We start from the raw sequence: 144,179 nt of genomic DNA on the forward strand, positions 1-144,179 counted from the left end.
GATTTTCCTAATATGTAACCTAAATCTATCCTACTCCAATTAAGCTCATTACTTCTTGATCTATCTTCAGTTGGCAGGGAGAGCAATTGATCACTATCCTCTTTATAACAGCACTTAGCATATCTGAAGACTTATTAGGTCTCCCCTCAGTCTTCTTTTCTCAAGACTAAACATGCCCAGATTTTTTAACCTTTCCTCAGAGGTCAATCTTTCTAAGCCTCTTACCATTTTTGGTGCTCTCCTCTGGACTCTCTAATTTGTCCACATCTTTCTTAAAGTGTGGTGCCCAAAACTAGACACAGTACTCCAGCTTGAGACCTCACGAGTGCCAAGAAGAGCAGGACAATTACCTTCCATGTCTTACATATGACACTCCTGTTAATAGACACTAGAGTGATATTAGCCTTTTTTACAACTGCATCATACTGTTGCTTTATATTTAATTTGCGATCCACCATAACCACCAGATCCTTTTTCAGCAATACTACTGCCTAACCTGTTATTCTCCATTTTGTAGCTGACCATTTGAATTTTCCTTCCTAATCATAGTACTTTGCACTTGGCTTTACTGAATTTCATCTTGTTGATTTCAAACCAATTCCCCAATTTGTCAAGATAATTTTGAATTCTAATCCTGCCTCCAAAATGCTTGCAACCCCTCCTAGCTTCATGTCATTCATAAATCTGACATGCACACTCTCTACTCCATCCCCCAAGCCCAAGGATAGACCCCTCCCAGATTGACAGTGATCATTGATAACTACCCTTTGATTATGGTCTTTCAATGAGTTGTGCATGCACCTTATAGTAGTTTAATCTAGGCCACATTTCCCTAGTTTTCTTTATGAGAATGTCGGGTAGGAGTGTGGCCAAAGCCTTACTAAAATCTATTTGTGTATCACATCTACTTCTACTGCTATGTTCTTTTTCTGTTAGGGGTGCACTTTGAGATGTTGCCAATAATCTTTAAAACTCTGAATGATCTGGAACCCAGTTGTCTAAGAGACTGGCACACCCTACTGTGTACAGCAGACAAGATCACCTGAGAAGCTCTTTTGATCAATTCCTGGTGTTAAACATGCTGGGAATTTCTATCTAGAGCATTTCAATCATAGTATGATCCATTCCAAGGGCCAAATTCGACACTCATTTACATCAATGAAAATTTAGAGCAACTCCCTGAGTTAAATGGTGTCACTGTAGGCATACACCCATGCTAGTGAGGAGAATTTGGGCTTAAGTGTTCAAGTACTGAACTTTCTGCCCTTGAACTGCAGCAGTCAGCCATCTATCAGTGTGCCACATTTTTTTACATCCCATTAGCTAGGATATTTCATGGGAAGAAAATAACATCTGCACTCACTCCATCTGGATTCCACATGTAGCTCAATATACTATGCCTTCTACCATCAGGGAAGAAAAAAGAAAGGAAATCCATACAAAATGAATATTGAGTAAAATGCCAGTACCAAGCTTCAAAGGATGTTTCCCTTTTGGGGAATTATGAAACCACTTGGGTCAAATTAAAAATGGATGCAAGTCTATTGAAGTACATGGAGTTATGCATACTAACTTCAGAGGTGAGTTTGGCTTATCGGGTTTAATTTGTCTTTATCATCTCTCTGTTACCTTCTCAGTCCAAAAGAAAGCTGTAACATTTGTTTTTAATAGTTCTGTGCTGTCTAGATAACCTTGCTATTTTTCATTACCTGAAAAAGAGCTCTGTGCAGCTCAAAAGCTTGCCTCTTTCAAGAGAACTTGGTCCAATAAAAGATATTACCTCATCCACCTTGTCTCTCTAATGTCCTGGAACCAACACTGCTACAACAGCACTGTAATCAAAGTACTACATACTGTTTCCAATTGAAAGGTGACATTTTAGGCTTTTATAGAAAAGTGAAGTGTTTTTTTCTTATTCAATAAGTGGGATTTTTGATGTTCAGATTATGATGATTCCATCTAGAATTTGACTAGAACCTTCTTTAAGCGGGATGTTCTCTTCATTCTTGAAAGCACAGATTTAAAATCCAACTACCCTCTGATTTTCTACAATTCTTTATTCTTTGTGAACTACCAGAGCAACACGTATTAAAACAAGAGTTTTCTCTCTTATGCCTTGTTTTCTGTTAGTGATCTTTGCATTGAAGCAATAAAAGCTGAATATGTAATATTACAATATTTTCTACAGTTAAGGGGTAGATGTCAAACACACTATATGGCTGGCTTACACCGAAGAACATGTGGGTCTTTGATATTTATTAAACTTGATTTTGAATAATGGTTTATTCCATCAAAGGAAACAGGAAACTTCTGAATAAATACATTTATTTTTACACACATACACTTTCTTCAAGATTCCATCAGTGTGAACACCTTTCTTTAAGTGGTAACTGGAGCTGAAAAAGCTCAGAGTGCAGGATGGCCCAAGAAAGCCAAAAGCAGTGTACTCTGATAGTAGATGGGTTTAGGATATCTTGATGGAAAGACAGGAGAACCTGGTATGGGTAACAGCAAGTGTGTATGTAAGTGTGTGCATGGCAATATGGGGAAATGGACTAAAGGGCACTTCTATTTGTAAGTCTGGGATCTTCGGCTAAACAGTATCACCAGATTTAGGGTCCAGCACAAGAACAGAAACTAAATAGCTGCAAGAGACTCAGATAACACAGTTTTCAGCTGAGCTTCACTTTGAGGACCTGATTTTCCACTGTGTTATACCGATTTTGAAACCAATTTATACTAGCGTAACAGTGGAGAATAGAGCCCTATGTTTTTACTTTAATTCAACCCAATATCCAAAGCTCAATGTATAGAGTGTCATCTACCAGGAATAAAGACTCTCTATGAAATCCATGAAACCAAAACTGCTAAATGTTACACTGTTCTCCTCTGTATCATACATTTTTTCTCCTTTGATCCAAACATTTCAAAGGGTTGGCACATCCAAGAGCTGTTGTCTGGGCTGGTGAAGATTTTATGTGGATCCAGTTCACCTTTCTTAGTTCAGAAGAGACACTGTTCTGTGACTGGATTGAGAATGGTTTCAATGAACGTCAATATTAGCTTTTCAAGCGCTAATGCACTGCACTCAATGTGAAAAATCTGCTGTAATCACTATGCTGAGAATTTGTTAATTAATCTCACACCACACAAGAGTGATGGGATTTTGTGGATCTAGGTTGGAGCTACAGTAGCTAGTACAGCAGACGAGAGCTGGTTAGAACATTTTCAGTGTAATGTTTTGAAGAGACGTAATGGTTTTTGACTAAATTTTCATCGGGGCAAACAGACAGAGTCACTCACACTCTATAATCTGATAGTTAGGACCCTGTCCTGAGCCACAGAAGACCTAGGGTCATGTCTCTGCTGTGCCTGATTGAGTGATGTGGGATAAAAAACTTTGCTCTGACTCAGACAGAACAATGGCTTGAACCTGTATCTCCCACACACCAGGCCATTCACCCACCTTCCCAAGCCAAAAGCCTCAGGTTTTGATCTGAAAATGGACACTGACAATTCTGTTTTCATAAAAACAGGTTTTGTTTTCATTCCAATATTGAGTTAAACCAAATTTTAAAAGCTCTGAAGTTGCTGCAAGAAAGGAATCATCCTCTTGTCAGCTCTACAGCAAATACACATTCTCCCCAGAGTCAGAAAGACTTTCCATTTTCATCTCATCATTGAAAGTCATCATTTCAAAAAGAGAATTGGCACTTTTTCATCTTTAAGAGGCAGTTTTACTGACACGCATAATCAAGGAAATTAGGCTGATAAAGGAAGAAAACTGATCTTCACAATAGGAGATCCGAATTAGGCCCATGTGGTACAAGTGTATTTCAAAAGTAAGAAAGCTTACTGTATAAATCTAAATTTCAAGCAGAGATGCAGGAATAGAGGAGTTACACTAAAGTCCTTCAGGAAATACAACTCAAGTAGGGGAGCTCATTTTCTTTCCATGTATGTCTGCTTGCACATCCAAGTGTGTACTGACACCTCTAATTCCAGCATTCCTCTAATATCAGTGTATCCTTGCCATCAAAATAATCAAAAGGAAAAAGATAATGATAAAGCCTGAAGAAAGAAAAGTAGAGCACTCAGAGAAATTATTATAATATTTTGGCAAGTGTTCCTTTGCTTTGCCCAAAGAAGAACACAGTTATGGCGGGAGGGAGAAAATCAAAACCCACAAGACAAAATGGACTAAAATAGTCAAGGCTTACAGACCCCCATTTCCCCTGCCCTCTCTCCCAGTCAGAGCAGGACATTGGCAGGAGAAAAGGGAAAGGGTCAGCCGCAAGTCCCTGAGACATCTCCTATAAAAATAAATTTAAACAGAATAGACGATGACTGGCCATTTTCATTTCATGGAAAGTGAGGGTCAACTGAAATAAAAAAAGAAAAGGGTGCAGTTACACTTTAAGCAACTTGCACATGTTCTACTGACTTTGCATGTGGTTTGGTGTAGGGTGTGGTTATAGGGCTCTATAAAAAGCTGATACACAACCTGCATACAATAAAGAAATTAACTACCAAGTAAATCATACAGCCCAAAGAAGTTGCGTGTTCTGAGGGCAGTCTCCACACAGAGCCATGACTTCTTGACCACCTTGAACATTCATCACTGTTTTCCAGATGGCACTTTCTCTCTCAACCTGTTGCCTCCATCCATAATATCAAAAAAATTGCTAATGTAATTATTTCCTATCACCATTCCAAGTACTCACACAGTGCAGAGGGTTGCCAGTTGACTAATGTGCACCGAAAAATATCATTCACCAAAGACAAAATGTCTATTTAAAAATTCTTAATGGGGGGAATGACAAGCACGTAGGTTCACTGCCACGTTCCTTCAGAAAAGAGATTTGCAACGAAGTTGTGGCAGTAATTGCCAAAGCGCCAGATTATGCTACCCTGACCTGGATTAATGCTGTATTTTCCAAGTAGTCCCATTGAAACTAAATCAGACTTCTTATGGAGGAAGATATTTTTCAAAGGAAGGGTTTCAGAAACTGGCCAATAATAATTTCATGCATGGCTCCCTCTGCAGTCACTGTAGTAGGCTAACATTTTCAGTGCATTGCTTGGGACAATTCCTATTAAAGTGTAGGGGGGCTTCTGCACAGACTGAACTTCAAAAGTTTCAGCTACTTTAATTACTTCCGATAAATATCTAAATGGTTGGATAATCTGGACTTCTTGAATTCTGAAACTTTAGAATGAAAATTTTCTATTTTTGCCATGAGATTTTTACAACTTGCTACCTGCTGGGAAAGAAGTCTCCTGATAGCAGTGTTTCTTGGGGTGCTTGGTCACTTCTCTTTCCAGTCTGAGCGAGACCTAACAAAAGAGGTATAGAGCCGTGGCAGCAAAAAGCAGGGAGAAAAGTATAACTTTTAAAAAGTTCTAACTTTTCTTTTAAACCAAAAGATTTGATTTGGATCTTGGGCAACTGTACAGTAGGTTCTTGTTTTGCCCAAACTGATTTGCCCTCTTGAAACCTATTATAAAACCCCATACATTACCCTATTTTCAAATTAGACTATAATGTAAATTAAATATACCCCTAACACTGGGAGAGTTATGAAGATTAAGGTAAAAGGATGTGACAATGGACTTCAAGAGACATTTCAAATACATTTACAAAGTTTAAATTTGTAAAATTGAATGGGTAGCTTGTTAAGGAGTGTAATACACATGTACTTAAAGGAACACTAATCATTTGCTTTATATTAAATACTGACAAAGGGTTTACACAAAACTGTCTCAGTTTTGATTTATCATCAGTTATCAGGAAACAATTGGGTCCTGGTTCACAACTAAGGGTCCTAGGTGCTATGGTAATACAAATAAATAATAAAGCTATACTTGACTTGATAAATTAGCTTGTCTGATACTGTTCACATGACATATATAATGTCATGGGACTATCATGAAATGGTGTTTGGCAGGGAAGGTAAACTATTTTACTTTTCAAATGCCAAGTTCCTTTTTTTAGGGTTATTTTTTTATAATGCTTTTCCCTTCAGTCACAAAGCATTTGGGATGAAATTGTGGACACATAAAAGTTAATATCAAAACTGCCATTGACTTCACTGGGTTGGGATTTCACCCACAGCCTTAAGACCATCCTTAAAAATTGCCTTCTTTCAAAATCTTATTAATTCCATCTATTCCCTTAGAGGTGTATTAAGTAATTTTATCAGTGAACGCTACCACCTCCCCCACCCAATAAAAAGAGAGAGAGAGACAAGAATGGAACTAAAATCATCTATGCAAAACTACATTGTGTATCATGTTTTTTTAATCACTTCCCTTCCTTCATCTATATGCCTGTCTATTTGTCTATGTAGAATGTGAGCTCTTTGGGACAGAAGCTTTAGCTATGATTTTCAAAAGTGATCTGAGATTTTGGGTGTCCACTTGTGACACCTTAAAGGGGCCTGATTTTCAGAGGCTCATCACTTTCTAAAAGGTGTCTTGAATTGGGTCTCCAAAAAATGGAGAGACCCAAAATCACTAGCAACTTAAGAAAATCTGGCCATTGTCTCTTTAATTGTATGTAACCCTTTAACAACACAAGTGGCCTTTCCACAAATAATACAGAACAATAAATGTTGGAGAATAATGGACAATGGTTTGTTTACTTATATTAGTTTATGATTTAAAGGGGGTTAAAAAGTAAGTTTGGGACCAGGGGAACTAAGCTGCCAATTCTAGTTAACTGCTTAAAAAAAAGAGAGCCGAGGAGTTGAGCCAAATTAACATCAGACTACTTATTTATGCACCTAATATGTCTAGGTATCTAGACATCTATCTAGAAATCTAGGTATATATTTGTAGATTCTGGTTCAGCTCAGAATTCAGGGGCAGGCAGATGGGAAGTTCACATGTTTTGTTCCAGCTTATGCCTGTCTCTACACTTTAGGTCATAACCTACTATGTTTTTTATTTTCTGTTGCCTTTCTTTGGAGTCTCATGAATGTTTCAAGGTACTGCTTTTAACGTAGGACGTTTTCCCTCAGGAATTTTATGATATATTTTCTTTTGACTTTTATTGTGGGGCATTATATACCAAAAATATTCCAGTTCAAGTATCTGTTGTCTGGGTATTTTCTGTATTGGTTTGAACTGGCTCCCAAGACCCAGTTCTTTCAGAGGTTAGAGGAAAATACACATCAAGGTCCAAATTTCAGCCTCATTTCTGATTTTTTGGGTTGTTTGAATCTTATGGGTACTTTGGATGGCATGTTTTTGCAGTGAGTGCTCTTGTAAGTCCATAAGCTCTGCACGCTGGTACATACTAGGAGGCATCAGGTTCAGGGCCAGAGTAGTTGTATTCTGACTTGTGGAGGATTATTGGGAACTGGTAGCTCTTTAAACAGATCCAGAACGAAAGGCTTCTAAGTCATACCTCAGTATGTAATGTGTGAGTTCAGTTTATGTGGTAAAAAGTGGACAATGTCTATCAAACAAGAATGACATAAAATACATCCTGGATTAACGAAGTCCTGAGCTGGTTGCTTACAACCGAATTTTTAAAAAGTTCCCAAATGGCAGTGTAGAGTTCAAAGCCTGATCTGAAATTACTAAAACAACAATCGCACACTGATAAAATAGAACGGACTTGTAAATCATTAACCATTTAAATAAAACACAAATGACAACAGTGGAATATACTGAACCAGAAGTACTAGCAGCATGTTGACCTGCAAAATTCAATCCAACTAACTTTTATTTGCATTTCCAACAGCAGCAAAACACCTAACCCCAATAAACAGATTTTTATTTTATTGTTTCTATGACAACTGTTTGCCTTTCATGCCCATCCAAGGAGATGAATGGTGGAAAACACTTTGTGGTAAATTGATTCCCTCTCTTTTATCTCCTTCCATATGGTGCTGTTTTATTCAAAAATATTATTGGTTTCAGTAATGTAGATTTCAATGCCATTTTTGTACAGAACATTAATTCAAGGCTATGAACATTCAAGGCTTTAGTAACTTATGTTTTTATATTTTCAGTGGACTGCACAGTGTCTTTTTGCTCACACTAAGACAAAACGACTGTTTAGTTTTTGCAGCTTGCAGCAAACTACTGATAAGGATTTAAAAACAAAAGTATTCTTGACAGATCATGTAGTTTGCCAGCATTTCGTAAATGACCCATTGTCATTATTTCTAGATATATTTTCTAAGTGCATTTTCTAGAATGTTTCACATTCATCTAATTAATGAAAGCACCACTATATTAAAAAGACTCCTCTCTAGACCAGTACTGTTGATTAGTTTTAAAAATCAGTGTAAACATAGTAGTTTTGTAATGGAAAAGCCACCCTCAACCAACCAAACCAGATAACTAATTATATCTTAACAGGCTTATACCTTATTTATAGAGATCAGAACTTTCCAAGAGTAACAAGTGATTCTGGATGCTTCATGTTTTGGGTTCCCTACCTGATGCACCTGGATGCTGTTTTTCACTTGTGCTGATCACCTGCAGTCCCACTGACATCAACTGGAGTTGTGGGGTAGACTAGATAAATTGTTGTATTCACCTCCATAGAGGCAAAAATAGTTTTCTAGCTTTCCCCATGTAATTGTGTTCAGGTGTTATCCAACTTCCAAAAAGTCCTGGGAATAGAAAAATTATGGAGCAGCCATTTTTAAGAGAAGAAAGAGACTTTGCTTTCAACCTGCCTCTGTTTGAGATTGCAGCCTCACAAAAGCAAGCTGGGAAATGCTATCCCATGCTGGGAAAAGGGGGTGGGGGTGAATGGCTGGAGTCCTTTTTAAACAATCTCCTCTTTTTCAGGAAAGCAAGAATTCAGAGCTAAAAGGCTGCTGGAGCCTGTTATATAGAAATAGGAAAGGTTTCAGGAGCAATACTCACTTTGAGTTTACACCTAGGGTGAGATTTACAAAGGTGCCTGACTTTCAGTGAGAGTTGGGCTCCCTTAAGTGTTATGAGAAATAGCTTCCCCAACAGAGGGTGCTATAGTACGATCACACATAGGAACGTAGAGAGCTCTACTTTCAGAAGTGTTTGATGAGATAGAACAGTATGTGTGGAGGAAGAAATATAGCCTGGATGTGGCACTGTCTTAGCTCTCTCTCTTTCTATGCTAAACACTGAACATTAGTCACCTATGAAAATCCCACACATTTTTGTTTCACTTCAATGATGCGCACAAATTTAATCTTGTTTGTGTGTTTATCTTAACGATACCATTTAAAGAATTTATCTAGCCTAGACTTATATTTAACTTGCTACATCATCTGATAGACATATTTCTAAGATATCACAGTGGGACGTACACAGCGTTCATTCTGTACTACCAATATACTGGTAATAATATTAGAAAAGGAAGCAAGGATGAAATACCAGAAGAACATTAAAATGTGGTTCCACTCTGAAAAGTGGCTGTAGAAAAATGGTACCTTCTTAATACAGCAGCTGATGCTAGGATTATATGTTCAGAGTCAGACTGATTATTTTAGTAACAAAAGTAGTTTTTACTACTGCTATGTGCAATTCTGGAGAGTTCACACAGCTAAGAGAAAGTGAGCTGGATTCTCTTTTCTTGTGTAACATCAACATTATTATTAACTAAATTCTAGCCAGATACATCTGCGCAACTGCAGTTGGTTGGAAAATGGGCTTTTTTCCTCACCACAGAAAAGTGTGATAAAAATGAAAACAATTGTCAACATTTTTGATGGAAAAGTTTGACTTGGTGAAAAATTAAAAACTAATTTTTTTCAAAGCCCCACATGTTTCAGTTTGGAAACCCCACTATGATGCCTCACAGGCATTGTAGTTCAGCTGCCTCAGCTCCCATTCCCCTCTGTGGACCAGACTCCTGAGTCAGACTATATCTCCCATGATCTACCACAGTCTCCCCTCATGATGAAGGAGATGATTGCATCATAGAAGTCCCTGAATATGGTGGATCATGGGAGACATAGTCTGGCTGGGAAACTTGGCAAAGGGGAGAATGAAAACATGAGAATACCGAACTACAATTCCTATGAAAACCTATGGCAGAATATCTAAATTAAAATATTTCAGGTTTTTGACCCAAAAAAATGATTTTTTTCTCCCTAAAGGAGACACTGAGAATTTTCATTTTGTCAAAAACCAAATTTTCAGTCAAAATGTTTTCAACTAGTCCTATTGCAAACCCACAGACAGCAACTGGTTTGCAGAGGGGTCACAGGTCATCAATTCTCCTGCAGAGCCTATATCAGCGTGAATGGTGATGGTTTGTGAGGCTACACTTCACTTTGAGTTTCTGATTCCATCCAGAGTTTACAAGGCTTGCAGTTAGAAACAAAAATGTAAGCTAAGTCAGTTCAATATGGAAATCAATAGAGGAGAAACATGGAGCACAATAATGATAGTTTTATAAAAACAACGAGGAGTCCGGTGGCACCTTAAAGACTAACAGATTTATTTGGGCATAAGCTCATGCATCTGAAGAAGTGGGGTTTTATGCCCAAATAAATCTGTTAGTTTTTAAGATGCCACCAGAATCCTCGTTGTTTTTGTGGATACAGACTAACATGGCTACTCCTCTGATTCTTGATAGTTTTATAGTCACTTTTCAGTGCAGAACCACATTTATGTAAGCAAGAATTTACAGCATAAATTAGAATTTGGCCAGGACATGGGGTTAATACCTGGGCTGGCTGGAAAACAAGATTTAGGTTCCATAAATAAATTTGAACAAAAACATTTGTTTTTGTTCCATGTCAAAATGAGAACTGGACAGCTTTTGAACTCACTCCAGTGCTATTATTCCACCCCAAAATTGCCCAGTGGTTAGGGCACTTAATTAGCCTGTATGAGAATCCAGGTTCAAGCCCTTGCTCTACATAATTTGGAGCACATTCCACTTTGGGTGCAGAGGAGCAAGAAATTGAACCTGAGTGTCCTGCATCCCAGGTGACAACCAAGCTATTGGCAGTTCTGGGGTGATTACTCTGACAAAAAACCTGTTTTGCTGCAAAATTCCTGACCACTTCTAGTAAATACCTTTATTCTTGTAAGTGCTGTGGGATTTTTAGTGATGTGAGAACTAAAGGCTAACTTCAGGGGAGCTGCTCAGACTTTTTGGTTGACCAGAAGATATCTGCCCATGTTCTCAAAGGTTCTGGACCCACATTGTTTATTCAAAGAAATTTGACTTATTATCGGTTTTATGAAAACTATTTTTTTATGAAAACAAAAATAAAACCAAAGCTAATCTGTTAATAATATTAAGTTAAACTAAGAATAAAAGCAATACAACTGCCAAATCAACAAGTTTATCTCAGTATTGGATTGGAATTAAAATCTAATAAATCTGATGATTTACACAAGAAATAATCAATACGTATAAATTCTAAGAAAAGCTCTAATGAGGTGGTTGTCCATGTGTTATGAACCCCCGCTGAAGAATTTTCAGAATCAGATCTTCAACTTGCCGCTAGTTAAATATTTTGATATTCAAACAAAAATTATTAATGTCTGAACCACAACCTCAGAGCCAATTAAAAAGTTCCTTCCTTAGATTTCAGTTCTAGTGTGGTGGCTAACCCCTCCCTTCCCCCTTCCCCCTCCCACTCCAAAGCGATGTCATAATACAGATTTTAACAGAACACTTTGGTAAGCAGAAATCTGACAACTCTTATGTACCAACATGTACATACAACAGTTTAAGTTTCTTAGGCCTTTTAAAACACACAACACACTTCAATCTTTAGGGCTGTTTAAACCTGGGGAACTGTCTTTCTGGCACCTTCCCTGTGTGGACATTACAGTGCGCAGAGACATACATGCATACCACAACCATACCCCCCACACTTTAAAATTAAAGAACAAAAGGGTGGGATGTGTCTCAGCTAATAAAAACAGAAGACAACAATAGAAAACAGCAAGCTAAGATTCTTAAAACAACATGGGGTTCATAAGCTCTTCAACTCTTGTAGTTTTCTGGACTGTCATGGAGTAGGAGCTGGCATTGCAGTCATCGAGCCAGATGGTGATATTGCTGATGAAATGATTCTTGCTAGCAGACATTCTTTTTGTCTTGACTTTGTCTCCTCAAGGTGTGAGCCTGAGGGTTTTAGAAGTGTCAGTCTTCCCTCCAGTGGCTTGTTGACATCTTGATCTTATCCTTTATTCATTTGGTTTGCTAGCTTCACTCACCTCTGTCTTGCTGCACCTCCCTCCAAGGTCTTCAGACAAGTCAGGTGCAACACCTATGTTAGAGCCATGCAACTTGATTCCTAGTCCGTATGAATTTGGTCATCCTTAGCTAGCATCAATTTGGAAATGTCCTGCTTAACCTACCAATTTAAAAACCATTTGGTGATTAAGTCCATGACATACCATCCCCCAAAGTCATAAAAATACAGAACATGTGACCGCTTTGACAAAACAGACATGGATGTCTGGTTGAAATGGTCTTGCGATGACATTATGCCACCAGTCTATGGCAAGTTCCACCCGAAGTCCTATAAACATAACTCTCTGACAAGTCCCTACTAACAGCCAGGCGCTCAAAAATCCATCCATCAGGAAAATTAAAAATAAAGTTGCACATTTTATGTCATTATTCTACTTATATACAAGAAAATTTACATTTAGGAAGTGGGCCATAAATCAAAAAGCTTATCTTTGAAAGTTTCAACTTGATAGAGAGAAGCTACTTTAAAACCTCTCAGGTTAAAATCATTTCAAAAATATATTTATATAAGGTGTGTATTCCCAGGCTATGTCTACACTGCAGCTGACTGAGCCTCCCATCCAATGTAGACAGACTTGCACTAGCAAGGCTTGAGCTAGCACATTAAAAATAATAGCATTCATAGAACATCAGGATTGGAAGGGACCTCAGGAGGTCATCTACTCCAACTCCCTGCTCAAAGCAGGACCAAACCCCAATTTTTGCCCCAGATCCCTAAATGGTCCCCTCAAGGATTGAGCTCACAACCCTGGATTTACCAGGCCAATGCTCAAACCACTGAGCTATCCCTCTCCCCTTCATTGACATAACCGCTCAGGCAGTCACTTAGGCTCTCACATCCATCTGAACCCCCCACAAGCTTGGGTGGCTAGCCTGCGTGTCTGCTGTGAGCTGCAATGTCCACATTGCTATTTTTAGCAGGCTGGCTCAAATGAAGTTAGTGCTCAGCTGCAGTGCACACATATCCCTGGACGTCGTATTTCTATCACGAGTCTAGGTTTACATGGCAGCTGGCTACCTGTGCATGCTTGTGTGGGAGAGAGGAATTTTGCAAGACAGGTGCATGATATAATTTAATGGATAACAGTTTCATGAGTGGCTTGGTTGTGGTTCTTATATTGCACCAATCACTAGTATCTAATAGCTAGGCGGGAGACAATGAGTGGCTGCGAAGCTGACTTTTTATTTGTGATCACCATTTCCTATGGGCCCCACTCTATGACATAACTGCAATAAATAAAAGTCACACATTACTTTGTGCAGCCAGGGAATGAAGGATGGCATTGATGCATTAGCACAGCTGTTTATCAAGCTCCTGGTGAGGTACACATTTCAGGTGTCTAGATAAAAAGGAAGGTGGTCATAGCCACTGTGATAGAGGTCATATTTCCTGGCTTACTAAACAAAGCTGAACGGAAGGTAGTCTGCTCATGCTATCGGTACACCATTGCTGGTGACATGGGATACCTCTCTGTGTGGTTTCACCAACAGTGTGATGATGCATACACACAGCCAACAGAGTACTGTCCAGAAACACCAATACCCCAGAAAAACAATCTGGCCAATGCGTATTGCTGAACTAAACAAGCCAGTAAGTGCCTGAGCTTTGCAGAGGTCATAACTATAGTAGCAGTAGTGAAGTGCTGATAGCTATGGGGACATTAAGTGAATGAAAAACAGAAGCTGGATGTGTAATAGCGCCATCTGCTGGTGTAGACCAATATTACACCCATATTGTGTGGACATTTCTAGTTAACAAGAACACAGCATAAAGTAACAACACTGTTTCGTGTTTATATCATCCAGCGTCTAGTGTCAGCTGTATTTCAAGAAAACCCTGACCATGCCACATCTGAACCCACGAATAAGACAATAAGAATTTCCAGGAAGATATTTAACACTGGCTGCCTCACTTGTACTTCAAAGGAAGAAAATAATGAAGAGTGATCATCAGCAAATGATGTTGTCGTTCTGCACAAACAAATGGCATGGCTTCACTCCAAAAAGCTATGGCAAGCACAATACAGCTGTATACCAGAGACTAGCTTACTAACATGCCAGTCCAGTCACTCGCGGGGGCTTGGCAGCAATAGAGGCTAGGAGACAAACCGCGTCTGAACAGTACCGTCATTTATTTTCCTCCCCTCCATGAGGAGTTTGTTATGTTTCTTTTATTTTACAGCAATGATGACACCGTTAGCCTAATCCCAGCTAGTCATCATGGAGTGATAGATTAGCCAGTTTGAAAACATGATCTAAATTTTAGACAGTACTGTAGTTAGGACATTAGCTTTTTCTAATGTATTAGCGGGGATTTCAGTTCAGACAGATACAACTAAGAATTTTTTTTTCTTTCTTTTACATTTGTTTACATTGGGTGTTTCTGAAGAAAAGTCATTTCTGAATTACAATGCCTGCTTTTTTTTTAAAAAAAATCTCCTCTTAACTATAGATCTGGTTGAGAATTTGAAAGTGGAAGGCAGGTTGGGTGAAAGTGATCAAAAACAATGAGGTCACGATTCTAAGGAATGGTAAGAGGAAAGAAAGTGGATTTCCAGAAGGCAGATTTTAGCAAACTCAGGGAGTTGGTCGGTGTTGTAGTAGCCAGGCAAGGTACTAACAAACTTCAACAGGACATTATTTTTTAAAGTGGAAACCTCTTTTCCAAGCTACTGCTGCGCCCTCAGCCTCTTCCACTCCTCCCCCCTCCTTCCTGTTTCCTGTCCTTTCAAGCTCCCAACAGCCAGTGCTCCCAATTCTAATAATTACAAGCAACATCTAAACACCACAGTAGGTAAGATCCCTTGGGAAGCAAGTCTAAGAGTAAAAACAATTCAAGAGAGCTGGCAGTTTTTCCAAAGAGACATTATTAAGAACACAAGAGCAAACTATCCCACTATGTAGGAGAGACAGCAAGTATGGCAGATCTTTAATGGTCTGAAACTCAAAAGAGTCCCACAAAAAGTGGAAACTAGGTCAAAATTACAAAAGATGAATATAAACAAATAACACAAGTATGTAGGGACAAAATTAAAAAGACCAAAGCACAAAATGAGATTAAACTAGCTAGATACATAAAGGGTAACAAGAAAACATTCTACAAATACATTAGAAACAAGAGGAAGACCAAAGACAGGGTATGCCTGTTAGTCAATGTGGGGGGGGGAGGGGAGAAACAGTAACAGAAAATGTGAAAATGGCAGAATGCTAAATGACTTTTTCGTTTCAGTTTTCACTAAAAGAGTTAGTAGCAATTGGATGTCTAACAGAGTGAATGCCAGTGAAAATGAAGGAGGATCAAAGGTTAAAATAGGGAAAGAACAATTTAAAAATTACCTAGACAAGTATTTTCAAGTCACCAGGGCCAGATGAAATACATCCTAGAATCCTCAAGGAACTGACAAAGGAGATATTTGATCCATTAGCAATTATCTTCAAAAAAGTCATGGGAGATGGGAGAGATTTCAGAGGACTGGAAAGGGGCAAATAAGGGCAACCCGGAGAATTACAGACCAGTGAGTTTAACTTCAGTACCAGGAAAGATAATGGAGCAAATAATTAAGTAATCGATTTGCAGAAATCTAGAAGATAATGAGGTGATAAATAACAGTCAGCATGGATTTGTCAAGAACAAATCATGTCAAACCCATCTAATAGCTTTCTTTGACAGGGTAACAAGCCTTGTGGATAGGAAGGAAGCGGTAGACTTTAGCAAGGCTTTTAATATTGTCTCTCATGACCTTCTCCTAAACAAACTAGGGAAATACAACCTAGATGGAGCTACTACAAGGTGGGTGCATAACTGGTTGGAAAACCATTCCCAGAGAGTAGTTATCAGTGGTTCACAGTCAAGCTGGAAGGGCATAATGAGTGGGGTTCCACAGGGATCAGTTCTGGGTCTGGTTCTGTTCAATATCTTCATCGATTATTTGGATAATGACATAGAGAGTACACTTACCAAGCTGGAAGGGGATGCAAGTGCTTTGGAGAGTAGGATTAAAATTCAAAACAATCTGGACAAACTGGAGAAACGGATGGAATTCAATAAGTACAAATGCAAAGTACTCCACTTAGGAAGGAACAATCAGTTGCACACATACAAAATGGGAAATGACTGCCTAGGAAGGAGTACTGCGGAAAGAAATCTGGGGGTCATAGTGGATCACAAGCTAAATATGAGTTAATTGTGTAACAATATTTCAAAGAAAAAGCAGTCATTCTGGGATGTATTAGTAGGAGTGTTGTAAACAAGACAAGAAATAATTCTTCTGCTCTACTTCATGCTGATTAGGCCTCAACTGGATTTTACATCCAGTTCTGGCTACCGTATTTCAGGAAAGACGTGGATAAATTGGATAAAGTCCAGAGAAGAGCAATACAAATTATTAAATGTCTAGAAAACATGACCTATGAGGAAAGATTGAAATTTTTAGTCTGGAGAAGAGAAGACTGAGGGTGGAAGAATATGATAACAGTTTTCAAGTATTTAAAAGGTTGTTATAAGGAGAAGGGAGAAAAATTGTTGCGTTTAACCTCTGAAGGTAGGACAAGAAGCGATGGGCTTAAATTGCAGCAAAGATGATTTAAGTTGGACATTAGGAAAAAGTTCCTGACTGTCAGGGTGGTTAAGCACTGGAATAAATTGCCTAGGGAGGTTGTGGAATCTCCCTCCTTGGAGATTTTTAAGAGTAGGTTAGACAAACATCTGTCAGGGATGGTCTAGATAATACTTAGTCCTCCCAGGAGTGCAGGAGATTGGACTAGAATGCCTTTCAAGGCCCCTTCAAGTCCTACAGTTCTATGATTCTATATTTCTGGATTTGGAAGGTCTTCTCTCTCGACTTTCCCACTGTTTTAAAAAATATCCTTCTTAGTTTTCCACTGATGTTTTTTAATAATTTTTACACAGTTTAGAAACTATATTTTTCCAAATACAAATTCAGATAGTGCCCAATCCTGTATTACAGAAGTCAGTCGGAGTTTTGCCATGGATTTGAATGGGAGCAGGAGCAGTCCCATATTGTAGGGGATGTTATATTGTAAAGATGTCAAGAAGGATCAGAATTGTGGACCCTAGTTCTCTCCTCACCCTCTTCCTCTCCAACACAAGATCTGAATATCTTTCATTATTTTCACTCCTGCAGTGAAAGGCCCAGTGAAAGGCAAGTCTTCCACTCACAGGTATGGCGCTCCACTTTCAGATTGCCAGGAAAGGCTTTAGCCAGACACCAGTCAGCCAGACACCAGTGTGTTCTTGGTCTGCAGCTTCTTCCAGGCTCTGCTTACAAGTGTTTGTGTCTCAAAACACATTGAAATCTTAAAATAAGAACATGTGCTCTGGCTTATCATGCACAAAAGTCACTGTCCTGCTGTGGTCTTGGCCGCTATCAACGTATTGGGAAGTGGACTGGCTCCATCGAACCCCTGACGGTTGATCTATGCTGCCCCCAGGAATACGAATGGCAGCTTATGGAGACATGCCAGCACTAGCTGTATTCGAGCTAGACTGCTAAAAATAGATGTGAGAGTGCCATTGTGTGGGCTTCAGGGCCAGCCGCAGAAGCAAGCACATACCCAGGGGATCAAGCAAGTTTGTGCAGCTGGTGCTGAAGCCCAAACTGTGGAGTCCTCACTTATATGTTTACTGAGATAGCTAGAGTACAACTAGTGTAGGTATGTCTACACGAGCTGCCATTTACACCCCCAGTTGCAATCTAGATGAACCCTTACTCAGCATTTTCTGTATGTATCTTATTAGTAAAGAGGAAGCCATTTAGCCTATTAGGTTTAAAAGAACCTTTGCCTTTAAGGCACTATAGTAATTGTTTAAATTAGTCACTCAAGTGCCTAAAGCACAGGGGATCAGCTGTCCCTGAGATCCACATGCAAAGAGGAACCTTTATGTGCGGCTCTCACCCTTACTTCAGGAAGTGGAGTCAGCTGCCTTTGTATCTGTCTCTCATCCTACTCCAGATCCAAGCAGCTGAAGATCTACAACTAGGGATGGGGTTGGGCCAGGAGTTTCATCATCTCCTTCAAATCTGAATTAACTCTTCTATGCTGCTCCTTCCCCATTTTATGGTAGGGAGTAGAGGAGCAGCTGGAGCTGCAATACAGCTGCATTACCTAGAAGCAGAGGAGGGCATAGGAAGACCCAGATCTGTTAGAGGGGCACAGGCTTTCTAGAAAGATATCATAGGCCTTTGAGAGATCTCAGGAGATGCATGGCTTTGAGGGAGCTTGGGTGGGAGGGGCAAACCCTTTGTTCACTTCCTAACAGGCAGCAGAGACTGGGCCATGAGTTGTCAAGCACAGTCTATGGGGGCTCTTTAAATAAGATGTGTGTCAATTAATTTACTGGGCCTGATCCACCACTGTGTTACCTCAGTGTTACATGAATGTAACTGCAGTCACTGCAGTCAATGAAATCACACTTTCATGTGCTGTGGTAAGTCAGGCCCATTGTTTTCAGACTTTCACCAGGTTGTTCCCATGTGCCATTTTTTGGAAGGACTGTGGGCTTGAATCTCTCCTGTGCCATAGCTCTGTGTTGCATGGCTGAGGGAGGGTTGAGAATGCACCAGGGAACCAAGTGTCCAGACATTTAGTTTGTAAGCTCTTGTATTTTCTTAGCTGAGTTCAAGACCTGTAATGCAGTTAACAGACATGTGGGCCAGTTAATCAAATCTGCCTTTTTTCTTTTAATTTCAATACCCATTTGACAGCATATGAGACTGCCAAATAATCCACTAGAGAAATTCCGTGTTTGTGTATTTGCATCTAATCAATACATTTATTGCTGTGGTATGTATTTACAAGTAAGCATACTATCGTCCTGGCTACATGTTATAAGGAAGCAAACAGCTTGAATAAAGATCTCGGCTTTTTTGTACGACTGTATGATCTGGCAGTACTGTCTCTAGTATCTTGATTACATACATACCTGGTTCTTTCTGAATCTGACTGTGTATAGCATGGCTGGAGATATTGTGTATGATGGACAGGTAGTGTTTCACCCTATCTGTGATTTGGGGGGCGTGTCATAAATATAAAGGGAAGGGTAACCACCTTTCTGTATACAGTGCTATAAAATCTCTCCTGGCCAGAGGCAACATCCTGTTACCTGTAAAGGGTAAGAAGCTCAGCAGGCTGGCACCTGAACCAAAGGACCAATAAGGGAACAAGATACTTTCAAATCTGGGGGGGAGGAGTGGGAAGGCCTTGGAGCAGAGAGCATCCTTTTGTTCTTTTTATAAGGCACCTAGCACAATGGGGTCCTGCTCTATGACTGGGGATGCTAGGTGCCACAGTAATACAAACAAACAAACAAGAAGTCGTCGTCTCAGACAAGATTTCAATCTGCTTCCTAGAAGCGGTAATTTGAGCCACTGATATACAGTCCTGATTAGACTCTGCACTAGTGGAGGATTGGTACTGCATCAGGCCCAATCCCGGTTCTCAACATGCCCTTTACACCAGGTGGGGGCACAATGGCCAGAGACAGTATACATGCAACAGAGGCATTCATTGCAGGCCAGCTGTGAACGTTTCAGCCCCTTTCCACCTCCAGATCAGTGCAAAGGGGGCCAATCTGACTGGAGACTGCAGGCCAAAATTATCTTCTGTTTGCTAGCAATTCTAGTTGGGTATGAAAAAAACCTATAGTTTCAGGTTATTGTGTGCCATTTTGCCTGTTCATTTCATTGGGTTTCTTTTTCTTCCTGTTCCCCTAATCCTCCTCCAAGAAAAAAAACCCCTTTGAATCCACAAATATTTTGACAGAAGCTGTATTTATGCATGACTTTGGTCTCCAAAGGGGAATTCGGTAGTCTGTTCGGAGTGAGGGAATACATTTAAGAATATCACTTTCTAAACCCCCAATTTTAAATCCTCTAGCTATGGGCAGAGAAAAAGGTTGGCAAAAACATACCTGTGTGTGGAAATGAGCAGCTGGCTCCAGTCTGCAGAGACATGTCTAACAAGTGAGCTTCAACAAAAGTAAAAGAAAGGGCACAGGAGCAAGCAGCTTTTATTGAGCAATAACTGCTTACTAAATGCAAATACAGCATTGAGTTCTGCACCAACTAAAACTTCCAAGAGCCATTATTAGGCGGATATGCCTAAGCATTAAGGGTTCATCCAAAGCCCATTCAAGTCAATAAAAAGACTCCCATTAACTTCAACAGGCTTTGGATCAGGCCCTTAAGAGCTATATTCTCCCTTACACCAGAGTCAGTCCGCTGCAGTTTACAACTGTGTAAATGAGAGGAAGTCAAATTCTGTACTTTTGTCTTTAGTTGCAGATTTACCATTCCTATTTGAGTCAGAACTGAGGGCTATTTGGTTCTTACAGTATGCTACCACCTTTACCGGCAGGAATTTATACAGTAACTTTCTTGTTAGCACCCTAAATCCATTAAGGGAGAAGCAATTCGGATATGAAAAATAGAAGCAGAATAGATAAAGGGCTAGTGTGCACAAAGGGAGTTAGGCATTTAACTGCCATTTTAAGTATCTACATCCCAAATGTAGATCTTCAGATCCTCTGCTCAGCTGCTTCCAGCCCTGTAGGTGCTTAAATTCCCTTGGGAATGTCTATGCTGCATTTAAAAACCCATGTCAGCGAGTCTCAGAGCACAGGTTTACAGACTGCGCCTCGCAAGGCTCACCACTATAGTGGTGAAAACAGCAGTGTAGATGTTTGGACTCAGCTGGAGCCTGGGCTCTGAAACCCGGGGAGGGTGGTAGGTTTCAGAGACCGAGCGCCAGCCTGAGCCCAAATATCTACACAGCTGTTATTATCACTGTAGCATGAGCCCTCGTCTGAAGGCCCAGGCTCTGAGACTTGCTGCTGTGGGTTTTAAAAACCACACTGTAGACATACTCTACATTTCCACCAGTAATGTCCCCAGTGGGCATGCCAAAAGCCCCTAAGGGCTTGTCTTCACTTACCTGGGGATCAATGCACTGTGATTGATGCATTGGCGATCGATTTAGCGGGTCACATTGACCGCCGATTGCTCTCCCATCAACTCCTGTACTCCATCTGAACGAGAAGCGCAAGGGGAGTCGATGGGAGAGTGGCTGCCATCAATATAGCACAGTGTGGACCCCGCAGTAAGTAGATTTAAGTATGTTGACTTCAGCTACATTATTTACGTAGCTGAAATTGCGTATCTCAGATCGATCTCCCCCCATAGTGTAGACAAGGCCTAAGTCCTGACACTGCCGAGCAGCTGGGTGCCTAAGCCCTGGTGGGATTCACACAGTAGGTGATCCCACATTTATATTGCCTGCAGGGCCCAATCGGGTAGGTGAGGACAAAGGACACCTAACCAGCACCGCGCATCAAGGTGCACCTCTTATACCGCCTGGGAGATCAGGTTCAAATCTCTGCTATGCCAGTTGTGAATCCAAGTCTCCCACCTCCCATGTAAGTGCAATGGGGGGTGGAGGAAGGGAAGAAGGGGGACAAACACCGCCATCGTTTTTGTAAGAAAGACCTGACCGGGCTTAGGTGCCTAACTCCAGGAGAGGGTTCATGGCTGTAAACTATAAGTGATGATAGACACCTCCCTTGGGCTCAGAGTTAGGCACCCAAGTCCCTTGGGGGGCTTAGGCCCTATCCCTCTCCTTGGAATTTCCTACTGGCTAACTTAGATGGCTTCCTGCTCAGCTTGATGGTGTCAATGGATCTCTTTTCTTGTGTGCCCAACTCTCCCCGGCATAGTATAGAGATCCTGGATGCCTAATTAAGGGCCGTGAATTCCACATTTAGAAAGCTGTGTAGGGTATATATGCTAGGGTTCCGGCATGTAGAGCACTCTATTTGCCTAAGCCATGTCTACACTGCTCTTTATACCTGTGCTAGCTGGACATGCTGTATCTGTACTCCATATACCACCATAAGCGCAGATATTTACACTCAGCATTGCCACATCTAGCACGGCTGTAGATGCCCAAGCAGTACCTCCCATGACTACACTGCATTTTTAGCAGTGTAGTGTCCTGCTGCCTCCCGGCTGCCAAAGCCTTTCCCCACCACAAAGGGAAAGCCTTTCCCCACCATTGGAGCCAGCAACGGAGAGGCAGCTGGGAAAAGCTCCAACAGTGGAGAGCTTCTGGAGCCTTTCACTGTGGCATGTAACTACCTGTGTTGTGCCTATACTCTACATTCCACCAACAGTAGAGTCATAGCCCAAGTCTCCTTTGTGTAACTAGCCCAAAGTGTAGACATGATCTTGTCATTCTTGCATCATCATATCATGATAACATTTGCCCTGCAATACATTATGCAGAGGCCTGGGCTTTCAGATAAACAGCAGAGATCTACTCAGGCATGTTTTGGGCTACTTTGATTTCTGATCTAAACTCCTCTTTTGCAGCGATGTGGCAGTATGCCCCTAAACTGTGATCAGATTCAACACACAAAATAAATCCTTAGTTGTGTGTGAATTTGTCAGGGCTAAGCCAAAGGTAGTGACAATCTTACCCTTTGGGGTGGAAAGAGGTGCCTCTCAACTACGAACAACTCCATTTCCTTGCTTCCACCAAACAAATTTAGTCTCTTATCAAATTACTAATGGAAAACACATAACATGCAATACAGTCTGTAAGCCAGTGCTATTTCCCCAGTGCATGTTAAACAAGCATCCAGGCTCTTCAGTCTGAATCAAGGTCACCCCTCCAGGGATCTGCTTTATTCACACACAGCTCCACCCAGTCATCCCTCCTGGTTTTAGTACATTATATCACACCCTTCACGCTGAAATTTTGGCACAGAGGGAAGAAACCTGTCTCTTCATTCCTTCCTCATTTGCTGCTACTTCCATCTGCTCTATGGGGTTGAGCTTGACTCTTTTGCCCTCTCTGCTAAAAGTTCTTCTTAAGATTTCTTTTGGGTGCTCTTATTTCCTCACACCGGTTGGTTTCCACTTGACAGCTTCATGTGGGAGGCTGTGTGTTGGCAGCTAGAGCACATAGTCCAAATACATCCAATGCTTCCTTCTGATTCTGATGGCCACAAGGGGCTGGTTGATGACTTCTCAGATCTTTGTTGGTGATGAAATCTTTCAAAATAATGCCTGAAATCTTTTGTAGGGATTTATTTTTTGAAGGCATCTGGTTTTCTATGTAATATTTTAGTAGATCTACAGGTCTCGCAGCTGCATGTTAGTGCTGAAAGTATGTTTGAGTTGAAATTTCTCAGTTTTGTTTTGCTGCTGTATATCTTTCATTTCTATACATTGTTGAGTTTAGTGGATGCCTTTCCTATCCTTGGTGTCACTTCCTTCTTGAGGTCTCCAATGGCCAATATGGTCCTGCCCAGATAGGTGAACTGTTCTACTTCTGTAACATTTTTGGCTTCTAGTGTGATTTACTGCTTGATATCTGGGTTTCAAAGATGTTCATTTTGGCATGACTGACTTTGAGCCCTGCTTGGCATAACTGATTTTGCCAAGTTGTCTGTAGTGTAATCTCATTAGCAAAGGCTAGATATTGTAGGCATCTGCAATCTATTCAAGCAATACCGTTGTTCGTGTTGCTAATCCACTTCTTCATTAACCAGTCTAAACCAATGCCACACAACAGTGAAGACAGAATGCAGCCCTGTTACTCACTATTCACTTTGAATCACTCTGTTACCTGATCATTCACCCTTACAGAGCACTTTGCAGCTCTATATGAGGCCTTGATGATGACAACTTTAGCGAGTACTCCACGGGACTGAAGAAGTACATGTACACAGTACATGTCTCAGTGTTCAGGCTGTCAAATGCCTTTCAAAAAATAAAATAAATAAAACTGATGATCGGGGAGCCTGCCAGTCTGTATGTTCTTCTGTGATGGTCCTTAAAGTGGATTTCTTGTGCCTGAATCTTCTCTACTGCCACTTTCATCCTGTGTAGTATCACTCTGCAGAAAGCTTTCCCTACAACAGAGTCGTGTGACTCCTCTCCATTTGTGATTTAGTTAGTTAGAGCCTTTCGGGGAATTCTGACAATGATTTAATGTTTCCATTGGTCAGGAGGGAGTCTCTTCCCCCCCAGACCTCATAGAACAGCTCTCATAGTTTTTCATTAGGGAGTAGGTATCAATTGCTATTTAGTATTTCTGCTGTAATTTGATCACCCTCCGCTACTTTGTTGTTTTTCAGCTTTTTGATTGTTGCCTGCATTTCTGACATCTCTACTGGGTTGGTGTTAACGCCAAGTTGATGACATTCGCATGTTTTATCAGAGTCTGGTGTTCATCTGCTTTTCTCTTTTACTTGAGTTATAAGCATTTTCCCATCTTTATTGGCCATTTTATTGGCCTATTTCGAGATTTTCAGTTCATTCAACTAAATTACTTCCCATAAGCAAAGAGCCCTGAGGAGGGATGACTTCTCACAGTGCATACTTCCCTTCTAATCACTTCTGCAAGAAATGTGCCAGCCAACCCTTCTCCCTAGACTGGGTCCTTCTACAGGCTCTTCCCACCTCAGCTGGACCAGTTAGTTAAGGTCCCAGAGGTCTTCAACTTTCTTTAAATCATGTATGTTAATAAGCTAGTGCTGACTCACTAAGTCTCAGCCACTTTCAAAGTCACTGCTAACAGCAACACTGCCAGACTGTTACACCACCTAACAAAGGCTAAGGGGTAGTACTCAACGTTTTTAATATACAGTATTAAAAAGCAAGGGTGCAGATGTCTAATATTATATATCTGATACCTTCCATCCCCCACAAAAAAAGATTCACTTTAATTTTTTTTAAAACCTCACAAGGTTGAATGTTATAATGTGAATTGTATTTTTAAAGGGCCACATAACATATTGATGTTCAAATATGAACCACCCAAATCTTCCCTCCTCCTAATCACATGGAATTGTTTTTGCTCTGACTGTTGATTAAAAACTTTTGAATAGGGAGGACAACAATTCACACATAAGGAGCATTCTTGTTTATGTTTACTATCCTTGTATAATTGGAATACTAAGAACAGCCATTCCCCAAATATTCATGAGAATCAAAACCCATTCACCCAAATGTTTGCCAATAGTGAAGAATGAAAGGGTGCAACTCTTGGTCAACTGAACAGTGATCCAGAATTCAAATCAATGTTCCTAAATACAGAGTCTAAAACTCATTTACTCTGACATAAAGTTAATGGAGTTGCACAAGTATAAAGCTGATCTAAGTGAGAAGAGAATCAATCCCAGCATTTTGCAATGTTCAATCAGTTCTAGTTGTGATGTTGCCCTCGTAACCCAAATAATTAAGCTTGTCTGAGACCGGATACATTTTCCATTTCCCTTGTTCTGCTGTGCCCATCACTTATGATAATTCATTTTAACTAGTTAGTTCATCTGCATTGTGTCTTCTGAGATGACAAATTGATTTTTATTCTGGCTAATAGCCATTGCTCAAGTCCATACACTGAGGATAGTACCTCACAGAGAGTGGCTACTAGTTTGTCCATTGCCATTTGGAACATAAACAAACAACTGTCTGCTTCTATGTGATAAATGCTAACAATGGTATGTCAAGATCCAAGCTATTGTAACATTATAGTCATGAGAGGTTTAAGGATGAGGACTCTCTCGTGAGGGAAGGCTACATATGGCTACACATGTGCTTATACCAGTGATTTCTATCATGAGTGGGGAAGGTAACATTCTCACTTACGAAAACTCTCTCGGGGTGTGCTGCTACCACAGTTCTGCCATGTAATGGCAGCAAGCACACTGCATATGCTTATAGGCTGTGGCATTTAATTAATGATTGTAATACACATTCATCTGAGGAACAAAGTTGATCATTAATAGCTGCAGGACTCTCTCTTCATAATGTTCTGTGGAAAAGTTCAGGAAGAAAATGAACAAAAAGGAAAGGAACTAAACAGTAGACTAATTATTAGAATTCTCTCCACAACAGGGACAAATTGACACTGGTTTCAGAGTGTTATTTTGCCTTAGTAATCTAGGTGGTCCAGGCACCTTTCCTAAAATGGCACTTATCTGGAGAAGGTACAGTCCAAGCAAGTGAGAGTGTGTAGTGCTAACAGACAGATCAGGGTACATCTGAATTAAACCATAGATTTAGGTTGTGGGGGCTGAGAGATGCCTTACAACTTCAGATGAAGTCAGTAGAGTTGAATGTGTATCTGAGGGCAGAACTGGTTCCAGACTGGATAAAAGCCTCCCTTTTTCTCCTGTCATTTGCACTGATGCTTCTTTCTGCACAGATCATTGTGGACCATTTCTGACAGTAAAGCGGCAAGGAAGAGTTGGACAGAACCACTATTTAGTTTGCAGCATACTGTTCCCTGTGATTCAGTTTCTTTCAGTCCATGTGGCTGGCTAATGCAGAGCCAAAGCCTTTTGGCATTATGTGTCACGCTTCCTGACCAGAAGAGTTTCATGTACAATCATCTAATAGCATGCAACAGGCGGTGGTCCTTGAAAAAGTGTGACACACTAATAAGAGGAAATGAGCAAGGGAACAGCTGAACTGGGAAAGGATGACTTTTTACAAATGTGTGGTGGAGAAATTTTGATGGAGAAGAGTAATAGGAAACCAAGTGAGAGTCAGGAATATGTGTGGTCTTAGCTTTGTGACGAAGCTGAGTGCTGTGATACAGGAGAATTTAGGACCAAAACCTAAGGCCTGCCTTGGTTTCACCTGCTGAATGGACCTGATTCAGCATGGCTGGTGCTGGGGGAATGCAAATTGCATTAGCGAGCATCAACAAGACCACTGTGATCCAGGGTGATTCACTGTCTGGTGGGAGCAGGAGGTATTTCTATGTGTATCAGAGCAGTGCAAAGGACTATGCCTAATATCTCATTTTAACTGCATGTAGGCATAACCACCCCTCCTATATATGCTTGAATGTAACAACCTCTCTCTTTCTGAGAGATACTGGAGATAGCCAGGGACTGTAGCTTAAGGAAAAATGAAGTAGTACAGCAGATGGCAAGAGAGAAATTCATACCAGCACCAGGAAGAGACAGGTCTATATGATCAAAGACTCTATATGGAAAAGAATCAACAGGCTTGTCACCAGACCAGATCCAGAGAACAGAAGAGTGTGCCATCTACCAGAGGCAAGGATACGAGATATGGATGTCAGGCTGAAGAGAACTGTAACTGAAGTGGGAAAAAAGCCACATTGTGCTGCATGTTAGCATGAATGACACTGCTAGATTCGCACTGGAATGGGTCAAGAATGACTATACTCAACTGGGTAAGAGTAAGATGATTAAAGAAGTGGCAGCTCAGTTGACTTTCAGGGAAATGCTTCTGGTCCCTAGAGAATGCAGATGAAGGTGTGACTATATAATGAAGATCAACAGATGGCCCAAGAACTGGTACTATGAGGAAAGTTTTGGGATGATCAACCATTAGGAGGCATTCATAGAAGAAGAAAAAAGACAGAGTCCTCTAGACTGATGGACTCCACTTGAGAACCTGGGGTATTAACCTTCTGGGATCAAGGGTGCATGATTGATAGGAAGGGCTTTAAACTAGGAGATGAGCAGAGAAGGTTGGGAGAGGTTCATGAAATCTCCACACCTGGCTTGAGTACACAGGAGCAGGAAAATCAGCTAAATGAAGATATAGTAAGGGATAATGGTACACCACCACGCTAACTGGGTGAGGTCCAAGGGCAACAACTAAATGCTCATACACAAATGCAAGGACTCTGGGCAATAAAATGGAGGAAACGGAACTGCTGGAACAGGAGGTCAAACCAGATATTATAGGGATTAAAGAAATATCACTCATGACTGGAATAGAGGTATTGAAGGGTATGTGGAGAGAGAGGAGTAAAGGTGCTGGGTTAGTGTTGTATATCAATGAAGCAGTAACCTTTGAAGAGATACAATAGACAAAAACCAGAATCTGACTGGGTCAAAATCACTTTGGGGAAGGATTGTCTGCTATAGATGCCCAGGGACTGATTCAGAAATGGAGAGTGATCTCTTTAATATTATGAGAGAGAGAAATACTACTGGGAATTGTGTCATAATGGGGCACTTTTGGGGAGTATAGATTGGAGAATAAATGCTGCTAATACTAGTAGGGATCAGTTATTCTTGGATGTGATAAATGATAAATTTTCATCAGTTGTCACTGAACCAACAAGAGGTGATGCAATTTCAGACTTTAAGTCGTGAATACACCATAGGAGAGCTGGTTGTAGGGAATACCTTGAATCAAGTGATCACAAGTTGATTTCATTTAAATTTAAGTGGAAGGATAATCAAAGCCAGGTTGCCAGCTATATTTTTTTTTTATTTGAAAAGGCAGACTTTGGGAAATTAAGGGAATTTGTTAAAGAAGTCCTCTGCACTGAAGACCTCAAGGACTTAATGCAGAGGAGGCTTCTAATCAACTATACAAACCCGCACCCCACCACCAACACCACCACTGTGTGAAATTTGCATCCTAAGAAAAGGGGAGGAAACATGTAGAAAAAGGTGCCGACTCAGCTGATTGAATAGCCATCTCAAAAAATTTATTAGGTGTAAGCAGAGAGACTTTGGGGAATGGAAAAAGGGGCTGATAGTAAAGAAAGCTATATTGTGGAGGTTAGGAAATGCTGTAATAAAGTGAGAATAGCTAAAAATCAAACTGAATTAGCTCTTGCTAAGGAAATTAAAATAAAGAGGTATTTAAGTTATATAAATAAAAAGAGAATGGGTTAATATGTAGTGTTGATGGGAAGGAGATTAAAAATAATCTAGGTCTGGTCCAAAAACTAAATGAATACCTTGTCTCAGTTTTCAGTAAGGATGATGTGGAATGTGTGCATGTACAGATGATGGAAATGAATCTCTAGATATGAAAATTACCACATCTAAGGTAGAAGATAAACTTAAAGATCTGAATGTGCTCAAATCGGGGGAGCTGGATAATTTCCAACCCAGAATATTGAAAGAACTGGCATGTGAGATTGCTAGTCCAGTAGCAAGGATTTTTAATAAATGTATCTACTCAGGCATAGTATCATATGACTGGAGAATAGCTAATGTTGTACTTCTATTTAAGAAGGGCGGGGGGGGGGGGGGAGAATGATCTGGGCAATTATATGCCTGTTAGTCTGACCTTTGTAGTTTGCAAGGATTTAGAGCAAATCATGACTGAAAGTATAAATTAAATTTATGGAGGTAAATGATAAAAGGGATGTCATACATCATTGGATTACCAAAGGAAGATCATGCCAAACTAACCTGATTTCCTTCTTTGAGAAAATAATTGATTTTTTTAGATAAATGCAGTAGATCTAATGTATTTGGACTTCAGTAAAGCATTTGACACAGTACCACAAGGGAAATCAGTTAAATTAGGGAATATGTGGATCAGTAGAAGCATGTTAAGGTAGATAAGGAACTGTCTCAAGGGGAGAAAGCAATGAGTTGTGCTAAAAGATGAATTATTGGACTGGAAAGATGTTTCTAGTGGAGTTCCTCAAAGATTGGTCTGGGAGCCAATCTTATTCAATATTTTTATTAAGGACCTTGGCACACAACGTAGGAGTGCACTAATGAAATTTGCTGATGATACAAAGTTGGGAGGCATTGTCAATACAAAGAAGGTCTGGAATATTTTACAGAAAGATCTGGATGAACTTGAAGACCGGGATGACAGACATGGGCATGGGCATGGGCATTCAATAGTACAAAGTGCAAGGTCATACACTGAGTGGTCTAATAAAAATTTCTGCTAGAAGCTGGGGGGCTCAACAGTTGGAAGCGACAGAGGAGAAGCAATATCTGGGTGTGTGGGTCAATTACAGGATGACCATAAGCCACCAATGCAATGTGGCTCTGAAAAAGGCAAATGTGAGCCTTGGATATATTAGGCGAGGCATTTCCAGGAAACAGAGAGAGAGAAGAATTAATGCCATGGTACAAGGCACTGGTAAGATCTCATTTGGAATACTGTGTACAATTCTGGTCACCCATGTTCAAGAAAGATTAATTTAAATTGGAACAGGTGTAGAGAAGAGGTATTAGGATGATCAGGGGAATGGAGGGACTATTTTAGGAGACAAGACTGGGAGAATGTGATTTGTTTTGTCTCGCAGAAAAGGCTGAGTGGGGATAGGTTTGCTCTCTGTAAATACATAAGTGGGTAAATACTAGGGAGGGTGAAGAGCTATTTACACTAAAGGACAATGGTGGTACAAGAACAAATGGATATAAATTGGTCATGAATAACTTCAGGCTGAAAATTAGAAGCAGCTTCCTAACCATCAGAGAAGTTAAGTTCGGGAATAGCCTCCCAAAAGGAGTTGTGAAGGCAAACAACTTAATTAGTTTTGAGAGAGAGAGTTCGACAAATGTATGGGTGCAATGGGGATGCTTGTGATGGTGAGGGGCAGGGCTCTACAGCCCTGGGGCTCACTTTCGGTTTTTGTGTTATGTTCCTAGAGCTCATGCTTCAGTGTTTCAGTCAGTCACCTGCAAGGGTCAGGAAGGGATTTTTCCCCCCTCCAGTGTATGCTGGGAGAGTTTTTATCATCTCCTTCCTCTAAAGTGTCAGGATATCTGGAGATGGGACATTGAGCAGGGTGGGTCAAGGCTCTGAGGTGGCATCAAGTATTCTCTCTCTCAGGTGCTTAGCTGGCTGGTTCTTGCTCACCTGCTAAGGGTCTAACTGATTGTCATATGTGGGGTTGGAATGGAATTTTCCCGTAGGTCAGATTGGCAGTGACCTGGGGTTGGGGGAGATTCGCCTTTCCTGCAGCACCTGGGTGAGTGTCAGGGTTTTCTGGGTATATATTATTTAATCATTGCCATGCCATTGCATGGGCCCCAAGCACAAGTTCACCTTGGTTCCTCCTATTCTCTGCCTATGGAACATAATAGCCTAGTCTCCCGGGATGGGGGAGGGGTCTCATTTCCATTGTTGGGTTTTGTGTATTGGTGCTGGGTGGTGTTGATGGCCTATGATATAAAGGAGGTTGGACTAGTTGATCTAGTGGTCCCTTCTATGACTAACATTGCTCAAAGACCTGCTGGATCAAGACTTACATGTAGTACACTATTCCCTTCCCAAACATCCTTGCTCCAAGTCTCATTGGCTCTAGAAATTTCATACTGAAAATACAATGGCACAACTTGGTTGTGGCCATTAGTTCTTCTTGGAAAAGTAGTACATCGTTTTGTGTTGGAGTCACAAAATGCACGGGAAACTGATTAACCTGACACAAGGGCAAACCATGAACTTCTTGACCTGCAGAGATCTTACTGCTTCTTTCCACATAAAAAGTTAAAAGCTAATTTAAAAAAAGGAAAGCATGCAAAAGTTATGAGGTTTGCTGCCTGCTTCTGAATCTTATTGGTTGGGAGTAGGAATTGAGTGAGAGTTCCTGCCCAGGGCTGAATTATGAGGCAGTAAAGCAAAGTAAATGAACTGTAGTATTTGAACCCCTCTCAGTGCAGTATCTCAAAATAATTTGGTGTAGCTTCACTAGCAGAGCCATGCTATTTTACATCAGCTGACGATCTGGCCCTTACACTTTGGAGCTGGTTCTGATCTCACATTGCTTGTATAGCTGTCTAACTTCATTTACACCAGTGTAAGTGATCAAGCATTGTGCGTGCAAGAATCTGTATGGAAAAAAATTGCAACAAAATGATCTATAAAAATCTTAACTCTAACGGACCAGATTCTCACCTCACACCAATTTTACTGTGTAACTCCACTTAAGTCAATGGATCAGTTCTTGAGTGATCATTAAATCATTCCTGATTTATACGGATATACATGAGTTCAGAATCAGGACCATTGAATATAATACAAAGATGTGTAACTTTAGAGTTTGGGTGGTTTATAACGTTTCACCGAGTCTCCGAGACAAAGTGCAGAAAATGCCACTTTTAAAAAAGAATGTGGCCTGTGTAATATTTCAAGATCAAAAGTCAACAATTGTATCAATGGCGGTATATGTGTGAACTAACAGCCATGGGAGCATCGCTGGCATTCAGGCCGTGCATGGAGATTATAACTGTCAAGGAAAAATATCTCTCATGCTACATAACACATCAAAGATTTGCGCACTCTTGTTTATTTCACTCTAGGATGACACTGAGATTTTTTCCAAAGTAGGTACAGGCAGTAGAGTTAAGAGTTAATGGTTAAGCTATAAATGAACCCTATAAATTACTACAATAGTTAGCCCTTTATAATGAAATCTAGCCAATGGTATATTCAGAATGCATGAACCCGAGTAGGCAGAAATACAGAAACTGGCATTATTTCCTACAAGTGGCTTTTATGCTTTCCACATCAAATTCAGTACCAGATAGACTATGATTTATATCAGCCAGACTTTAAATTCATTGATCCAAAATATACAGCTGCCTGACTCCCTTTCACAAGAAATCCATGCTACTAAAAGCCTGTGCAGAGACAGGGTTGTGTTTAATGGTAATGGAAATGACCTGGCAAAGTATCAAACAAAAATCCTCATCCCTCTAGAAATACATGAACTGCAAGCTCCTTTCAAATGAGCATGCTTCAATGCCAAAGGTTTTGTATTACTGTTCTACCTTCAATGTTCTTTAGTGTGGGAGAGAGCCTATGGACTCAAGTGATTGTAAAAACCATATTCACTAAGGTGATGGGTTTGCAGAGTCAGTTCAAATGTGCATCCAAAATCTCAGATTTCGATCTGGAGTTTTTCTGAACATCTTTGGCCTAGGAATCAAGCTAAAGATCTTTGGAAAACAGGTCTTCTGGTAAAAAGAAAAGGAGTACTTGTGGCACCTTTGCAACTAACAAATTTATTTGAGCATAAGCTTTCGTGAGCTACAGCTCATTTCACCGGATGGTCTTCTGGTGTTACCTGTTTCCATATGGGTGAAAAATGGAGCAAATATAGTCTTATGATTCTTCCAGTCTCCAGTCCTGGATGAAATCATGAAGTACACAGCACAGGTTTATGAAATCATAAACTCAAGACTTCTTTAAATTTCAAAATAGGACTGATTAGTTGGGTAACTATTCAAACTGATTCATATTAAAGTGGGTTCAAGCTACAAAATTCAGATCTGAATCCAAATTTCAAACAGCACAAAGTTTTTGGTTTAGAGATGTGGGGGGCTGGTTTGGGTTGGATAGGGACATTTAGTTTATTTTAAAAAATAAATGGGGCAAATGTACACAAAAAATTAATAAAAATATGAGTTAGGATCATTGTAAAAAAATCCTCCCATGTCCATCAAACATTCCCTCACCACTTTGTGAAACCCACATAACTGATTTTCCAAAAAACACCTGGGAGAAAAAGATAAGCTTTGTAATATGTCCTGAACACCAAAAGCTGAGGCTCGGGCAGACCAACAAAGGAGGTAAATTCTAGAGTCAAGGAACATTCACTAATTACTCTTTCTCCAGAATCCTCCTGAGGAAGCTAGAGGTCTGCTGACACATGTGTCACAGCAGATCAAGATTACAATGGGAGAGACTCAATCTCTAAGGTATCTAGTATCTAAAGCATCTGTTTCAGAGCAGCAGCCGTGTTAGTCTGTATCCGCAAAAAGAAAAGGAGTACTTGTGTTAGTCTCTAAGGTGCCACAAGTACTCCTGTTCTTTTTAAAGCATCTGCATATTCAGATCCTGTTCTCTATTCAGATAGAAAACACTCCCAAAACTCAAGGTTACCGATTGGCAGGTTTTGGTTCAGGACCACACATGACCTATATTTAGCCTGACCAGTCAGCACACCTAAAAAAAAATAAAAAATTGAAAAATAATCATTTGCTATTCCATTAACATGCAGTAACTGAACTACAGTGATGGCTACTGCAAAGTCAGCATATGCCAACAGCTATCACACAGTGGGCTCTGAGATTGTACAGTTTTCCCATTATGCCAGGAATAGGTGATACTGTGGTATCTGTTGGCAAATCTTGGACATATAATGTCAACCATTGTAGCTATGCTAATGATTTCATATGATCCAGTAAGGTACCTTATGTAGTAATTCTTCTGTTTTATGGATGAAATTCTGCTATCATACTGCAAAGGTCTAATTCTGATCTCACATCAGTTGCATACTGGTGTAACAACTCCACTGGCATCAGTGGAGTTACTGCTGATTCCAACAGGTGTACAGGTAAGTAAAATCAGAATCAGATCTTCAAATACTATACATGATGTTGCACCCCGTATTCTTTATGGAAATATGCTTATGATATGGATATGGCATAACAGATATGTTTTGTGCAAGATGGGTTTTGTAAGGTATCATTGGAAAGGTTATACTTTACTGAATGTGATTATGCAATTTGTATGCATGTATCATTTCTGTATCTAATGTTAGGAATATTGACTATGTAACCATTACAACCGTGTGTGTACTTGGGAGACACCCACCACACGCCATCAGCCTTGATGGGCCATAAGGAAGAAACAATAAGACTTTGAAGATACTCTCTCCTTCTTGAGAGGCGTCCTGGGACGTTGTTGCGATACTACAAGGTCAGGGGGTTCTGTCACTTTGTACTAAACACCATCTTGGACTTCTAGTAATTTTCCACTAAAAGGAGGGGGAGGTCAAGTCAGGGAAACAAAAGGTTCCCACCTTATGTAAATCTTATTTAAGGCTGGGGAGTAAGTTGATCTTGCTTCTCTCTTCACTGAATCCCTCCCAGGATGGCTGCTGGAAACATCTAAGAAACAAGGACAAAGGAAAAGGGGGAGAAGTACTGAACCCAGGCTGGAAAAGGGATTTGGTCTGTGAATAAGATACCTGAAGATTTAAGTGGCAAGCAGGGTAGTTAACCTTCAAGAATTTCTGCAACCTGCCCAAAATCAACATTTAGTGTGAGAAATGACCATTTGTAACCAGTTTCTTTAAGATCCTAAGCTTACTATGCATGTTTTGTTTTATTTACTTAGTAATCTGCTTTGTTCTGTTTGCTATCCCTTATAATCACTTGAAATGTACCTTTTATAGTTAATAAACTTATTTCTTGTTTATAACATAACCTGGTTTGTGCAACTAATATCTGGGGTGGGTAAGAAGCTGTGCATCTCTCTCTCCACATTGAGGGAGAGGAAAGATTTTTATGAGCTTCCGCTGTGCAGACTTTTCTATACAGCGCAAGACAATATTATTTTGGGTTTACTCCCCAAAGGGGGTGTTCACATGAGTGCTGGGCAATTTCCTAGCTGAATCTTCCCATAGAGAACTGCTTGCAGACTCTGTGTGATTCTACAGCTGGTGCGTCCCTATCTGTGTGCGCAGCTGCCAGAGGCCGGAGAGCCTGATTCAGCAAAACAGGGAGAAGAAGCCCAGGCTAGTGGAGCAGGTGGGCTCAGTGAAACCTGAGGACATCAGGTGCATCCCGGATGAGGGAGGGGAGGAAGGGGTCCAACCCGTCACACTATAGACAATGGCCTTGATTCCCCAATGACTTGTGTAGTCATTTATGCCTGCACAAAGTGAGTATAAAATGCTAACACTGGTGTAAGTGAGAGGATAATTCTGCTATAGGTCATGTTTTACATCCGTATTCCACAGGTATAAATGACTAGGCAAAGGAAAAGGCAGCCGCAAATCAAACCCAATCTGCCTATTAAGGTATGGTCCATAATATGAAAAATGGAAAGCCCTGAGTTAAGCTTATAATGGGCTGACTGCACCTAACTTAATAACCCATTGTGTTCAGCCACCCTTCAAAATAGCATGACTCACCATAGTCACATCTATTGCATGTTTGCACTGATGGAATTCCAGAATGGGTCATAGCTAGATCAACATTTCACACCATTTGCCAAATAATTAAAATTAGCCATATGCTGTCATCTGGAAGGGGAGAGATTTAGAGCCTATTAATAGGGAGAATAAATTACATTTGACATTGGAAATATTAATTTATGTGCCTGGGAGTCCTGGAACATGTAACCAAAGGAAATGTTTAAATGTATGAGTTTACAAAACTTTTAAGCTAAATCAAATGCAGAAATTAGCTCTAAGGGATACTGGGCGAAATTCTTCTCTGTTACATTCATGCAATTCCTTTTAAGTCAGAGTGGTTACAGTCATGTAGCAGAAGTATCTGGCCCATTATGTGGACTTATGACATTCTATGCAGGATCTGGGGTCCACAAACATGAAACAAAGGATTTTTGTCAGACTGCTATAACTTTGCATGAATATATTGCATATTATTTCAAATAAAACTCTAATCATTTTACACAATCTAGTAGTCTCAAAGATCAAAGAATTTTTAAATACATTTCACCATCATTTATTTATGCAGAAAAGTGTTCCTTATCTTCTGAACTTTCAGATTGCAGGGTTGAGCAAAGTGCAAAGTATTTCCTCCTAAATGTTTCAAAACACCACATGTGGAACAGAGTAAGAGGAAAAAAAAGAAAAAAAAGCTGCTACAGAATGTATGATTAACTATGGTGACAATACTTAGGCATCAGGAATATTGCAGTTGAATTATACGTAGCTGCCGATGAAAAGTCAGGAATGGGCTATAAGGATCACAGCAATATTTTGTGCTTCTCTCAAAGCACTTTACAAAGTATAAGTATTATACTTGCCACTTTATATGTGGGGAAATGGAGGCAGAGACTTGTAAGATGTCACACAGTGAATGTTAGTAACAGATTGAGGAATAGAATGCGGGTCTCTGACTCCCAGTCCTGTGATAGTTTGCTATAAATAGGGCCCTACCAAATTCACAGCTATGAAAAACGCATCACAGACCATGAAATCTGGTCTCCCTGCCGTGAAATCTGGTCTTTGTGTGCTTTTACCCTATACTATACAGATTTCATGGGGGAGACCAGCGTTTCTCAATTTGGGGGTCCTGATCCACAAGGGAGTTGCAGGGAGGTCGCATGGTTATTTTAGGGAGGGTCGCAGTATGGCCGCCCTTACTTCTGCACTACCTTCAGAGCTGGGTGGCTGGAGAGCAGCAGCTGTTGGCCGGGTGCCCAACTCTGAAGGCAGCGACCTGCCAGGAGCAGCGCAGAAGTAGGGGCGGCAATTCCATACCTTGCCACCCTGACTATTGCACTGCTACCTTTAGAGCTGGGTGGCCGGAGTGTGGTGGCTGCTGACTGAGGGCTCAGCTCTGCAGGCAGCAGCGCAGATGTAAGGGTGGCAATACCACACCATGCCATCCTTCCTTCTCTGCTGCTGCTGGCGACAGCACTGACTTTAGAGCAGGGCTCCCAGCTTGCAGCTGCCACTCTCTAGCTGCCCAGCATCGCCACCAGAAGCAGCAGTGCAGAAATAAGGGTACCCTACAGTCAGGACCCCTACAATTACAACACTGAAATTTCAGATTTAAATAGCTAAAATCATGAAATTTATTATTTTTAAAATCCTATGATCATGAAATTGACCAAAATGGACCGTGAATTTAGTAGGGCCCTATCTATGAAAAACAGGGAGTGCCAGTTTAAAGAGAGAGAGAGAGAGAGAGAACACAGGCCAGATCCTTAGTTGGCATAAATCAGTCTAGCTCACTGCCTTTAATAGAGCTGCATCAGTTTAGCCCAACTGCAAATATAGCCCTCTCTTTATACAGACTATATTGAATTTAGTGGAGCTATGCTAATTTATGCCAGCTAAGGATCTGACACACAGAATGCATTACTATACAGGAGATGAGGAAGGAGAGGAGGTTGAGAGAGAATGAATACAAATATATAGTGGTGTGGACAGCTTGAGGATCTCATTGTGGTGAATTTGGGATGGCCAAGTTACTCATGAATTAGCCTGGTCATTGAAAACAAGTGGCGATGAATCTTTAGCATTCAGCACAATTGCATATTGTGTTTATGCTTCTCATTTATACCTTTTTTAGTCATGTGGCATGCTTTCTCCTTTGAAGTGTTAGTTACTATGGAAACAAGGATGATATCAGCAAAGGCACAGCCTAGTGACATCTGAAAGGGCAGAATAAAGTAAGACTTACTTTGTTTTTAAATGTCTGACATGTATCCCAAAGCTAGTGATGGCTAGTGTAATTTACACTTCCCTGCATGTGCATTGCCCCTTGCACTGGGACTTATCCCACACAAATACAGGTGGTGTTTCAACCAGGAGGGAACAGATTTCAGATCTGCTGTGGGGCATTTGCTGATTCATTGCATCCTTGCCTTAGCAATCACTGTGCTTGCCATGACCATCTTACCTCTCATGTAGCTGCAAAGTTAGGGTGGAGGAGAGGTAACAGTTGCCTTCCACTGGTGCAACTTGTTCCCCAGCAGACTTCCTGCTCCAATGGCAGTCACCCTTGTCCTGCAGTGTGGAGGTAAGGGAGAGAAAGAAAAGGGATCAAATCAGGCACATCACATTTTTGGTCATTTCTGCTTTTCCACTCAACCAGCATTTGCTCCCTCTTTATGCCACCCTATATTGGGTGCACTACAGACACTGGCCAAGATAGTGAAATGACGTGTGATTTTAGGGGATTCAGTGTTTGTGTGCCCAATTTGAGACACCTTAAAGGAGTCTCACTCTCAAAATGCTGAGCGCCCACCTTCCAAAAACCAAGCATTTGTTTCAAGTGGGGCACTGAAAAATACAGGCACTGAAAATCTCTAACACAGAGCACAGGAACCGAGTGGTATCCCATTAAATAGTTTGAGAGTCCTCTAGTGGCCCTCAGTCTAGAAGCCACCAGAACCAGCCAAAGCAGCAATGCATATATGTAGCCAGGCCTTCTATGTTAAATACATTTAGTAAACACAATTTGGACACCACAGTGACCATGTGGTTCTTCCACATTATGTATTGTTTAAGAGAACAAAAGACAACACCTAGTCACCTTAGAAAATCATGGCCATGCATAGGAATTCCATTCTATTTGATCAGCTAAAATGGGGCACATGGAAACCAACCATAAAAAGGCCTAATATAAACTCATATGGGCAACAGACTCTGAACCTGTATGGTAGCATGGCAGCCCTGAATACACACTTGGTTGAATTTCATGGACTGGACTGTAGCACAAGCATTGCAGTGCTCCTACCTCTATGGTCTTCTATTATATTGGTATCACAAGAAGCACATGGAAGTCACATGGCTATCAAATTACTGCTTTCTTACAGAAAAATCACAGGTTATAACATTTGTTCAGTGCTATCTGACTCTGTTTCAAATAGTTCTGTAGCCCATACTCTTTTATTTCCAGGATAACTAAAGATGCAAAAGTAAGGGATGGGTATTAAGTTGTGACAAAAAATGGTTTTGTTCCCTCTAGCATTTTTTTAAATACAGTTCATTGCAGTCAGGCCTTGAAACACTGCAGTGTACCAGGAAAGCTCTTCTGAAAAGAAATCCTTTCGTACTGCCTTTCAGCACTGTCTGTTCAAGGGCAATGGGTTTTAAGGTCCATTTATTATTTTCCAGCTTGTTTGCTGCATTCATAAATGGTCTTATTCCTACTGCCTCAGAGTCCAGAGTTCCTTCTGGCTTGTAAAGTATCCCCTATACCTTGCATTGATAGTCTTCTCTTCATTGGAACACTCCTCTCTCAGACTCAGACTATATGAATTAGAGAGCATTACAATACTGCATCTTATTTGCCAGGTGATAGTTTACTGCTAGAAGGGGTCACAATCCTGCACTCCTTGAGTAAGTGAACTGTCTCTGATTTCAATGGCAGTCTGGGCTGAACAAGAAATACAGAATTGGGCCCAAAGTGATGGGCTGAGATAAAATCTGAAGCCACTAAAAGAACAGAATTAGACAGAGTCCTTTGTGATTTTGATATCCCAGTGAAATCCCTCACTAGACTTGGAAAACTTCTCACTTATTATTTATATTCTATATTCAATTGTTCAACAATTGAATCAAACAGCTGCAGCGGCACAGGAGCTAGCAAACAGAGCTCTAAACAGGGGAGTTTGAGTGGGAGTTCTCTTGGAGGAGAAGGTAGTTGTACTTAGTTTTGCATTTTTAGTATTTGTGTGTGTGTAGGGGCTTTGTGCTGGGAGAGCAGCGGAGCCCTGATTAGGGGGTGGGGCTTTGTGCTGGGAGAGCAGCTGAGCCCTGCTTAGGGGGTGGGGCTTCTGACTAGGGGTCCTATAAAGGTAGGCAGCGGCACAGACAGCTGTAGTGGCACAGGAGCTAGCAAACAGAGCTCTAAACAGGAGAGTTTGAGTGGGAGTTCTCTTGGAGGAGAAGATTAACAGGACTTAGGTGGGAAGGCGATGACAGATACGGAGGCAGCTGTGGGAGTGACTCCTGTAGTGGAAGACACATTGAGGATGACTGGATGTGGAAGCTGTGGTATGTACATGATCCTGGAGGGGGGACCCGGTAAGAGTTTTTTCTGCATGAAATGCCGTCTGATAGAGCTGATGGAGGAAAAGATCCGAGGTTTGGAGATGCGGGTGGAAAGTCTCGTTGAGTTTAGGAAGGGGTTTGAGCAGATGATGGAGCAAAGATATGAGGTATCTGAAGGGAAAAGCTCAGACTCACAGATGGAAGCAGGGCTGGGGAATTTTGAGGGGAGACTGGGTGAGGAAAGTGGTCAGTGGAAGCATGTGACTCAAAGAACCAGGCAGAGAAAAAGATGGGCTAGTGAAGGAGAAATAGAGCGTAGGAACAGGTTTGCAGAGTTGGAAAATGAAGAAGGGGCTCAGCAGGTACTTGTTAAAGGTGGAAGGGTAAGGAAGAAGAGAAGAGGGGCTAGTCCTATAGAAAAAGGGGAAGAGTCAAGGGAGACTACACCAAATATGAGCCCCAGGAGGATACAGGATGGGTTGAAGAGGATTATAAGGGAAAATAGGAATGGAAAGAACTTGCAGCCAGAGGGAACAGGGGAGAGACTGGAGAATGGCACCGTCACCAGGAAAAGGCAGGTCTATGTGATCGGGGACTCTTTATTGAGAAGAATAGACAGGCCTGTAACTAGAGCTGATCCAGAGAATAGAAAGGTGTGCTGTCTTCCGGGTGCTAAGATACGGGATGTAGACCTGAGGTTGAAAAAGATACTAAAGAGAGCGGGAAAGAATCCCCTAATTATCCTTCATGTGGGAACAAATGATACGGCTAGATTCTCGCTGGAAAGTATTAAGGGAGACTATGCTAGGCTGGGGAAGAAATTGAGGAAATTAAGGAAATTGAGGCTCAGGTAATCTTTAGTGGGATCCTGCCTGTTCCTAGAGAAGGGCAACAAAGGTGTGACAAGATTATGACTGTCAACAGATGGCTTAGGCAGTGGTGCTATAAGGAGGGCTTTGGGATGTATGGCCACTGGGAGGCATTCACGGACAGAGGACAGTTCTCTCGGGATGGACTTCATCTGAGTAGGGAAGGAAATAGACTTCTAGGACCAAGGCTGACACAACTGATAGAGAGCTTTAAACTAGGAATTAGGGGGAGATGGATGGGAGATGTCCAGGAAATCGCCACACCAGATTTTAGCATTGAGAGGGAAGAAGATGAAGTAAGAAAGGATACAGCCATGGGTAGGAGAATGTATATAAGGAGCGAGGGCGGTGTGGATACTAGTCTAATAGGTTATACTGGCTGTAGAATGACTGTGCCTAATAGGGTACAAAATGTGAGCAAGGCCAAACAGCAAAAATTAAGATGTTTATACACCAATGCGAGGAGCCTAGGTAACAAAATGGAGGAACTAGAGCTACTGGTGCAGGAAGTGGAAACCAGATATTATAGGGATAACAGAAACATGGTGGAATAGTAGTCATGACTGGACTACAGGTATTGAAGGGTATGTGCTGTTTAGGAAAGACAGAAACAAAGGTAAAGGGGATGGAGTAGCATTGTATATCAATGATGAGGTAGAATGTAAAGAAATAAGAAGCAATGCAATGGATAAGACAGTCTGTCTGGGCAAAAATTACATTGGGGAAGAAAACTAGTAAAGCCTCTCCTACGATAGTGCTTGGGGTGTGCTATAGACCTCCGGGATCTAATTTGGATATGGATAGAGCCCTTTTTAATGTCTTTAATCAAGTAAATACTAATGGAAACTGCGTGATCATGGGAGAATTTAACTTCCCAGATAGAGACTGGAGGACCAGTGCTAGTAATAGTAATAGGGCTCAGATTTTCCTAGATGCGATAGCTGATGGATTCCTTCATCAAGTAGTTGCTGAACCGACTAGAGGGGATGCCATTTTAGATTTAATTTTGGTGAGTAGCGAGGACCTCGTAGAAGAAATGGTTGTAGGGGACAATCTTGGCTCAAGTGATCATGAGCTAATTCAGTTCAAACTGAATGGAAGGATTAACAAAAAAATAAATCTGCAACTAGGGTTTTTGATTTCAAAAGGGCTGACTTTCAAAAATTAAGGAAATTAGTTAGGGAAGTGGATTGGACTGAAGAACTTATGGATCTAAAGGCAGAGGAGGCCTGGGATTACTTTAAATCAAAGCTGCAGAAGCTATCGGAAGCCTGTATCCCAAGAAAGGGGAAAAAATTCATAGGAAGGAGTTGTAGACCAAGCTGGATGAGCAAGCATCTTAGAGAGGTGATTATGAAGAAGCAGAAAGCACACAGGGAGTGGAAGATGGGAGGGATCAGCAAGGAAAGCTACCTAATTGAGGTCAGAACATGTAGGGATCAAGTGAGACAGACTAAAAGTCGAGTAGAGTTGGACCTTGCAAAGGGAATTAAAACCAATAGTAAAAGGTTCTATAGCCATATAAAGAAGAAGAAAACTAAGAAGGAAGAAGTGGGGCCGCTTAACACTGAGGATGGAGCGGAGGTTAAAGATAATCTAGGCATGGCCCAATATCTAAACAAATACTTTGCCTCAGTCTTTAATAAGGCTAAAGAGGATCTTGGGGAATAATGGTAGCATGACAAATGGGAAGGAGGATATGGAGGTAGATATTACCATATCTGAGGTAGAAGTGAAACTGAAACAGCTTAATGGGACTAAATCGGGGGGGCCCAGATAATCTTCATCCAAGAATATTAAAGGAATTGGCACCTGAAATTGCAAGCCCATTAGCAAGAATTTTTAATGAATCTGTAAACTCAGGAGTAGTACCGAATGATTGGAGAATTGCTAATATAGTTCCTATTTTTAAGAAAGGAAAAAAAAAAAAAGTGATCCGGGTAACTACAGGCCAGTTAGTTTGACATCTGTAGTATGCAAGGTCCTGGAAAAAATTTTGAAGGAGAAATTAGTTAAGGACATTGAAGTCAATGGTAAATGGGACAAAATACAACATGGTTTTACAAAAGGTAGATCGTGCCAAACCAACCTAATCTCCTTTTTTGAAAAAGTAACAGATTTTTTTAGATAAAGGAAATGCAGTGGATCTAATTTACCTAGATTTCAGTAAGGCATTTGATACCGTGCCACATGGGGAATTATTGGTTAAATTGGAGAAGATGGGGATCAATATGAACATCAAAAGGTGGATAAGGAATTGGTTAACGGGGAGACTGCAACGGGTCCTACTGAAAGGCGAACTGTCAGGTTGGAGGGAGGTTACCAGTGGAGTTCCTCAGGGATCGGTTTTGGGACCAATCTTATTTAATCTTTTTATTACTGACCTTGGCACAAAAAGTGGGAGTGTGCTAATAAAGTTTGCAGACGATACAAAGCTGGGAGGTATTGCCAATTCGGAGAAGGATCGGGATATTGTACAGGAGGATCTGGATGACCTTGTAAACTGGAGTAATAGTAATAAGATGAAATTTAATAGTAAGAAGTGTAAGGTTATGCATTTAGGGATTAACAACAAGAATTTTAGTTATAAGTTGGGGACGCATCAATTAGAAGTAACGGAAGAGGAGAAGGACCTTGGAGTATTGGTTGATCATAGGATGACTATGAGCTGCCAATGTGATATGGCTGTGAAAAAAGCTAATGCGGTTTTGGGATGCATCAGGAGAGGCATTTCCAGTAGGGATAAGGAGGTTTTAGTACCGTTATACAAGGCACTGGTGAGACCTCACCTAGAATACTGTGTGCAGTTCTGGTCTCCCATGTTTAAAAAGGATGAATTCAAACTGGAGCAGGTACAGAGAAGGGCTACTAGGATGATCCGAGGAATGGAAAACTTGTCTTATGAAAGGAGACTTAAAGAGCTTGGCTTGTTTAGCCTAACTAAAAGAAGGTTGAGGGGAGATATGATTGCTCTCTATAAATATATCAGAGGGATAAATACAGGAGAGGGAGAGGAATTATTTAACCTCAGCACCAATGTGGACACAAGAACAAATGGGTATAAACTGGCCACCAGGAAGTTTAGACTTGAAATCAGACGAAGGTTTCTAACCATCAGAGGAGTGAAGTTTTGGAATAGCCTTCCAAGGGAAGCAGTGGGGGCAAAAGATCTATCTGGTTTTAAGATTCTACTTGATAAGTTTATGGAGGAGATGGTATGATGGGATAATGGGATTTTGGCAAGTAATTGATCTTTAAATATTCAGGGTAAATAGGCCAAATCCCCTGAGATGGGATATTAGATGGATGAGATCTGAGTTACCCAGGAAAGAATTTTCTGTAGTATCTGGCTGGTGAATCTTGCCCATATGCTCAGGGTTTAGCTGATTGCCATATTTGGGGTCGGGAAGGAATTTTCCTCCAGGGCAGATTGGAGAGGCCCTGGAGGTTTTTTTGCCTTCCTCTGTAGCATGGGGCATGGTTGACTTGAGGGAGGCTTGTCTGCTTCTTGAAGTCTTTAAACCATGATTTAAGGACTTCAATAGCTCAGACATGGGTGAGGTTTTTCATAGGAGTGGGTGGGTGAGATTCTGTGGCCTGTGCTGTGCAGGAGGTCGGACTAGATGATCAGAATGGTCCCTTCTGACCTTAGTATCTGAAGGTATTTCTTGAGGATAGTGATCACTGTGTGAGCAGGCAGAGACCTTGCCAATAAATCCCTACAAATCTGTACTGTGCAGACATGGCAGGGATGGGTGCCCTATAATCAATACCTTGTGCAGAAATGAGACTGTGGTACCACACTGATAAACTTGAGGAATTGAAGTTTGAAAATGGGCTGAACTCCTCACTTCACATTATGACCTGATTATATTGTTCTATAGGTGCTGTATTTTATGGCCTTCCATCACAGCTCCTTGTGGATTTATTACCACAGATTCATTATTTGTTGACAGGTTTCAGAGTAGCAGCCGTGTTAGTCTGTATTCGCAAAAAAGAAAAGGAGTACTTGTGGCACCTTAGAGACTAACAAATAAATTTTAGTCTCTAAGGTGCCACAAGTACTCCTTTTCTTTTTGTGTATTTTGTTGAGACATATATGCTTTCCTCAGTGAATAACCACAGGAAAAATACTTAGTATTAGCAAGTAGCTCTACCATTAGAGAAACAAATCCATCTTTCTGAAAGGAGAACATGGGTGCCAATATTCAGAAGACATTGGATCTGAACCTGTGAATCAGAGCCCCCCGCCCCCTTTACCCCCCTGAAGTCAATTTGGACTGGGACCATAGTTGTCAAGGGACCAACTCTTAGTGGTGGTAACTTATTTGGAAGTTAGATAAGACTGATCTTGATTTAAGTGTTTGAAAAAGATGTAGCAATTTTCCTTAAGTTTGAGATCACCATAACTGGGGCATTTTCATCCACTGTGAAATAAAATCAACATACATTTACATATTTCATGCAATCAGCTGAAGTGGAGGCATATGTGGAAAGGAAAAGTATTGTAACTCACTCTTATCTGACACTGCAAGGCCAGAATATATAACTCCAGCATTATTATGAGATAGTTTAGAAAATGTTCTGTGAATCAAGTTTCAAATCCACAAACAGCCATATTTATTTTATAAGGAAAACCCAGGTTATTGCACAAAGTGGTATACTTTGTTCAACCAGTAATAATCTTCCCTTTGAGTCATTACTAAACCATCATTCTAGCATAGCTCTAAGTTCAATGTGATGCTATAGACACAATTGTTTGGAGGATACACAAAAGCAAGATCCAAACTAATGGCCTTGTTGACAAGCATAGCAAAATTAACCCTGGTATCCTTTCATCCTACTCAAACTCCATTAGACTAAATACTTTTTAATCACATAAATTTTCCCCTGAGGTCATATTTGGTTGACGTCTTCACAGTTTGTCCTAAACCTGATACTGATCTCACAATGGGGTAAACTCTGACTTTAAGTAGAATTAACTTAGGCTTTGTACCTACAACCCCCTCAGGAAGGTATGAGGGTTGTATGGGTCTGGGATACCTGGCAAATAACATGGGTCTGAAGGAAGCCACGCTGATAAGGAACCAGATAAGCAGCACTGAAAGGCATACATCTCAATCTAAACTGGGTAGGAAGTGGTTTGCTTTGTCCATGGCATCACAAATCTTTCCAGGTTGAGGGAATATTTTCTAACACTGCATGATTGACTTCAAAATCATGTGGTTCTGTATGCCCTCTGTATAGGCATTTCCATAAATTATTTATGGTGGTGAACATTATCCTTCTAAATTCATGTACTGATTGTGTGCATCACACTGGCACTCAAAATGCAATGGGCAGCCTAGGTAGATTTTCAAGGACAGTCCCCCTCATAGTACCAGAACTATTACAGCATTGCTTCAATAGGAAACAATGGGCACTTGCTGTCATATTTCAAGTAGCTCTCTTTTCAGAACTTCTAAGCCACCATTGTATATTTCAGCTCCAGAGGCCCCCTTGTGAAATAAGCACATACAAAATAGTTAAAAGAAAAGGAGTACTTGTGGCACCTTAGAGACTAACAAATTTATTAGAGCATAAGCTTTCGTGAGCTACAGCTCACTTCATCGGATGCATTTGGTGGAAAAAACAGAGGAGAGATTTATATACACACACACACACAGAGAACATGAAACAATGGGTTTATCATACACACTATAAGGAGAGTGATCACTTAAGATAAGCCATCACCAGCGGGGGGGGGGGGAAGGAGGAGGAAAACCTTTCATGGTGACAAGCAAGGTAGGCTAATTCCAGCAGTTAACAAGAATATCAGAGGAACAGTGGGGGGTGGGGTGGGAGGGAGAAATACCATGGGGAAATAGTTTTACTTTGTGTAATGACTCATCCATTCCCAGTCTCTATTCAAGCCTAAGTTAATTGTATCCAGTTTGCAAATTAATTCCAATTCAGCAGTCTCTCGTTGGAGTCTGTTTTTGAAGCTTTTTTGTTGAAGTATAGCCACTCTTAGGTCTGTGATCGAGTGACCAGAGAGATTGAAGTGTTCTCCAACTGGTTTTTGAATGTTATAATTCTTGACGTCTGATTTGTGTCCATTCATTCTTTTACGTAGAGACTGTCCAGTTTGGCCAATGAACATGGCAGAGGGGCATTGCTGGCACATGATGGCATATATCACATTGGTAGATGCGCAGGTGAAGGAGCCTCTGATAGTGTGGCTGATGTGATTAGGCCCTATGATGGTATCCCCTGAATAGATATGTGGACAGAGTTGGCAACGGGCTTTGTTGCAAGGATAGGTTCCTGGGTTAGTGGTTCTGTTGTGTGGTGTGTGGTTGCTGGTGAGTATTTGCTTCAGATTGGGGGGCTGTCTACTTCAATCTCTCTGGTCACTCGATCACAGACCACAGAGTGGCTATCCTTCAACAAAAAAGCTTCAAAAACAGACTCCAACGAGAGACTGCTGAATTGGAATTAGCCATCACCTTCAGCCCCCAACTAAAACCTCTCCAACGCATCATCAAGGATCTCCAACCTATCCTGAAGGACGAGCCATCACTCTCACAGATCTTGGGAGACAGACCAGTCCTTGCTTACAGACAGCCCCCCAATCTGAAGCAACTACTCACCAGCAACCACACACCACACAACATATCCTTTCCACATATGCCTCCACTTCAGCTGATTGCATGAAATATGTAAATGTATGTTGATTTTATTTCACAGTGGATGAAAATGCCCCAGTTATGGTGATCTCAAACTTAAGGAAAATTGCTACATCTTTTTCAAACACTTAAATCAAGATCAGTCTTATCTAACTTCCAAATAAGTTACCACCACTAAGAGTTGGTCCCTTGACAACTATGGTCCCAGTCCAAATTGACTTCAGGGGGGTAAAGGGGGCGGGGGGCTCTGATTCACAGGTTCAGATCCAATGTCTTCTGAATATTGGCACCCATGTTCTCCTTTCAGAAAGATGGATTTGTTTCTCTAATGGTAGAGCTACTTGCTAATACTAAGTATTTTTCCTGTGGTTATTCACTGAGGAAAGCATATATGTCTCAACAAAATACACAAAAAGAAAAGGAGTACTTGTGGCACCTTAGAGACTAAAATTTATTTGTTAGTCTCTAAGGTGCCACAAGTACTCCTTTTCTTTTTTGCGAATACGGACTAACACGGCTGCTACTCTGAAACCTGTCAACAAATAATGAATCTGTGGTAATAAATCCACAAGGAGCTGTGATGGAAGGCCATAAAATACAGCACCTATAGAACAATATAATCAGGTCATAATGTGAAGTGAGGAGTTCAGCCCATTTTCAAACTTCAATTCCTCAAGTTTATCAGTGTGGTACCACAGTCTCATTTCTGCACAAGGTATTGATTACAGGGCACCCATCCCTGCCATGTCTGCACAGTACAGATTTGTAGGGATTTATTGGCAAGGTCTCTGCCTGATCACACAGTGATCACTATCCTCAAGAAATACCTTCAGATACTAAGGTCAGAAGGGACCATTCTGATCATCTAGTCCGACCTCCTGCACAGCACAGGCCACAGAATCTCACCCACCCACTCCTATGAAAAACCTCACCCATGTCTGAGCTATTGAAGTCCTTAAATCATGGTTTAAAGACTTCAAGAAGCAGACAAGCCTCCCTCAAGTCAACCATGCCCCATGCTACAGAGGAAGGCAAAAAAACCTCCAGGGCCTCTCCAATCTGCCCTGGAGGAAAATTCCTTCCCGACCCCAAATATGGCAATCAGCTAAACCCTGAGCATATGGGCAAGATTCACCAGCCAGATACTACAGAAAATTCTTTCCTGGGTAACTCAGATCTCATCCATCTAATATCCCATCTCAGGGGATTTGGCCTATTTACCCTGAATATTTAAAGATCAATTACTTGCCAAAATCCCATTATCCCATCATACCATCTCCTCCATAAACTTATCAAGTAGAATCTTAAAACCAGATAGATCTTTTGCCCCCACTGCTTCCCTTGGAAGGCTATTCCAAAACTTCACTCCTCTGATGGTTAGAAACCTTCGTCTGATTTCAAGTCTAAACTTCCTGGTGGCCAGTTTATACCCATTTGTTCTTGTGTCCACATTGGTGCTGAGGTTAAATAATTCCTCTCCCTCTCCTGTATTTATCCCTCTGATATATTTATAGAGAGCAATCATATCTCCCCTCAACCTTCTTTTAGTTAGGCTAAACAAGCCAAGCTCTTTAAGTCTCCTTTCATAAGACAAGTTTTCCATTCCTCGGATCATCCTAGTAGCCCTTCTCTGTACCTGCTCCAGTTTGAATTCATCCTTTTTAAACATGGGAGACCAGAACTGCACACAGTATTCTAGGTGAGGTCTCACCAGTGCCTTGTATAACGGTACTAAAACCTCCTTATCCCTACTGGAAATGCCTCTCCTGATGCATCCCAAAACCGCATTAGCTTTTTTCACAGCCATATCACATTGGCAGCTCATAGTCATCCTATGATCAACCAATACTCCAAGGTCCTTCTCCTCTTCCGTTACTTCTAATTGATGCGTCCCCAACTTATAACTAAAATTCTTGTTGTTAATCCCTAAATGCATAACCTTACACTTCTTACTATTAAATTTCATCTTATTACTATTACTCCAGTTTACAAGGTCATCCAGATCCTCCTGTACAATATCCCGATCCTTCTCCGAATTGGCAATACCTCCCAGCTTTGTATCGTCTGCAAACTTTATTAGCACACTCCCACTTTTTGTGCCAAGGTCAGTAATAAAAAGATTAAATAAGATTGGTCCCAAAACCGATCCCTGAGGAACTCCACTGGTAACCTCCCTCCAACCTGACAGTTCGCCTTTCAGTAGGACCCGTTGCAGTCTCCCCGTTAACCAATTCCTTATCCACCTTTTGATGTTCATATTGATCCCCATCTTCTCCAATTTAACCAATAATTCCCCATGTGGCACGGTATCAAATGCCTTACTGAAATCTAGGTAAATTAGATCCACTGCATTTCCTTTATCTAAAAAAATCTGTTACTTTTTCAAAAAAGGAGATTAGGTTGGTTTGGCACGATCTACCTTTTGTAAAACCATGTTGTATTTTGTCCCATTTACCATTGACTTTAATGTCCTTAACTAATTTCTCCTTCAAAATTTTTTCCAGGACCTTGCATACTACAGATGTCAAACTAACTGGCCTGTAGTTACCCGGATCACTTTTTTTTTTTCCTTTCTTAAAAATAGGAACTATATTAGCAATTCTCCAATCATTCGGTACTACTCCTGAGTTTACAGATTCATTAAAAATTCTTGCTAATGGGCTTGCAATTTCAGGTGCCAATTCCTTTAATATTCTTGGATGAAGATTATCTGGGCCCCCCCGATTTAGTCCCATTAAGCTGTTTCAGTTTCACTTCTACCTCAGATATGGTAATATCTACCTCCATATCCTCCTTCCCATTTGTCATGCTACCATTATTCCCCAAGATCCTCTTTAGCCTTATTAAAGACTGAGGCAAAGTATTTGTTTAGATATTGGGCCATGCCTAGATTATCTTTAACCTCCGCTCCATCCTCAGTGTTAAGCGGCCCCACTTCTTCCTTCTTAGTTTTCTTCTTCTTTATATGGCTATAGAACCTTTTACTATTGGTTTTAATTCCCTTTGCAAGGTCCAACTCTACTCGACTTTTAGTCTGTCTCACTTGATCCCTACATGTTCTGACCTCAATTAGGTAGCTTTCCTTGCTGATCCCTCCCATCTTCCACTCCCTGTGTGCTTTCTGCTTCTTCATAATCACCTCTCTAAGATGCTTGCTCATCCAGCTTGGTCTACAACTCCTTCCTATGAATTTTTTCCCCTTTCTTGGGATACAGGCTTCCGATAGCTTCTGCAGCTTTGATTTAAAGTAATCCCAGGCCTCCTCTGCCTTTAGATCCATAAGTTCTTCAGTCCAATCCACTTCCCTAACTAATTTCCTTAATTTTTGAAAGTCAGCCCTTTTGAAATCAAAAACCCTAGTTGCAGATTTATTTTTTTGTTAATCCTTCCATTCAGTTTGAACTGAATTAGCTCATGATCACTTGAGCCAAGATTGTCCCCTACAACCATTTCTTCTACGAGGTCCTCGCTACTCACCAAAATTAAATCTAAAATGGCATCCCCTCTAGTCGGTTCAGCAACTACTTGATGAAGGAATCCATCAGCTATCGCATCTAGGAAAATCTGAGCCCTATTACTATTACTAGCACTGGTCCTCCAGTCTCTATCTGGGAAGTTAAATTCTCCCATGATCACGCAGTTTCCATTAGTATTTACTTGATTAAAGACATTAAAAAGGGCTCTATCCATATCCAAATTAGATCCCGGAGGTCTATAGCACACCCCAAGCACTATCGTAGGAGAGGCTTTACTAGTTTTCTTCCCCAATGTAATTTTTGCCCAGACAGACTGTCTTATCCATTGCATTGCTTCTTATTTCTTTACATTCTACCTCATCATTGATATACAATGCTACTCCATCCCCTTTACCTTTGTTTCTGTCTTTCCTAAACAGCACATACCCTTCAATACCTGTAGTCCAGTCATGACTACTATTCCACCATGTTTCTGTTATCCCTATAATATCTGGTTTCCACTTCCTGCACCAGTAGCTCTAGTTCCTCCATTTTGTTACCTAGGCTCCTCGCATTGGTGTATAAACATCTTAATTTTTGCTGTTTGGCCTTGCTCACATTTTGTACCCTATTAGGCACAGTCATTCTACAGCCAGTATAACCTATTAGACTAGTATCCACACCGCCCTCGCTCCTTATATACATTCTCCTACCCATGGCTGTATCCTTTCTTACTTCATCTTCTTCCCTCTCAATGCTAAAATCTGGTGTGGCGATTTCCTGGACATCTCCCATCCATCTCCCCCTAATTCCTAGTTTAAAGCTCTCTATCAGTTGTGTCAGCCTTGGTCCTAGAAGTCTATTTCCTTCCCTACTCAGATGAAGTCCATCCCGAGAGAACTGTCCTCTGTCCGTGAATGCCTCCCAGTGGCCATACATCCCAAAGCCCTCCTTATAGCACCACTGCCTAAGCCATCTGTTGACAGTCATAATCTTGTCACACCTTTGTTGCCCTTCTCTAGGAACAGGCAGGATCCCACTAAAGATTACCTGAGCCTCAATTTCCTTAATTTCCTCAATTTCTTCCCCAGCCTAGCATAGTCTCCCTTAATACTTTCCAGCGAGAATCTAGCCGTATCATTTGTTCCCACATGAAGGATAATTAGGGGATTCTTTCCCGCTCTCTTTAGTATCTTTTTCAACCTCAGGTCTACATCCCGTATCTTAGCACCCGGAAGACAGCACACCTTTCTATTCTCTGGATCAGCTCTAGTTACAGGCCTGTCTATTCTTCTCAATAAAGAGTCCCCGATCACATAGACCTGCCTTTTCCTGGTGACGGTGCCATTCTCCAGTCTCTCCCCTGTTCCCTCTGGCTGCAAGTTCTTTCCATTCCTATTTTCCCTTATAATCCTCTTCAACCCATCCTGTATCCTCCTGGGGCTCATATTTGGTGTAGTCTCCCTTGACTCTTCCCCTTTTTCTATAGGACTAGCCCCTCTTCTCTTCTTCCTTACCCTTCCACCTTTAACAAGTACCTGCTGAGCCCCTTCTTCATTTTCCAACTCTGCAAACCTGTTCCTACGCTCTATTTCTCCTTCACTAGCCCATCTTTTTCTCTGCCTGGTTCTTTGAGTCACATGCTTCCACTGACCACTTTCCTCACCCAGTCTCCCCTCAAAATTCCCCAGCCCTGCTTCCATCTGTGAGTCTGAGCTTTTCCCTTCAGATACCTCATATCTTTGCTCCATCATCTGCTCAAACCCCTTCCTAAACTCAACGAGACTTTCCACCCGCATCTCCAAACCTCGGATCTTTTCCTCCATCAGCTCTATCAGACGGCATTTCATGCAGAAAAAACTCTTACCGGGTCCCCCCTCCAGGATCATGTACATACCACAGCTTCCACATCCAGTCATCCTCAATGTGTCTTCCACTACAGGAGTCACTCCCACAGCTGCCTCTGTATCTGTCATCTCCTTTCCACCTAAATCCTGTTAATCTGGGAAACACAAGCCACACCAAGAAGACCACACCCCCCCCAGCAAAAGCAAACCCCAAACAAGCACCACAAGCCCAACTCCCCTTGCAAAATCCCACTCAAACTCCCCTGTTTAGAGTTCTGTTTGCTAGCTCCTGTGCCGCTGACTGGCTGGCTGGCTACTTTTATAGGCCCCTAGTCAGAAGCCCCACCCCCTAAGCAGGGCTCAGCTGCTCTGAATTGGTTGAATGAATTGGTGTGTCTATGTGAAATCTCTCTAGTCAATGTGGCTCCACATGGACAAACAGGTCCACGTGTTTGTAAACTGCACCAGACCCAAAGTCAGCATAATGGCAGCCAAATAAGGATTAGCAGACTTTTACATAACACACCTGAACCTTCAAACATTTTTAAGTGAGAAATCTCCTGCAAACTTAATGTTTTCCTTTTGTTCAATTATATATCATTTCATTTTTACCCATCTCCATCTCCATGTATTGGTTTTGTCCAAGAAACAGGAACAGCTGACATGTCATAAGATAACCCATGTTTGAAGAATTAGCAGTTTGTTTGGAAGAATAAAAATTCCCAAGAAGCTATTCCCATAATTTTCTCAGCCCAGTTTTACAAAAAGAGCTTTGTGAAGGTTTACATAAGCCTCCAAACTCTCAAGTGTTTATCTTAACGGGGTCCTTGAAACACAAGGAATCAAATTAAGCCAATGGGCTGTGACATTTCCTAAATGGATTTAATACATCAGGAAAAAGCAGTTTTAATAATTCAAGTACAATATCTCTGATTTGTTGTCAGGGCACCACATATAGACTTGAGTATTTATTCAGCTGTCTAAAATGATACATTGTGCCCAATTGTCCTGTAACTCATACTGATATAAATTATGAATAGTTCACCAAAGCCAGTGGAGTTATGTTGTTTTATAACCAGTTTAAGTGAGAGGAAATCAGCCCCTGTGAACTTGATCCTGCCATTCTTACTCAATGCCTTGTATGGCTATTGTACTGGTGAACTGTTCCAGAATGTCTTCAGTTTCAATGGATAAAAGGTACTTGAGATTATTCTTTGAATTGCATAAATATTAAATGGTTTCCTAAATCTCCTATTTTAACATCCAATAATCACTATTTTTTCTAATATAGTGCAAAATTTCAGGGGAACTCTTTCTTTAGCCATCTGTGTCACTCTACAAATAGTGCCATGCTTAATCCTGATAGCTTTCCAACATTATTGAAGAAAAAGATTTCCCACAAGGTCCACAATTCACTTAAAAATAAAACTTAAAGCCATGCTATATCAGAGAATCCTGCATTCTTTACAACATGGGGGGGATATCCTTAGATAATATTTTCACTATTAATTTCCTTTTTATTATCAGTAGAGATAATCTAATGCTTCCTAATTACACCCAATAGATCTGAACCTAATCTTGCACTCTCCACCAGTGCAGTTACACTTGAAAATTATCAGTAGAGCTGTACCTTTATAACCAGTAAGAAAGCCAAATCAAACCCATGGGCTGCATATTCCTCCATAACACACTAATAAAAACCAAATGTCATCCCTGCAAGGAATCAAACCTGCAAAAAAGGCTCAGTTTCTGCAAAACGTAGGATACAAACCCGAAGATTAGATCTGGTAATTTGTATCAATCAAAATGGTCTATTTTCTCAAGAAAATTTCATGAAAAATTGATAACTGTTGAAGTTTTTGATTTGTGTGAAAAGGGTTGTCTTTTTGTTTGTTTTAAATAGTGCTACTGAAGTTTGTTATTTACTAAAAATGGCTTTTGATTAACGAGAAATTTCTAACTACTTCAATCAAAAGATGAGTGAAATCTTTAGACAAGATGGAAAAGTGGGTAAATTTTGCACATTTGGTAAAGAAAACTTGGAAATTTTAAATATTTTCCCACAAAATAGATTTTTTTATTTTTAACACTAAAAGGAAATCAGTATCTACATGTTTAAATATTCTGTGATCTGAAACTTTCAGTTGGTTAATAGAACATGGCAGGTACAAGACATAAGTTACCATCCTACTTGTTCTCTCTGGAGTCCTTGAAGGACACATCTGGATTTGGAGGCAGTGTACCCGTGAACAGGTTCCTCCTTCATCTCCTGGAAATGCTGGCTGGTGAATTAACCAGTAGTCTATCTGGGTACCTCCACCAAGTGTTTTTATTATTGTTTATACTACAAGTACATCGCAACATTGCAGCAGTTATGTGGAGCCCCCTTCCTGCTCCCTGGTCAGCCTTTTATACGGCTTGCTTTTCTTCTCAGAGCTATCCAGCTATCACCAGCACATCAGGGTCCCAACCGGTGCAAGTGATTCCATCCCTTCTACCTTTCAAACCCAAACTATCTCAGTCCTTCCTACTCTAACTACACCCTGTGCTTTGGGTATTTTAAGTGACCAAGGTGCTGGCTTCCATAAGGCTCCATTTTCACCTACTACAGCACCATGTCACCAAGTAACCAAGACCTTGTATGTGCTTCAGCACATTATTAATTTTCAGGATGCTATAAATCTGATATGATGATTGTGATGTCTAAATATCTACAGTAATGAGAATTTCAAAAACAAATAGCAATATGGAGTTTTATAAGTTTGACAAGGAGTGCTAAGTACTTCTGCTTAGTTGGGATTTGTTATGTAAATATTAGTGACTGTTAATTGTAATTCACAGTATTTACTGTTGGAAATGCAGCTTTTTAGAGAGGAATCCTAAATCCTCCACATGACCTACATCAGGATGTTGGAAAAAGATGCATCGTGGTCTTCAAAAACTGACAACAAAATGATTTTAAGTTTGTAACCGTGAATCCTTTCCTAGGTGTTTGGCTGGTGGGTCTTGCCCAAATATTTAGGGTCTAACTGATCACCATATTTGGGGTCAGAAAGGAATTTCCCGCAGGTCAAATTGGCAGAGACCTGGGGGGTGAGTGGTGGGGGTTGGGGCTTTTTTTTGCCTTCCTGTGCAGCATGGGGTATGGATCACTTGCTGGTTTAAATTAGAGTAAATGGTGGATTCTCTGTAACTTGAAATCTTTAAACCATGATTTGAGGACTTCAGTAACTCAACCAGAGGTTATGGATCTATTATAGGAGTGAGTGGGTGAGGCTCTGTGGCCTGAATGTGCAGGAAGTCAGACTAGATCATGATGGTCCCTTCTGGCCTTACATTCTATGAATATAACAGAATATCATAGCTAGACTTAAAAAAAAAATGTTTCTCTTGAAACTGGGTTTTGTAACTTTCTCTTCCTGGCCTGTCACAGAGAAAGCAATTCTTTGAGAACTTTGGCATCCTGGTTGAAGCTTCCATTTTCTTTTAAGTAGCTGGGCACAAGTTCAAAAGCAGAGGAACTCTCCCACACAGGGAATGGAACTACAGTTAAAACCTTAAGCACTCCCTAGAAGCTTTAGCCCTGATCCAGAGAGATGCTGAGAGCCTACTAGTCTCACTGAAGTCAAACAGGCCTCTGTGGTAGTGGATAGGAATTGCAGGTGCTCAGCACCTCTCTGTTTCAGACCCTTATTTTGTACTTCAATATACATGAAAGCAGGGCTGGGTGCTCACAACTCCTGTCAAAAGAAACAACTTGTAAAAGGCCCTCAGCAGCATCTTGCAGTACAATACCACCTAGTTCTTATACAGTGGCTTTTACCAGTAGATCACAGTGATTTATATAGGAGGTCAGTATCCCCATTTGACAGATAGGTAAACCAAGGCAGAGAGAGATGAAGCAACTTGACCAAGGTCACGCAGTAGGCCAGCGGCAGAGGCTAGAATAGAACCCAATTCTCCTGAGTCCCAGTCCAATGCTCTATCCACTAGGACAAACTGCCTCCCTAGCTAAGTCATGCAGGGCCCAAACATTGCACACCTAATTCCAAAGGGCAGTTTTCTTCATTTGTCCTAGATTGTCAACAGTCAGCATGTCAGGGCCTCTTGTCCTACATTACATCTATCAAGTCAATAATCAGGAGACAAGCCAAAGATGAGACCTGCAAAGTCAAACTGTTATAACATATTCAATTTCACCCAGAAATCGAATGGTTAATGCCTGGAGATGCTGTGTTGAAGAGAAAACCATATCTCAAGACATGTAGTGCATTTTCTAATGAAATAATAAAGTTTAGCTTTTCAAAAACTCTTTTATTTAAAATGAGTGTCAATAATATGTGACAGTAAGAATCAGTTGGAAATTGTCTTTAAAAATAATCAGGAAAAATTTAAAAAAGAAAAGGACTAACAATATTACAACATCAGAACATTTAACAATCAGACTAATTCTGTAAGCAAATGATGCAAGGGCATCGTAGCTTGATTCAGAAAGAATAAATGGTTTACAGACAAATTAATGACCCACATTTAGTTGTAAGTAAATGCTGAATAATGAGTCATTAACAGATTTCAGGTAAGTGTGTACTTTATGATGAAGGAGGGAAGCATGAGTAACAAAACAATAGTGAAAGCAAAATTAAAGTTTTTTTTTAAAAAAGTGAATGGGGAAAAAAGAAAACTCTGTGTGTGCGCACGTGCGTGCGTGCGTGCACACGTGAGAGATTTCATGGGGTCCACTATTCACTGCTGGGATGCCTCCTTTTTGGCCATGTCTGGGGATTAGCTCAGCTCACCCCATGGTTCCTCTCTCTTTGGGACTTAGGATACTCTTTCTTTATGACTCAGCCCTCTGGCCAGATCATTATAGTCCTCCTCTTCCAGGGTTTCAAAGTCCCACATTTTAGGCAGTTATACCACTTCCCCAGTGGCTGGTGGGGAAACCCAGGTCCACCCACTACTCCAGGCTGCAGCCCAGGGACCTGACAACCAGCAGCTAAGGTGTGCACAGTCCCACTCCTTGCTATTGTTTCCCGTGCTGCTCCTACTTCACCTATATCAGGCTCTTGAGCCACCATCCCCTGGGCGTGTCCTTCCCTCAGGGGCAAGATCATGGAGCTTCTATTCTCTCCCTGGCTTCTGCCTTTGGAGCTTCCTGGCTTTATCAAGCCCCACCTGTTCCTTCTCAGCTGTACTCTATTTTCAGTCAGGGATTGCTTATCCAGGTTAATTCCCCCCAGGTGTGGCCTATCAAGTTAATTGGTCCCCTGATCTGACTCTTTAACCCTTTCAAGGATGGTATGGGGTGAACACCTGGTCACAGTAATCAATAACTAAATCACGGGTGTGTGCATGCGCGCGTGTGCTTGAAACATTCTATATCACAAGCCTGGTGGAAGACTCATGTGAATGCAATTTAGTATGAAAGGCCCAGATTTGTTGGCAGTACATTGTGTGAAATAAAACCCTACAGTGAAGCTTGTGTTAACATTAATGTGCTTAATGTCCTACGTGTAATGGTCAGTAATCCCAGTCCCATATCAATCCCACTGTACTTTAAATGCATTTGTTACAATGACCTGAAAACATCAGTCCTTCAATTGCCATTAATAACAGATTTTACTCTGCTGTAAAAATCAGAGCTGGTCAGAAAGTATTTTCCATGAAAAATGTCTAAAGAAATATTTTTCATATTATCTATATCATAGAATGTTTCTGGTTTTGAATTGAAAATTTTTCAATTTTACAATTCTTGAGAACTGAAAATTTTTGTTTTCAGTTTTTCATCAAAAACAGAATATTTCAAAAGAATTATTTTCTGCAGAAACTTTTGTTTAGACAAAAGGCCATTTTTCACTGAAATTGTTTCAGTCAAACTGTGACCAGCTTTTGCATGACCCTGTACATAGCCCCAGCAATGTTTATATGCAGATTTGAAAGGACAGGAATAAACTAGCAGAGATAGATTAGAGAGTCCCTGTATTATTTCCCTTTAAAAACTATTTATTAAGTATTTAAAAACTGTGGTCAAATTATCCTTTTTTGGCTAAGATCAAGCTCTTTAAGCCTCATTGTTAGGAAAGTGATTCGTGGAATGGAAAATTCTTGCAGCTCTTTTCTGAACCCTCTCCAATCCTGCAGAAAATGTACTGAAGAGCAGAACTAGACATAGTATCCAGCAATGGTCCCACCAATGCTGTCAACAATGTCTTATTAGCAAGTCAAGTCAAAATCTTGTCCGTGGCAAAAAAACTGCAGAGGGGATAGAAAACATTTAATCTTATTTAGCTAGTAGAATGTAACTTAGAAATGTCCAGCCTGGCTCTCTGAATTTTATGACATTTTATATTTTAGCTACATTTATATTCTGCTGGATTTATTTTAGGATTCTCACTCCATTTTCTGTAATCCTGAGCTTTGATTAAACCCGAATTGCAATTGTAAGATGTGTCATGTTCAAAAGCTGTTGAATGCTCCTGAGGGAAAGAGACTGACTTCTGACCTTAAGGAAAGTGGAAGCAGCATTGCAGTAACAGCTTGAGCAGCTGCTCAAGGCATGGGAGATAAGAGACCCTTCTGTAAGACTGTGCTGTGAGGGCATTTGCTCTTCCTTTGTTGCAGAAGAAATTAAAGCATAAATTCTGCAGGCAGAAGTCTGTGTTCATGTCTTCTATGGTCATAATTAAAAGGGAATCCCCACCAAATGTAATGATATTTTCAAAAGGACAAATGGCAGTTAAACTCTTACGTTCCTAACTGTCATTTGGCTCTAGAAAATCTCCTGTCATCTTTTGTGTGATCACAAGAATCCCACTCAAACACCTGTAAATATGCATCTCTGACATTTATAGATCAAAACTACCCAGAATAACGCCCCTAGTAGCTTCAAAACACAGACAAATTTATGAGTGCAAATATACATAAGCAGATTGTAGCCCCCAAGTTATCACATATAGGCACTGAGTGCAAATACCACCAGATCATTTTTGAGAGAGAACAGTGTACACACAAATGTTGAGTATTACAATTGTGCCTGTGAAGAGAGACTGGGATTCAACTCTTGAAAAGTTATTCTCATGAGAGAATATGTATGTGCAGCCATATCATGTTGTGATCTATAGATCTGAAAATTATATGCAGTGCTGCTCAGGTAGGCAGATTTTCTTGGTATGCATTACTGAGATTTTCTTTAAGAGTTTCTGTAATGATGACAGAAGCTGCTGCTTAAGTAAAACTCAGGCATTTTATTTGGTGTGCTAGTTTAGATTAAAAAAAGAGACAAAGGAGGGAGGAAAGGTGGTGTCAGTCCAAGTCCCAGTAGACAAGTGCCCATCCAAAAGGCAACAACAAAGAACCTTCCTGGCCAGACTGTCCAAATAATGAATGGACACTCTGGGTATTGCACTTCAATTAGAAACTCGCAGCTGACCCATGCCAACTGACTCGGACTCACAGGGCTCAGGCTAAGGGGCTGTTTAATCGCAGTGTAGACATTTGGGCTTGATCTGCAGCCTGAGCTCTGGGATGCTCCTATCTTGCAGGGTCCTAGAGTCTGGGTTTCAGCCGCAGCCTGAACGTCTACAATCTGGTCCATTTTATGAGCAACATATTTACTTTAAAATTAAAAATATGAAGCCCAGAGTTGAATGATTTGGGCCTTGAAATAAAACATTGATGGATATTGAATATTAAAACAACTTCAAAAAGGCCAGTATGAAAAAAGAAACAGACCAGGGCTCTCTCCTTCATAAATGCTTTATAACCTTGAAGGTCTTATTGACTTCCTGAATACGGTATGTTAAAGAGGACAATGTATTTAAAAAAAAAGTGTGAAGGCCACATTTAAGTCATTTCTCATCCAAGAATTCTTCCAGCTGATTTATTTGGATATTTTAACCCTCGAGCTTACTATATATAATCAAGCTACAAGCCTCAGTTTTCTCATCACCCAGGAATTTTAAAATTCAGATAAATCCAATTATTCTTCACGTAACAGTAAAGGACTTCAGAGAATATCACTCATTCCATTTAGCTGTTTAGCTCATCTTAATATCTTTTTTCCTCTTGACAGCTCCCTGTTTTATACAACAAATTTCATGGTGAATCTGACCAGTATCCCAGTCTAAATCATTCCAAAACTGTCTACGGTTCTTCATTTAGGTGACTGTCTTCTCAAGCTTGTTTGTGGTGATATTACCACCCTTGGCCTTATTACCCAGTGAAAATAAACATCTTTTAATTTATGTCCTGCTATGTCAGAGCTGGGTATTTATTAATTATTATTTGTCTAGTTTTTTTAATGTATTTTAAAATTGCAGAATATTTGGGGACTGATTCTATGAATCGGACCCTAACTGGTCAGCTTAGAATATGCCAAGTGTGGGGATGTTTTCCGCTGGAATAAAGCGGCATAGCAAGCTCCTATGCCGGCTGTTCTCTCCCACCATATACTGGCAGAGGGCTGAGAAATGCACCTGAGTATTCCAATCCACAGCTGGCAGAAGATCACAGAGAGAGTGCAAGTCAGAGACCCCCTCACAGCTGTTCTAACTTATGCCACCGGGCTGGCTCTGATGCAGATGTACCCTGAGAGCAGAAAGGTGTTCTCCTTGTTCCGTGATGGCCCCCGGTACTGAGCATATCTCAGTATAGGAGAGAGTTTGGACCTTCATGCCTAAACCATCCTTGACAGCACATACACACGTGAATTGGAACTTGATTATAAGGAAACACTGCAGCAGCAAGAGTGAATCCTAGTTTTCCCACTGCGTGTTCCTTTAAAGCTATGTTCCATTTATGGCAACTGTGGATATAATGAAATGTAAGGGGCAGGTGGGAGCCTAATGAAGTGAAGGATGAAAAAGAGAGGCACCTCCCCGTTGCTGTTGCTACGGCTCCCTGGCTCGGGAACACAAAATGGAGCCAGTAATGGGCAAAGTAAGGAGCAAAGGAGGCAGCCTGGCAGATATCCCACCTGCAAGAGCCGCAGGAAGCAAAGGACAGAGACCAGAAATACCTTCAAAAAAGCAGGGTCTGTTCAGAGTGAAACATTGCTTATCATGTTAGAAGCTCCTGTTTGCAGCTCCTGGCTTGAGCAGGCCGGCTGTGCTATGGAATGCTCCCGACAGGCTGGAGAGAGAGTAGTCTGCCCCTTAAGGCAGAGAATCATCAGAGAGCCACGTTCTCTGGTCATACCTCAGAAGGCTGATGATACTTCCTTCTTCCCTGTTCTTTACTCAAAGACTAGCTTTCAAAGTGCCATCCATGGAAACTGAAATTTTTCAAAATGTCACCAGAATAAAGGAGCTTAAATTTTTAAATAAGCATCCAAGTTTTTTTTTTTTAAAAAAAAAAACACTTTTCTGAGATGTAATCCAGGCTCCAGTCCCATAACTGACTCTTAATTTGAATAAAGAGCTGAGATTCAAAAATGCATTAATGACTTCTGGGGCCACCCCAAGTGACATGTCCTTGTGAACAACACACATTTCTTAAGCAGCTGGAACATGCCACTCCCTGACCCAAAGCTTTATTTCTGCCTATAGTGCTGCCACAAATTACATCCCCTACCTTCCAATTTGTGAATACTTCTTGGATGAAGAACTGGCCTTTGACTGGCAGCAAATGACAAAATATCTCCTGGGTCCTCCCAAATAGTGAATCTACACAACTGTTAAACGGTAACAAAGAGCCTGTGACATGCCACTCCCTGACCTAAAGATTAATTTTTGTACAAAGTACTCCCTAATATTATCTTTCCTTGTGCAAATAGTTCTTATATAGACAACTGGGGTTTCAACATACACTGATGACAAAATGCCTTTTGGGTCATCCCAAGTGACACTCTCCTGTATCCATTATGCTGTTGTGAAGAGACAAAGCTTCATTTCCTGGGAAAACCCTGACACGTTACGCCTGCTCATTGCCACTTTGCATTTTCTGTGTAAGCAGACACATAAGGAACATGTAAAAAGCAACAAAATCAAGCACTTTGTTGCCAATCCAGCTGAAATGTTTTCACAAAAATATTTACATTAACAATTACAAATAAATAAGGGACTGAGAATCTGGAATAAAGGAACCAACTTCAGGTTCATTCCACCCAATGCCTCCCCAAGCAAGAACAATGGAGAGAGGGCTGTTGGTTGCACAAAAGGGAAGAATCACTGTCTTTCACCACCCTCAGTCCACTCCTTGATCCGTTATCAGATCTCTACTGTACAACAAGTACCTAAGAGAGTTGATCTCCATGGGAAGTGCTCGATGCTATGGGAGGCCCCCATATCCCGTCCTCCCCAATGCTATGCAATTGCACTGATTCCACTGCAAGCAGGTTCCTTTGTGCCCATGGCAGGGGGAGGGGGGAGAGGAGGTGGGGCACAGGGAGGGAGGCAGGATTTGCTCCAATAAACAGGTCATATAGACAGAGAGACTATGGAGGGTGACCCTCCAGAATCAGGAATATGCCTCCAAAGAGGTAAGGGGAGGAAGAGAAATCATAACTCATTAGCATAGGCTCCCAATTCCTTTCATATTTCATGAAATGACAACATTGATTTAACAACTGCATGGTCTTTCTGTTGCAAGCACAGAGCCAAAAAAATCAATGACTGTTGGTCACAGATCACTATGGTTAGAGAGCACCTCTAGCTGGGTGCCAACTCTTACGATCAACAATGAATCAGCTAGTTAAAAATGTGGAAATGTTGTGGTGGTTCATTTGTTTTGAATTCCAGCAATTTCACTGATCCCCAGTAACACTTTCAAATGTATTTAACTTTACAAAAAGATTCTGATGGAAGATTGGAAACAACTCTGACCAAAAAGTTATTTAAAGTGATATTAAAAAGATGGAAAGGAACAACTAAATATTTCTAACCTTTTCCAAAAGTGTACGGTGTGTAAAGGACTCTCTCTGAGTCATTGTGTGGGTGATTGGCAGTACTCTGTTGAGTAGAAGGAGAACAGCAGGGGTAGAGGAAGATTATGTACACCCATTGACTGAGTAATTTAATCTAGAGAAATCACTACATTACCCTTTCTCAGCAATACTACTACTCCTCTGAAACATTACATTCATCCTACTTCTGTCTTGAGAGTAAATTTAGAGGGATTCCTGTAGGTCTGCTTCAGACATTACTATGATTCCTCACTTTTGGCTGAAAAGGTTATTTGGCAGCATTTTGCATAAAGTTGAAGCTCTCATTATTTTTACCTTTCATGTCAGAACAATTGCTCAGCTGGGCAATCAAAAGATGGCAATAACCACTTCCTCATCAATGTAAATGAGAGCTGGCTTGAAAGAGGAACAGCTGATCTAAATCAGAATAATTTTCTCAGTCTTTTTGACCTCCTTCAGCTTTTCCTGTAGTTGCCTACTCTTATCTTCAGCTTCGTGCAAGTGTATCCTCCTGTGGCTGGACAACTGTAATAGATATATCCTCCATAAAGCGATGCAAATCAGATGGGCTGCTCTCAGTATCCACCCTCCTTTTTTTTTAATTAAACAATATGGTCCTGATCCTGCAAATACCTACTTGTGTGAATATTTCCATGGCATTCAGCAGGACTACTCATGAGGGTCAAATTACTTGCTTAGCTAAGTGTTTGAAGGATTGGGGTCTATGACATTCCAATGTTTCAAGCCAATGGTGGTAGTTAAGAATCATAGAAGTAGGGCTTACCAGGATCTTGAGAGATCATCTAGTCCATCTACAGTGCTGAGGTAGGACTAAGTATTACCTAGCCTATCCCTGACAGGTGTTTCTCTAACCTGGTCTTAAAAATCTCCAATGATGGAGATTCCATAACCTCCCTTGGTAACCTATTCCACTACTTAACTATCCTTATAATTAGAAAGTTCTTCCTAATGTTTAAACAAAATCTCCTTTGCTGCAGATAAAGCCCATTACTTCTTCACCTTCAGTGGACCTGGAGAACCATTGATCCCCATCCTCTTTATAACAGCCCTTAACATGTTTGATGACTGTTATCAGATCTCCTCTCAGTTGTCTTTTCTCAAGACTAAACGTACCCAGATTTCTAACCTTTCCTCACAGGTCAGGTTTTCTCAACCTTTCATTTTTGTTGTTTTCTGAATTCTCTCCAATTTGTCCACATCTTTCTTAAAGTGTGGTGCTTAAAACTGGACACAGTACTCCAGCTGAGGCCTCACTAGTCCAAAGGAAAGCTGAACAATTACTTCCCATGTCTTGTTTCAGAGTACCAGCCATGTTAGTCTGTATTCGCAAAAAGAAAAGGAGTACTTGTGGCACCTTAGAGACTAACAAATTTATTAGAGCATAAGCTTTCGTGAGCTACAGCTCACTTCATCGGATGCATATAGTGGAAAATACAGTGGGGAGATTTATATACACACACAGAGAACATAAAACAATGGGTTTATCATACACACTGTAAGGAGAGTGATCACTTAAGATGAGCCATCACCAGCAGCGGGGGGAGGGGGAGGAGGAGGAAAACCTTTCATGGTGACAAGCAACGTAGGCCATTTCCAGCAGTTAACAAGAACATCTGAGGAACAGTGGGGGATGGGTGGGGGGGAAAAATAACATGGGGAAATAGTTTTACTTTGTGTAATGACTCATCCATTCCCAGTCTCTATTCAAGCCTAAGTTAATTGTATCCAGTTTGCAAATTAATTCCAATTCAGCAGTCTCTCGTTGGAGTCTGTTTTTGAAGTTTTTTTTGTTGAAGGATAGCCACCCTCAGGTCTGTAATCGAGTGACCAGAGAGATTGAAGTGTTCTCCGACTGGTTTGTGAATGTTATAATTCTTGACGTCTGATTCGTGTCCATTTATTCTTTTACGTAGAGACTGTCCAGTTTGACCAATGTACATGGCAGAGGGGCATTGCTGGCACATGATGGCATATATCAGATCGGTAGATGCGCAGGTGAATGAGCCTCTGATAGTGTGGTTGATGTGATTAGGCCCTATGATGGTGTCCCCTAAATAGATATGTGGACAGAGTTGGCAACAGGCTTTGTTGCAAGGATAGGTTCCTGGGTTAGTGGTTCTGTTGTGTGGTGTGTGGTTGCTGGTGAGTATTTGCTTCACGTTGGGGGGCTGTCTGTAAGCAAGGACTGGCCTGTCTCGCAAGATCTGTGAGAGTGTGAATTCTGGGTAGTTTTCTGGCTCTGTCAATCTGTTTCTTCACTGCAGCAGGTGGGTATTGTAGTTGTAAGAATGCATGATAGAGATCTTGTAAGTTTCTGTCTCTGTCTGAGGGGTTGGAGCAACTGCGGTTATATCTTAGAGCTTGGCTGTAGACAATGGATCGTGTGGTATGATCTGGATGAAAGCTAGAGGCATGTAGGTAGGAATAGCGGTCAGTAGGTTTCCGATATAGGGTGGTGTTTATGTGACCATCGCGTATTAGCACCGTAGTGTCCAGGAAGTGGATCTCTTGTGTGGACTGGTCCAGGCTGAGGTTGTGGTGGATGGAAATTGTTGAAATCATGGTGGAATTTCTCAAGGGCTTCTTTTCCATGGGTCCAGATGATGAAGATGTCATCAATGTAGCGCAAGTAGAGTAGGGGCATTAGGGGACGAGAGCTGAGGAGGCGTTGTTCTAAGTCAGCCATAAAAATGTTGGCATACTGTGGGGCCATGCGGGTACCCATTGCAGTGCCGCTGATTTGCAGGTATACATTGTCCCCAAATGTGAAATAGTTATGGGTGAGGACAAAGTCACAAAGTTCAGCCACCAGGTTTGCCGTGATATTATCAGGGATACTGTTCCTGACGGCTTGTAGTCCATCTTTGTGTGGAATGTTGGTGTAGAGGGCTTCTACATCCATAGTGGCTAGGATGGTGTTTTTAGGAAGATCACCAATAGATTGTCGTTTCCTCAGGAAGTCAGTGGTGTCTCGAAGATAGCTGGGAGTGCTGGTAATGTAGGGCCTGAGGAGGGAGTCTACATAGCCAAACAATCCTGCTGTCAGGGTGCCAAAGCCTGAGATGATGGGGCGTCCAGGATTTCCAGGTTTATGGATCTTGGGTAGCAGATAGAATACCCCAGGTCAGGGTTCTAGGGGTGTGTCTGTGCGGATTTGTTCTTGTGCTTTTTCAGGGAGTTTCTTGAGCAAATGCTGTAGTTTCTTTTGGTAACTCTCAGTGGGATCAGAGGGTAATGGCTTGGAGAAAGTGTTGTTGGAGAGCTGCCTAGTAGCCTCTTCTTCATATTCCGACCTATTCATGATGACGTCAGCACCTCCTTTGATAGCCTTTTTGATTATGATGTCAGAGTTGTTTCTGAGGCTGTGGATGGCATTGTGTTCTGCATGGCTGAGGTTATGGGGCAAGTGATGCTGCTTTTCCACAATTTCAGCCCGTGCATGTCGGCGGAAGCACTCTATGTAGAAGTCCAGTCTGCTGTTGCGACCTTCAGGAGGAGTCTACCTAGAATCCGACCGCTATTCCTACCTACATGCCTCTAGCTTTCATCCAGATCATACCACACGATCCATTGTCTACAGCCAAGCTCTACGATATAACCGCATTTGCTACAACCCTTCAGACAGAGACAAACACCTACAAGATCTCTATCATGCATTCTTACAACTACAATACCCACCTGCTGAAGTGAAGAAACAGATTGACAGAGCCAGAAGAGTACCCAGAAGTCACCTACTACAGGACAGGCCCAACCAAGAAAATAACAGAATGCCACTAGCCATCACCTTCAGCCCCCAACTAAAACCTCTCCAACGCATCATCAAGGATCTACAACCTATCCTAAAGAACGACCCATCACTCTCATAGATCTTGGGAGACAGGCCAGTCCTTGCTTACAGACAGCCCCCCAATCTGAAGCAAATACTCACCAGCAACCACACACCACACAACAGAACCACTAACCCAGGAACTTATCCTTGCAACAAAGCCCGTTGCCAATTCTGTCCACATATCTATTCAGGGGACACCATCATAGGGCATAATCACATCAACCACACTATCAGAGGCTCGTTCACCTGCGCATCTACCGATCTGATATATGCCATCATGTGCCAGCAATGCCCCTCTGCCATGTACATTGGTCAAACTGGACAGTCTCTACATAAAAGAATAAATGGACACAAATCAGACGTCAAGAATTATAACATTCACAAACCAGTCGGAGAACACTTCAATCTTTCCGGTCACTCGATTACAGACCTGAGGGTGGCTATCCTTCAACAAAAAAACTTCAGAAACAGACTCCAATGAGACGCTGTTGAATTGGAATTAATTTGCAAACTAGATACAATTAACTTAGGCTTGAATGAGTCATTACATAAAGTAAAACTATTTCCCCATGTTATTTCTCCCCCCCACCCATCCCCCACTGTTCCTCAGATGTTCTTGTTAACTGCTGGAAATGGCCTACCTTGCTTGTCACCATGAAAGGTTTTCCTCCTTTCCCTCCCCCCCCCCCCCGCTGCTGGTGATGGCTCATCTTAAGTGATCACTCTCCTTACAGTGTGTATGATAAACCCATTGTTTCATGTTCTCTGTGTGTGTATATAAATCTCCCCACTGTATTTTCCACCATATGCATCCGATGAAGTGAGCTGTAGCTCACGAAAGCTTATGCTCAAATAAATTTGTTAGTCTCTAAGGTGCCACAAGTACTCCTTTTCTTTTTCCCATGTCTTACATATGATATTCTTGTTAATACATCCCAGAATTGTATTGTAAATTACTGTGAACATGTAATTATAAGAAGCTTATAAACATATCTGTTTATGGACCGAGTGCAGTCTACAGAGTTCTAAGCCATATTATATTACCATTCTCATCTTTAATATACTGCTGGAGATTCATAGTTCCCAATATCTGGATCCAAGCAATCAGGTCACTTAGCTGAAGAGCATTGTAAGCCCAGAGCCATACTCTCCATGGGCTACACCTCCGTAGTGGGACGGTACTTGCTTTGTATATACACTGAACACAGCCCTTTTGAATGCTCCTACCAATACAATTATAAAATAGTTTCAACTATTAAGTATAAATGTTCAGCATAACCAGGAAATTCTGAAAGCCATTCTTTTAAACAACAACAGCTACACACAAGACTAAAGTGCCATTAATTCCCAAGATTTATGATTATTAGAACAGAATATACACATACTTGGGCATCTTAATATGGTTCTAAATAAGTTTTGCTGAATTTAAGGACTCACTAGGGGCTGTGGGATTTGGCCCCTGGGCCAAATTATGCCCTGAATTACACTCTCCAAGATTGTCAAGGCAGAATTTGGTCCTGAATTTAGTGACTTTGAAAACTGACACTAGTCAGAAAATCCTTTTGCCTTCTCTGAACCAGGTCTTCATGAATAGATTCATTGTTCTACTGGTCCCGTTCAGTAATGAGTGCAATACATCCCAGTCCTGCACAGCTGGAATAATATCAGTGATGTGAACCGCTCCCGATAGAGAGCTGAACTTCGTAACAGTATTATTTACTCACGTGGCCACATGACTGTTCAAGCTCAATTTATAACTGGGATTTTTGTGCTACAGAGGGAAGCACATTATTCAGGCTGTTATTGAATTCCAATCCTACTCCAAAAATAATTATATAAAAATGTACCTTTTCACTCAACAGACCTACTCCTTGTGTGGATTCAGTCATTTCTCTGCCTTTAGCCACAAAAGGTACTTTATTTAGCAATTTTTATTCCTGTTGCCATGGCTGAGACAATAAAGACTGAGCTGACTGTGATACTGGACATATCATTTGATTATTTTCACACATACAGACTATCTGGAGTAGTACCATTTGAATGACAGACAATACATCAGGTGTAATAATACTAGTTTGCCAGACTGACTTTGTTGTATGATTTTAGTGGTGCAGGATGCAAAATGAGAGCACCACTTGTAAATAAAATAAATTAATAAAAAACAACACAGTTATATGTAACTACTTATTTTTCTTTGGACATCAAAAAATAAATTCCCATACTGGGCACTGAACGGCTGGGTTCTGTGTATGGAGAAAATGGTTCAGATGCATAGCCCACATTCTAGTTTTTTTGTGCTTTTCAGGCAAAGAAAAAGCAGCCTTAAAGGACAACTGGGGATTGTCCAGCTATACCAAAAGAAGGACAGGAGACACTTGATATGAATTTAATAAGGCTGCAACTTTATTATTAGATGTCTGGGACTACCCAGCAGATAAAAGTGTACAGTGCAGGTAATTACCCGGGGGAAGAGGGATGTGGCTTCCACCAGCTCCCCCTCTTTTTCCATCCAGCTCTCTCCAGCAAATCCATTGCCGGGACCTTACCATCCAACCCCTCTCATAGGAGGGGTAAGGTGGGCTTTCAGAAAGTGGGGGTCCAACCAGAGGAGCCCCAAACCCACACCGTTCCATTCCTTTAACCAGCATCTCCTTTTTAAGTCTTTTATCAGGCCATTTATCTGGTCACTAGATGCCTTCCCTATGGAGTACCTGCACTGGACATCTGCCCCACACTTAGTAAATAAGTTGAGACATATACCCTACCACACCTTTTGTGCTCACCATAATAGGTGTTCCCTAACACCTGCTGGGGGGAAGGCGAAAAAACGCCACTCCACCGAAGCCAATATAGTTGTGAGGGAAAAAATTCCTTCCCAGCCCTCTTAAAAAGGAGCGATTTGCACAATGCCCACAGCACATTCAAACCCCACCTGATAATCACAGCTCAAGGGGAGGGAGAGCGGGTGCTGCCTTGCCTACTACATGGAGAAAGGGGTTTCCAATGCCAGAGCTTGCACCTTTAACGCCTTCCACCCTTACATTCCAAGGGAGCGAGTCAGTGCTGCAAATCTGACCAATATCACCTTTTTGAAGCTGTTTCTGACCTTGTTCCCGCCCCTGCCATAAAGCACTACTGCCTTCCTCCGGAAAGCCTGGGCAACAGCCTCCCTGCTTTCCGTGCAGAGCGGTCATTCCTGTACTGAAGGGCATTTCTCAGTCGGGATAGCACTAGCAATGCTGGTTCTACAGTGCCTACTTCCCAACACCCTTCTCCCCTCTCCCCCAGCCTAGGAGGTAAATTCAGGGTGGGATGGAACTGGAACTGTGAACTCCAGCAAACCTTGCTGGTATAATATATAAACCTTAGTCTGCTCTGACTTGCACCGGGGAGGGCGGCTGAACTGGGATCTGGCTTAAAGCCAAGTTGTATTCTCTCCCACAGGTCTTCCCAGCTCTGCTCCAGTGCAGCTAAGGATTTAGCTCTTAGCTCATTGCCTCTTGTGAAGAACTGATGCACAGAATGAATTATACCTTTTGAGACTCAAGTGCCGTCCCTTCACCACCATTATGTGGCAGGCTGTAAATACAGCATAATCACCACAATTCAAGCCAGCACAGGCTGAACAGCATGCTGGGCCGAAAGCACGACCAACACTGGGCATAAACATCCTTCCACTCCTCTCCCGACCCCCAACCCATTTTCCTCCTCAATCAGATCTCTCACTGGCTCTTCACCTGGCTGGTAAATGACCTGTGTTTTTGGCTATCAGGGGACAATTAAAACCAGTTTAAAATTAAAACAATTTTAACAAAATTAACAAACTGAAAGTCAGCATGCTGAGCACCAAGGGCCAGTAGGCACAAGGCTACGCAGGACACTGCATGCCTTTTTGGTGCCCCTCTGCCTTGTGGTGAGAAGGATTAGGAGCATGAGGGCTACATGGAACACTGTGCCAGTGGCCTGTGAATCTACTTCTATAGGGATCAATAGAAAGTCCCCAGGTATTTGTCATTCACAGTCCCCATCTATTAGTACAGCTCCCTGGCTGTTAGTAACAGGAGTTTGGCTGTGTAGCTGCCACACATCAAGATGCCAGCTGGGACAGCTGCACCTTTCCACCCAGGACCAGCTCTACGCACCAGCATAGCAAGCACGTGTTTGGGGTGGTATAATTCCAGGGGTGCCATTCCTGCCATCCCCTTTTTTTTTTTTTTTTTGGCTTGGGCAGTTGCGCTCTTGGAACTTGGGGTGGCAAATTTTTAGCTTGGGGCGGCAAAAAATTTAGAGCCGGCCCTGTTTCCACCAACTCTGAATTCGCTTATGTCAACTTTGTTTACTTTGGCTTTGCATGCAGGGGCAAAGGGAAACAGTATGGCCCTAAAAACGGAGGAAATTGAGATGATTCTGAGATATATATATATATATATATATATATATGTATGTATGAACAAAAGCAGAATCTCACCACTGAATCGATTGTAGCGATAACTCTTAGCACATATGTAGTACTGTATGTGTCAGTGTAAACATCTCACATACTTTACATCGGGGTAGTCAACAGACAGACCGCAGGCCAAATCTGGACTGGCACACTCTTTTGATCAGACCCCAAAATCTTTTTATTTACTTATTATTATGATTATTATTGTTGTTTTTAAAAATCATTTTCTATAGAGTCTGGACCTTGACCAAGAAATTTGGACCTTGACAAAAAATAATTGACTGCCCCTGCTTTACATGATAGCATATTTCAAGCTGATGGGTTAGTATTTGTGCAGTACGGGTTTCATGTGGTGTTACCATGCTTCTTCTTTATTGTTTTCTACTTCCCATCTAATTTATATTTATTTAAATATGTTTTGTGAAAGATTTTAGTTCTGTTTAGTCACCTTTTATTCCATGATCTATGAAGAAAATGCTGAACATTTAAGACATCTCAACCTGAAATCATTTGACACATTAATTGTCCTTTCTGATATCTATCTCAATACAGTTTCAGAGTAGCAGCCGTGTTAGTCTGTATTCGCAAAAAGAAAAGGAGTACTTGTGGCACCTTAGAGACTAACAAATTTATTAGAGCATAAGCTTTCGTGAGCTACAGCTCAAATTTATTAGAGCATAAGCTTTCGTGAGCTACAGCTCACTTCATCGGATGCATCCGATGAAGTGAGCTGTAGCTCACGAAAGCTTATGCTCTAATAAATTTGTTAGTCTCTAAGGTGCCACAAGTACTCCTTTTCTTCTATCTCAATACAGTGTTGACTTTCTGCTCTGGGAAAGTCATTTGAATGACCTCTAAGAATTGTTGACTTGCTTACTGATCTCATGATTATGTTATATTTTGGTTACTGTTCTGATATCTATCTCTGCAATGTTTTACATCATTGTAAAAAGATGTATATTAAAACCAAGAATCACATTCTGCTATGACTTTTTAAAACCATTCTTTGTATTTCCATCTCTGTGTTGTTCCTGTTTTCTGCCAATGAGGAAAACGTGCATTTTCTTTACTTTTTCATATTATTTTTTAATTTCAGAGTGGATCTGTTAGAGAAATGATGTATAAAAACACCTGACAAAACAACAAAGCAAATAATCACAAGAGAATTACATAAAGAGGAGTCCATCCTCATGTATAAAGCCTAGCCAACTGAACTAAATGACAGAAACCCTTTAACCTTCAAAATCTGCTAGAAAATTTACCCATCATAGTGCTTCCATTTTGATTAAAAAATAGATGTTTTCACGCTTCATAAATCACCCAACAAAGTTCATTATCAAGCATTATCGAACACAGCTCCAGAGTTTCTAGAGAGCAGCTCATTTGAATGGTTAGATAAAACCAGTGGAATATTGTTTCAGATTGTAAGGTCATCTTGGCAGGAACTGTGTCTTCCTGTGTATCTGTGCAGCATTTAGCACATTTTGGTTGCTATTGTAATCTTAAAAATGAATAATAGTAATTTGTTTTGTCTAGTGTGGGAGGACAACAACAGGAAAATTAACTTTAATTTATCAAATTCACCACCTTCAATGTATTTCCCTTATGTTTCTCAGGGCTCCAGATTGTCCATACTTGACACTTTTTACATCTTGGATTTTAATGTTGCTCTCTCATTTTGTTATCATGAACATGATATTTGACCCTCTAAGACGAGTGTGTATCTCAGATAGAGTGTCTTTTGCAATGATGAAAAGACTTGACTACTTGCATATCTTAAAAGGTAAAAAGGCGCCATAAAACTGCAGTAAAGAACAAGTTACATACACTGTCTCTAAAATATTAAAAGCTGAACAAAATAGGTACACAATAATGATGTGCTGTAGGAACTTTGTGCAGTCATTTTCACCTGTGCAAAGTGAGTGTAAAACACTACTAGTCTGATATGGTAGTGTTTTATAACTTTCCTGGGGACTTCACCTTGCGTGCTCTTGTGTCCAGGAGAGATATGCCAGCTGGAGTTCTAACTCCTGATAGAACCACTCAAGCCAGAGAAGTCAAAGAGTAAGGACCAGGAAAAAAAAGACCACTGGTCCTCAAGGTTGGGGGTTGAGTGATAGGCCAACAATCTGCTCTCATAAACACACACACACGAAACACAACAAGATAGTAATTCCAGCAAACAGCATGTCAAAGAAACGGACTCTGACTCAGCAGAAGTCAAAAGTCCTGGAGAAAGCCATCAGGAAGCCAAGACTTCCTTGGTAATGACCTTGATAAAGTCTTTACTGAAGGTAAAACAAACTATGGAAGTAGTTTCTGGACTATTAGAAAAATGGCTGCAACAACAAAAGCCATGCTGGCGATGAAAGGAATGGACAACTATAATCTTGAAATGTTTGGAGTAAGTGAATGTTGATAGCCAGGAGCTGATAAAAAGTGATTCAAAGAATGAGACTAAAGTCATAATATATTTAGAGAGGCTACTGAAGTCTAATTTCTGTTATATAGACTTAGCTTTTAAAATGTTGACCAGAAAAATGCACACACACTCATTTACACACATCATTCATTGTCCATCCACATTTATAATCCACAAAATCCCAGGAAACAATAATATTTTGCACTTCTATAGCTCTTTGTTTAATCAATAGATCTCAAAATGCTTTACAAAGTTTAACAACCATTATTATCCCTATTTTATGTATGGAGAAGCCAAGACACAGAGAGATTACATAACTTGGCCCAAGATCACATAACTCCATTGCATAGTCAGGGACAGACCCAAGGCTTCCTGACTCCCTGCACGTGATTAACTAGACAGATCGTGGCTCTTCTGAAAAAACAAATGAGTTTAATAATTTTCTGTATTGATGGACAAATCACACAAAACATTAATGGCTGCTGTTCCAGACTTCACTAATCTGTTCTAGTCCATTTCATGGAACTATAATTCATGCCAGTATTATCAATCCTATTATTTTAATATCATACTATTGGTAAAAAGCTAATCTTTAATTACATATATATTATCACATCCTTACTACATTAAAGATAAGCAGAAGGGTATGTTGCATTAGAAAATTTCCTGTAGCTAGCCTAAACAAGCATATGAAAGAAAGAATTGTGTTGGCTATATAGAGACGCGAGATTGCACTGATTGAAAGAGAAATCATACAGAGATATTGAAATAGAGCTACAGAGAGTCTGCACCAGTATGTTTGTCATGCAGGCAGGCTTATATACAGCAGCATACACAGCATACGTTATTTGCTCTGTATCTCTTGAGAGGATCACATTAGAAGGCTGTGTGACACTCAATTCAAATGACAGCACAGATATTCTCCAGTATAGGCTGAGCGGTAAGAGTAAGTTTGTTGTAATTTTATATAAATCAGGGATGAGGACTGGTAACAGAGTTGGCAGGAGGAAAAGCCCAGTATACCCTTTGAGCAGTCTGGTCATAGCAACCAGTGCTATAGCTGTCAACAATGCAGGAAGAAGACACAGTTTTATAGCACCACTCTTATTAATGCACTGACCTATACTGAGACCAGTGCGGAATTGCACCATCCCCAAGGTTGCTCCAAGGGGGTTTTTGCCTCCCAAAGTCTCCCCACCCAACAGCCCTGGCTCTGACACAAAACTTGTCCCAGCTCTTCAGTGCATAGGACAAATGTCCAACCTATGAAATTCCCAGGATAGTGTAATCTGTTCCCCTTCCAAGGATGACAACATCCCTAGGCTGGTGCAGAGGGGGCAGGGCCATGGCTTCATCCCCTTCTTGCCCCTCACCCTTTGGGGTGATTGCTTCCCCAGGGTCTCCTGAGTGCAAGGTCTACAGTTCTCCCTAACTGGTAAGGAGGGTGGAATGTGACAGAAGACTCCTCACTCTCTTTCCTACACATCTGGACAAGGACCAAGGACAATCTGCCCCTATTAATGGATTATATTAAGAATTGCCTTGGTTTTTTCTTCATAAGCAGAAGGCCATTATTACCAAAATTCCTTTCACCTCAGCAATGGCAAATTTAACATCTGCTCTTCCTGTGTGATCTTGGGCAAGTCACTTAGGGTACGTCTACACTTCAAGCTAGTGGCATAGGGCTTGTCTATACTGACATGCTAAATTGGCAGTGCTGCGATCATTGCAGCAGCATTGATTTAGCGGGTCTAGTGAAGACGTGAAGTCACTGGGACAGTGCTCTCCCATCAACTTCAGTATTCCACCTCTCCGAGAAGGGGAAAGATAAGTCAGCAGGAGAGCATCTCCCACTGACATAGAATGATGTAGACACAGCATTAGGTCAATGTAAGATATGGCATTCAGGGGGGTGATTTTTTCACACCCGAGCGATGTAACTTATATCAACATAAGCAGCAGTGTGTCTGGGTGTTGCTGGATCTGTGGAGTTAGGTGTGGTGATGAATGAATTTCTTCTACATAGTTGTTTATAAGGTTCCACTGCTGAAGCTGATTGTGGTGTCCGTAAATTGATGCTGGTGCTGCAGTGTTCTAGAGAGAGTTTGATGGATGAGTGCTGGTTGGTGAAGTTGCAGTGGTAATCTATTTGGGATTTTAGGCTGTCCAGAAGATGAAAATATCATTGCTGTATCAGGTATATAATTGGTTTTATATTGTAATTTTTTCAGAAATTCTTCCTCAAGGTGGCCCATGAAGAGGTTGACATACTGGGGAGACATCCTAATATGCTTGGCTGTTCCCATAGTTTGGACAAAGTGTTTGTTGTTGACTGTAAAATTTTTATGAGTGAGGATGAAATGGATGAGTTTGGCAATGTGTCTGGGTTGGATGTCTGAATGATGTCCATTGTCTTCTAGATATTTGAGGCAGGCAGTGATGCTGTCATGGTGAGAGATGTTGGCTTATAGGGACGTAACATCCATGGTGGCAAGTGTTGTGGTATGAGTGAGGTTGTTGATGTTTCAGAGTTTCTGCAGGAAGTCGGCTGTATCCTGGAAGAAACTTGCCCTTGGTGTGGTGAGTGGATTAAGGATGGTTTCTTTGAGTCTTCGTATTCCTTCAGTAAGAGTGTTGTGGCCACATAAGATGGGACTGTCTGGGCTCTCTTGGTTGTGTATCTTGAGAAGCATGTGAAACATCCCTGGTGTGGGTTGAGCTGGATAAGGTTGTAGAGTTTAGTTGTTTGGGGAAAGATTTGATGTTGACATTCTTGTGTCAACTTAAGGTTTTAAGATTGTTCTGCAAAATGTAAAATCTTAAAGAGGGTAAAACATAGGAACACTTTTTTCACTCAGCAAGACCCTGATATTCCTGTGGTTTGCATGGGATTTTTGCTACATGCAAAAAAATTATGTTGCATATTTAACTCTATTTTACAGGTAAACAACAGATTAATTATGTATTCTGCCCAAAATATTAGACATCTTGGCACATCATGCCAAAGCAGATGGATAATGATTGATTTGGACAAATGGTGTTTTTTCTTAAAAACTGCTTCCTGTGAATAATTAAGGAAGCTCATTATCTGCACAATTCAACAGATACCTATGCCCATAGGGCTATCCAAATATTCACATGCTTATTTCAGCAGAAATAGACTCTGCACCTTCTGCGATTTACCGGTCACTGATCCAAGTGAACCAGGTTGGTTTGGGAAAATATGAGTGCCATGGGCTGAATTATAAAAGGTCAGTATTAATTTTATACTAATTTCCATCAAGTTGCACACATTTCTGGGAGAGTTTCCCTTTTAATAAACTCCTTCCATTTGGACTGTGCCATTCCCCCATCCCTGTGAGGAAGGATTCCACTTTTATCAGAGAGAGTTAGTTTAGTACACTAATTTTTTGATGCCACTTTGCCAGCCACCCAGGAGCCAAGACTACTTAATAAGAAGAATTACCAGTAAATCAGAATAATTTTCCAGCTTCTTGCAATAAATACTGTATTTAGTGTTGGAGCAATACAAGTCAGCAGTGTGCCCTTGTTGCCAAGAAGGCTAATGGCACATGAGGCTGCATTAGTAGGAGCATTCCTAGCAGATGGAGGGAAGTGATTATTCCCCTCTATTTGGCACTGGTGAGGCCACATCTGAAGTACTGTGTCCAGTTCTGGGCCCCCCACTACAGAAGGGATGTAGACAAATTGGAGAGAATTCAGCGGAGGGCAATGAAAATGATCAGGGGGCTGGGGCACGTGACTTACAAGGAGAGGCTGAGGGAACTGGCTTGTTTTGTCTGCAGAAGAGAAGAGTGGGGGTGGATTTGATAGCAGCCTTCAACTACCTGAAAGGGAGTTTTGAAAAGGATGGAGCTTGGCTGTTCTCAGTGGTAGCAGATGACAGAACAAGGAGCAATGGTCTCAAGTTGCAGTGGGGGAGGTCTAGGTTGGATATTAGGAAAAACTATTTCATTAGGAGGGTGGTGAAGCACTGGAATGGGTTACCTAGGGAGGTGGTGGAATCTCCATCCTTAGAGGTTTTTAAGGCCTGGCTTGACAAAGCCCTGGCTGGGATGAATTAGTTGGTGTTGGACTAAATGACCTCCTGAGGTCTCTTCCAACCCTAATATTCTATTATTCCAGCTGAAGAGCTGGCAGAATTGAGCAAGCTACTGTCAAAGAAGATACAGAGACAAATTCTAACTTACCTGTTCCACGGGTGTGAAAATCAGCATAGCTACATATTCTGGCCAGGTCGAGCAGCCAAAACACCTTCACTGGAGACAGAGGTGCTATTCAGCTGGCATCCAGCCCAGCCCCTCCTCTCTGCAGTCAGAGCCTGGGATATTTGATAGTGGAGCCAACAAGGAGAGAAGTTCAGGGGCAAAGTGGTGCCTTCCCTTATGCCCCAGCAGGAGGCATGGGAACTCCCCACTGGAGCGAAAGCTAGAGGGGCTGTGAGGGAGCACAGCAGACACCATCTCCCTCTCCCAGCAAGCACATGTCTCAGTTAACAGATCCATATTGGAGTGGTCAGTCAGCAAGGAGCCAATCAATCTGAAGAAACACGCCCCTTTCTCAAGAAAACAGCAACAGTAGGGGGCAGCTCTTCCCCAACCACTGTTCTTTGGAGGTTCATGTTTAGCCCTGGATGCTTCCCTCTGTCTCTCCGCCATTCAGATAGTTCAATCAGCACACTGTGTGGAGAGAGGGAGAAGTTGGCAAAAACAAAGGCCAGGGATGGGTGGGAAGGTAGGTCCCTACTGTGAAGCTGTTGAGTAGTCACTCCATACCCCATACAAACCATCAGCCAGTTTGCCATGTACCTCCCCTCCCCATGAGTAGAGCTCCGATGTGACACACAGCTGTGAACTATTTGCAAAAATAAGTGTCTTGTCCCCACGTCAAGGTCTTACTACACTGGAAATTTTTGCCACTAATGACATACATTTCATAGACCAAACAAAATTACATTGACAAATCCCTTATTCAGATACACTTGTTGGCATGTTCTGGTCTTCCTTGAGCATCGTTTATGGACAAGATTGTCATACCAATCATTGCTAAAAGGACTGGCTCCTGGATATGAACTTTCTAGCTATCTATCTGAATTGCTTTTAGTCTGAAGGATAACACAGACTAAGTATACCACTCACTTGGTGACAGATATCATAGTTCAATAGCAGTATACTATCTTCCACTTGAACTTCCAGTGTTTGAGATCCCTGATAATGCTCAAGGGAAATGTACATGTACCCAACTCAGATTTTTTTTTTCTTGTAAGAGAACTGAGTATTCCAGGTCTAACTCATCAAAGCATCCCTGTAAGGCTATGGGTGATATGATCATACTAGTGATGCTTGACTATATAGAACTGCATTGCTTGAGTGAAAATGAACAGAAATTGACTGACACTCACATTGCCATCAGGATATTAGCAGAAGCAAGAAAGAAGAAACATCGCTGACACTTGACAGGTTGTGACGTGCAATGAATGGCCACTGAAATCTTGACAGACACTTGTGGAAGCTTAATTATTAATTCAGCTTCCAGTCTGCAGCTCCAGAATGGATATGTAACCCACAGAAATGCATAATGAGCCTTCTCAAATGAGTGTCAGGCTGATAAAGATGGCTCCCTTGGGCTGTCTAAACGTCTATTTAAATGCAGATGCTAGCCTTCTAATGTGAAGGAAACAAATGTTTGCAACTTGTACATCACTGTGTGTAACACTCCGAGAGATGGGTCTTTTACATTGATATAGTGTTACCAACTCCCAAGATTTAATCAGGAGTAACAGAATTTTTGCCCCTGATAGAACCGATCTTGGGATGGCGCTTCTTGGGCGAGTCACTGCAGCAGAGGCCACAGTCACATGACTCTGTGCATTTGAGAGAGTGATAGCACTGGGAGATGGGTTCAAACCTTAAAAGATGGACCAAAACCACAAAACAAACCTTTTCAAATGAATTTTAGGCCCAATCTCATGATTTTGTGAAGAGGGGGCTGACTCATGATTTTTTAAACTTTTGAGCTTGGCAATGCTGTATTCATAATCAATTTTTAAGCATACTTTAAGGAATATAATGTAGAACTATGGAGCCTACATTTCATACATTACCCTTTTTCAATATTTTATTGTGCCTTGTTCTTATTCAGCCAAACAGGGGAGTAAGGCCTGCCTGCCCTGTGCTTGGCCTACCCACATCTTGAATTCCAATTGGGTGTGGCGGGTAGACACTGCTTGCCAGACACTCCCATTGTGAGCCAGTGGGTGGAAGCTTGACTCCATGAGCACCACCTCTTACTGGAGGGGGAGAGAGCTTCACGTTTGAAAAGGGGAGAGGAGAGACATTGTGATTCTTTGAGTCATGATTCCTTCCCCGTGTAGCTCCTAGGGTGGTCCAGTTACATGCAACCTCTTGTTAAGAGCTTCGCCTAAAGTTTTTGTCTAGCCTCATAGAAAATAACTGCTGCCTGATAATCAATTGTACCAAACAAGAAGGAGCAGCTAATTTGGAAGTTAAATATATTTTTTTTAAATCACCTCTTCTGGGGATTTATTTATTAAAAAGTCAGCCTGAGACAACTAATACTTCTTATTGAACTTATTTTGTACTAATTATCAACATTAAAGCTTTGCTATCTACTTGGAAAAAGCTGTTCTACATATGCAATTCACTATTTTTTCCTGGAATCATTACATAGTCACTTTTAGAAGGGCTTTGCTCAGGGAAAATAATTTTTTTTCTCTCTTTTCTCATTGTATAACGGTGGCAATCAAATCAAAGCGGGGGGGGAGAGGGGAAAATGTGTAAAAATAGCGGTCACTGCAACAATAGTGTGATTAGTGTGGGTGATTCTTGCCTGTCCTTGAAGTCAGTCTGTTCCAGTTAAATAAATAATGCAATGTTTTTGAAGAAAAAGGTCATAAAAGGGTCAAAGGAGTTTATAGTAAACTATATCAGATGACGTTTTAACATCACAGGCCAAATCCTCCACTCGTGTAACAGCACTGCTCCATTGAAGTCAAGGGAGCTATGCTGGTTTGCATGAGCTGAGGATGTGGCCCAGCAACATTAATGTATTCTTTTTGTGTGTCTGCATCCCGCTAATAATAACCAACAAAGTGCAGGATACACTTCAAATCCCTTTATTGTGATCCTTTATGTACCATAAACTTTCTAAATCTCATTCTATCACTATATTCTCCCTAGTTACCACAAAAACAACACACACACACACACCTCTAGAAATTAAGAAATGGACACCTGGATTTGTTAAAAAAAATCAAACTTATTAAGATGCTAATGTGCTCACAATATCCTTGGAAGAGATCTGAGTTATTTTGGCTGTTCTTGCAGATGTCAAAGAAGTAAGAGCTCATGACAGTCTGAAAGACTGAGGTTAATTATTTAAGACCAGCAAGAAACATGAGTAACTGTGATTCTGAAAGAAAGTCATTTATTGCTAATGAATGAGTTATTTTAATTAAGTAACCATGCTAAAGTTTGTTTCACCCATCAACTAGATATAACCTATATAGATTGTCTCATGCAAGCTCCGAGTTAGAATGAGGTCACCCACTTTCAAGTGCTATTTAGCCTATGCTAAGATACATACACACTGCTGGGAATCATGCAGACAATGTACGGCCTTGTGCTGAGTATCTACTAACACAATTTTATATCTCACATACCAAACGGCTGATACATTTTTTAATAAACACCTGAACTTCATCCTAGGCAAATGTACAACATAATAATCAATTACACAAAATTTACATCCACTAAATCCCTGATTCAACAAGCATTTAAGCACTGTTTAACTTCAAGCATATGTTTTATTCACTTTGAAGTCAATTATATTTAAAGTTGAGCACGTGCTTAATAAATGCTTTGCTAAATAGGGACAGAATTAAGCAAGTGCTTATAGATAGAAAACTTTCAGTGAGAAAAGTCAAGTCAAAGAGGAAGGATGGTCCAGTGCTCAGGGCACTAGCCTGGGACTTAGGAGATCTGGGTTTAATTCCCATGCCACAATCTTGGGCAAGTCACTTAGCCTCTCCAGATATGTCTACACAGTATTTCAAAATGAGCCTTCCACTGTAGGCTGACAGACTTGGCCTAGCAGGGCTTATGCTAGTGTTCTAAAAAGAGTCATATGGCCAGTGCTCTGAAGTTGCCACTCAGCCCCGAGAGCCCACCCCTGTCCCTAGCTTCAGAACCCTTTCACCAACAGAAGTTGGTCCAATAAAAGACATTACCTCAACCGCCTTGTCTTTCTAATATCCTGGGAGCAACGTGGCTGCAAAACATCTGCTGTTACACACATTTAACAAGGGATTCCTCTAACCCTCATGGCAGTAAGGAGGATCCTCCATGGACTCAGTGTTGCCATCAATCATAATGATTGAAAGGTTATGCAGGATACAGTCTGTATATTAGTCATTGAGCTTAGTTTACTTGCCCCATTCTGCTTTTCAGTAACCTTGGTTAGTGTTCACTATAGGTGAGATAACCGCTATTTAGATGAGAATGTGGTGATGCTGGCTGTGGGGGAAATTTCCAAGGATCCTGCATGTGGCTGGTAGAAGGCATCTCTAGCAGAAGTGACCCAACTGAGATCAGGGGTGTATCCCTGGTTCCAGAGGGGAGAGTGAAAAACTTTTTTGTTGTAAAGGGTCATGAAGAAGATGTAGTTCATTGAGGGAGACCCAGTTTGCAAGATATGTGATGGGATTCCCTATAGTCCCCTGTTTGGTGCCAAGTAAAGTCTCTGGCATAGATGGCAGGATTCTGGAGTTATGGTAGAGCAGGAGCAGGCCAAAATTAATTAGACAGCTTGTAGACATTAGCCATTTTAAGTTGACTGACCCTTACGATGTCATAGTAGTCAGATGTAGATGGTAGACTCTCCCTGACTGCTAAATTAGATCTTACATAAGTGTCTTGGCCATATGTTTCATCCAATTTCATGTAATTTATGAGGCTGAAACCAGAGATGATGATCTGATTGGCAATAAGGGAATTAGCATGGGTTTCTTGAAGGCAGAGGACATGGACAGTGTCAGAAGGCAATGTTTTCAAGAACAGAGCTCTTTGTGGCTGATAGGCCCTTGACATTCAACTATAGCATGTTGAGGGAAGGGTCAACATTTGTTGCATTTCTAGTACATCAAGCATATTCAGCATTTTTAAGCAATTTTAAGGCCACCTACAAGTCCATCCCAGGTGGCTGCTCAAAAACAGATATATTATGCCTGGACGAAGAATGTGAAGGCCTCCTTAAACATTACAAAAAATGCAGTGATTCAGAAATAGCCAACAACCTCCTAGACAGTCTAAATGCAGCCCAAAGAGCATGCTTGGAAAAAGCAGTCTCAGAAATGGACATGCCAATATCTGACAGAAAAGCATTGACACTCACAAGAAGTTTGGTGTAGCACAAAACCTACCAGATACACAGCAACAGTATGTCTCTCCAACCAGTGTCACTATAGAAGACAAAAATACATTCTTGAGTTGTCAATCAAATAAGAGTGGCATTAATACAAGCAATCTCTATAGCTCAACCAAGATGAAAATTTCCAAACATTCTCTAGGGAAGAAACAGAAATGAACTGAAATAAATGAAAACAGGAAAGCCTATCATTTTGACCATGCATCACCAGAACTACTATAACATCTTAGGGAGAAAAGCCAACACAAGCTGTCCATCTTCATGTCCTGTGTTGTACAGGAGAACATGATAACCAAGTTAAGTTGATAGCTTTACCAATGCCAGGTAAAGAACATTCTGTAGTAGCCAGCTATTGCCAAATATCATTTGAGTTGTAGTTGCAAACTCCTGAAGCAGATGATCCTACAGAGAATTATGCCCACAACAGAACAACTTTTGAGTGATCATCAGGCAGCACCTGTGACCAAGTGTTAGCACTTATGACATACAGTGAGAATGGATTTCAAGAGAAGAAAACTGGAGATGGCTTTTTTGACCTTACAGCAGCCTATGACACATCTAAAACACTGGTCTACAATACAATATGTCAAGAGTTCTTCCTAGATGGGCTGTCATGAGAGTTGAGATAATACTCTGAGGTAGATTTTTGAGGTGGTTCTGAGCCATAAAATAAGCACCTCGAGAGCCCAAAAGAATGGATTCCTGCAAGGCTTAGTGCTGGCATAAACTATATTTAATGTATTCACCAGCGACCTATCTCCAGGTGTTGTATGTACACCAACGATATCTACTTGGCCTCAAGAGACTGTGAATTACAAAAGACTGAAGAGAACCTGAATAGTGATATGGTCACCATAGATGGCGACTGAAGAAACAGAGAATTAAATCTAGTATATCAAAGACAATGTCAAGATGTTTTCAGTTATACCATGCTTAGAGCGAACTTGAATTTAACAACTTTTTGTAAGATAAGTGGTTGGCACATGATTCAAAGGTACAGAATCTAGGGGACATCCTAGATTGCACATTCATATACAAATACCATCTCACTAAAGTAGCTCAAAAGATCATGCACAGAAACTCTCTCATGAACAAACTGGTAGGGTCCACCTGGGGAGACAATGTGCAAACACTGCATAGTTTGTGACTCATTTTCTGCTATTTAGCTGGTGAATATTATGCCCCAGTTGGGTTAAATTCTGTCCACACCAGACTAGTAGACACACAGCATAATCATATCATGAGAATTATTACAGGCACACTGAAGTCAAAAAACGTGTATGGTTACTAGTCCTAGCCAATATTCCTCTACCTAATGACCAGTGTCAGAATGCAGCCAACTAAGTGATAACCAGGGTACAGAAAATGCCACACTTGCCACTGTTCAGGATTATATGGGATGCATCCTGTCATCAGCTGAATAGTGAAATCCAATGTGGATGGTGCTGCACACTTTCCATCTAACTGATAGGAGCAGCAGCTCACTATGTCAGACAAAATGCGAGCATGCCTCAGCCACTACTAGGAACTTGCACATAAGCACTAGGCCCAATGATCGGCTACCTGACTTAGGGCTCCCATGCCACCTCTGGAGCTAGTTCAGTGCACCAGGATTGATCATGCCTAGGGCATCCAGGACAGTCCACTGTGCATCTGTAGTGCCGTGGGGGATGCTGCACACATGCTGCATGCTTGCTCATTTTGCATTGGGCTCCCTGGAGCTGAACACTGCTGGCTCCGAGGCCATTTTCTGGCTCGAGACAATTTAACTGGAGGGTAAGGTTTATTTTTTTTTATTAAACCTTGGCATGCTCACATGCAAATACACCATCCTGCTAATGCTATGTTGGCCCTGCTGCAAGCAGCATCAGACCCTTCATGTCATTTTGAGACTTGCCATGTGGTAACGCCCTCTGACTGGTTGTTCTCCCCACCTCCTGGGGAAGAGCAGCCAATCAGAGTGGCTGTAGGAGGCAGACAGCGTTCTCTTCCTCCCCTTAGAAGTCCAGAGGAGGTTTTACTGTAGGCAAGGAGGGAGAGAAAGAGGAAGTTCAAAAATCAGAAAACAGACCAAAAACATGATTACTTTTAAAATAATACTGTGATTTAGAGGCCAAGCTCATAACTGTCAGCCCTTCCTTTGTCCTCATGGCAATGAAGATCCACAGCCCCCATTTTACGACCAAGATATGGGGATTCCCTGAGGCCAGGGGAGAGAAGGACCAGAGTGAAGCACCAGCAAGTGAACCTCTCCCAGCATGGAAGGTCTGGGGCCAAAAATCCCAGCAGAGGTAGCAGCAGCAGGTAAGCACAATGAAACGTCTTATTTGGGTTTTGGATATCATCATGTGATTGGCAGGCCCCTCCAAGATGAATATTATCCAAATGAAAATAATACGAACTAGAAACTGAAAACATATACATAACTTGGCTTAAAGTCTGTGGTTTTTAGGCTAGAATTTGTCTTGTATTGTGTATTAAAACCACTAGACAATGATTTTGATAGACTTTTACCAATATACAATAAATTCCTGACACTTCCAGTTAGAAAGCAGTCTGTTACTCCCTATTAAATCTATACTAATCAGACCTAGATTCCAGCCCTGTTGCTTTTCTACTCATGAGGTCTTGGACAAGTTACTCTCCCCCTATGTCCCATGTTACCTATCTGTAAAATGGGCATTGTAATAGTATAGCAAAATTGGTAAAGGCATGACATAAATATCTGCAAGAAGATCTCTTGCCAAAGGTTTGAACTGCAGGGCCATATCAGTAAACCTCACATTGGTTGGGCTAATGACCCACTCAGGCCTTTTGGTAGAGTATTTACATAAATGCTGGCAGGCTGAAAACAGTCAGGGCTATCAGCATGAACTGCCTTACTTCCTGACACCTCACGCACACAGGGTACTGTCCACCAACATTACACATTATTAATCAGGAAATGACTGGATCCTGGCAGCAGCAGTAGAAAAAAAGATAAATCAACTGGGCACATTGCAGGTGGCAAGGAGAGACAAGACAATTTCTGCCCTCCTAGGAAGATGGTTATATAACTTTCATCACAACAACAAAACTAGCACTAATGCACTCGGTGCCAGGGCTGGCTCCACTCCAGCCCTGCCCCCTCATCCTGTTTCACAATCCAAGCCTCAAACTGCATTCTCTTACAGAACACATTTGTAAGGACACAGATCGGTACCAGGATCAAGTTTGTCCTTATCCTGGGGCCAGAAAGGCTCGTCAGCCTTGCCTTCCCGCTCCTCCTTTCCTGGCAGCTCAGATTTGGATTCCTCACTGTCCACAAGCTTCATGGGTTCTGTGATAAACCTGGTTATGAGCATTTAGTCAGCTCCTCCAAGAAAGGGGGACAGATTGCCCTCTCTTTGCCAGACACCCTATTATTCAAGCCCTTCACCTGTTTGCACTGCACCTTCATAAATTTCATAAACTAATTTTTCTCCTTGCAACCCATCGGAATTTGCTGCATCCCAACAAGGCAGTCAAAGATCCATGGATTGCACTGAGGAATTCAAATTGGCCTAATGCTTTCGTTACTTCAGATAGCCAGCCGGGACTTAATCTTCCTTTCAGAGTTGATATAGTGTCTTGCCTTCTCCACGTTAGAGACATGGTTGATCAGTTGGTCTCAACAGCTTAGGCAGAGGTGTTTAGTTAGGTAGCGGTGGGAGTAATATGCACAGAAAAACAATTTACGGTCACTTTAAACCTGCTGGTGGCTTACTGGTAATGTAGCCAGATGAACTGCTGGGATATTTTACATGCAGGGATAGTCTCTCTCTCTCTCTCTAGCAGTCAGACAGAGGGGCACCCACAACTCATGGAAATGTGAGAAATATAACCACACAGAGATACGGAGGAGGAAAAACTGGATTTACCAGTTGCAGTGGAATGGTTGGGTGTCAGTCTATGCATCAATACAATCATATGCCTAACTGAACTTTGTACCAAGGAAGATCTCTGGCAAGTGTGGTGCACAGTGAGGATTCATTGGTTATTAACTAATTATTACAGTGTGCTTTGGGGGCATGACCCATGCCCCTAACCAGTCAGTGGTACAGTGGTACTCCCACTGAGTAGCCAGGCCTTACAAATGTATGCTTATCGCCTTCTGGTCTTGCTTGTACTCATGTCAATTGATGGAGATTTTTGCCTCTATTTTGACAAAATTTAAAATTTTTCATATTCAAGTTTTGACCAAAGAAATGGAATATTTCCCAACATACTTCATATTTTATACCTAGTGATTCTTCTTTTTGTTTGTTTATCCCCCAACATTTTTATTGCCATGCAAAACCTGGACTATAATTTACGGTACTTTGCTGCTCTTGGACTCAGCAATATGAATTGGCACATTTTTTACTCAGATGTTTGGATGCTAGAAAGTGACCTTTCTTGCCACTCCCTGCTGTTGCCATGGTTTCCACATACGCATGGGGATTATTAATAGTCAGTTTAACACTTCTAATGAGCACCTGCTGTTCCCTGTGGGTCAGGGTTTCTTTTTTTTTTTTCCTTTTCGTGTAGAAACATTCCATTAATTCAACCATGGGTTGCAATTAGTGTAAATAGCTTCTTTCTATTGCTCCCTCCCTCCCCCTACCATTTGAAAGTTAGTTTTATTTTCATTAAAATCCACTAAAGCTGGATCAGAATCAAAACACTGCTTATGCTCGAACTCACCACACTTACGTACAATGTTCTTAGGCAGATGATTTACTGGTACCTGGAAAAAAATTCAACTTCAAGATACAGCAGCCAGATAAATTACTTCTTAGCAATGAACTGGGGCATCCCTGTCTTAGTATGGAGGAGACCCTAACCTTCCTACCAGAACATGATACGAATAAAAGAAAAATAGTGAAGACGAAAAAGCAGCATGGTGTAATCTCGAGTGCAGGGATATTCCAACATTTTCACAGTGTCCACCTCTTAATAGTTAAGGACATCTTGTGGACTGACTCCTCTCCCAGAGTCACTAAAGTAGACCATGAGTTCCAGATTGGGAGAGGGACCCTCATAATCAAAATAAAATAAGTTTTCCTCACTGTCACATTTAAAATCAATAACCTCATTTCTCAGCCGAGATAGGCCAAAGTGCAGGGGAATAATTGTAACTGTAAAGGGTTTCACAACTAACTGCCCCCGAAGAGGAACAGGACTCTTCTTGGTGCAGCCCAGTTACACAGCACCCCGACACAAGGCTGAGCCTAAAAACTTCATCTATCCCTAAGTTTAGAAGTGTTGGAATTCAGGGTTCTGATTCAGACCATTCCAGAAACTAGAGCCGATCAAAATTTTCCAATGAAATGTTTTTTCATTGGAAATGTCTGATTCAACAAAAGCAAAACATATCAATTCCATCAAAACGTGCAATGGGAAATTATCTGAATGGGTTTTTTTAGACTTTATCATTTCAACTAATATATAACATATCAAAATGCCAAAGTAGAAATGAAACAGTTAAAATGAAATATTTCAGATTATTTCATTTTGCAAAAAATCCCAAGATTTCTACTTTTGGTTCTGAGCTGGGACAAAAGAAAATTTCAGAATTTCCAGAGGGATGGGATTTTTTTTTTTAATTTTTATTTTTTTTTACTGGCTGTGATAGAGATTCAAGATGGGATGAGCAAAAGCTTCTAGGAGATTTAAGAGCACAAATCAAATTGATTTGCAATGACTCCCATGTCACTAAAATTCTTTTTAAAATCCCACCTATAGAGTCTGGAATCTGGAGTTTTCAGTTGGGCCTGTCTTTAATGTGAACAAAAGAGAATGCCACCAAAAAATGAAAGCATTTTTTATTTTTTTAATCCTTTTTTTCCCATTTTATATGATTGAGTACTCAATTACTCCAAGAATTACCATCACCAGCCATTGTTCATTTGTCTACCACTCCACTTCTGCACCTGAGTCACACAAGCTGTTGCATTGAGTGCAGCCACTGTGAATAAGAACTAAGCAGTTCAGTCAAGCCAGGGGACCTTGGAAAAATGAAGCTCTGGCCCAGAAGAAGAGTCCTTATTTTTTTCCTTTAATTTATCTCTAGATTTTTCCTTTCTCTATAAGAGCCAATATGTTGTTTGTTCTGTAGCCAGAGGGATTCAGTAGTATGACATACTGCTTTGTCCCAAGGTATAGGAGCAGGATTTTATAATTGCACTATAAGTATTAATGTATGATTTGATTTCATCCTGCTAGCCACCTTTTTTGAATAACAGAAAGGAATGACTCTCTGGGACTATGAGATTCTGTTTTCCCATATGCATTACAAATTGGGAATACAGTATTTGTGGGTTTTCAAAGTCAATGGGAGTTAGGTACCTAATTGGCATAAGTACCTTTGAAAATTCCACACAGTGAGACTGGGTTCTTTCCTTATCATCAAAGTATACAAACTTCTGGAAGCCAAAGTACAGCCCCAGTTAAACCTGTACAGCCCCACTGTATTCCTGAGTGACAGCTGTTCAAGCACATTTTCTTCATTAGGATTACACAAATGTAACTAACTAGAATTTAATGACTATTTACTTGATAATGCAAGATGGAATAGAATGCAGCTTTTAGCTGTACTGGCTTAAAAGTAGTAAAAAGCAATAAATACTTATTTTTGTCACTGAAGCCAGGAATGTTGACCGAATACATATAGGGAATGTGTCTGTTTAGTAAGAAGTAGCTCTTTTTGCACAGTAACCAGTCAGTTTGGAACTGCAGTTTCAAAGAACATTGTAAACTGGAGATGGGTTCAAACTGCAAAAATGTGGATTGAGGTGCATATTTTGAAAAACCCAACTTGCATTTAGGAACATCTCCTACACTGTCTTATAACAACAACAAAAAAGAGTTACATACGCTGATCATAATATTCCTCCTTTCCACATATCCCTCCACTTCTCCTGATTACATGAAATATGTAAATGTATGTTGATTTTATTTCACAGTGGATGAAAATGCCCCAATTATGATGATCTCAAACCAAAGCAAAATTGCTAGATTTTCTCACAGACATCAAACACTAAATTAAGTCTTCCTCATCTAACTTTTAAACAAGTTTTCACCACTAAAAGTTGGTCCTTTGACAGCTATGCTTCCAGTCCTGGTGAATGCCGAGACCTGTCAACTCTAATTGACTTCAGTGGAAATCGAGGGGGCTCTGAACCTCAAAGGCTCAGGTCCAATGTCTCCTAAATAGTGACAAACATGTTCTCCCTCAGCAAGATGGCTTTTTTTCCTCTATGCTAGAGCTATTTACTAATGCACGTATTTGTTGCTATGGTTGTTCACTGAGGAACAAATATATGTCTGAACAAATAAGGAATCTGTGATAGTCAGGAAAGCAGACTTTGACTCCCTCAGGGAACAGATGGCCAGGATCCCCTGGGGGACTAACATGAAAGGGAAGGGAGTCCAGGAGAGCTGGCTGTATTTCAAGGAATCCCTGTTGAGGTTACAGGGACAAACCATCCCGATGAGTCGAAAGAATAGTAAATATGGCAGGCGACCAGCTTGGCTTAATGGTGAAATCCTAGCGGATCTTAAACATAAAAAAGAAGCTTACAAGAAGTGGAAGCTTGGACATATGACCAGGGAAGAGTATAAAAATATTGCTCGGGCATGTAGGAAAGATATCAGGAGGGCCAAATCGCACCTGGAGCTGCAGCTAGCAAGAGATGTCAAGAGTAACAAGAAGGGTTTCTTCAGGTATGTTGGCAACAAGAAGAAAGCCAAGGAAAGTGTGGGCCCCTTACTGAATGAGGGAGGCAAGCTAGTGACAGAGGATGTGGAAAAAGCTAATGTACTCAATGCTTTTTTTGCCTCTGTTTTCACTAACAAGGTCAGCTCCCAGACTGCTGTGCTGGGCAACACAAAATGGGGAAGAGATGGCCAGCCCTCTGTAGAGATAGAGGTGGTTAGGGACTATTTAGAAAAGCTGGACGTGCACAAGTCCATGGGGCCGGACGAATTGCATCCGAGAGTGCTGAAGGAATTGGCGGCTGTGATTGCAGAGCCCTTGGCCATTATCTTTGAAAACTCGTGGCGAACGGGGGAAGTCCCGGATGACTGGAAAAAGGCTAATGTAGTGCCCATCTTTAAAAAAGGGAAGAAGGAGGATCCTGGGAATTACAGGCCAGTCAGCCTCACCTCAGTCCCTGGAAAAATCATGGAGCAGGTCCTCAAAGAATCAATCCTGAAGCACTTAGAGGAGAGGAAAGTGATCAGGAACAGTCAGCATGGATTCACCAAGGGAAGGTCATGCCTGACTAATCTAATCGCCTTTTATGATGAGATTACTGGTTCTGTGGATGAAGGGAAAGCAGTGGATGTATTGTTTCTTGACTTTAGCAAAGCTTTTGACACGGTCTCCCACAGCATTCTTGTCAGCAAGTTAAGGAAGTATGGGCTGGATGAATGCACTATAAGGTGGGTAGAAAGCTGGCTAGATTGTCGGGCTCAACGGGTAGTGATCAATGGCTCCATGTCTAGTTGGCAGCCGGTGTCAAGTGGAGTGCCCCAGGGGTCGGTCCTGGGGCCCGTTTTGTTCAATATCTTCATAAACGATCTGGAGGATGGTGTGGATTGCACTCTCAGCAAATTTGCGGATGATACTAAACTGGGAGGAGTGGTAGATACGCTGGAGGGGAGGGATAGGATACAGAAGGACCTAGACAAATTGGAGGATTGGGCCAAAAGAAATCTAATGAGGTTCAATAAGGATAAGTGCAGGGTCCTGCACTTAGGATGGAAGAATCCAATGCACCGCTACAGACTAGGGACCGAATGGCTCGGCAGCAGTTCTGCGGAAAAGGACCTAGGGGTGACAGTGGACGAGAAGCTGGATATGAGTCAGCAGTGTGCCCTTGTTGCCAAGAAGGCCAATGGCATTTTGGGATGTATAAGTAGGGGCATAGCGAGCAGATCGAGGGACGTGATCGTTCCCCTCTATTCGACACTGGTGAGGCCTCATCTGGAGTACTGTGTCCAGTTTTGGGCCCCACACTACAGGAAGGATGTGGATAAATTGGAAAGAGTACAACGAAGGGCAACGAAAATGATTAGGGGTCTAGAGCACATGACTTATGAGGAGAGGCTGAGGGAGCTGGGATTGTTTAGTCTGCAGAAGAGAAGAATGAGGGGGGATTTGATAGCTGCTTTCAACTACCTGAAAGGGGGTTTCAAAGAGGATGGCTCTAGACTGTTCTCAATGGTAGCAGATGACAGAACGAGGAGTAATGGTCTCAAGTTGCAATGGGGGAGGTTTAGATTGGATATTAGGAAAAACTTTTTCACTAAGAGGGTGGTGAAACACTGGAATGCGTTACCTAGGGAGGTGGTAGAATCTCCTTCCTTAGAGGTTTTTAAGGTCAGGCTTGACAAAGCCCTGGCTGGGATGATTTAACTGGGACTTGGTCCTGCTTTGAGCAGGGGGTTGGACTAGATGACCTTCTGGGGTCCCTTCCAACCCTGATATTCTATGATTCTATGATAATAAATTCACAAGGAACTGTGATAGAGAACCATAAAATATACCCTTGTGCAGCAATATAATCAGGTTATTACATGAAGTGAGGAGTTCAGCCCAGATCTCAGACTTTGATACCTCAACTTTCTCAGTGTTGTGTCTCAGTGTCTCATTCCTGTACAAACTGTTCATTATAACTCACCCATCCCAGTCCTGTCTGCAATTAGAAATTTGTAGGGAGATTTACTGGCAAGGCCTCTGCCTGCTTGTACAATGATCACTATCCTCAAGGAATTATTTCTATTTTTGAACAATTGAATGCAGAATATACAGTAACTCCTCCCTTAACATTGTAGTTATGTTCCTGAAAAATGCTGCTTTAAGTGAAACCATGTTAAGCAAATCCAATTTCCCCATAAGAATTATTGTAAATGGGGGGCAAGGGTTAGGTTCCAGGGAAATGTTTTTCGCCAGACAAATGACATTATATACATATACAGTATAAGTTTTAAACAATTTTAAACAAATAATTTAATACTGTACTCAGCATTGATGATTGTGAAGTTTGGTTAAGGCAGGGTATAGCGGGGTCGGGGCGCGGGGGCTTGCCCCGACCCCGCTCCCTGGCAAGAGCGCCAGGTGGGCAGAACGGGGCAAGCCAAACAACCTTATAATGGAACTTTGTGCAACTTTAAACGAGTATGTTCTCTAATAGATCAGCAACCTAATAACAAAACAATGTTAATCGGGAAGACTTTAAGTGAGGAATTACTGTAAACACATAAGTAAGAAGTTTCCTCATTCTAGTGAGGTATTTCACTGGAATATCAAAACCACAAAGGAGTATATTTAATTCTGTTCTTTTAGTGACCTCATATGTTCTCTAAGTCTATCACCTTGGGTCCAATCTTGTATTTCTTGTTCAGCCCAGACTGCCATCAAAATCAGAGGCGGTTCAGTTATACAAGGAATAGAAGATTGTGACCCCTCCTAACAGTAAAATATCACTTGGTAAATAAGATGTAGAATTGTAATGCTCCTAATTCATATAGTCTGAGTCCGAGAGGGGGTGGTCCAATGATCAGGAGACTATCAAAGGAAGGTACATGGGGTGATTTACATGCTCTGGAAGGAGCTCTGGGCTCTGAGACAGTAGGAGTGAGGAGAACATATACAGCAAACAAGTTGAAAAATAATAAATAAACTTTAAAACCCATTACCCTTGAACAGACAACTCTGAAAGGCAGTAAGAAAGGATTTCTTTTCAGAAGGGCTTTCCTGGCACAATGCTGTGTTTCAAGGCCAGACCATGAAAACTGTATTTAAAAATGCTAGAGGGGACAAAAAAAAATTTTTTTGGACAGAACTTAATACCATCCCTTACTTTTACATCATTAGATATACTGGAAATAAAAGAGTATGGGCTACAGCACTATTTGAAACAGAGTCAGGTAGCACTGAACAACTGCTATAACCTCTGACTTTCTGAAATGGGTCAGTAATTCGATAGCCACATGGCTTCCATTCACTTCTTGTGATAGCAATATAATAGAAGAACATAGAGGTAGGAATGCTGCAATGCTTGCGATACATTCCAGCTCTTGATATTCTTCCCTTGGTACCACAGCTTTAGCCAAGAATATATTCAGGGCAGCAGCGCTAGCATAAGGGTCAGAGTCCGTTTCCCGTACACGTGCCCATGTGGGTTCATTTTTTGAGGTTTATGTAGTTGCTTACCATGTGCAAGGGGAAACATTTTGTTTTAAATTGGATTTAGGACATCATAGCTGCTATTCAAGTTATAATGAAATCAAGTTGTGCACAACACTAAACTTTGGTGGAATGTGAGCATGCTCACACTTGATTGACTGATTCTGGGCATACACAGGTCTAGTTGATTAGGGCTGGGCACACACAAATCGAATTGATTGGGGTGAGGGAGTATGAGCACATGCAAATTTGACTATTGGGGGAGTGGGGTAGGGCTGGGCAAACACAGGTCTGAATGGTTGGTTGGGGCTGGGCACCCTCTGATAGGCCACCCCCCTGTGGGATGCCAGACTTCCATCACCTCTAACCATCTTTCATACATCATTGCAACCAAACTACCTTCTCCCAGAGTAATCCACTACTACCTCAGATATCCATGACTAGGATTGTTGGTGGAAAAGTAATCTAATGGAAGAGTATGCACAAAAGGGAGGAAGGGGGCAGAGTGAAGATAGTGATGCATTGTCTGTGGTTTATAGGAGTTGTGCTAAAGAAAGGCATGTGCGTGTGGATGGATGCATAGAAGGGTCGGTACCGTTAGGTGGCTTAACTTTTCATATCCTTGCTTTTGTTGGTCTGTGTCAGTTGTGTTGTGTGTGTAGCAACTCTAACTCCATTAGAACTAATTTATTTTGTGTAAGAATATAGAGTAAATACATATTTGGTGAGCTAGATCCTTAGCTAGTGTAAAGCAGCCTAGCTCCACTGAAGTCCATATAGTGGGCTAGAGTCTCACTTAAGTAAATTGCTGCAGTTCTATTGTAGTCAGTCAATGACCTATCCTGATTTATGCCAGCAGAGGACCTGGTCCTTTCTCTACAGAGGTCTAGCTACACACTCCTATTTCTCATAGCAAACTAGCAGGGGACTGGGACTCCGTTCGATTGCCATCCCTATTACTAGCATCCACTCTGAGATTTTACAAGTTATGTGACCTCTTGTGCCTCAGTTTCCCAGACTGTAAAATGGAATGTATAAAAATGTAACCTTTATAAAGTGCTTTGAGCTAAGGACAAAGTATTACTACCATCCTTATAACCTAATCAAGACTTTTAATCAGAAAATTCACATAGCTGCAATATGCCTAACACAAATGTTGTGACATTCTGCAGCAGCTGTTCCCCCCCTCGCTATACTTGCTCACACATGGCGTTTTGAAATATTTAAGAGGAAATCCTTTTCATTTTGTTCACTCCTAAAATCTGAAAAATTGGAAAATAAGAAACATTTAACTGCATAAATAAATTACCCCTGTACAAATGGGTGCATAATGCTCGCAAATTGCAATTAACTCAAGACTTTTATGGATCACAGCTTAATAGACAGATTGGGTCCGATTAACTGCTGTCTTGTACTTTGCTTAGTCATTCACATCTGTGCAAAGTGGATATAACACAACCTAAAACACAATCTCTCACTCACACCAGTGATAGCATTTTACACCCATTTTGCAGAGGTATAAATGACTACACTACACCAAGCTTTGGGGAATTAGGCCCATTGTCAAAAGAATCTGGAGAGCTCAGGCTTGATTCTGATTTAACTTTCCAGTAAACCATTCCAAGTCAGCAGTAACTCCATTGGTGTGAGATCAGAGTCAGACACTGGGAGTTTGATGGAAGAATTTCATCCATAGAACAGAAGTAGAATTAGATAACAAATGCCTTCCTGGATCATATGAAATCTCTTAGATAGCTATAGCAGTTGACATTAAACATCCAGTTTTTGCCAACAGATACTTGTGCACTACCACAGATATTTCCTATTCCAGATACAGGAGAAAAATCAGAGCCCACTGTGAGATATCTGTTCACATATGCTGACGTTCCAGTAGTTATCACTGTAGTCCAGTTATTGTCTGTTAATGAAATACTAACTGACTATTTAACAATGTGTTTTTTGAGATGTGTACCTTAGAGATGTGCAAACTGGTTAGGATAAATATAGGTTCTGTGTGGACCTGAACCAAAACACTGGCACTAAATATCCTTGGATTTGGGGAGCCACGGGATTGGAGTTTCACAGATAGGTTGGATTCTCAGTAATTTAGAAACCGAGGGTTTGTCTACACTGGCATTTTACAGCACTGCAACTTTCTTGCTCAGGGGGGTGAACCTTCCCCCCCCTCCCCGAGTGCAGCAAGTTTCAGAGCTGTAAAATGCCAGTATAGACAGTGCCCCAGCGCTGGGAAACACGCCCCTCGTGGAGGTGGGTTTTTTTAGAGCGCTGGGAGAACTCTCTCCCAATGCTGCGCTGCAACCACACAAGCCACATTAAAGCGTGGCAGTGCTTTAGTGTTGCCAGTGTAGACTAGCCCTGAGTTTATCTCACTGTAATTCAGATCAGCTGCAACAGCTGGGCTAGCAGCCCCCTAGTTTAACCATAGAGGTGATAGAGTTAGGGCCTTTCAGTGAAACATCTTGGACCTCTAGAACTTATCTCCTTTGTTGTTCTGCCAGAACCCCAGTTTTTGTTCTTCAAGTCACATTGCAAAATTTATCTTTTCTCCCAGGTGTTTTTTTGGGAAAAATGGGCTCAGTGGGTTGTATACTAAGTGTGTGTGTATAACGATACAGTCTTTAGTAACATGATCACATATTGTTTTTTCCTACAGGCTTCTTGCCTCATTCATTGCTCAGAGAATTCAATATTTCTTTTTATCCTCATCATTAAATCGTATGCAGTATGCCCCATGCTGTATTTACTGCACACCTTTTAAATCCTGCACTGAACACGGTATTAATTTCCTCATGGGCTTTTCTATGCATTCGCCATTGTAGTACCTGAGTGCTTTATAAACATCAATGATTTTATCTTTTCAACCTGTGAGGAAAAATGGTATTATTAATTCCCATGTTAAAGATGGGGATCTGGACAAAGACAAATTAAATTCATAATTGTCAAATGTCCACTGACTTTAGTAAAGCTGGGCTGTTAGGAGAGTCAAAGATTTGACCTGTTATGTCAAAAGACCACCAGATTGCAAAATGCAGTTAGTGGTAAACTCCTCTTGGCCCTCAAGAGTTTTTATTCTTAGAAACAGTGGATTAGTTAACTGGAACAGGCCATTAGGTATAGTCGGCAAACTTCTAGAAGATTAAAAATTTAAATGGGTTTCATCTTGAAAGGCTTTAAAGTAACTTTTCTTTATCAAGATTTCAATTTTAGAGGATCAGCTGTCTGACCAATAGCCCTTTTCCAAAATAGGAAGGTTACTGTAATTGCCTTGTTTGGAAGAAAAGTAAGTTCACTTGTTTGTCTTTAGATTAACGGAGGAGAAAGGGGAGATGACAAAATGTATCATAAGACTGATTTTTTTTCTGATGAATGAATATTGAGTGACTGGCTTTGTTGTGCTAGGATTTTCCCATTAGGTAGTGTTAGGAGTAGGACGGGGGTTAGGGTAAACTGGTGACAATGTCTTCTTAAGCCATTACACCCAGATAAGACCATGACATCCTCAAAAGTGGTCTTGTGTGGCTGGATTTTGTAATATAGAAAACAAAAACAAATTTTTTTTTAATTGTTGGTTTAAGCACTTGTTGATGCTCACTAGGGTGGGAGCTTTCCTTTATTAATAATGAGTTCCAAACTCCCCCTCCTGGCCTTGAGGTGAAGACTGTCTTTACAGAAACAGGTTTCAGAGTAACAGCCATTTTAGTCTGTATTCGTAAAAAGAAAAGGAATACTTGTGGCACCTTAGAGACTAAAATTTATCTGAGCATAAGCTTTCATGAAGTGAGCTGTAGCTCAAGAAAGCTTATGCTCAGATAAATTTGTTAGTCTCTAAGGTGCCACAAGTACTCCTTTTCTTTTTACAGAAACAGGAATTCACCCTGAAATCCCTCCCAAACCCTTATCAATAGCAAACATTCAGCCTTAGAAGCAGCAGTCACCTTGATCAGCAGCAAACAGGCCCAGTGGTATGTCCCCCCTTCCACCTCCAGATCACTGATCAGGGGCCTCCTTTTCTTTGCGCACTGGCTGACCCTTAAATGCAGAATGTTGCAGATTCACCAGGGTCGCAGGTTCAGGATGCAACATGGGCATATCCCCCTGCCCAGAGCTGCTTGAAAGCCTGCCACTTTGTAACAGCTGCCACCAAACCAGCACACTGCTCTTACTGCCAACACACACTGGTTCTTCTTCTTCCTGGGAGAGTTTGCAACTGGAATGTGTGGTGGGATATATGCCCTCTCTCTGTGCAACTAGAACTTTTGGGGTGGGTGGTGGAGAGGCCAGCTTCTCCTGTATGCTTGTCTCCCTGCCAAGCAGAGTGCTGCTGCTCTTTTATGGAGTGGGCTTCACACTCACTAACAATGACCTTATTCAAAAACTTGATTGGACAGAGATGCATGGCTCCAAGGCAGTCCTCACATCTGATTGGTCCAAAGACCTTGGAGGAGGAACCACAAGGCAGAAATTAAATGTGTGAAATGCATATAGCATAAGAATTAGGGATAAGCCATTTGGGGGAAGACTAACATTCCAGAATCATAGAATATCAGGGTTGGAAGGGACCTCAGGAGGTCATCTAGTCCAACCCCATGCTCAAAGCAGGATCAATCCCCAACTAAATCCCCAATGTCCAAGATTGATCACCTTGGGGAGCGGAAGTCATGACACCAACAAACAGACCATTCCAGTCTTTGGCGAGTGTTCATGTGCACCCAAAAAAAGTCCGCTAGAGAGAAATGTTGTGCACCATCAGGCTTCTTGTTTGCAGTACGAGCTCCTCCTCTACTAGAGTCAAGAAGACTACAAGAGCTGAAGAGTTTATAAAGCCCCTCTTATTTTAAGTCTTTTATTTTTCAGTTTTTCTATTCTTTATCTTTTCTTAATTGGAAGACATCCCCACATTTTTATTTCCAGGGTGTGGAAATAAAAGTGTGACAATCTGCATGCTTTTGTTTGAGAGTGCCCATAAAACCCACACGGAGAAAGTGCTGGGAAAACAAAGTTTCTCAGGTTTGTACAGCCCTATATACTGTCTCAAAGATACTCATTAAAGTGTGCTCTCTGTTTAGAAGTATTGAGGCTATCATCTGTAATTTCTGGAATTACAATTCTTAAATTTCTATATATTCACACAGCCTGTATTACAGTGTCTTTACTGGGGAGGAGAGCTAGCCACCACAGAAGAAGAGAAGGAAACTTATAGTTGACTCTGGGTTTTATCTTCCATATTAAGACACTTAAAAAGCATTAAATTACAGGTTTGACAGACTTTCATAGAACTCACTAGTTGGGATTTTTAATTAAATGGAAAACCACATTTTTGACTCCCTCTTAAAATTTATGTAAGGATTGATTACTTTTGGTATCCATTTGATGACTTAACTCCACTTAAAAACTAAGACTAACTTTGTTGTGATTTGTTGATTAAATCTTGATTTGACTCTGATTTGATAGTTAGTAATTATTAGTTTAATATTCATAACAGCTTAGCTTTGGTGAAAGGTTTTCTTGATTTTGAGAGTTTTAATACAATTCATAAAATAGAAATAGATAGAGTCAACATACCTTTCCGTAAGCAACCTGGGGTCAGAACCTTGGAGGGATTGGGGTGGACACCAGCAGGTCGACCTTAAACCCTGACCAGATGCCCTTAATAAGGTTCTCATACCACACTTCATTGACATGGAAACATCGTCCGCACTAATCACCGTGCTTGATCAGTGACAGCTATTCTTATGCACTGCTACCCCAGCCTTTTATTTGAATGCTAGAGAGAAAAGAAAAAGAAATAGTCATTTGCCCTGAGCGAAGCCCCTTTCCTCAAAGCACAGTAACAAATATAAAGGGAGGGCCAGGGGGTGGAGAGGAAGGGAAATGCATAGGTAGCAGGGCTTTTTCCAAGTAGACAGACAGAAACGTATCAATGTTGATCCCTAGAACAAAGCAAGTCCAGTAGGAAGTAGTATTGTTGCAGCTGGGTGACTTTCTAGGCCACTGGCTGGATAACATCCCCAGGAACAGATAGTTTTAAAAATTTCTATACTAGTTCCTCCCTCTTCCTAGATACAATTGATTATCAGACAGGAAAGAGCTAGGGGCTCAGTCTTAAGCAAAGGGAAACATGTAATTGTACCATCCCTGGAGCTACATGGGGAACAGAGAATCATAACCATTCCCCTTTCAAAAGAATGAGGCTCACTTCACTCCACTTCCCACCTGGCCAGAGAATGGTCAAAGTGACAGTGATGGTTGTGCAATGGCCTTCTAGCCCCACGAGTTTCTGCAACTCAAACTAGCAGTCAACCTGCGTAATATTTCTAGCAAATCAGAACTAAGGAGAGATGCAGGACCAGACCTTGGGAACTTCACACAAGACATTGATTTAAGTTTTCAGTTATACACTGAAGTCAGGGAATTGACAGATTAAAGAAAACAGGAAATCCAGATATTAATGTTCTTGTGTTTTATTTTACCTTAAACACAGTAAACATAATGTCACTTCACTCTAGTTCGAGCTCCTCCCCTCGGACACTTCCTCCTCTTCTTTCTCTCTGGATGTAAAGTTCCAGCAGTGAGAGAGGCTTCCTTGTTCTCACTCTGTCTGGTGGGGAGCTTCCTTGCCCTCACAGAGGTGTGAGGTGGCTGTCATCCTAACCAGCTCAGCTGATTTATTGTCTGACACATTCTTTTTCTGTTTTTGTCTTCTCTTGAGGCCATTTTGGGGCATTGTTTTGGCGTTAAGACTCAGGCATGACTTTAATATAGTGAAATGACAGAAGGTATAAAATCTTCACCCCACATTCACTTCCCACTCACCATTTGCACAGGATCTAGGTTATGTTACTCGCTGACACAGTGTGTACCAATAAGCAGCCTGGGATTGAGTCTGCTTCATGGACAGACTTCCTATAAGCAGTTAGCTGTCTCTCCACAAGGCTGAGCTCCCAGTTAGGAGCAAAGCTGAGCCCTAGAAAAGCATTTTGATTTAAAAAAAAAACTTTAGCTGAGACAATACTTGAACCACCAGGAGGAAACAAGCCAGTGTCTGCTGTTTAAGCACTGTCTGGTCACTTGAGACCTGGGCTAGATTCAGTTTGATATAATGGATGTCAATGTGAGAATATTACTGCCTCCCCTAGTTGCTTTTCTGGAGAGTTCAACTGCATTGCAAGTAATCTGGGAATTGGCTTTCAAACTTACTAATTTGGCACTCTCACTGTGACTTAATTAAGGATCCTTTTATAGAACATTTAAATTTATAGAACATTTCAATCAGTATATTTAAGAATATGGAGAGACATGAAGCGCAGTATTCAAATGTCTTTTTAATACAAATATGTATTAATTAGAGACCTAATGACACAGTCAGTCTGCTACTAGGGAAATTCCAATTAGAAAAATCATGCAGCAGATAAATGTTTGGTGACAGGGCATGTTCCGTAAGACATCGTACAATCTAATTTGTGTTCATCATCCAAATGATTTTGATTTATTTCTTCCTATATATTTAGGGCTAGATTGTGCCTTTATTAGGCACAGCTCTGAGTAAGGGGCATTTAAGCATTCACAATTCTAGGTATAGCCCCAGGATACACTGTGCTTCAAAGACATCCCTCTGAGGTACAGTCCCATCCTACTTTCTCTTTACTCTGAATGATGGGGTGTAGTAATTTGCTGCTGGCCTATCCCAGCTGCAAAGTGGAGCCAAGGTTCAGTCCATTTGCTCAAGGGGAATGGAGGTGAGAAGACCCTGATTCCATGGCCCAAATAGCCTACACAGAGAACTAATGGGGGATGGAGTGTCTTACTCCCCTGCATAGTCATGTGGCAATTTAGCCTATCTATATCTAACAACCTGCTTTCATTACAGGCCTGTTGTAAAATTAAAAAGGAAACAATTTGTTTGAAAAATTGTGTTCTAGAGCAAGCAATTTTAACTAGCAGTAAGGCATGTCTCCTGCGAATTATTGTTTGATTTGCAGCGCAGGATATTCTATAGCAAGCAGAAAAAGCTCTGTGCTGTTTATGCCACTCATATTTTATGCCAGAAGGTTCTGCTTCTTATTTGGTGTCTGCTTGGGTTTCTTTGTCTATTAATTGTAGAAGAATTTTGGCCACTTAGTTCATCATATGGGCACTATTAATTGTTAAAGATGTGTGGAAGTCTGAGACTTACATTTATTTATCCAGAGTATTTTAATACGCTTAATATATCTTTGTTAGAAATCAGAGTAGCACCAGCACTTCTTTTTAAAGGTAATTTTATGGTGCATCTTTTATTATTGTAATAAATACAAATATGATCTCAATGTTGTTAGGGAATATGGCTTCTGTTGTCTTTTCAATTCAGTTTGACTGGTTGCTATGCAGTGTGTACAAGGGAAAAAAAGTGTTGAATTATAAATACGGTTCACCCTTCTGAAGGCTATGCAAGCACTTCAGAAGCAGGAATTGCTACAATCATCACTAAAGTACAGCCACTGCTGAGGTAGAATACAAGTGCTACTCGACCACTTTAGCTTGGCAATAAAGAATATTGTATTCAAAGTAAATTATCTAATTGTAAATTGGCTAAGATCCTAAAGTCTTATGAAAAAGCCACATCAGGAGCTGTCAAGGTTCCTTCCCCACTCTGAACTCTAGAGTACAGATGTGGGGACCTGCATGAAAACCCCCCTAAGCTTATTTTTACCAGCTTAGGTTAAAACTTCCCCAAGGTACAAACTATTTTACCTTTTGTCCCTGGACTTTTTTGCTGCCACCACCAAGCATCTAACAAATATAACAGAGAAAAAGCCCACTTGGAAATGTCTTTCCCCCCCAAATCCCTCCAAGACCTACAGCCCCTTTCCTGGGGAAGGCTTGATAAAAATCCTCACCAATTTGCATAGGTGAACACAGACCCAAACTCTTGGATCTTCAGAACAATGAAAAAGCAATCAGGTTATTAAAAGAAGAATTTTAATAGAAGTAAAAGAATCACCTCTGTAAAATCAGGATGGTAAATACCTTACTGGGTAATCAGATTCAAAACATAGAGAATCCCTCTAGGCAAAACTTAAGTTAAAAAAAGACACAAAACAGGAATATACATTCCATTCAGCACATCTTATTTTATCAGCCATTTAAACAAAACAGAATCTAATGCATATCTAGCTAGATTGCTTACTGACTTTTTACAGGAGTTCTGACCTGCATTCCTGCTCTGATCCCGGCAAAAGCATCACACAGACAGAAAGAACCCTTTGTTCTTCCTTCCCTCCCCCCAGCTTTGAAAGTATCTTGTCTCCTCATTGGTCATTTTGGTCAGGTGCCAGCGAAGTTGTCTTAGCTTCTTAACCCTTTACAGGTGAAAGGGTTTTTCCTCTGGCCAGGAGGGATTTAAAGGTGTTTACCCTTCCCTTTATATTTATGACAGGACTGTGGTATTATATCTCATCCAAAAGAAAACAAAATCTTCAGCATAATCCTCTGTCCCTGTGCTGGGTCCTATTGGTTCAGCAGAGTGTTAAGGAACGATTCTAACGGGGCATTGACAGGCAGCATGTTCCCTGATCCTCCTCCCTCTGCCTGCTCTTGCCCTGTTATTGGTTTGAAATGGCTCTGGTGATTTCAAAAAGTGTGCATGAGGATGTGATGGGAAGGGGAAAAACACAGGCACGCACCTTTTCCCTTGGGCAACCTCCCTGTGCCATTTTGTATGGATTTTTAACCCCCTCTATCCTGAAGCATAGCCCACCCCCTTTAACTCTACTAGGTGTGGTCACACGACTCACTCTATAGTGAAACAAGCCTTCTCAAGTTGGTCAAGGGGGAAATGCAGACTTGAGAATACGCTATCAGCAAACAGTATTTTTTAATGGTACAAACTTTAGATGAGAAAATGATTGTGCTGAAATTATACACAGTATTTTGATTTCCTGCTGTATTCATTCGCCTTGAGACAAATGGTTCAGAAATAATTGGGAGTGGGAGGGAAACTGCTACCTAATGAAATATTTGCTGCTTATTTACTTGACTTCTACTCACATCATCAGTTATTTGGTCAGGATACCATGTTACCTGCTACCTACAGCTGCTTAACTAGAGGTGAGAGAAAATAATTATAAAAGACAGACCTTTATGAATCATTTAAAATGATCCTTTTCCTTTGTAGAAGATGGGCAGGAAGAATAGTTCCTTTGGAGAAGAAAGGTGATGCTGTTAGAGACAGGAAGAGGCACGGCTTAATTTAAGAATTTTGTGAGTAGGTGAGAGATGGAGAAATCTGTTGAGGATGACACTCCCTAAAATTCTAGAGAGTGTAGGAACAGATGTGGCATGTGTTTGATTAGAAATCTGAGCCTTCCCCCTCCATGATGGAGCTCCAGGAGTGTAATAGTCAAAACCATGGTTTAAAAAGGTGATATTAGCTAAGAAAACACTAACAGGGGGGTTTTCCAAAGCGCTTAATAGGAGTGAACTAGAACTCCTGTTGATTTCAGTGAGAGCAAATTAGGCCAGCTAATACTGACTACTTTTGAAAATCCCATCTTGCGTGTCAAGGTTTATGCCCACAAAGAAATCCCAAGGAAAAGGGTATTGCCTGGGGTGAAGAAGGGCCTGAGATACGTATACAGAGTTGCTTAGACCACCATTTGATAAGATGTGCCTAGGCTGAGTTCAGCCAACAATGCTCCAAGTCTCCTAAACCATGAAGTGGGCTTTACCATTGCCTCCTTAAACTGACAGAACTGCCCCTCTTGTGGTATTCTGTACTTCATCTTCTGGTCTCAGTTGGAACCAGGAAATTCAGGGTCATGGGAAAGTGAAAAAAAATTAAAAGAAGGCTTTTAGAATATTAAAAGAAAGTTTGGTTCAAGTTTTGGATGAAAGTGGAGATCAGTTCTTATTCTCTATGGTTCAGTTCTCTCATCCTCATTAAGGTCATGGTATAACCATAAATAAAATAGCCAAAAGAAACAGTAAACAAAATATCCTTGCAATTAGAGCTGTTTGGAAAAAAAATCAGCTTAATATTCTGTTGGAAAGTTTCATTGAAATCTAAACATCTTGTGGGAATGTGTCAATTTTGATAGGGAAAAAGTCAAAATGAATCAGTTTGACTTTCTCTTTTGCTTCAGTAATATCAAAAGGTTTCATTTTTACTTTAAATAAAACAATGTTGACATATTAGATAAATTATATATTATAGTGATTTGATATCATCAAAAGAAAACATCTTATCAAAACAGAAGGTTTTTACATTTTCTAAATATGATTCAATATTTCTAATTGAAAAATTTCAGAGCTTTCATTCCAGGGGAACTTTCAAAACAACACCTTTTTGTTCTGATTTGGAATGAAAAACGTTCAAAATGTTGAACTTGCTTGCAGAATAGAAATCCCATTTTCTTGCAAGCTATACTTATAATGCAGTAGACTCTTTCATAGCAGATATGTCACACTATATATGACCAAAATATAAAGGAAAAGCTTTAATCTCTTACTGCTTCCAAACCATGTGCATTTAGGTTTCTCAAAATATTTCTCATCAACAAGAGGAGTGTTCTGTCCTCCCCAAATGAGAGCCACATATTGTTTACAAAGTCAAAAATGGAATTATACTATCCACACAAAACTTAAATTTGATTGTAAATGTAATCTGCTTCAGGATCAGAACCTACAAACCTCTCTATACCCTGGTTTTATTCATTCAAGCGCTGGTATTCCCATCATCCTTATCTGTAACATCTCCAACTGCAAGCATAGAAGGGAGCTAGTCTTTCGTGTTTCTTGTGCAGAAGAACCAGATTAGAGGTAATATATGAAAGTGGATTCTCCAAGACGTGTTGGATCACTTCCAGACATTCTCCTTAATGCCCATATTCCTGAAATGATTTGTTGTCTCTTGAAGGCTAGAGATTTGCCTCCATTTCCAACTCTGCCTCTCAGAATTTGATGCCAGACTTTTTAATGCTTGATCAAATATTTTATTTCATTCGGTGAACTGGAGAGGATATTGACAACACCTGGTCTTAGAAATAAAGATCATGACCACTGTTCAAGCTATTCCGGCTAGCTAATTTTAGACATCCTCTTGTCCCTTCTAGCTCTGAAGATAGCAAGAAATGACCCTGGATATATCTGACAGCTCATATTGTATGTGACTTACGGTATGATATCAAACATTATAGCAGGTTAAGCACGAGTCAAAGTGGTTTAGGACTACCAGATAAATTATTCATCTGATAATGTTTGTGTTTGTCAATCATAGTTTATTGGAGAAAAGCAAAGATAGCAGGACTTCACCTTTGTGGGAGAATGATAATGGCTTATATTTCTCTCTGTTGGTAGCTGTTGCATAAAACATTTTTAATGCCTCTTAAAATTCTTCACAATTTTTATTATTTATTTCTTCAACTGAAGTACAATATTGGTCCTGTGGCAGTAAGAGAAATTACTTTAAGGAATAAGGCTTAATCTGCATATGCCCTCTGATTCAAACATGTTCCAAAGGCTTGAGTGAGGGATGCTCATTACATTTTACACATTTGAACCCTTTCAGGGTATGTCTACACTAGCATTTTTATCTATAGTTAACTGAGTGGCAATTAACTCAAAGTAAAACATTCTAGTGAAGACAAGCCCTTTAGTGCATAAATACAAATTTAGTACATGTAACCCTAGCTAATCTGTTGGAAAATTTAACCTCAAGACATATGAAAGGTCAATGCCTATGAACTTTATGACCAAGTTCGGCCCTGTATTATGTATAATGCCAGTATTATTAATTTGTAATGGGGTAGTGTTTAGCACCCGCAACTGGGATCGGTGTCCCCACTGCGCTAGGCATGGTATAAATAGATATCAACACACAGTCCCTGCCTCCAGAGATTAAGGCATAAACAAACAAGACAGACAAAGGGTAGGAGGGGAGACAAACACAAAGATGAAATCATATGCTCAAAGTGACAGAGCATAGCAGTGACTGAGGCTAGGAGGAGACCTCAAGTCTCCTGACTCCTACTCCAATACTCTCCTCTAGACCACACTGCCTCCCCATTGGTCCTACAGTGAGGTTGTGATGGTTTGGTTTGCCAATTAAATAAACTTTAAACTAGTAAGAAAACAATATCCTAAAGCCTAATTATTTGAATGCAAAACAAAAAAAAGTTAAGCTATTTATAGTACCTCAGCGCTTGGAGAATAATTTACTATGCCAAGTTTCATACAAATATTCTATTTGGCACCACCACAAATTTGGTAAGAAAGGATCTAATAATAGTTGTATACTACTCCTTAATTTAATGTGACTGAAGTTTATCGGATATGAAAAAATGGTTTCCTATTATATTAGAGAAGATGTGAGCTCCTCTTATTGTGTTTGCCAAAGGTTGAGAGAACCTGTAACTGGCATATATTGCTGACAAAAAATGTGTTTTGTGTGACAGTTTGAGGACAATTTGTGAACAGAGAGGACAGTCAGCCAGACAGCCTGTATAAAATATTGAGGGCTGGAATGTATCCAGCTCCTGTGGTAGCGTACAAGGGTGCAGGAGAGGCACAAGATGCCTTCACACTTTGTAACCCTGCACAAAGGCCGATCATGCATGGGAAGGAGCAGAGAACAGCAATCTGTTTTTCACAAGATGGGAGGAGGAGGAAAAGTCGCCTTGAGCCACTGAAAAATGTCTGTTCTCTCCTCCCCTGCTTTTTGAAAAGGGTATCTATTCCCTCCTAGTGAAAAAGTTTGTCAGCTCCCAGGGAAGGCAGATAGAGCTGAGCCTGCCAATGGGTCTGTTCTTCCCCAGATCTTGGGGAAGTGGGGAAAGCAACCAAACAGAGGGGATTTCCCCTTGGCAGGGCTCAAAATGGCATGAAAGCATTATCGCAAAATACCCTTGTAGCAGGGACTGAAACCACATTAGCTGGCAATGCTGCAGGCCTGGGAGACCTCACAGTCTAAAGACCTGAATGGATACAGTGCAGTACAGTACCACATGACCTAGACAATGAAAGGGGTGTAGAGTGAGGACAGTTTCACAGAACATGAAGCTTTTGAAGGAGATAAGAGGCGCCTGCTAAATACATTCAGAAGTTTCTCAAATGAGTGTCTAATAACTGTGATATGCATCCAAAACCTCTTGAGTCTGAAAGATTGGGATGGAAAAAGAGATGGGATAATAGGTTCTTATTCTAAGGGTTCCTCCAGTTCCTGCTTCTGGGCAGTCTGGTAATACAGCAACTACATTCATTCTCTCTCTCTCTCGCTCTCTCTCTCCTCCCCCACCCCCACCTTTTGCTTCCGATTTTTTAAATTATACATTTTTAAATGTGGAAGTTTTTCAAACAAAAGAAAGTTTTGGTCCTGGTTCAGTTTCAATCAGATGTCCAATATTGCTGTGAAAAATCTACCAGCCCAGATACAGAATCTACTTTCTCTGGCCTTCACTACAATATTTATGCGGGGGGGGGAGGGGGAGAGATTTAATCACTCACCTAAAAATAAATACTTGCCCCAAGTGAGTGGAGAAACAGAATTTTGCAAGGTTAGTTTAAACTTTGAACACAGATTGAGATTGACATCGGATTAAGTACCATATGGACAGCCTCACCTTCACCTCACTACCTCTAGGATCTATTTACCCTTCACTAGTCAAGAGACTGTGACATGTGATACTTTTGTACCAGGGACCAGAGTAATGGTGAATCCATTACTCCCAAGTCTAGGCCAGCCTCTAAATTAAATCTTATTATTCCCCTCATCTCCTATGATCAAACATTAAAAGAGGATATTTAAGAGGCAAGAGGGAATGCAATCACTGTGCAACATGGTGAGTTTGAGGCTTTTTAAAATAAGTAACTAAAGGGTTTGTGCTTTTATCGCAGAACCCTGCAGAACACAATGGGTTAGTGTTAGCAAATAGCTCCATCTTCTGTTCTGCATGTGGAAGTTCCCAAAACCTGATTCCAGAAAACCATTGATGCTGTTTTAAAAGTCATGGTTTAGAAGAAATACATTCAAGCTCACATCTCCAAAACTGAATCCTGTGCTGTATAATTTAAATACCCTTACAAAAGAAAGGGGTATTCTAGCTAGGGAAGTGGAATAGAGAATGAGTCTTAACTGACTGCCAAAAGAAAGATGCTTCTATTTGCAGAGTCCATAATCAGAAATCATTGGATTGGCTGTTCTCAAAGTTTTCTCAATAATCTTTTATTTGTCTTGCTGTGAAAGTCTATTATTTGGGACATGCATGTCCATTACTCTCCTGTTGCATCTGTAAGTTATTTTACTGAGGACATTTAAACTCCTCTCCTATAATACGTCCCTGACCCAGCAATCCCTCACCCATCCCCTTTCATCTCCTGGCATATTACCGACTCTGGAATGACCAGGGGTTCCTGGAATAGGGGCCACCTCTGCTCTGTTATACCAGCATTGCATTCCCTTTCAGAGGAATAATTCTCCACTGTCCAAGTACAGTCAGAATCTACACTCCCAGCAGAGCTGGCATTCTGGGTCACCTCCATACCACATTTTGTGCCACCTCTGTGGTGCAAAGTGGTCAGATTGTACCAGAAAATCTGGCCCTTCAACTGGAGCAGAATCAGGTCCAGAAGCATAGACTCAAAAGAAGAGAAAAAGTGTAACTACAAATCTCACCACGTATTGCCATTTTTAACAGTTCAAATGGAAAGGTTTGGAAGAAGAAAGTACATGCAATAGTAGAAACATTTGAGATAATTACATTGGTTCTGGGACAGAGTGCACAGCACCCTGCAGCATCAAGTCCATTATTCATAGATTAGAAGGCCAGAAGGGACCATTAAAATTTCTTGTCTGACCTGTGTAACACAGGCCATAGACGTCCATTTATACCTGTATTTAGCCCATAACTTATGTTAGACTAAAGTATATCTTCCAGAAAGACATCCCATCTTGATCTGAAGACAGCAAGAGATGGAAAATCCAGCACTTCCCTTGGTTGTTTGTTTCATGGTCAGTCTCGCCAATGCCATATACAGAGGTAAAATCATTTCCCTACTCTTACAAGCAATTACGAACAAGCTGTTAAAAATCTATTTATGGGATGAGCACATTTCATTTTTGTTACTCTTTCTGAACGCACCCCAAGGTGTGGATCCTTCAACCTTTATGCAGGCAAAACTCCCTTTAACTATTTCAGTACACTGAGGATAGCCATGAATTCTTCCAAAGAAAAGAACTGTTATGTAAGGTACTTGGCAAGATTAGAGGCAACAAAAATAAAACAAAGCCCAGGTAACTGTCTTAAGGAATTTTAGTGAGTGTTGTGGCTGGATTGATTAAAGTTCCTTGAAAGAAGTTAGAATACCGCCAATGCTTGAAGTTAAAAAAAAAAAAATCATGAACCAGGGCCCCCGCCCCCCCAAAAAACAAAAAAAAAAAAACTCATGAGCTTGGCACAAAAATCAAGATATATATAAATAAAATCATGGCTTTGATCAATCTTCTGATTTGTAATTCCCCTTGCCCAGTATCTCATGTTTGTCATCTTTCTCATTTCATCTATAGGGGAGCAGGGGGAACACATCTTCCTGCAGAGATGGCAAACAGGGGACTCTCTGCTAGGACAACTCTTCTCCCATCAGGTGCTGGTGCTGCTCCATCTACTCCGGCAGATATGCCGGCTCTGCCTGCTTTTCCCCCCTTCAGATTCTTCTGCATGGTGAGGCCTGACACCATCAGGCAAGGAGGAGGAAGAGGCCTAGAGGAGCAGGGCACCTCTACCTCTATTCTCTTGGGATGAGTCATGAAGGGTGTTCTTCACTTGGAAGATGAAACAGAGATGTGCTGGACTCTGACAAACAAACAGAAGGAAAGGGCCAACCTCCTTTTTGGGGAGGAAGGAATGTGAAAAGAGACAAAGGCAGAGCCATGAAGCTTGAGAGGTTTCTAGTGAATTAAAGGCACTGACAGGATGCTTGAACTTGATGCAGTGGGGGAAGAGCGCAGTGGAGGGATTCAAAGACTAGGTGACATGGGCAGAACAATGGCGTATGGACTGGAACAATGTAGGGAAAAGAAATATTTAGAACATCAGGTAAATATCAATACTATACCCTTCAAACTGATGAGAGGCACATAACAGGCTTGATGCCTTACAGTATAGGTGCAGAGTGAGCAGTGACAAGTAAAAAGAAGATCCAGGAGAACAAGGTGACACCTCCCTCCACATTCTGCGCTCATGAGAGTACTGCTCTCTGTGGCCATGGTCCAGTGGCTAGGATGTTACCCGAGACTTAGAAGACCTGCTCTGCCACAGACTTCTTATGTGATCATGAGCAAATCACTTGCCTCTCAGTGCCTCAGAGAATAGCCATGCCCTACCTCACCGGGTGCTGTGAGAATAAATACATGAAAGGTGCTCAGCTACTATGCTAGCAAGTATATAAATACAATAGATAGATAGATATTACTACTGTTTAGTAGCAGAAATAAGTCTAAAGAGAAGTGGTTGTGGGGGCGTGAGGGAGGCGGATAGTGGTGCAGAGGAGAGTGAGTGGTGGGAGATGGACAGGTTAGACTGACAGCTCCCCCAGCCCAGCCATGATCGTGGGAAAGGGGAGCTCCCTCAGAGCTGCCAAGGAAAGGCAGCGTTGCCAGCTCTTGTTAATTGATCACATAATCTGGGACCTACAGGAGGAGCTATTGTGCTAGTGAGAGAAACTCCTCTGATCCCACAATTTTGAGGGCCTGTGTGAGAGCTGTGGGGCTGAGGACACTGACCTGACCTGCCACTGAGTCCTGCTTTCATGTACTGCCCTGTGCCAGAGAGTGAGTCCTGGGGCCCTAAAAGGCAAGGGATGGGGGAAATGGGGCTTCTGGGACCAGGCAGAGGAGAAGCCCAGGGACAAGGGAAGGGGAAGGGGAAGTGCTGTGGCTGAGTCCCAGGTAGAGAAATCCTGGGGCAGCAGGAGGTAGAGAAGGCTCGGGGTTGCTGGTTCTTGTCCACATGCTCAGGGTCTAACTGATTGCCATATGTGGGGTCAGGAAGGAATTTTTCCTCCAGTTCAGATTGGCAGTTACATTGGGGGCTTTTCACCTTCCTCTGCAGCATGTGGGTGTGGGTCACTTGCCAGGATTATCTGGGTATATCTCACTTTATCATTTCCCTGCATGGGCCCCAAGCACTGGTGCTCCTCAGTCCTTCCTATTCTCTGCCTGTGGCAGAAAACAGTCTAGTTTCCTGTGGGATGTTATACTTTGGTCTTGCTTCAGTTGTTGGGTTAGTGTGCAGGTAGTAGTGGCCTTTGATACACAGGTCAGACTAGATGATCTAGTTAGGGTGACCAGATGCTAAATACAAAATATCGGGATCGCCGCAGGGGGAGCACCTTTTCAATTGTTACACTCACCCGGCACGTTTGGCGGCGGGAACTAAATCTTGCCGGTGAAGAAAGAAGTACCTGCCGCTGAAGACCCGGACGTGCCGGGGGAGTGTAACAATTGAAAAAGCACTCCCCCTGCCTGTGACCGTCGCCTAATGGGAAAAAAAAAAAAAAGATGCATCCAAAACAAAGTATCAGGACAAATGGCGTCCCGACCATACTTCAGTTGGAATGCGGGACAAACTGCTCAATATCAGGACAGTCCTGATTTTATCGCGACGTCTGAATCTAGTGGTCCCTTCTGGCCTTAAACTCTAGGCGAGAAAAGTGTTGATACTGGGTCCAGCCAGTAATAGTAAATGGATGGCAGTTCCCCTACCTTAAGGGCCAGGCAATGGCAACGGGGCAGCAAGGAAGAGGCTTACATCTGTATGTGCATTAAAAGTTGACTTTGCAACTGGAAATGATCACACACGTTGGCAGAGAAATGGAGGGTAGTAAAAAAGTCACAAGACAGACTAAAAACATGTTTTTTCTTAAACAAAATTTCCTGATTTGGAGCTTCTGACTTATGGTTTTGTTTTAATCTCCGGAGGGCGTCTGACTCATAGTTTGATCTTTTGAGGTGGCAGTACTGAAGAAGCCAATCAGGCCCTCTGTGTAACCAGAGAGCGGAAACAGTAGTGCCTCCACCCTAGTTACAGGCACAGGTCACTGCCCAAAACAAAGGCACGTGTGAGGGGAGGGGTTTTGTTGGGTGTTGCTTTGTGAAGGTTTTAGTTCTGTGAAACAGAAGCAGAAGGCCAGACAGCTGAGAAAGCAGCGAAGCACCATACACACATGTGCGCATGGCCTAAGAAAGAGCTGAGAGAGATTTTAGACTGAGCACTGATTGAAAGAGCCTTAGAGCCGTGAGCAAAAAAACCTGTCTTCTGTTTCATTCCTCCTGAGTTCAAGGAACCAGGATATTTTACACTCTTTGCAAATAAACAGTATTGCACCAAAGATACCCCACTCCATCATCAATTTCCCTTCCTAGCTGAAACAATCCTCAAGACTGAATTTTTGGCTAACCGTTTCTGGTCAAAAGGAGCTATTCTTCATTAGATGAGCATCTGTAATCCTATTAGTATAAGAAAACTTGCCACTTAGAATGACACGGTTGAATCCAAATGTATACAGCTCACACACTAAAATGATTTAGCCTGTAGGAATAGGAATCTTTCTTACAGCTTCAGTTTTTTTCAACTCAGAAGAAATTCTGGGAAGTAGGAGGTTGAATAATAGTTCAAACAGCTAACTCTGCAGAGTACAATCCTATCATCTTAGATAATGAGATATGCCTCCATTTTCCAAAAAGCTGAAAGCAAGACACTATATTTTCTCTATGTCAGCATGCAAAGACTTCTCCTAACAGCCCCAACAACAACCATTTCATTGTCACGGATGTGTCAATAAAAGGTAATGTAGGTGAGCTGCCTGGTTTTGTGGTGAGGAAAAAAACAGTGAGCAAGTGAGAATTCAAGCTGTCAGGCTGCCAAAGATCTTTCTGCAAATAAGCAGCAAACGAGAAAAGCAAAGCTAGTAAAGAACTGCATCTGAATGTTTGCTGGAAAAGGAATACAGGGTCATTATCACATAGCATAAAGCGTGATCTTTGCAAATCAAATTTATGGCCAATGTACATTTCACAGAGCAGGTGGCAATGCTACCCTTTGGGTGTTGGTAAGCCAAAGGACTTGTGCCTCAGCCATCTGGAACTCCATCGACTCCCATTCATGCTGGAAATGAAATGCACAAAGATTGCATGGCTGTTTTCTGCTTCATGCTTTGGTGAGGACAGCAGAGACACAGCCCTGCCCTACAAGCCCTCATGACAAAATTCACTCAGAAAGATAAATAAGCTTGTGACCAAATAAATCAGGCCATCTGGTATGTGCAAAGCTACGGTCAGCAATTGCCAGAAAAGAAGGGACAGAAAAGCAGAGAAGCAGATATTCTCCCGATTTTTCTTTTTCAACATTAGAGGGCGTTGATTCTCTCTACATGGTCTGTAGTTCATGCCGACTGTGCAATATGACATTCTGCAGTTCTCTGTTTTTATCACTTTCATGAATAAGACAAGGCAATTGTATTTATCAGGAACAGCACCTTTTGTATGTACTACTTTACCAAAATCAAAAAAATGCCTAAGAACTTAAATATCCTGGGACCAACACAGCTAAAATTACACTGTGTAAGACAAATGTGGCCTTTGGACCAGTTATACACATGTATATTCTCTTTTGTGAGTCTGGGAAGATGTATTTAATTAAGATGCAAACTGGTTATACTGAGCAGATTCAAAAGGCACCCACAGATCAATCGTTTGGAAGGATTAACCCTTGAGGAAGACTTGCACTTGTGCTGATGGCAGTATTTCATTCTGTATGCCTGGAAAGTATTTGCTTCCTAGGGGCTAAATTCTTCCCCACACACTCACCCAAGCAGTCAGGGAGCTAGGTGTACCAGCTCACCTATCCTAGGGCTTGTTATACTTCTAGCGCTTCAGTGGTGCAGCTGTGTCGCTGTAGTGCTTAGAGAAGATGCCGCCCGTGCAGATGGGTCAGCTTCTCCTCTCCGCTTTAGTACTCCACCTCCCCAAGAGGCAGCAGCTATGTTGATGGGAGAAGCTGTCCCTTCGACATAGTGCTGCCTACACCAGCAGTTAGGTCAGTATAACTAAATCGCTGAGGGGTGTGGAATTTGCCACATCCCTGAGTGATATGGTTATACTGACATAAGTTGGTAGTGTAGACCAAGTGCTAGTGTAATCATAGAATATCAGAGTTGGAAGGAACCTCAGAAGGTCATCTAGTCTAACCCCCTGCTCAAAGCAGGGCCAATCCCCAATTTTTGACCCAGATCCCTAAATGGCCCCCTCAAGGATTGAACTCACAACCCTGGGTTTAGCAGGCCAATGCTCAAACCACTGAGCTATCCTTCCCCCCATAATAGTTTTCCGTAGCTTGGGGAGATTGCATTCTACATGTTAGGCTAGTTTTTCACCACTATGGTGAAACAAATCGATCTCAAAACCATCTTAGCTCCACAGGGGAAGGTTACCCAAGCCAAGAGGGACTCCTCAGTTGGTGTAGAGGCTCCTGCACCACCCTACTCTCCCTTTGTTGATAGGGAAAAAGGCATCTCATTCGCCGCAACTCTGACATTCTCCAGGGTATGGAGGAAGAGGAAGCAGGGCTAGGCCTTTCTCATCATCACTGATGGCCCAGAGCTCTTATGTAAGACTTTTCATCCATAGATCGCAAAACATTTACAAAAAAGGCTCAGTATCATTATCCCCATTTTACAGGATGTGGAAACTGAGGCACCAGGCTGTAAGTGACTTGCCCAAGATCACCACCCAGGGCAACAGTAGAGCCAGGAATAGAATCCAGCTTGTCAGAGTCCCAGGCTAATGCCATATACACTGGGTCACACGGCCTGTTTCCTACAGCTTGGTTTTTGGAGTCTTGATGAGATAAACAAACCAAAGTTCCCATAGTCAGAACCTCTGCAACATTCCAAGAAGCTTTGTGCTGCTGAGGCTCAATCCTGCCAGAAAGAAGGTATTTTATGGATAGCATCGTCTAAGGAGAGTTGGGGTCTTAGTATCAACCTGCTTATCTTCCCCAAAACTTAACCCACCCAATCCCATCATCCTCATCTAGCAATGCTAGACAATTAATTCCTGGCAGCTAGCCCAGCCCTGTTACATCCTGATAATCCTTGGGTACACAGTGAGGTCTTTATGCCAACAGCATTAACCCATTCCCTGCCAGTCCAGAAAGGAGGCATATACTCTGTCACTAACTTATTCAATGCACATCACTGATAGAAAAAAATACTTGTACACAAATCAAAGAGCTGAAGCACACATCCCAGTGAAAAGAAAATAAATGAAAGTCATTCGGATTCAAAGCGTCACACACAAAAGAAGCCTGTACTGAATTCAAAACTGGAAAACCAAGCACATGACCCCATGCTGCATATTTTCATCCAGAGATTGCTGGCTTTTCTGTATGTAATGTATGCTGCTGTGTCACTCATGCGACAAATTTGCAGCTTTAGCTATTCATGAAAACAAGGAAAAGCATCTCAAGGAAACTATCACCGACGTTAGGACAAGTTGCCATTTACTGGGAGCAAATGCTGTTAAGGCTGCCAAGTGCCAACGTTATTAACTCCTGTTTTGGTATCTACAGGAAGTTCACTTGAATGGGCAGCTGCAGCTTTGTTAAAATTCCTATTTTTTTTTTTCATTTTTTATATTGACTTAGCCGTGAATAAATAATGAAAGCACCATTTCTTTGGAAACATCTTCCAAATTTCCCCCTTGGGAACAATCTTGAGTGAATTATTAATTAGCAATAGTAGTAGTATTACTGTAGCATCTAGGAGCCCTAGTCAGCAATCAGGACCCCATTGTGCTAGGCGCTGTACAAACACAGAATTAAAAGGCAGTCTCTGCCCCAAAGAGCTTACAGTCTACGTATAAGTCAAGAGGCAACAGATGGACCCAGACAGACCAATATGGGAGTACAAGGAAACAATAAAACAATATTTAGTCAGCATGATGGGCAGCATCTCGACACACCAGCAGCCTAACCATTGTCAAGTGTTTTTTGTAGACATCATGGCACTGATGAATGCAGCCCGGGCCAGAAATGCAGCGCAAGCCCAGTGACAGAGGGAATGCAAGGACTATGGCTGGTTGTGAAATGCTTTGTGTTCAGAGGAAAAAATTCAAAACTTTCCTTTTTGGCAATATTTTCTTCACAAGTTTTCAGGTTTTTGTTGAAAAACTGAAAAGCCAAAAAAAGTTTGTTTTTTAAATTGAAAACTGAAATGTTTCAGTTTTAGAGCAAAACCCTGAACTTTCTTTGATGTTCAAGTTTTCAATTAAAACCTGAAAAGTTTCCGGGGGGGGGGAGGAGGGAGCGATTTTTCCTGGAAATTTATATTTTGAAGACAAAGCTATTTTTCATTGATTTAATGTTGCAAATGAAATTTTTCAACTAGCTCAACTCTAGGAAACACAATCTTCAGGGAGTGGGGATGCTAATAATGCAGTATGTCCCTGTAACAGGGTTCACGCTGTGCCCTGGATATTCAGCCCTAGGGCCTCCCTATTCAATGAGTCAGGGACACTTCAGTCTGGTGCAACACCCGTGCTCTTTAAGCCTTGTCTACACTGGCAAGTTTCTGTGCAGTGAAGCAGCTTTCTGTGGTGTAACTCCCGAGGTGCACACACTGCAGTGCGGGGTCAAAGAACGCTTACCACAAGGTGCGAGAGGCAAACCGCCACCCCGGTGCTGCACCCATGAGCTGCTGGTTGTACAAAGAGTTGGACGCGATACTCTGTGGTGACCCCACCTCCACTGTGGAGGCCACTGTGGATACTTCGGTGGCTCGCGAGCTGGTCAAGAATGGACTGAGCCAGGAGGAGGAAATCTTGGACAAGGATGTGGAGGGAGAGGGGGACCCAGAGGCAGAGGACGACTTAAAGGCCAGAAATGCATGCAGCCAGGAGCTCCTCTCTACCCCAGAGGAGGCTAGCCAGTCACAGCTGTCGGAGCTTGGTGAAGCGCAAACAGGAAGGAGGCCCTGGTAAGTGGCTTTGATTTTGGGAATAGCTGAAGCAAGATGTTGGGGGTTGAGGGGTTGCAGAAAGCAGGCTTGCATCTGTATGATGCGTGTACCACCACATGCCTAGTCTGAGCAGCGGAATTGGGTGTTGATTGACTCTGTCACTTCACAGGAATCTGCCTCAGAGATCTCCAGGAAACTCATGGAAAATACTGGGCAATCCGCTGCCTCAGGTTCTTTGGCAGAGCTGCTTCGTTTTCTTGGCCCCATTAAGGGTAATTTTCCCGCACCACTCTGGCATCACTGGGGGGGGGGTGGGAGGGAGGAGGGGAGGAGCATTGCTGCACACAGGTGACCTGCATAAGGGCCAGAGCGGAAACCGCAGTCTTGGAGAAGACCCTCCCTTGATTCCCTGCTCACCCTCAGCAGCGAAATATCTTCCATAATGAACACAGCCTGTGGAAAATGTGGGGACAGAAATGATTATAAGGTCCCCCCTACAGTGCTGGCTCTCCCCAAGAGCCACGTGCCCAGCGTACAGTTCAGTCCCTGGAACTCTGATGTCCCCTGCCCCTGCAGTTACTCACCATTTTGGGGGTCTTGTGGCTCATGTGTGCTTGCCTGGGGTCAGCCAGTTAGTGACAGGTATGTAATAGTGCCTGTGTTTTAAATCACTGAATCAGTAGTCTCTGTGTTGCAACATACTGCTTCTGTAAAATGTTGCATTTTGCCTTCACAGATATGACCGTGGAGCCCAGCCTCCTTCTTTGTTATCGCCAGCTGCACAGAATTAGAAAGCAGCCACAAAGAACTAAGAAGGACTTTCTGCGTGATGTCATGATTCACTGTGTGACCAGAAAACAAGAATTGAAGGAGTGGTGGGACAGCAAGAAGAGGGACCGAAAGGAGAACATGGCGCTCCAGAACAAAGCCATGGAGCGGCTCTTAAATGTTATGGAGCACCAAGCGGACATGCTCCACGTGCTACTAGCACTGCAAACCAAGTAGCTCCGCACCTGCCCTTCTCTGCAGCCACAAAACTCTTTCCTATGCGCCCCCCAGACACTGCCAACACACTCTTGTCAACCTCCTGGCTCCAGTCTGTACCCGTTGCATTCCACTCCTCCCCCGTCACAGTCCAGCCCTGCGGACTCCCAGTACTCACTGCACTCAACACCCGTCCCTCAGCAGTTTGGCCCTGCTGAAGTACAGTACCCACTGGACTGAAATCCAAAGGACAAGGTTACGTATGATATCTGGACATACACAAATCTTTAACCATCCCGGGACCCCACCTCCTCCTGGGTCTCTCCCTTCCCTTATCCCCCTCAGTGCTGATATGTTTTTTTGTTTGTCTCTCTGCTCTGGTTGTTGTTTTTAATAAAAGAATTGTGTTGGTTTGAAAGCAAACAGAGACCTGCAAAGCAACAGGCAGTTTTCTTGAACCTTTACAGTGCATTGTCTGCACCAATCACAATCTCCTCCTAGCATTACAAGCACTGCACTCCCAAGCATAGCAAGAAATATTAGTGGCTTTCAGCTTCAGATTGCTGCCTCAAGGCATTCCTGATCCTTATGGCTCCATGTTGCACCCCTCTAATAGCCCTGGTCTCTGGCTGTTCAAATTCAGGCACTGAGCCTCAGCAGTCCTGCCCTGAGTGAAGCTTTCACCCTTCCCTTCACAAATATTATGGTGCCTACAGTACGCAGCTATCAACATAGGAATATTGTCATCGGCCAGGTCCAGCCTCCCATATAGGCAGCTCCAGTGGGCCTTTAAACAGTCAAAAGCACACTCAATCATTCTGCAGTTGCTCAGCCTGTTGTTGAACCACTCCTTGCTGCTATCAAGGTGCCCCATGTATGGCTTCATAAGCCACGGCATTAAGGGGTAGTCAGGATCACAGTGGGCATTTTGACTTCCCCTACAGTGATCTTCTGGTCCAGGAAGAAAGTCCCTACTTGCAGCTTCCTGAACAGGACAGTGTTCCGAAAGATGCGTGCATCATGCACCTTTCCGGACCAGCCTACGTTAATGTCCATGAAATGCCCGTGGTGATCCACAAACACCTGGAGAACCATAGAAAAATACCCCTTCCAATTAATATACTTGGTGGCTAGGTGGTCTGGTGCCAGAATCGGAATACGCATGCCATCTATCGCCCCTCCGCAGTTAGGGAAGCCCATTTGGGCAAAGCCATCCACAATGTAATTTATGTTGCCAAGAGTCATGGTCTTTTTGAGCAGAATCTGATTAATAGCCTTGCACACTTCCAGCAACACGAGTCCAACGGTCAACTTTCCCACTCCAAACTGGTTAGCGACCGATCGATAGCTCATCACACAGTCCCATGACTGTGGCTTTCCACATCCAAAAGTTCTGAAGCCACTGCTCATCATCCCAGACTTGCATGACGATGTGATCCCACCACTCAGTGCTTGTTTCCCGAGCCCAAAAGTGGCGTTCCACTGTGGTCAGCATCTCTGTGAATGCCACAAGCAATCTCGTGTCATACCTACTACATGTGACGAGATCAATGTTGAACTCCTCTTGCCTTTGTCGTTTAAGGAATAACTCCACTGCCACTTGTGACGTGTTAGTCAGAGAGAGAAGCATACTGGTCAACAGTGCGGGATCCATTCCTGAAGACCGAAGAGGCAGAATGCACAGTACATAAACTGTTGAAAGATGGTGCCAAATGCAGATGGAAGCACAGGGATTGTTGGGATGTGAAACAATGCATCACGGGGCATTGGGACAGGACCAAGGATGCCTCGCAACCCCCTCTGCCTTCCCACAACTCTTAGCAGCAGAAGAGGAAGAGATGCTCTGTGGGATAGCTACCCAGAGTGCACTGCTCCGAATACCACTGCAAGTGCCGCAAGCGTGAACACACAACAGCGGTTTCCCTTCAGCGCTCTCTGAGCGGCGCTGTAACTGCCAGTGCTGTAACTCTACCGGTGTAGACATACCCTTTTTCTCAGAAGATTTCCCACCATCAGTTCCCAACTATATACAGGCTTCACAGTTATTTTGCCTACAACAGGCCCAGCCAGCAACAGACTAGGAGGCTCCCACTTCCTTCTGTGCCTGACCTTTCTCCCCTTCTCTGGCTTCCCCTCAGCCTTTATAGCTCCGGGCTTATAAGACTGGCAGGTGTGGCCAGTTACCAGGTAGGCACAGGGCTATTCCCCTTGATTGGGGCTGGAGTGACAGGAGCTGATTAAGAGCTTCTCAACCAGCAGCCTGCCACACACCTCCCCGATTAAGCAATCACCAGGAGGGGCTGCCACCAAGCCCTCTGGGTTTCCTCCCCACTCAATGGGGATGGTGGCCAGTCCTCGCCCCTTTTTTCACCCTCCAACCTCAGTGCAGCTGCAAAACTCCACTAGGCCGCAGTCCATCTCCGGGCAATCCCTGTATTTATGTCCTGGCCGTCCACATCGACGGCACACAAGCTGCCCCGGGCGACTAGGAGCTCCCTTGGTCTCCTCCTTCCTCTTCTCTGGGCTCCTCCGGGGGGAGAGGAGGTCTCAGGGTTTTCTCCCCCACTCTAAGTCACAGCCTATCCTACCCTCCTTTTGAGGAAAATCTGCCTCCATGTACTCCTCTGTAAATTTGACAGCGGCCTCCACCCTGTTTGGCTGGTGTTGCCGGACCCAGACTTGCATGATCTCTAGGGGGCCCGGTACAAACTGTTCAAGGATCACCATGTCCATGTTTTTCCCCACCATTTGGATGTCAGGCTGCAACCAACGCATGGCCCAGTCAGTCAGCCTCTGGGCCAATGGCAAAACCCACATTCACTGGGCCAACCGAAATTTCTGTCTATACTTCTCCGCCAAGAGTCCCACCCCAGACTAGGATGGCCGCCTTCACCGTGTCATAATCCTTGACCTGTTCATTATTTAGCTTTCCTTAATGGGAGTGGGCCAGTTGTTTTGATTTTTTTATCCCTTACCCATATAGGCAGCCTGCACCTCGCCGGCCAGATAGGGGGTCAGTCGTAGGGCCCAGGTTGCCCTATCCCACCTGGCACCCATGGCCACCCACTCAAACGTACAAAGGAAGCTATTGGGGTCATCAGCGGGGTCCAGCTTACATAGGACTAGCCCGGGCGCATGGGTGCCATCACCTCCCAGGGGACTCACCAAGTTTTGCAGGAGCTGCTGCTGCACATTGGTCTGCTCCCTGATAAAGTCCTGGATCGTCTTATGCTGTTGAGCCTGCCAGGCGAGCAAGGCCTGCCTCTCCACCTGGTAGGATGGCTGGAAGGCCTGCAGTACTTTCTGCATCTCTTCCTGCCGCTTGACTAGCCACTGCAAGATTCCCTCTATCTTTGGATTGCCACATCCTGGCGGTGGCTTCAAATCCCAGACTCGCCCCCACATGTAACAGAATTCACACGGCACCCTTGGGTATTCAGCCCTTGGGCCTTCCTCTTCAGTGAGTCAGGGACACTTCAGTCTGGTGCAACACCCATGCTCTTTATTCTCAAAAGGTTTCCCACGACCAGTTCGCAACTATATACAGGCTTCACTACTACTTTGCCCACCACAGGCCTGGCCAGCAACAGACTAGGAGGCTCCTACTTCCTTCTGTGCCTGAGCTTTCAGTTTTCCTTTTCCCCCTTCGCTGGCTTCCCCCCAGCCTTTAAAGCTCCGGGCTAATAAGACTGGCAGGTGTGACCAGTTACCAAGCAGGCACACAGGGCTATTCACCCAGCCGCAATCCATTCCCCTTGATTGGGGCTGGGGTGGCAGGAGCTGATGAAAAGCTTCTCAACCAGCACCTTGCCACAGTCCCCTTCTATAAATGGACAGTACTGTGGGCTGGTATGGTGGGGAGGCAACCATGGCCCTGCCCACTTCCTGTTTCTCCTTGCCCTGGATGGGGTACTAAGAGTTAGCAGTCACTGTGCACTATTGTGCAAGTGGTGTAAAGCTGAGTGGAGAAGGGGGGAAGCTGCTTGTGCCCTACAATTCCCCAACACCTGTGCAAGGGCCAGACAGAATCTAATAATGCAAATACACACACACCGGGTCAAATTAAGACCTCATGCATATGCAGGAACAGGCTGCTGACTCCAAAGGAGTTGCACCTTACATCTGCTTCTTATGAGCTGAATTTGGCTGTCAGTGTTTGGAGGGTGGGGGATGAGCAAGTGGAATGACTGAGTAGAAAATTAAAATGCAGTTACAGTCAGCAAAGTCTGTTTATCAAGGGAAAATGTTTATTATTAAAGCCCAGATCCTCAGAGGTATTTAGGAACCCAACTCTCATTGGTTTCAGGGGAAATTAGGAGCATGAATACCTTTGGGGGTTGGGGCCTAAATTACATAACCAGAGAGCAGCAGAAAAAACTCTGCTTCTGGCTCAGCCCAGGTCTTTGACACTGGGTGCAGAACCCGACCTTCTCAGAGCAGCCACTCTGACATCTGCTCCTTTGGGCAAAGAGGAGGGGCAACTGAGCAAGCAAGAGTTAATCCTTGTTATTCAGCCACCGCAGTACAAGTTATGCCCCTACAGAGGTTGGGTTCTCTACAGAAAAAGCCCCAGCCCTGAGCCAAAGCCCGCCCTTAATAATGACAGGAAACATTTTCTTATAACCAAATGCAGCCACCTGAGGCAAGCGGGGAGGTATTTTAAAAGAAAGGCCTTTATTTTGCTCCAATATATATATAAAAAATAAGACTTACAGACAGATACCTTTCCTTAATGGGGGTGGGGCAGTTGTTTTGATTTTTTATCCCTTACCCCTACCACAGATTTCAGGTCACAAGCACTCCATTTACCCAGCTATTTTTAGTTACCCTGCTGGCTGGATTCACTGAATTATTCTATGAATTTTTCATAGCTCCAAGAAACTGGCCCCAGCAGTTCCTCTGATATTTGAAAACAATGACAGCTTTTGGCATTTTTGCTGTGCAACTGCAAATCTCAGCTACAACATAAGTCTCCCAGGTCTGTCTGGAAATAAGCCTGTTATTTTGCTCTGGACAACTGTCAACTCAAGTGCACATAGCCGGGTGGAAATCATTAAGAGCTATTACAGGGAAGGTGGCAAGGATTTTGGTTGGCCTCTCCTTTTACTTATGTCATCCGTGGCTCCATCCAACAAAAGTTTTCATGTTTGCATTTAAGATTTAAAGGGCCACCCCTACTAAAGCTGATTCTAGAGCAGAGAAAGGAACAGCAGGGTGGAAATTGCTGCTGATTGTTCTGGAAAGACCCTTCACCCAACTTACTAATTACACACTTGACTGACTGCCTATAATTATGATCTGAAAGGGAATTCTACACTCTAGCAATTTAGTTGGTGTTTCTTTTTTAAAGTCAACCATTTCTACTCTAATGAACATCACTTTAAAACAGCAACACCTTGGAGGAGCATGGTAAAGACACAGGAATGAGGGATACTACCTCATTAGCACTTTACTTCTTTGGCCAACAGCTTTTTTTGTGTGACATAAAGCCAGCTGAAGTTAACTGAAGTCAGCTGTTTTTATGGCAAACTATCCTGAATAAGCAGCAATATAGATTATGTACAAAAATGCAATATACTTCTTAGGTTCGATTAAGCTTTAAAAAGTCCCAACTCTCAGCCAAAGCTCATGTAACTATGTCCAGAAGAAAACATTGACATTGATGTGTGTTTTGCACTAGTTACAGTTCAAATAACAGTTTTGCCTTGTCCCTCCCCACAGTCATGACTCTGCCATCTTAAAAAGTTTGACATTTAGTGCTAGTGTATGTTAGAGGCGAGGCCCAACTGTAAAGTTGAGATCTGGACTTTGCAAAAGTGTGAGCGGATTTGGATCTGGAGTTTTGTTTCCATCCATTAGAAATTAATGACCAGCTTCAAATCTCAGGCCCAGAGCTACAATGGTAAGGGTGAAATCAGTATGAAGGTAAATCCAAAATTTGTGTGTGATCAGAACAGTAGCTTTGATTTGGGCCTCTCTCTAGTTTGGATTTTGTTTTTTTAGAAGGTTGGTTCTATAGCTTCTTCCAGCCAATGATTTCAAAAAACTTGAGAGAGATTAAAGTCTCAGAACATTGCAGCAAGGTGTTAGAAGGATTTGTACTTGAGTCAGATTTTGGTGAAAAATTTATAAGGGAAAAAATCCAGACCAAATTAGTGCTAATGCTCCAGTGCAATGAATCTATTCTGAATCCAGCAGACTAATTTCTGATGCCAACTAGAGATATGCAAGATATTTGTAACACAAACCAAAACTGCTAAAAATTCAAAGCCTTTCACATTTTGCTACAAATTTGAAATGGGCTCATTTTTTGTTTAAAAAAAAAAAAAAAAAAAAAGGTTGATCTGTGATACAAGTTTTTGGAGCGAAAAACTGGCCTAATATACAAGTGGAAAGGATTCCATTTCTCAGGTGACGATGGGGTTTGCATTGGAAACATGCATTTTTGTTGGGTTTTTTTCAATGTGAAGATAGCCAATTTTGTTTAAATTGAAATTAACGCACAAAAAGAAAGGGGATGAAATGTATAGTACAGCGACCATTCCCATGCAAAACTCCATGGAAGAGAAATGGTAAATTTCATACCCTGCCAAGAGCCCTCCTGCTGCGGCAGTGAAAGAAGGGCCCATGGAAAAGAAAGGAAGATGAAAAGTGAAGTGAGACCAAAAGAGAAGAGAAGAAAAGGGAAAAAGGTCAGACAGACAAAGAGTGTTGTGGATGGAGTAAGGTAGAGGAAGAACAAAAGGTAGAGGAAGAACAAAAATCCCAAGAAGCAGCAAAGTGGATATGAAAGTGTGAACTGGTACCAAGTGTTTTTAATCAGAATCTTTCTGAGACTTTCCTACCTATTTCTTGGATACTAGAAGCCAGGATTTCCCAAGGTGATTCCATTACTTCATACTGACTCCGTTCCCATGTGGCATGGAAAGGTTAACAGCGACAAACCATCTATCATGTTTGTAACACTACAAGAATAATACTGTAACAACAACAACAACATTTGAGTGATTAAACTAGCTGATCCTTTGCAGTTCTGTTATTTATTCCAGCTTTCCAGCCATGGATCCAATCCTACTCTCACTCAAGCCAATGGTAAAGCTTTCCCCCCTCTCCCCCTTCAAATGGTGCAGGTCTCAGCCCAGGTCTCAGTGCTTTTCCTTTCCAATTCACTTCCCCTGCTATAGCTTTTCAATTTCATTTCCAGCATTTGATTTTCAGCTTAGGCTAATGTACAGTACTTATCTCTTATCTTTTTTCTTTACCATTTCTTAGATTGCCTTTCTCCTTAGATCATCTTCAGCTCTGTTTATGCTGCCAACTTTGAGTTTCTTTGTTATCCAGAGTGAAGTTTTGGAAATTCCAAGAAAAGATTGGCTGACGCTGTGAATTCTAAGTGGCTGGATTCAAACATGTTCAATACCATAATTATTTATGGGGTCTAACAATGATGGATGGGAGAGCTTGGGGGTTATGGAAAGGCTTCTGGATCTGGTTTTTATGGTCGGTTAGAATAGCCATTTTGTAATTTTGGTTAATTACTGCATTTGCATATAAATGTGTTTAATAAATAATTGAATTGTAACAAGATTATATGTATACATATATACATATTTTCATTATGTTAGTGAACATTATTACTGAACAAAATAATTCTCAGTTAAAGCTAAAATTTAATGTTAATTTTCAGTTATTAAGCAGAGGGTCCTATTGATGTACTGTAACACTCCTGCAGTAGCCTGGGTCTCCTCAGATTTTCTTTCAATGTTATATAATCTCAGTTCTACATAAAGTCTACATTAATCAATTGTGCAACCTTCAAAAATACACTGTATACCATGGGCCAGACAATATGGCTTTTATGGGCATATCATATATCATGATGAAAAAAACAAAATATAGTGGCAGGGCACCCTCTCTCACCACACGGTGCTGAAACCAGGCAATCATCATACTCAGTAATTATTTCCAATATGCTTTTACTTATGACAGAACTATTCCTCTTTCCTAGCTACAGGATAATAGAGTGCTCATTATCAACCAGCCATCATGTCGAGTGGTAGCCAGTCCAAGATCCAGGTTGCTTGACGTAAGAAAGTGGGAGCGAGAAAGAATTATTTCTAAAATACCCTAAACAGTTTCAAATTAAAAAAGGAAAGAAAAAAAAGAAAAAATTTAAAAAATAAATTACCCTGTAGTTGGGATTCTTAAACTATTTTTTAAAATTGGGATTGATTTTTTGACCTAATTTGCCACATATACTAATAAGAACAATAATTTAGTTAGTTCCTTTCTTTATATTTAGTCTGATGGAACTGGAAGACATAAGAACTCACACAGTATAATGTACTAGACCGCATTGTAGTGAAGGACTAGGATTACAGCAATTGATTAATTGGTTCCCCAGTCTTGATGTTTGATATGACTAAAACATAAAGCAGTTCTTAACACTTATCCCAGGGGCCAGCAACCCTAGAGTAGAATTCAGGAGGCCTGTGTTCTAATCCTGGGTCTGCCACTAACTTGATCTGTGACTTTGGGCAAGTCACTTCCCCACTCTGTCTCAGTTTCCTCATCTCTATAATAGATATAATCATTCCTACCTTGCTTTGTAAAGCACTTGGAAATCTAAGTTCCTCATAAGAGATAGGAAGGAAAGTTCCTCATAAGAGATAGGTATTAGTATCCTTATCCTAATGGTCCTAATATCATCCCAGTGTTTCATCTGGGGGTGGAGGGCGAAAAGTGAAAATCACCTGTTTAATCTTTTCCCACAGTTCCAGAATAGCTGGATGTTGCAACTAAAGTGAGTTACAGTGAACTACTTAAACATGCCACTTCTTTGAGCTATTGTTTTCTGTCTGTCTTGTGTGCAGACTCACTATAGTCCTGTCTACTCTGTAGTTTCTACTATGTTCAGGGATTCAGCAGCAACATGGCAGTCTCCCTACTTGCTGCAAACATGGGAGCTGCATGCTGTAAAGACATGCATAGGATGTCCTCTGTTCCCACATGGAGCCCCACTGACTTCACTGGGTTGCTGCACAGGGTCAGGAGTGTGCCTGTTCCCATCTCTTTGCAAGATCAGGGCCATGGTTCAGATGCTGGGATTCAACCATGTTACCTGGCTCCCTGAATCATGCTAAAGCCCTATAAAACTCCAGGGCTGAAGAATGATTATGGGAAATAGTTGGAATACAATTCGATTGCACCTGAAGTCCAAGTCCAAGCAATATTTCAGCTATGTCCCACAACATGATGGCATTGCTGTGTAGACAGGACCAAGCACAATGCTGCATCACCTTATATATCCAATTTTTCCTTTGCAACCACAAGGACTAAGAACATAATTAAAAAATATAACCCTGACAGAGTAAACTGATGACACCACTAGATCAGTGCTGATATGAGATTTTAGCTCAATCCAACTACTGTCTCACCTTGGATACTTCAGACTCACATCCACCTATTTCTCCTAACAAGACTTGTCCTCTCTCCTGCACCACTTGGTTCCACCCCCATCTTCAGACTGAGATCACACCTTGTTAGCTCACTCTTCCTTCTCCACCTACCCAGACATAGCTAATCCACTGCCTAGCACGTTAGCATGGATCCTCACCTCGCACCACTGACAATTTGCACTGACATAACTGAGGTCAGAATTGGGCCTGTTATAGATTCACAGATATTAAGGCCAGAAGGGACTGTTACAATTATCTTATCTGAGCTCCTATATACCACAGGCCATAGAAGCGTACCCAGTAATTTCTTCATCAAACCCATAACTTTTGGTTGAGCTGGAACATATTTTTTAGAAACACATCCAGTCTTGATTTAAACTGATGGAGAATCCACCATATCCCTAATTAGGTCGTTGCAAAGGTTAATTACCTTCACTTAAAAATGTGCACCTTATTTCTAATCTGAATTTGTCTAACTTCAGCTTCCAACCTGTTGGATTCCATTATGTCTTTTCCCACTAGAATAAAGACCAAAAAGTATCAGAAATCTCTTCCGCGTGGAGATAACTGTAGACTATGATCAAGTCATCTCTTAACCGTCTCTTGGAAAATCTAAATAGATTTGAACTTAAGTCTCTCACTGTAAGGCATGTTTTGCAGACCTTAGATAATGCTTGTAGCTCTTTGCTGAACCCTTTCCAATTTTTCAACAAATTATACATATTTATAGATAACCCCATGACAAATTTAAGAGTTTTATAGTGTTGACTATCACCATGCTATTTTAGTGCCATCCAGGTAAAATAGAATGGCAATAGCAAAGTCCCTAGTGAACTTTATGGAGTCTTCTCTCTTTTGGAGGTTATTAAAACCTCTATTTATAGTTCTGTTGTTGCTGGTTTGGATCACTTTTTGTTCTTTATTTTCTTTGCCCCTTTTTCTTTAGGTGGAGAAGAAGGATTGGATTTTTGGGAGGAAGGGGGGCAGAAAGGGTTGTTATGTTGTGAATATCATTCTCTACCCACACAGTGTCTGAAAGGGGAAAAAAACTGGATTTTTTTCTTAAAAATCCAACAAAAAAAACAAAAAACCTTAATGAATTCCCATGAGTAAAGATGTTTCACTAAGTTACCTCCTCTGAAGTACTTCAGTATTAACTTTGTTAATCTTTGCTGTTTCTGCCTTTTTGTGGCACATCTATATAAAAGTGATGATCCAGGGGAGAAGTGAAGCCCGCTTTTCTGTTAAGACAATCAACTTAATGAACAGGTAATTAGTGTAAGAGTATTAGTAACATTAATGCTTAATGAGTTGCATCTTCTTTATCACATAAAGACTCTGCATCACATCCCCTAACTTCCACAGCTTGCTAAATATAAGTTTATTTATGGTCTTGAATTAAAGGACATTTCCAGAGATGAGATTTAATAAAATTAAAAAGAAAGGAAAGTTAATCAAGATAATTAAAATGAAAAACTTAAAATAATTCAATTTAACCTGCAGTTGCAGTATAGATGGACCAATAGTTTCCAATTAAAGCAGAAAGTTTGTAAGATGCAGTACAACTGATTTACATTTATGGAACTGGAAGAAAATATTACCTTATTAAGTAAATTTCAGAGAAAATATCAGAGCATCGAGGTCGGCCTGACTTGATTTTTTAGCAGATAATGCAGTCATTTCAATGCTTATAGATTCAGAGCCCGATCCTCTCCTGCTATAAATCTGCATAGCCCAACTGATGCTATATCAATTTGCATCAGCTGAGAAACTGGCCTATACTATCATTTCTAATATCTGGCAGGTATACCTGAATGTATGCCAGAAAAAGTGCAGAACTGTGCCAGTGGAAGACAGCCTCAATCTGCTGTGGCTGGGCAATCAATTAGCCCATATTCTGAAGGCTGGGTGATTCGTTCATAAGGGTGTTTTGCAGGAGCCTAGCCTGTATGAGAATTGCAGAGGAGATGTGCATAGTCTGTGGGCATTTCAACATGTGCATATCATTGCTAGCAAACATGGCACTGCAAACTATTGCATCTCAGAGCTGGAGGGAGGCAGGTTCCTGGGTGAGTATATATGCTGTGATGGGCTCTTATAGCTTCGTCTCTGAGCTACAACTTCATATAATCATTTTGCACAACAACTTATTTGACCTTATACAAGCCAGAAATGTTGCCATGTGTTTTTGCTGCTTATGATGTGTTATTTCCTCCCTCCCCGCAACACACACACATTTTTCTGAGCCTCCACAGGCTTTTTGGGAGGTGGGGGAGGGGGTACCAGAATTTGGCCTATCACATTTTTAATAATGTAGAAAAAGATTTTAACTGCGGTTTTTTACATGTTTTCTATATTTATTGCCATCTTGTGAGAGAAAAGGACCCTCTCCAGCCAAACTAGTACTGGTTTCAACTGGAAGTTTGCCTGAGTAAGGATTGTAAGATAAGGCCCCACAGTTGTCTTTTTTTAACACAGTTTATAGTAAACATAATTGTTTAGGATTCAAGTATGTAGTGGTCAAATTATGTGTCAGATGACATATACTGTAGCCGCTTGCTCGCCCAGATAACGAGATGATTAGACATGAGGGAAACTTCAGACAGAGGGCTCATTTCCAGGCCTGCTCCTTTCATTGCTGCTAGCCTTAATTTAGCCTTGCAAAATTGTCATGAAAATGTATCAGCCCAAGCACAAATTTCACTCAGCTCAACAGCTTTCTATCAGGATGGTGAAGAAAAATAATTAATGATATTTTATTCACCTGTCAAATAAATTGCTCAGCCTAGATGAGTGAGCAATAGTTTTGTAAGGCTGGTTTAGCTGATGAGCTGTAGACACAGCTATTGCATGGCATTATTTCTAATCAACATGTCTCACTGTAGCCAAGGGCTGCCCATCCTGTTCTCCTGCTCAAATACCGGTGATAACTGGATAGCTGAAAAGCACAGGATGGTTTTGGTATTCAGTATAAAATGTCTGACTAGGTCAGACTATGCTTTTGCCTGGATTTATTTAAGTGACATTGAGTTGGCTTATTTTAAAAAAAAATTATTTCTGTGTTCAGTGATAGCTACAGCATTTTTCTATGCATAGAAAATCCACTTTAAAATATGGAATGGCACTAATGCTGAGTTGGCCACAGTTTTTAGTAGCATAAATTTATTTTGATTTCCTAAACCATACACCTTAGAAGCCTTCATTTAATGCTCTTTTGAGCCCCACATCCAGTATTAAAGACAATATTCAGCAATTACACTGAACAGCTGAATTGCAACAGAAAATCCAGCAGTTATCAGTACAGCCAGTCATTAAAATTAGGAAGGCAGCTAAGTGAAACATAATCATTGCCAGTTAGAAACTGCCATGGAAAATACCTACTTGTTATCTCTTAGCTTCATCTGGCCCATTGTCTCCCCAACGTTTGGCAGCACTGCCAGAGCCAGAAGGGAGGGAAAATGAAAAACAAAGAAAAGAGATAAAAGGAGGACAATGAAAAAACCCTCAGCAAGACTCCTAAGGGCAGTGGGGACTCACCTCTCATACAACTTTCTCTAGGTACATTTGGTGTTACAGTGGCTGCAACTAACGCAGATCAACCTGCCAACATAGGGAGAGGTCAGTGCTGAAACACACCCTGGCTCTTTAGGAAAAGTATTCTGCTATTTGCACAGAAGGAGCTGCTGAGCGAGTAGTCAACATTTAACATCATAATCCTCAAACTTTGAGCAGAAACACATACAACACATTACATGTTTTTAAGCAAGCTTCCTGGGAAAGGTTAAGTGAGTGAGTACCACAGAGAGCTACTGTATAGTAACCTATGGGCTAGATGAGCAAAAGGAAAGGAGGGGCAACTGTTAGAAAGTATTGCATTCTTTTACCATATTGATTTGACTTAATGCTGCATATAGCAATAGCTTCCTGAACAATTCTCTGATTGTTTGGACACCATGCCCAGTGCATTCTTGTGAAGTTCTGCAGCATGTTTGATGAATTTGTCACAGGTACCTTGGGCAATCTATGGGTATGTCTACTCTTCTGACTGTTTGCATGTCAAGCTGTGGGTTTTTCTCCTACATCTTATCAGCCACACTCAGAGCCCTTAGATGCGCATTCAGAGATGTGTAGAAACTGAGTTACTCACACCCCGATGGGTACGCTAAGATCACACCTTGATATGTGACCTGCTTCTCTACTTACCCACTTCGTGGTGTAGATGTAGCGATGATGCGTTGACCCACCTTCAAGTCTACTTACTCTTCCACCATCATTCCAATTCCCTGTCCTGTATCTTCCAGCCTTTCAATCTCTTCAGTTCCCTCCCACTTGTTCTCCTTGGACCTGAAATTACCTGCTGTTTGTATACTCTTTCCCAGCATTTGACCCTTCCTCCTTCCACACAAGCTGCTCCACTTCCACAACTCCTTCCTACTCAGTCCTGCCTCACCATTTGGAAATGTTCATCTTCAGTGTGCTGTCAGCTGGCCAGAGAATCACACAAGGGTGCTAGTTAACCTCTGGTCTGAGTACACTCAGGACCATGACTTCAGCAGAAGCCCTAGGAATAGTCACCCCTATTGCAGTAGCTCACTGAAGCTGGCAGGGTCAGGCATCTATCAGGCAAAGGTGCAGTGCAGGAGTGGATAAAACATCTGAAATGCTGTACTGCGAGGCCAAGGACTAACAACAGATCTGGTAACATGCCTCTACTAGGAAGAACTTGATAGGATGCTTGGCACCACCCCCAGCACAGAGCCTACTATATCTTATGACTTCCTTCTGCAACTGTGGGGGTCTTATCATGAGGCTGAAGGAAGGGGAGTTGGGTGCAGCAGCAGATTGGACCACAGGGGACTTACAATCCCAGAAACAGACGGAGGAGCTTGAAGCCCTAGGTGGATGGGGTAGTGGATGTTCTGAGCCCATTTCCGGAGGCTCCGTTCAGGGATGGAGTCAGGGAACAGCTTAGAGAGACAGAGTCTGGAGAGAGAGTGGAGCACTGATCCGCAGCCCAGTAAGAGTCAACCAAATTTATTATTATTATTGCCATGTGGTCAATCTTGGGTTTGTTAGGGCAAGATTTCTGGGTTAGGCCCAATCAAATTATTGTTATGGAGGAGGATCTTACATACCAGAGCATGAGTATTTATACAAGGGATTCCCATAGGGCATCCTCCCTCTTAGGAGTGTCCCCACCACATGGTATCCAAAATGGATGCCAAGCAGAGAACATAAAGTTAGACACTACTGAAATGTAGAGAACACTGTTTCAAACTTTGTTTTCAGTTAAAGCTTTCAAAACTGGTAAAGGGTAACTGGCCTAGTGGGCAGGAGTGCATATTTTTGAAAATACAGCTTTTTATAAAATGGGGAATGCTTATGTAATACTACAGGTGTATGCTTTGATTACCAAATTACTGTCTCATAGAGTAGTGGTTATAAGTCCATTGGGCTTCAGAAACTTGAAAAGTTCTTTGACAGTCAATGCTTCTTGTGCATTCATCCTGTATGCTATAGATGTATACTGTGGCTAACAAATTACAGTCCCATAGAGTGTTTGTATGTCCATTTTTATCCTGGTTTCTCCTTGACTTCTTGAAAGACTATTTTAGATGACTGTTGCTAAAGCAGGCATTCTTGTGCTTTCTGTCTCTTTCTGTGGCCTGCTTTGGGGAGAGGGTGGGAATCAGTTCTACCACTTCCAAAAGTATGCGTCTTAATCTTCTACTCCATTTGAAAAATTATCCCAGAGCACAAATTGGAAAAGATTTTTTGATTGCTGGGTAAGGAAAATTTCTTGGAAACCCCTGGTAGCTCACTGAACTGCTCCACTCACTGATATCCTCTTCAGTGACGAGTTCCCTAAATGCTGTATCTCATTTACAAATGTTGATGGGATACCACCTAGCAACCTGCCTGGAAAATTACTTTTTCCTTCCATTCTGGTATTTCAAAAAATATAGTCTTCAAGGCCTTCCGCTGCCTGAAACACAGTCAAAGTCACAGTAAAAGCCCCCGAGATATGCTTTCATCCCATCGTTCCACTGGCCCAAGTCTCCCACTTAGGACTATGGGTGCTACAACTGGCCAGCGGCAAGTCAGAATGAGAAGGACCATGGAGGAGCTTTGTTGTTGTTGCAGCAGACAGTGAGGAGCAGGGGCATCCCCAGAAATTGTTTCCACAGTACGTGCCTTTTGAAGCCATCTTTGGTGCTGCTGCTGTCCCCAGAATCAAGTCCATACCACAATCAGCCTCCGCCTTTCAGCCCAGTCTGCCCTGGTGCAGCGTTGCTCCCATCCCTGAGCAGTGACACAAATGGCTGCAAGTGGGGTGAGGCAGGGAAGGCCCTTGTAGGGGAGCCCTGCTGTTGGGAGCCAGCCCTGTGGCAGCAGTGAGGAGGAGCAGGCCACTCAGATTTATCCCCATGGCTCCTCTGTTATGGACTGAATGAGTGGGATGTGACATGGTACATGGGGGTCGCAGAGCTGCTCAGATTTGGCCCTGTGGCCTGAGAGTCACAACACTGCTCATCACAAAACAAGTACTAGAACAGCTCCAAGTGGAGAGGTCACTTGGACTATGGGATATGCACTCATAAATCCAAGAGTGAAACACCATGTAGCTACAGTGTCAGTGTGGATGCGGTACTCAGGGTATGGCCTCTATGCAGCTCTGCAGTGTAGACTCTGGCTGCTGGCTTAGCTAATGCACAGACCATGTGTGCGAGCAAGGATGTGGGTGCACACAATGCAGATATAGCCTAAATGGGTTTTCTTCATTGAGGGAATGAGCAAGGGGTTGTGGCAGGGAGGCACTTAATATTTTGGGTCTGGGCTGTGAGCAAAGAAAAGGATTTGTGCATCACTGACAAGTGACGGTTGGGGGTGGGGGGGCATAATCCCTAGAAAGTGTTTAAGTCTACATTTTTTTAAAAAAAGTATCCACTAATTTGGGGTGCCTGATTTTTGAGAGCCCAACCTGAAACAGCCAAGGGCTGATTTGCAGAAGCATTGAGTGCCTACTACTTGCATCAAAGTCAGGACCTCTGCAAAAACAGATCCTGGTGGATGTCTCCAATTGGGCACCTAAAATTGAGACACGTTTAAAAAGAGACCTTAAATAATCTCAGAACATACAATTTCCTGAAATCTAGAGAGCACAGTTTTAAACGTTCAAATCTGTGATTGTGTGCATGCCGCTGTAACATGAGACAAGTAAGGATGGGCAGTGGACAGTTACTAGTACACCTGGCCTCTTCCCTGAAGAAAGGTGCTGTATACCAGCAAAACAGCCAGAGTAGAAAGGTATGCCATACTTTACATATGATTATTGATTACAGGGGGGAAGTATGTTAACAATGGTATCAAGCTGTCTTGCAGTGGCTCAAGAGCCAATCTCAGGGCAGACTATTAAGAAATAGGGCACAAACCCCAAAGCAGGTGTGAGTTCTATAGTTAAATTTCACTAACCAAGTATCAAGTGTGAACTCCTCCAGAACTATAGCAAGCTTAACATGGAGTCACAGACTCTTGGGTATTCAGGTCTAGCTTGCCACCTAGGCAAGATTGCCTGTGTTATAGGTAGTCCCTTACACCAAAAATCACAACATTATTCAGGTTACTCCCATTCCCAAAGGACGAGTCACCTACTCCAGGTCAACTGCACCCTTGGTGTAAAATCTAAAACAATGCTTGTAGCCAGTCCTATAGTAAACTATCTAAAGATTATTAAATAAGAAAAAGAAATATGAGAGTTATTTACAAGCTTCAAGCAAGCAACACAAATGAGTTAGTCTTAGGCCTGGTCTACACTGGGGGGGGGCAGGGCAGGGAGGAGGAATTGATCTAAGTAACTCAACTTCAGCTTTGTGAATAACATAGCTGAAGTTGATCTATTTAGATCTACTCACCACGGTGTCTTAACTGTGGTGAGTCGACTGCTGATGAGTCGACTCTGCCTGGGCCTCTCGCTCTGGTGGAATACCAGAGTTGACCGGAGAGTACTCAGTGGTCGATTTATCACGTCTAGATTAGATGCGATAAATCGACCCCTGCTGGATCAATCGCTGCCCGTTGATTCTGCAAGTGATGTAGACAAGCCCTTAGTTTCAAAAGGTCATGGAAGCTGCTGTAATATTCATGCTCTCTATGTCTTTTAGTGCTAACCTAGGCTAATCACTAAGGATCCCTCGCTTAGGCTTAGAAATCTTGCCCTCCCAAAGTCCAAGCAGCATAGAGATACAGTTTCTTCTTGTTCAAGCTGATGGGATGAGATCCCATGCACACCTCCTTTTCATGGGGGGCTTGAAAGGGAAGGAATGCAATAAACAAAGTCTTTGTTCTTTGATTTTATGCAATGGCTCATTTGGTTTCAATGGGCCTTCTTGGTGGGCAGACCTCACACCTTCTGTAGACAGACAGAATTTTACCTTACTTAACGTTTCCTTCCTGATTGATGATTCACACAATTACAGAGGATTACAATGCAAACCCTTAATAACACCTTATAAGATGGGGGTACAGATGTTATAAGAGAGATCAACACATGCAGCATCCTACAAGTGTTTCATAAAATCTAAACACATTCTTATAAACTTAACATCTATTTAAACAATAGTAACATACAGATGAGCCAGGCTAGCTTCCAGCCAGGTGTCAGTGTTCAGCTGAAGCCTCGGACCCCTGGCATGAGCTGGCATCTGGTCTGCTAGCATCACAAATAAGTCATCCCACTACATTCCCATTTGGCAAGTATTGAACGAATATATAATTCTGTGGAACACTAAATTACTGGGAACAGTTGTTTGGTTTAGACTTAGTGATCCTGGATTCTTCTGGGTGAGGTTGGATTGTGCAGCATTCTGGCTCTCTTTCATATGTCTGGGTACTGCTCAAAAGTAAGGCCTTTTCTACACTAAAGGGAAAAGTCAATCGAATCTACGCAATTTGAGTTACGTGAATAGCGTAACTCAAATCGACATAGTTTAGATCTACTTACCGCGGGGTCCACACTATATGATGTCAATGGGAGATGCTCTCCCATCACCTCCCCTTACTCTTCTCGATCAGGTGCAGTACAGGAGTCAAAAGGAAAGTGATTGGCAGTCGATTTAGCAAGTCCTAACTAGACCCGCTAAATCGACCGCCGATGAATCGACCGCCGCAGCATCGATCCTCCAGTAAGTTTAGACAAGCTGGAAGGAAGTACATAGATAATTCAGGTTTCAGAGTAGCAGCCGTGTTAGTCTGTATTCGCAAAAAGAAAAGGAGTACTTGTGGCACCTTAGAGACTAACAAATTTATTAGAGCATAAGCTTTCGTGAGCTACAGCTCACTTCATCGGATGCATTTGGTGGAAAAAACAGAGGAGAGATTTATATACACACACACACACACAGAGAACATGAAACAATGGGTTTATCATACACACTGTAAGGAGAGTGATCACTTAAGATAAGCCATCACCAGCAGCGGGGGGGGGGGGAGGAGGAGGAAAACCTTTCATGGTGACAAGCAGGTAGGCTAATTCCAGCAGTTAACAAGAATATCACAGGACCAGTGGGGGGTGGGGTGGGAGGGAGAAATACCATGGGGAAATAGTTTTACTTTGTGTAATGACTCATCCATTCCCAGTCTCTATTCAAGCCTAAGTTAATTGTATCCAGTTTGCAAATTAATTCCAATTCAGCAGTCTCTCCTTGGAGTCTGTTTTTGAAGCTTTTTTGTTGAAGGATAGCCACTCTTAGGTCTGTGATCGAGTGACCAGAGAGATTGAAGTGTTCTCCAACTGGTTTTTGAATGTTATAATTCTTGACGTCTGATTTGTGTCCATTCATTCTTTTACGTAGAGACTGTCCAGTTTGGCCAATGTACATGGCAGAGGGGCATTGCTGGCACATGATGGCATATATCACATTGGTAGATGCGCAGGTGAAGGAGCCTCTGATAGTGTGGCTGATGTGATTAGGCCCTATGATGGTATCCCCTGAATAGATATGTGGACAGAGTTGGCAACGGGCTTTGTTGCAAGGATAGGTTCCTGGGTTAGTGGTTCTGTTGTGTGGTGTGTGGTTGCTGGTGAGTATTGGCTTCAGATTGGGGGGCTGTCTGTAAGCAAGGACTGGTCTGTCTCCCAAGATCTGTGAGAGTGATGGCTCGTCCTTCAGGATAGGTTGTAGATCCTTGATGATGCGTTGGAGAGGTTTTAGTTGGGGGCTGAAGGTGATGGCTAGTGGCGTTCTGTTGTTTTCTTTGTTGGGCCTGTCCTGTAGTAGGTGACTTCTGGGTACTCTTCTGGCTCTGTCAATCTGTTTCTTCACTTCAGCAGGTGGGTATTGTAGTTGTAGGAATGCATGATAGAGATCTTGTAGGTGTTTGTCTCTGTCTGAGGGGTTGGAGCAAATGCGGTTATATCGTAGCGCTTGGCTGTAGACAATGGATCGAGTGGTATGATCTGGATGAAAGCTAGAGGCATGTAGGTAGGAATAGCGGTCAGTAGGTTTCCGATATAGGGTGGTGTTTATGTGACCATCGCTTATTAGCACCGTAGTGTCCAGGAAGTGGATCTCTTGTGTGGACTGGTCCAGGCTGAGGTTGATGGTGGGATGGAAATTGTTGAAATCATGGTGGAATTCCTCAAGAGCTTCTTTTCCATGGGTCCAGATGATGAAGATGTCATCAATGTAGCGCAAGTAGAGTAGGGGCATTAGGGGACGAGAGCTGAGGAAGCGTTGTTCTAAGTCAGCCATAAAAATGTTGGCATACTGTGGGGCCATGTGGGTACCCATCGCAGTGCCGCTGATTTGAAGGTATACATTGTCACCAAATGTGAAATAGTTATGGGTCAGGACAAAGTCACAAAGTTCAGCCACCAGGTTAGCCATGACAGTATCGGGGATACTGTTCCTGACGGCTTGTAGTCCATCTTTGTGTGGAATGTTGGTGTAGAGGGCTTCTATATCCATAGTGGCTAGGATGGTGTTTTTAGGAAGATCACCAATGGACTGTAGTTTCCTCAGGAAGTCAGTGGTGTCTCGAAGATAGCTGGGAGTGCTGGTAACGAAGGGCCTGAGGAGGGAGTCTACATAGCCAGACAATCCTGCTGTCAGGGTGCCAAAGCCTGAGATGATGGGGTGTCCAGGATTTCCAGGTTTATGGATCTTGGGTAGCAGACAGAATACCCCAGGTCGGGGCTCCAGGGGTGTGTCTGTGCGGATTTGTTCTTGTGCTTTTTCAGGGAGTTTCTTGAGCAAATGCTGTAGTTTCTTTTGGTAACTCTCAGTGGGATCAGAGGGTAATAGCTTGTAGAAAGTGGTGTTGGAGAGCTGCCTAGTAGCCTCTTCTTCATACTCCGACCTATTCATGATGACGACAGCACCTCCTTTGTCAGCCTTTTTGATTATGATGTCAGAGTTGTTTCTGAGGCTGTGGATGGCACTGTGTTCTGCATGGCTGAGGTTATGGGGTAAGCGATGCTGCTTTTCCACAATTTCAGCTCGTGCACGTCGGCGGAAGCAGTCTATGTAGAAATCCAGGCTGCTGTTTCGACCTTCAGAAGGAGTCCACCCAGAATCCTTCTTTTTGTAGTGTTGGCAGGAAGGTTTCTGTGGGTTAATATGTTGGTCAGAGGTGTGTTGGAAATATTCCTTGAGTCTGAGACGTCGAAAATAGGATTCTAGGTCACCCCAGAACTGTATCATGTTCGTGGGGGTGGAGGGGCAAAAGGAGAGGCCCCGAGATAGGACAGATTCTTCTGCTGGGCTAAGAGTATAGTTGGATAGATTAACAATATTGCTGGGTGGGTTACGGGAACCATTGTTGTGGCCCCTTGTGGCATATAGTAGTTTAGATAGCTTAGTGTCCTTTTTCTTTTGTAGAGAAGCAAAGTGTGTTTGGTAAATGGCTTGTCTAGTTTTTGTAAAGTCCAGCCACGAGGAAGTTTGTGTGGAAGGTTGTTTCTTTATGAGAGTATCCAGTTTTGAGAGCTCATTCTTAATCTTTCCCTGTTTGCTGTAGAGGATGTTGATCAGGTGGTTCCGCAGTTTCTTTGAGAATGTGTGGCACAAGCTGTCAGCATAGTCTGTGTGGTATGTAGATTGTAATGGATTTTTTACCTTCAGTCCTTTCGGTATGATGTCCATCTGTTTGCATTTGGAGAGGAAGATGATGTCTGTCTGTATCTGTGCGAGTTTTTTCATGAAGTTGACAGATTTCCACTCTATACGGCTAAATTCAGTGCCTTGCATAATCACAGGTTTCAGAGTAGCAGCCGTGTTAGTCTGTATTCGCAAAAAGAAAAGGAGTACTTGTGGCACCTTAGAGACTAACAAATTTATTAGAGCATAAGCTTTCGTGAGCTACAGCTTACTTCATCGGATGCATTTGGTGGAAAAAACAGAGGAGAGATTGATATACACACACACAGAGAACATGAAACAATGGGTTTATCATACACACTGTAAGGAGAGTGATCACTTAAGATAAGCCATCACCAGCAGCAGGGGGGGGAAAGGAAGAAAACCTTTCATGGTGACAAGCAAGCTAGGCTAATTCCAGCAGTTAACAAGAATATCAGAGGAACAGTGGGGGGGTGGGGTGGGAGGGAGAAATACCATAGGGAAATAGTTTTATTTTGTGTAATGACTCATCCATTCCCAGTCTCTATTCAAGCCTAAATTAATTGTATCCAGTTTGCAAATTAATTCCAATTCAGCAGTCTCTCGTTGGAGTCTGTTTTTGAAGCTTTTTTGTTGAAGGATAGCCACTCTTAGGTCTGTGATCGAGTGACCAGAGAGATTGAAGTGTTCTCCAACTGGTTTTTGAATGTTATAATTCTTGACGTCTGATTTGTGTCCATTCATTCTTTTACGTAGAGACTGTCCAGTTTGGCCAATGTACATGGCAGAGGGGCATTGCTGGCACATGATGGCATATATCACATTGGTAGATGCGCAGGTGAACGAGCCTCTGATAGTGTGGCTGATGTGATTAGGCCCTATGATGGTATCCCCTGAATAGATATGTGGACAGAGTTGGCAACGGGCTTTGTTGCAAGGATAGGTTCCTGGGTTAGTGGATCTATTGTGTGGTGTGTGGTTGCTGGTTAGTATTTGCTTCAGATTGGGGGGCTGTCTGTAAGCTACACTACAAAAAGAAGGATTCTGGGTGGGCTCCTCCTGAAGGTCAAAACAGCAGCCTGGATTTCTACATAGACTGCTTCCGCCGACGTGCACGAGCTGAAATTGTGGAAAAGCAGCATCGCTTACCCCATAACCTCAGCCATGCAGAACACAGTGCCATCCACAGCCTCAGAAACAACTCTGACATCATAATCAAAAAGGCTGACAAAGGAGGTGCTGTCGTCATCATGAATAGGTCGGAGTATGAAGAAGAGGCTACTAGGCAGCTCTCCAACACCACTTTCTACAAGCCATTACCCTTTGATCCCACTGAGAGTTACCAAAAGAAACTACAGCATTTGCTCAAGAAACTCCCTGAAAAAGCACAAGAACAAATCCGCACAGACACACCCCTGGAGCCCCGACCTGGGGTATTCTATCTGCTACCCAAGATCCATAAACCTGGAAATCCTGGACGCCCCATCATCTCAGGCATTGGCACCCTGACAGCAGGATTGTCTGGCTATGTAGACTTCCTCCTCAGGCCCTTCGTTACCAGCACTCCCAGCTATCTTCGAGACACCACTGACTTCCTGAGGAAACTACAGTCCATTGGTGATCTTCCTAAAAACACCATCCTAGCCACTATGGATGTAGAAGCCCTCTACACCAACATTCCACACAAAGATGGACTACAAGCCGTCAGGAACAGTATCCCCGATACTGTCACGGCTAACCTGGTGGCTGAACTTTGTGACTTTGTCCTGACCCATAACTATTTCGCATTTGGTGACAATGTATACCTTCAAATCAGCGGCACTGCGATGGGTACCCGCATGGCCCCACAGTATGCCAACATTTTTATGGCTGACTTAGAACAACGCTTCCTCAGCTCTCGTCCCCTAATGCCCCTACTCTACTTGCGCTACATTGATGACATCTTCATCATCTGGACCCATGGAAAAGAAGCTCTTGAGGAATTCCACCATGATTTCAACAATTTC

The 144,179-nt window shown here is 41.8% G+C and overlaps 1 long non-coding RNA gene across 1 annotated transcript; it reads right to left on the reverse strand.

The window, feature by feature from the left end:
• Positions 1-3,648: 3,648 nt before the first annotated feature.
• Positions 3,649-58,457, reverse strand: LOC122458905. Its single transcript, XR_006279225.1, has 4 exons — positions 58,385-58,457; positions 38,394-38,500; positions 8,454-8,554; positions 3,649-4,382 (listed from the first exon to the last, which is right to left on the reverse strand). It is a non-coding gene; the product is annotated as an uncharacterized LOC122458905 (long non-coding RNA).
• Positions 58,458-144,179: the final 85,722 nt, after the last annotated feature.

The sequence above is a fragment of the Dermochelys coriacea genome, chromosome 2 (assembly GCF_009764565.3).
Source record: "Dermochelys coriacea isolate rDerCor1 chromosome 2, rDerCor1.pri.v4, whole genome shotgun sequence".
NCBI classification, from domain to species: domain Eukaryota; kingdom Metazoa; phylum Chordata; order Testudines; family Dermochelyidae; genus Dermochelys; species Dermochelys coriacea.